General features: G+C 47.5%; 3 protein-coding genes across 3 annotated transcripts; 2 read left to right on the forward strand and 1 right to left on the reverse strand.

Moving 5' to 3' along the window:
• Window positions 1-11815: 11815 nt before the first annotated feature.
• On the reverse strand, window positions 11816-12253 carry LOC103630952 (uncharacterized). The gene has a single exon (XM_008651979.4). The coding sequence runs from the start codon at window positions 12214-12216 to the stop codon at window positions 11827-11829; it is 390 nt and encodes a 129-aa protein (XP_008650201.1). The 5' UTR covers window positions 12217-12253; the 3' UTR covers window positions 11816-11826.
• A 21508-nt stretch (window positions 12254-33761) lies between these two features.
• LOC103644387 (callose synthase 9) lies at window positions 33762-109069 on the forward strand. Its single transcript, XM_020544934.2, has 51 exons — window positions 33762-34344; window positions 35399-35496; window positions 36030-36193; window positions 36355-36478; window positions 37029-37142; window positions 37225-37350; window positions 38696-38785; window positions 47985-48082; window positions 48228-48345; window positions 49049-49174; window positions 49254-49330; window positions 49407-49485; window positions 49735-49851; window positions 50907-51009; window positions 51102-51225; window positions 58131-58308; window positions 58404-58456; window positions 58539-58599; window positions 58676-58757; window positions 58949-58998; window positions 59223-59309; window positions 65829-65914; window positions 65992-66016; window positions 69010-69104; window positions 69189-69273; window positions 69383-69543; window positions 75050-75170; window positions 75564-75664; window positions 75758-75848; window positions 75958-76118; window positions 76280-76389; window positions 87247-87381; window positions 87810-87878; window positions 87961-88135; window positions 88333-88447; window positions 93774-93893; window positions 94737-94852; window positions 94935-95018; window positions 95109-95221; window positions 95322-95374; window positions 102705-102881; window positions 103097-103144; window positions 104727-104885; window positions 105968-106081; window positions 106166-106254; window positions 106339-106497; window positions 106585-106687; window positions 107819-107938; window positions 108021-108071; window positions 108149-108331; window positions 108569-109069. The coding sequence occupies exons 1-51, from the start codon at window positions 34146-34148 to the stop codon at window positions 108803-108805; spliced, it is 5724 nt and encodes a 1907-aa protein (XP_020400523.1). The 5' UTR covers window positions 33762-34145; the 3' UTR covers window positions 108806-109069.
• A 21781-nt stretch (window positions 109070-130850) lies between these two features.
• On the forward strand, window positions 130851-132485 carry LOC100381604 (Pentatricopeptide repeat-containing protein mitochondrial). The gene has a single exon (NM_001174422.1). The coding sequence runs from the start codon at window positions 130892-130894 to the stop codon at window positions 132182-132184; it is 1293 nt and encodes a 430-aa protein (NP_001167893.1). The 5' UTR covers window positions 130851-130891; the 3' UTR covers window positions 132185-132485.
• Window positions 132486-144179: the final 11694 nt, after the last annotated feature.

A 144179-nucleotide genomic window follows, 5' to 3' on the forward strand; every position in this document is an offset into this window, starting at 1 on the left:
ATGTTGTCTAGTCCACCTAAGACCATATTCCAGTCATCGTTCGTTCATGCGACTATTCACCATCACTGTTCACCATTACTATTCATCGTTACTATTCATCGCCACCCTTCACCATCGTTACTATTCATCGATGATATCTATAATTACTTTTTTGTTGTCCCTATTCATCATTACTATTCATCAATCATCTGATCACCCCAAATTTTAACTACTCATCCATCATGTTGTCTAGTCCACCTAAGACCATATTCCAGTCATACGAACTCCGGTGACTGTGATTTTCCTTCCAGTGGAAACTTCCCATCTGGTCACCCATCCCAGGTTTCTCCAAGTTGAGCACGCTTAACTTTGAGATTCCTTCGAATCAGGCTTCCAAACTCAGATTCCAATAATTATTGTTTCTAAATTCTTATCAAACTATTCTCTATCCAACCATGTCATTCCTTAAGCATGGTTCATATTCCAGAAAATTCCCAAAATACTCTTGTCCCATATTCTGTCTATAACTCTTCTGTTCATACTAAGTCAGACGATTCATTCGTCATCATTCTCAACAACAGTGAACTTCATTGTGCTACACCACATACACCCAGCTATAAATACACCCAGCTACCCTCTCCCTCTCCACACACACTCAACACCCTCAGCCAAGGAAAACACCCCACCCACTCAGTTACTCTGCTCTGTCGGCTACACACATAGTGTCGCTTCGCCTCCAGTCCACCCTCCTGGTAAGCACCTCCGCTCCACCACCAGTAATATCACAACACCACATGACACAGATTCTACTCAAGACTCTACCCATCCATATATCACTATTCTGACCACTATACTAAATATTTGTTGGTATACTTGCTTGTTTGTATGTTTGCTTATTCATGTTGCATAGTTATCGGAGCGTTCGTGCCGTCTCGTGGAGGTCAGATCTGCAAGTCTACGCCAGACAGTGGAGCTAGAAGCCAGTTCCGCGAGCTCCCCTTCCCCCTTCGCCGGATAAGCACGGCAAGCTCACTGGATCCCTTTGATGCATAAATTACCTATGATTTTTCAACCACAACCCTCAGCCTGTTATTTTATGCATGATATAATTTTGAGACAAGTTATTATGGCCACCCAGCCGCTTGCCGCAATCAATCCTTGATATATTTGTTCCAAATGATTTGAGAAAAGGTGTGAGTTTTCAAAAGAAAATGCTTTTCAAAATGTGTATGATGAAGGGTTTTCACCTTTATCACCTTGTGAGTGGGATGATCAGGGACTCCCTGGTAGGGGTGTAAACGATACAGATATTATCCGACCATCCGACCGTCTGAAGAGGCTAATTATTCGGTTGGATAGTTTTTTCGGATATCCGCAGAATTTTCGGATTTCGGATAGTACAGTTCGGATATCGGATACGGATATGATATGACTGATATCCGTCGGATTTCGAATATCCGGATATCTTCTCGGATAACTGTTCGGATTTCATATTTCGGATATCCGGACATCTTACCAGATTTCACATTTCAGATATTCAGATAGTTACATGTGGAATCGCCCTAAATATCCAAGTTTCAACATAATCAATATTCACTTTATCATTTTCATATGGGGATTTGAGGTTATGTTCTTATATAATGTTTATTGTTCCTGGTAACATATTTGCAATTTTCGGTCGATAGTGGAATATTTTATGAATTTAAATGCATTTTGATAATTTTCTATAGAAAAAACTATAATAATACACAAATAGTCTCAAAAAATCATGAAATTTGACGAAGGAGTAATATATGCCTATATAGCATCCTCAAAAATGTTTGGGCCATAAAATCTAAAGATTGCCAATATTTATTTCAATTCACTTTCACTTGTTACGTGAGTTACATGTGATATCACCTTAACTATCCAAATTTTAACATAATCAATACTTCACTTTATCATTTTCACATAGGAACTTCATATTATCTTTAATAGAATGTTTATTGGTCCTGGTAACTTATTTGCAATTTTTGGTAGACACTAGATTATTTTATGATTTTAATTACATTTTGATGATTTTTTGTAGAAAGAAATTAATAATACACAAACAGCCTTAGAAATTCATAAAATTTGACGGAGGGTTAACATTTGTCTACATAAAATTCTAAAAAATGTTTGGGCCATAAAGTCCATAAGATGTCAGTGATTCTTTTCATTTTCTTACACTTCTTGTGTGAGTTACACGTGAAATCAGCTTAAGTATCCAAGTTTCAACATAACATTTACTTCACTTTCTCATTTTCATGTAGGGACTTGAGGTTATCTTCTTATAGAATGTTTATTAGTCTTGATAACTTATTTGCAATTTTTGGTCGATACTATAATATTTTATGGATTCAAATGCATTTTGATGATGTTCTGCAAAAAGAATTTAATAATATACAAATCGACTCAGAAATTCACGAAATTTGGCGTGTGAGTAACATATGTCCATATAGCATCCTCAAAAATGTTTGAACCATAAAAACCACAAGATGTCATCAATTATTTCATTTTATTTCCACTTATTTGTGAAACCCGTAATGATTACATGTGAAACCACCATAATAATAAGTGAAACCACATATCATAATAACACGTGAAACTGCATCTCATAGTTATCAATGTTTTATGAATTTAATTGCATTTTAATGATTTTCTACATAAAGAAATTAATAATACTCGAAATAGCCTTAGAAATTCATGGATTTTTATGGAGGTGTAGCATATGTGCACATATAATCCTAAAAAATGTTTGGACTAAAGGAGGGGCTAAATGATTACAACTATGATATGTGTGGAATGGTGTCTTACACGATATCCGACAAAAATATTCGTTACCGACGCTATCCGTGTCCGATTAGCTCCGTATTCGATCCACGACTATCCGTATTTGTATTCGAGAACATTCGTATTCGAAGCTATCCGTATTCGAATTCGAATCCGACTAAAAATATGAAAACAAATATGATTTCATTGATATCCGTCCATATCTGATCCGATCACACCCCTACTCCCTGGTTTAGGGGAGGGCCTAAGGTGATGGCTCAACTGGTTTAGGCGTGAGCAGAAGGATTGTCCCCTCATATAAGGACCGGTTTGTCATCCTTCACTACCTATACTCATGACAAGTGCAGTCACTCGAGACTGTATGGGCAGTCACTCAATCCGAACTCGCACGGTTCAAACCCCAAGGTTATGAAGGCTGGGGAGCACCGGGAGAATAAGGAGGGGGAATGTTTTGTCCGGTTTGGACATGGCGGTGGCCTGACTCCTTCCGGTATAACCGCTAAGGTAAGGACGTGCGAGGAAAGAAAGATATTCGGTTTCGGGTCTCACTAGCTATGAGATCGCAGAGCCGGACTAGTGGGTAAAGTGTACACCTCTGCGCAGAGTTCAAACCTATTCGAATAGTCTGTGCCCACAGAAATGGACGAGTCTGGTGTGGTATGACAATTAGTGTTTTGTTTTCAAAAAAAGGGTGATTTTGAGAAAAGTGATTTTTAAAAGGTCCGGCGGTTGAGCCGTGAGCTATGGTGGACGGGAAGTCCAGTAGTTGTTTTTGAAAATGAAAACCAGTGGGAAACTACTGAGATACCTGGATGGTTTAGTCCAGGGGTTTTTGTTCTATACTGAAAAACTTTCTGCTCCTTTTGGAGAGGATGCGCTTTGCAAAATACAAAATGTTTTTCAAAACAACCCTGCATAAAATATTGTTGTTTCTGCAAATATCCCGAGCTCCACATATTCCATGCATTATATCTGATTTCCCCATTCCGCGGGTGAAGGTGGGCTGCTGAGTACGTTTGTACTCACCCTTGCTTATTTGTTGTTTTCAGAAAAAGGAGATCGGGTAAGAGTTACGACTGTTCCCAACCTTGCCTGCGGTTGTTGGACCGCTGATTTGCTTCGCTGCGTATATCGGGCTGCTTCAGCCCCACTCTGATGATATGTCCCGAGTTGTGGACCAACTCTTAAAGTTGATCGCCACCTTGATAGGTTTGTCCCGTTTAAGCAGATCTGGAACTATCTGATGTATAAATGTGTTTACTAGCCTCCTGGAACTAGTAATTGTATCACATTTGAGTCCCAGAGGATTGGGGACGCTTCACAAAATGCGTAGCCACTTATTTTCTCTCCATCCTAGTATTTGGGAGATAGTTGAAAATGGAATGCATTTCGATAGTACGGATAACCCTGTGTTTATCATGAGCAAATTCATAAGAATGCACAAGCTACCACGGTTTTGCTAGCATCTTTGTGCAAGGATGAATACAATAAGGTCAGTGGCTTGGACAACACCAAGCAAATCTGGGACACCCTCAAGATATCTCATGAGGGAAACGACACCACCATGATCACCAAAATGGAGTTGGTGGAAGGCGAGCTGAGGAGATTTGTGATGATCAGGGGATAGGAGCCAACGCAGACCTACAACAGGCTCAAGACCCTCATCAACAAGATTAGAAGCTATGGAAGCATAAGATGGACGGACCACGACGTTGTCCGACTTATGTTAAGGTCATTCACGGCAATTGACCCCCATCTTGTAAACCTTATTCGTGAAAATCCCAGGTACACCAAAATGACGCCCGAGGAGATACTCGGAAAATTCGTAAGCAGGCGTATGATGGTAAAGGAAGCGCGATATGTGGATGATGCTCTTAATGGCCCTCTACCCATCTACGAGCCTCAACCCGTTGCTATCAAAGCAACAAGCAGCAGGGAGGCGCTACCAAGCAAGGTGGCACAAGTTGAGGCTGCCGGGCTAAACGAAGATGAGATGGCCCTAATCATCAAGCACTTCAAGACCGCACTGAAAGGACGCAAGGAGTACCCAACAAGAACAAAGCAAGGGGAAAGTGCTCCTGTTTCAAATGCGGTAAGACTGGTCATTTCATAGCACAATGCCGCGATAATGATAATGACCAGGAGCAAGAAAAGCATGAGAAGAGGGAGAAGAATAAGGTTTACAAGAAGGCGAAGGGCGAGGCACACCTTGGCAAAGAAAGGGATTCAGACTGCTCTTCATCCGACTCCGATGATGAAGGACTGGCAGCCTCGGCCTTTAACAAGTCTTCGCTCTTCCCCAACGAACGCCACACTTGCCTCATGGCCAAGGAGAAGAAGGTAAGTGTTCGAGATTCCCCTAAGTACTCTACTTCTAGTGATGAGGATTCCTTCGATGATGAAGTAGATTACTCTAGTCTATTTAAAGGATTAGATAGAGCTAAAGTAGAAAAGATTAATGAATTAATTGATGCTCTAAATAAAAAGGAAAGACTTTTAGGAAAGCAAGAGGATATTTTGTATGAAGAGCATGATAAATTTGTTAGTGTTCAAAAATCTCTTGCTCTAGAAACTAAGAGAAATGAAATGTTATCCTCTGAATTGTCTGCTTGCCATGAATCTATTTCTAGTTTAAAGATCTTGAATGATGATTTAAATGCTAAGCTAGAGGAAGCTAATAAATCTAGTTCATGTGTAGATCATGTTAGTATTTGTAATAGATGTAAGGACTTTGATGTTGGTGCATGTAATGAACATCTTATTGATATTACAAAATTGAGTGATGAAGTGGCAAGTCTTAATGCTCAACTTAAGACTTGCAAAAATGATTTTGATAAGTTAAAATTTGCTAGGGATGCCTACACAATTGGTAGACACCCCTTTATTAAGGATGGACTTGGTTTTCGAAAGGAAACCAAGAACTTGACAAGCCAAAAGACTCCCGTTCTCAACAAGGAGAAAGGGAAGGCTCCTATGGCTAGTAGTTCTCAAAAATGTCATGCTTACATTTATGATAGAAAATTTTCCAGGAATGCTCATTATAATGGGAGTTATGATGCTTTTAATTCACATGCTATGTTTGCTTCTAGCTCTATTCTTGTGCATGGTAAAAGTAAGCCTAGAAAAAGTAATGTTATGTCTCATGTGCCTAGGAGAATGTGGAATGAACCTTCCACTATTTACCATGCTTGCAATAATTCTTTTGTGCTTTTATGTAAGAATGAAAAAGTAGTTGCTAGAAAGTTGGGATCCAAATGGAAGGGAAACAAGACTTGTATTTGGGTTCCAAAGGCTATTGTGACTAACCTTGTAGGACCCAACAAGAGTTGGGTACCTAAAACCCAAGTGTAAATTACCTTGCAGGTTTATGCATCCGGGGGCTCAAGCTGGATTATCGACAGCGGATGCACAACCCACATGACAGGGGAGAAGAAGAAGTTCACCTCCTACGTCAAGAATAAGGATTCCCAGGATTCGATCATCTTTGGAGATGGGAATCAAGGCAATGTTAAAGGACTGGGAAAGATATCAATTACATCCGAGCATTTTATCTCCAATGTGTTCTTAGTTGAATCGCTCGGGTACAACTTATTGTCTGTAAGTCAATTATGTGACATTGGTTATAATTGTCTATTTAGAAATATAGATGTTTATGTCTTTAGAAGGAGTGATGGTTCATTAGCGTTTAAGGGTGTATTAGACGGCAAAATCTACTTAGTTGATTTTTCGAAAGAGGAGGCCGATCTAGATGCGTGCTTAATAGCTAAGACTAGCATGGGCTGGATGTGGCATCGCCGTCTAGCACATGTTGGGATGAAGAACCTTCATAAACTTCTAAAGGGAGAACATGTGTTAGGACTGACCAATGTCTGCTTCGAGAAAGATAGAGCTTGTGTAGCTTGTCAGGCAGGGAAACAAGTGGGAAACACTCATCACAGCAAGAATGTGATGACAACATCAACACCACTGGAGCTTCTTCACATGGACCTCTTCGGACCCGTTGCCTACCTTAGCATCGGGGGAAGTAAGTATGGTCTTGTAATTGTTGATGATTTTCCCGCTTCACTTGGGTGTTCTTTTTGCAGGATAAATCAAAAACCCAAGGGACCCTCAAGCGCTTTCTAAAGAGGGCTCAAAACGAGTTTGAGCTCAAGGTGAAAAAGATAAGAAGCGACAATGGGTCCGAATTCAATAATCTACAAGCAGAGGAGTATCTTGAGGAGGAAGGTGTCAAGCACGAGTTCTCTGCTCCCTACACATCACAACAAAACGGTGTGGTAGAAAGGAAGAACATGACGCTTATTGACATGGCGAGAACAATGCTTGGAGAATTCAAGACGCCCGAGCGGTTTTGGTCGGAAGCTGTGAACACAGCTTGCCATGCCATAAACCGGCTCTATCTGCATCGCCTTCTCAAGAAGACCTCCTACGAACTCCTAACCGGTAACAAACCCAATGTCTCTTACTTTTGTGTATTTGAGAGCAAATGCTACATTTTGGTGAAGAAAGGTAGACATTCCAAATTTGCTCCCAAAGCTGAAGAAGGGTTTTTACTAGGGTGTGACTCAAATACAAAGGCGTATAGAGTCTTCAACAAATCATCGAGTTTGGTTGAAGTTCTAGCGACGTTGTATTTGATGAGACTAACGGCTCTCCAAGAGAGCAAGTTGATCTTGATGACATAGATGAAGATGATGTTCCAACGGCCGCAATATGCACGATGGCGATAGGTGAGGTGCGACCACAGGAACAACGGGAGCAAGATCAACCATCTTCCTCTACGATGGTGCATCCCCCAACTCAAGGTGATGGACAGGTTCCTCAAGAAGAGGCGCGTGATCAAGGGGAGCACAAGAAGAACAAGTTATGGAGGAAGAAGCACCACTGGCCCCTCCAACTCAAGTCCGAGCGACGATTCAAAGAAATCACCCCGTCGATCAGATTCTGGGTGACATAAGCAAGGGAGTAACAACTCGCTCACGTTTAGCTAATTTTTGTGAGCATTACTCGTTTGTCTCTTCTATTGAGCCTTTCAGGGTAGAAGAGGCCTTGCAGGATCCGGACTGGGTGTTGGCCATGCAGGAAGAGCTCAACAACTTCAAGAGGAATGAAGTTTGGAGCCTGGTGCCATGTCCAAAGCAAAATATTGTGGGAACCAAGTGGGTGTTCCGTAACAAGCAAGACGAGCACCGAGTGGTGACAAGAAACAAGGCTCAACTTATGGTAAAAGGTTATGTCCAAGTCGCAGGTTTGGATTTCGAGGAGACTTTTGCTCCAGTGGCTAGGCTAGAATCTATTCGGATATTATTAGCCTATGCCGATCACCACTCTTTCAGGTTGTTTCAAATGGATGTGAAGAGCGCTTTCCTCAATGGGCCAATCAAGGAGGAGGTGTACGTGGAACAACCCCCTGGCTTTGAGGATGACAGGTACCCTGACCATGTGTTTAAGCTCTCTAAGGCGCTCTATGGACTTAAGCAAGCCCCAAGAGCATGGTATGAATGTCTTAGAGATTTATTAATTGCTAATGCTTTCAAGGTTGGAAAAGCCGATCCCACTCTTTTCACTAAGACTTGTGATGGTGATCTTTTTGTGTGCCAAATTTATGACGATGACATAATATTTGGTTCTACTAACCAAAAGTCTTGTGAGGAGATTAGGAGGGTAATGACTCAGAAGTTTGAGATGTCGATGATGGGCGAGTTAAACTACTTCCTTGGGTTCCAAGTGAAGCAACTCAAGGACGACTCCTTCATCTCCCAAACAAAGTACACTCAAGATCTTCTCAAGCGGTTTGGGGTGAAGGACGCCAAGCCCGAAAAGACACCGATGGAAACCGACGGGCATGTAGACCTCAACAAAGGAGGTAAGTCCGTTGATCAAAAGGCATACCGATCTATGATAGGGTTATTACTTTATTTATGTGCTAGTAGACCGGATATTATGCTTAGCGTATGCATGTGTGCTAGATATCAATCTGACCCAAGGGAATGTCACCTTGTAGCCGTTAAGCGGATTCTTAGATATTTAGTTTCTACGCCTTGCTTCGGGATCTGGTATCCAAAGGGGTCTACCTTTGACTTGATTGGATATTCAGACTCCGATTATGCTGAATGCAAGGTTGATAGTAAGAGTACATCAGGGACGTGCCAATTCCTAGGAAGGTCCCTGGTGTCTTGGAGCTCAAAGAAACAAACCTCCATTGCCCTATCCACCGCTGAGGCCGAGTATGTTACCGCGGGACAGTGTTGCGCGCAACTACTTTGGATGAGGCAAACCCTTCGGGACTTTGGCTACAATCTGAGCAAAGTCCCACTCCTATGTGACAATGAGAGTGCAATCCGCATGGCGGATAATCCTGTTGAACACAGCCGCACTAAGCACATAGACATCCAACATCACTTTCTGAGAGACCACCAGCAAAAGGGAGATATCGAGGTGTTCCATATTAGCACCGAGAACCAGTTAGCTGATATCTTTACCAAGTCGTTAGATGAGAAAACCTTTTGCAGGTTGCGTAGTGAGCTAAATGTCTTAGATTCGCGTAACTTGGAATGATCTATAGCATACATGTGTCCTATGCCTTTGATCATGTTACTTATGCATCTATGTAATTTGTTGCTTATTTATGGTGTTCAAGTTGTGCAAGGGATCCCCGGAACTCACAAGTCCATGTGTGAATGATGCACATATTTAGGGGAGAAGTGCTACAACTTGAACCTTTGAGACTAACCCTTGTGTTTGAGTATACTTGATGTAGTCTCAAAGGTGAATTGAAAGGGAAAGGTGAACTTGGACCATGCAAAGACTTTCACTGCACTCCGGTATTAGTGCACTCACCTCCAAGTTCATTTTTATGCTCTAGTTGCCTTTTTGCTCTTAATGACATTTTTGGTGAGGCAATGGGGTTAAAGGGCCAAGAGTGATCCTGTTTTGGTGCTTAATGCCAAAGGGGGAGAAATTAAGGCCAAAGCAAATGGATCAGCTACCACTTGAGAATTTTGAAAATAGTAGAGTTATAATTTTTGATTTGTCCAAAATACTCTTATTGCAAAATTTGGCCTCTTGTGGGGGAGAATTTATGATTATGGGAAAAAGGGGGAGTTTTTGGCACTTGATCAATTTCACTCTTGGATTATCTCTCTTTATGCCCAAACAAGTGAGTTTGACTTAGAGATAGGAAAATGAATTTGATTTGCAAAAACAAACCAAGTGGTGGCAAAGAATGATCCAAATATGCCAAATTGTAGACAAAAACAATTTGGGCCTCATTTGCATCGATGTTGCACTTATTTTTGTTGCTTTTTGATGCGTTGGCATGAATCACCAAAAAGCGGGAGATTGTAAGGGAAATGTGCCCTGGGGCCATTTCTATAATGTTTTGGTGATTAAGTGCCCAACACATTCGATTAAGTTCTTATGTGCTCAATGAAGAGAGAAGTGCAAATCATATATCAAGGTATGTTTCTAGACTTATTAGTTGGTTTTTGTATACTAATATATTTGTCTAAGTGTTAGAAATAGAGAAAAGAAGAAAAGAAAAGAAACGCAAAAGACTTGGCTGGGTGCAGCCGAAGTCCAGCTCGGCCTGGCACACCGGACTGTCCGGTGGTGCACCGGACAGTGTCCCAATGGACTCCGGTGAAAAGGCCGCTCTCGGGAAAAATCGGCAGCGTACGACTATAATTCACCGGACTGTCCGGTGATGCACCAGACTGTCCGGTGAGCCAACGGTCGCCAGCGCAACGGTCGGCCGCGCAATTCGCGGGGGGACGCATGGCCCGCACCAACGGACGGCAGGGGGCACCGGACAGTGTCCGGTGCGCCAACTGGCCCGGAGCTGCAACGGTCGTCTACGCCAGAAAAGGAAGGAGATCGGCACCGGACCGTCTACAGTGACTGTTCGGTGGCGCACCGGACTATCCGGTGCGCCACTCGACAGAAGGCAAGGATGGCCTTCCTTGTTGGCCTCAAACGGCTCCTAGCTTCCTTAGGGCTATAAAAGGGACCCCTAGGCGCATGGAGGAGCTACACAAGCTTACAAGAAACATTCTAAGACTCCAAGACTCCAACTCCACGCATTTGATTCTTTGTGATAGTGACTTGAGCTCCATTTGAGTTGTGAACTCCGTGCGTTTTGTTTTGAGCTCAAGTTGTGACTTGTGTGCGTAGTTGTGCTGCGATTTGTGTCTTGTGTGTGTTGCTCATCCCAACCTTACTCTGTACTTTCATTATGATCTTTGTTGTAAGGGCGAGAGACTCCAATGTTGTGGAGATTCCTCGCAAACGGGAATAATCATCTAAAGGAAAAACCGTGGTATTCAAGTTGATCATCGGATCACTTGAAAGGGGTTGAGTGCAACCCTCGTCCATTGGGACACCACAACGTGGAAGTAGGCAAGTGTTACTTGGCCGAACCACGGGATAAAAATCGCGTGTCTTGTGTTGATCTCTCTGTGATTGTTTTGTCCACAAGAACTCGCTTCTCAACTACTTGGTCGCACTAACATTTCTATAACCAAGTTTTGTGGCTATTTAGTGTTGAATTTTACAGGATCACCTATTCACCCCCCTCTAGGTGCTCTCAGTCGCACACCCTCATTTATCTTCCTCTGCGAGCTGGTAGACGTGCAGATCGTGGAGCTAAGGCGAGGGACCGAGCGAGCGAGCTAGTAGACATGCAGATCGTGGAGGTGACACGAGCAAGCGGTGATGACAATTTAATCCGTGAATAGGGATATCCGTCGGATATCCGACCCGACGGATCAGGATATGGATATGTTTTTTGACCAGCGGGTTAGACCCGTATCCGATCCAAGATAAAGCGGGCATGGATTTGGATATTAAACCTCACCTGCGGGTAATCCGTTGGATACCGAAATTAACCATTAGTCCATTACTGTCGGCCCACACATGGACACCAATGAACAAATCACCAGCCCACCATTGTCCATTGAGGTCAGGCGCCAACCCACTGCCCACCAAGGCATCATTCCGCCAAAGACCCAAAGTGGCAAACGCCTAAACCGGCAAACCCTAATGACCTAATCCCCATCCCCCAGCCGGCAGCCGCCGAGCAAACCAGCTCATCCGGTCGGTCATCCACTCATCCTCATCCCCTGCCCATCCGATCCGATCGGTCATCTCATCCTCATCCCCTACCCGATCGGATCCCCTGCTCATCCGCCGAGCACCACCAGGCAGCAGGCTCCAGCCGTCGAGCACCAGTAGGAGCACAGCGCACCGCCCAGCAGGAGCATAACTAGGAGGACGACGCCCGCATCCTGCCTCTTCTCCTCTGCTGCTGGAGCCTCTGCTGCTAGGAGCACGGCTGGGAGGACGACGCCCGCATCCAGCAGGAGCACCAGCAGGAGGAGAACGCCCATGCTGCTGCCATTGAGCGATGATCTGATGCGCCCCCATCATGGCTCTTCTCCTCCCTCGCGGCCTCGCCTCGATCTGCTGCTGCCGGATCCGAGCGCCGTGCCCACGGGTCACGTCCAGCGATTCCTATTATAACAATGACATTTGGGTCACGTCGAGCAAGGATCAAGTATCCAATTTTGAGAAAAAATTGCTTGAGATGTAAATGGCAATTCCTATTATAACAATGACATTTGAGTATGTCTTTAGTACTGGGGGAGAGTAATTAGCCCGCATCGTAGTAGACCCGCTCAAAAAATAGTAGAAGGGTTGATGTGTATGCAAGCTTGGGCCCGAGCTGACATGTTAGACGACCAATCCTGTTTTATAAATGCACTAATGACTTGTTTGGAGGATGGAGAGGAAGAAATGGTAACATGATTCAACTCTTTTGTATGTTCTTATATTTTGGTTATCGAATATAATCATTGATTTAACCATTTATCTATTTTGTTGTTTGCGAGGATGAACATGATTCTACTATCATTGACTAAAAAATTCATGTTGAGACATGTAGACATGTATTTTTGTCATGTTGAGAATGTTGCTTATTGAAGGACATGTATATTTGTTTAAATTTTTATTAAATTTTAAGTTGTGTATGATGTTGAATTGAGAAGAAATTTGATTAATTATTGTCGGGGACCATAATTAGGGGTACCCTCAAGGCTCCTAATTCTCAGCTGGTAACCCCCATTAGCATAAAGCTGCGAAGGCCTGATGGGTGCGATTAAGTCAGGGATCAGTCCATTCGAGGGACTCGATCACGCCTCGCCCGAGCCTAGCCTCGGACAAGGGCAGCCGACCCCGGAGGATCTCCGTCTCGCCCGAGGCCCCCCTCTAGCGGCGAACATATTTCCGGCTCGCCCGAGGCCCTGTCTTCGCCAAGAAGCAACCCTGACCAAATCGCCGCGCCGACCGACCAAATCGCAGGAGCATTTAATGCAAAGGTGGCCTGACACCTTTATCCTGACGCGCGCTCCCCAGCCGACAGAGCCGAAGTGACCGCCGTCACTTCGCTGCTCCACTGACCGGCCTGACAGAAAGACAGCGCTGCCTGCGCCGCTCCGACTACGGTGCCACTTGACAGAGTGAGGCTGACAGGCAGTCAGGCCCGGCCGCAGGCACCATAGGAAGCTCCGCTCCGCCCGACCCAGGACTCGGACTCGGGCTAAGCCCCGGAAGACGGCGAACACCACTCCGCCCGACCTAGGGCTCGGACTCGGGCTAAGCCCCGGAAGACGGCGAACTCCGCTCCGCCCGACCCAGGGCTCGGACTCGGGCTCAGCCCCCAGAAGACGACGAACTCCGCTCCGCCCGACCCAGGGCTCGGACTCGGGCTAAGCCCCGGAAGACGGCGAACACCACTCCGCCCGACCCAGGGCTCGGACTCGGGCTAAGCCCTGGAAGACGGCGAACTCCGCTCCGCCCGACCCAGGGCTTGAACTCGGGCTCAGCCCCCAGAAGACGACGAACTCCGCTCCGCCCGACCCAGGGCTCGGACTCGGGCTCAGCCCCCAGAAGACGACGAACTCCGCTTCGCCCGACCCCAGGGCTCAGACTCGAGCTCAGCCCCCAGAAGACGACGAACTCCGCTTCGCCCGACCCCAGGGCTCGAACTCCGCCTTGGCCTTAGCCGACGGTCTCCGCCTCGCCCGAACCAGGGGCTCGAACTCGACCTCGGCCACGGAAGACAGATTCGACCTCGGCTTCGGAGGAGCTTCCACATCGCCCAACCTAGGGCGCAGACCAGTCACGTCAACAGGAGGCGCCATCATCACCCTACCCCGAGCTGACTCGGGCCACGGGGAACAAGACCAGCGTCCCATCTGGCTCGCTCCGCCAGATAGGCAATGATGGCGCCCCGCATACTCTGTGACGACGGCGGCTCTCGGCCCCCTTACGGAAGCAAGAGGACGTCAGCAAGGACTCAACAGCTCCGACAGTTGTCCCTTCGTCAGGCTCCAGCACTCCTCCGACGGCCACGACATCACACCAGCTGGGTGCCAAAATCTCTCTGGCTGCCACGACGGCATGTACTTGGGGCGCTAGCTCTCCTCGCTAGACACGTAGCACTCTGCTATACCCCCCATTGTACACCTGGATCCTCTCCTTACGCCTATAAAAGGAAGGACCAGGGCCCTCTTAGAGAGGGTTGGCCGCGCGGGGACGAGGACGAGACAGGCGCTCGCGTGAGGCCGCTCGCTCCCTCTCCCGCGTGGACGCTTGTAACCCCCTACTGCAAGCGCACCCGACCTGGGCGCGGGACGAACACGAAGGTCGCGGGATTTCCACATCTCTCACGCCCATCTCCGGCCACCTCACTTCCCTCCTTCGCGCTCGGCCTCGCGTTGACCCATCTAGGCTGGGGCACGCGGCGACATTCACTCGTCGGCTTAGGGACCCCCCGGTCTCGAAACGCCGACAGTTGGCGCGCCAGGTAGGGGCCTGCTGCGTGTTGACGAACAGCTTCCCGTCAAGCTCCAGATGGGCAGTCTCTAGCAACCTCTACAACCCGGGACGGTGCTCCGTTTCGGGAGTCTTGAGTTCATGTCCCTCGACGGCAGCTACGACATGATACTCATTCCACCTCCGGGCGGCAGCGGCGGCCGACAACCCGCCCGCCGGCGGCGGAATCAACGACGTCTTCCCCACGTGGTGGAAGAACAACCTTCGAGCTCATCTCGCCCTCTTCCCCGCCGACGGAGGGGAAGGCGAGGCAACTAAGGCCAAGCGGGAGGCAGCGCCTCGTCGGCTGTCGAGCGAGTCGACAGCGCCGGCACCCCAACGGGGGGCGCACCGGGCATCGACCTCGCGTTTGAGACGAAGGCGAGCGCCGTCTCCCCGCGACACGCCAACTCCGAGCAAACGGACGACGCCAGCGCGCTCGCGAAAGGCTTGCTGGACGTCGCCCTCGTACCTGAGACGACGGTGCAGTCAGTCCCTAACGTGACTTCATCACCGCCCGTCGACCAAGAGGTACCGACCGATTCCCATCCCACGTCTTTCGGATTCAGCCTCGACCCGCCTAGCGGCTTCGCTTTGGCGGGCGCTCTCGTAGGGGCGTGTCCAAACCCTCTGGGGTTTCGTATGCGGTCACCTTGGGACCGGCTGACAAACGTCTCGACCTACGGGCCCTCTGGGTCCGAGGAAGACGACGAGCCCAGCTTCTGTTGGGATTTCTCTGGACTTGGCAACCCCAATGCCATGCGGGACTTCATGACCGCATGCGACTACTGCCTTTCCGACTGTTCCGACGGTAGTCGTAGCCTCGGCGACGAGGACTGCGACCCAAGCCGCGAATGTTTCCACGTCGATCTAGGGGGTCCCTCCGAAGGCAACCATCTCGGCATGCCGGAGGACGGTGACCTCCCTAGGCCGGTGCCTCGTGTTGACATCCCACGAGAGCTAGCTGTGGTCCCCGTTCAGGCGGGAGGCCATGACCCACAGCTCGAGCAAATCCGCGGGGTGCAGGCCAGGCTCGACGAGGGAGCAGGAGCGCTTGAGCCGATCCGCCGGGACGTCGGGCAGGCATGGGCGGGACAACCTCCGACCGGAGAAATACGTCATCTACCCCAGGGCTTCCGGCACCGCATCGCCGACGATGTCAGGGTCAGGCCGCCGCCCGCATCCAGTGGGGTTGGCTAGAACCTGGCTGCAGCAGCAATGCTCCTCCGCGCGATGCCAGAGCCATCAACCACCGAGGGGCGGCGAATCCAGGGAGAGCTCAAGAATCTCCTGGAAGGCGCCGCGGTCCGACGGACCGAGAGCTCCGCCTCCCGAAGGCAGGGGTACCCCTCGGAACCTCATGCCGCGACTTCCCGATTCATGCGGGAAGCCTCGGTCTACACCGGGCGCACGCGCAACACAGCGCCTGCGGCCCCGGGTCGCCTCGGCAACGAGCACCATCACCGCGATCGTCGGGCCCACCTCGACGAGAGGGTGCGCCGAGGCTACCACCCCAGGCGTGGGGGACGCTACGACAGCGGGGAGGATCGGAGTCCCTCGCCCGAACCACCCGGTCCGCAGGCCTTCAGCCGGGCCATACGACGGGCGCCGTTCCCGACCCGGTTCCGACCCCCGACTACTATCACAAAGTACTTGACGCCCATCGGAAGATGCCCCCGAGGCGTCAACTCAGCGCGGCGCCAAGAAGAAGTCGCAAGCGAAACACGACGCCACCGACGCGGACCTTGTCGCTGCCGCCGAGTACAAAAACCCTCGGAAACCCCCCGGAGGTGCCAACCTCTTCGACAAGATGCTCAAGGAGCCGTGCCCCTATCACCAGGGGCCCGTCAAGCACACCCTTGAGGAGTGCGTCATGCTTCGGCGCCACTTCCACAGGGTCGAGCCACCCGCGGAGGGTGGCAGGGCCCGCGACCACGACAAGAAGGAAGATCACCAGGCAGGAGAGTTCCCCGAGGTCCGCGACTGCTTCATGATCTACGGTGGGCAAGCGGCGAATGCCTCGGCTCGGCACCACAAGCAAGAGCGCCGGGAGGTCTGCTCGGTGAAGGTGGCGGCGCCAGTCTATCTAGACTGGTCCAACAAGCCCATCACCTTCGACCGAGCCGACCACCCCGACCACGTGCCGAGCCCGGGGAAATACCCGCTCGTCCTCGACCCCGTCATCGGCGACGTCAGGCTCACCAAGGTCCTCATGGACGGAGGCAGCAGCCTCAACATCATCTACGCCGAGACCCTCGGGCTCCTGCGTGTCGATCTGTCCTCTGTCCGGGCAGGCGCTGCGCCTTTCCATGGGATCATCCCCGGGAAGCGCGTCCAGCCCCTCGGACAACTCGACCTTCCCGTCTGCTTCGGGACACCCTCCAACTTCCGAAGGGAGACCCTAACGTTTGAGGTGGTCGGGTTCCGAGGAACCTACCACGCAATACTGGGAAGACCATGCTACGCGAAGTTCATGGCCGTCCCCAACTACACCTACCTGAAGCTCAAGATGTCGGGCCCCAACGGGGTCATCACCGTCGGCCCCACGTACAAACACGCGTTCGAATGCGACGTGGAGTGCGTGGAGTACGCCGAGGCCCTCGCCGAGTCCGAGGCCCTCATCGCCGACCTGGAGAGCCTCTCTAAGGAGGTGCCAGACGTGAAGCGTCACGCCGGCAACTTTGAGCCAGCGGAGACGGTTAAGGTCGTCCCCCTCGACCTCAGCGGTGACGCCTCCAAACAGATCCGGATCAGCTCCGGACTCGATCCCAAATAGGACGCAGTGCTCGTCGACTTTCTCCGCGCGAACGCCGATATCTTCGCACGGAGTCCCTCGGACATTCCCGGCATACCGAGGGATGCCGCCGGGCACTCGCTGGACATCCGAGCCGGAGCCTGAACCGTCAGGCAGCCTCTGCGCCGATTCGACGAGGAGAAGCACAGAGCCATAGGCGAGGAGATCCGCAAGCTAATGGCGGCAGGGTTCACCAAAGAGGCGAAAGGCGTCAAGCTCAATCCCGAAAGGTGTGTCTTCGGGGTGCCCCGAGGCATGCTATTGGGGTTCATCGTCTCCAAGCGAGGCAACGAAGCCGACCCGGAGAAGATCGCGGCCATCGCCCAGCACTCCGAGCCCTTGTTGGAGACACCCGGGGGCTACACGCACCCCTGGGAAGGGCCGCTTGTCATCGCCAAAGTTCTGAAGCCCGGAACGTACAAGCCGGCCAACAGCCAAGGCGAGGTCTACAGCAACGCTTGGAACATCCAAAAGCTACGTCGCTCCTACCCTTAAATGTTTTCAAGTTGTTCATATACCTCGCTCCCACGCAAGTTTTAGTCGTCAAGGAAGGGTCAGCCTTGCCTCGATAGAGCCCGACCCTCCCTCGAGGGCTAAAAAGGGGGGAACCCCTCTGCGTCAAGATTGGGGAACCCCTCTGCGTCCAAAATTTTCAATCGAAAAGGCTTTTGCGTTCCCCTGGCTATGTCGGAAGCAGGACCCCAAGGAGCGAACGCGGGTGCATGTAAGTGGCAAGGCCGACTGAGCCGAGGGACTCCTATGCCTCCGGGTTACGGGCACCTCACTCGTCACCCGCCACGAAAAGTGACCCCTACTTGGGGAAGCCACCCTGCTACTAACAGGCGAAGCCGGACACGCAAAATGAAAGGGAAAGGAGTACGACTTCATGCAACGGTAACAAAGTGTTCAGGCCTCAGCGGCCGCAGAAAGACACACGTGCATCTAACAGAAACTGCTCCAACAGAGTTAGGCGTCGCCTCGGGAAGGAGCCGCGCCTTCGGCTTCGTCCCCACCCTCAGCAAAGTCCATCCCAGCTTCCGACGACGGCGCAGGCGGGAGGATCTCTGCCTCAAAGGTGGTCGCCAGCACTGCGCTCGGACCCGCGACGGCCGCATCGAGCCTCTGGACTTCTGCCAGGGCGGCTTCATCTTTGTCGGGAAGGCAATACCCCTCGCTGACCCGCTCCAGGTCCACAACGTAGTGGGAAGCGAGCACGGCGAAGGCCCGCCTGACGTCGTGGTGTAGCGCCTCGCGGAGTCTGCCGCGCACATGATCGCCCAAGACCTGCAGGCGACTTTGAGGGGAGCTTCCTGAGGGGACGTCGCCGGAGCCAAGGACCCGGCAAAAATCTGAGACGGCCTCGGACATGGCGGCGTGGTCGGCCTCCCTCTGCTCGGCCGCCCCGGCAAGCGCCTTGGCGGACTCATCAAGGGCGGACTCGAGCTCTGCGAACAGCCAGAAGAAAGATCTCAAACACAAGCAGAGGAAACAAGCAGGAACGAAAACCGAAGATGGCCAAGGCGTACCTCCAGCTCGGGCACGCTGCTCCGAGACTGCGACCTGGGCTACGGCTAGGTCGGCTGCAAGAGTTTCAGCCCGGCTTTCGGCCTCGGCAGCCCGGCCCCGAGATTGGTCCCGCTCCTTGACGACCCGGTCGAACTCCGACTGCTGTCGTTGCGCTTCTGCGCGCGCCGCGGACGCCTCCGCGCGCGCCGCTGCCGCCTCGGCTCTCAGATCGGTGCAGAACAACCGAAGGTCCGCCACCTCGGCACCCTGCTGAGAGAGGCGCAGTAGCCCCGGCGAGCGAGGTCCTCAGGGATCGCAGCGAGCCCCAGACGTCGACCTCGCGGCAGATGAACGACGACTTGGCGGCGCTCAGATCCGTCAGATCCTGAGGGAAGGAAGCGGGGCGTCACGAAAGACGCCTTGGTCACAAAAGAGAAAAGGTATGCCTGAAACCGTTACCTGGAGGATTTTAGGGACGTCCCTGCAGAAAACCTCCAGCGACGACCGGAGCGACCCCACCGTTGCTTCGGCACACTCGCGGAGCTCGCCCCAGGACTGGTCCTCCCGTTCATCGTCGAGAACGAAGACGGGATCCGAGGCCTCACGGGTCCGGAACCAGAGCAACTGGCGCCGGCCCTCGGAGCTTCGCTGCACAGCGACGAGGCTGCCGCCCGGCAGGACGGATCGCGTCTCCACGCCCCCCTCTTCCGAGGCACCAAACGCCGACGCCTCAGCCGTCTCAGCGTCGGCAGCGACCGGTCGCTCCCCGACTGGGACGACGGTGGCTTCAGTAGCGACAGGTGCCGGCACCGTCGGCACGTCCGGTGGGCCCGGGGCCACGTCCGCGTCAGCCGCCTCCCCTAGCACAATGGCCGCCTCAGCAGAAGAGCCGGCCTCGGGAACTCGCTCCACGGCGACTGGTGCCGCCTGAGCTCCCTGCTGTGGAGCACCTTGCGAGAAGGTCAGCTGAACGGCGAGGCCCGGAGCGGCGCCGGCCGCGCAAGCCGGCGCCGTCTTAAGGGCCTTTCGGGGAGCCAGGTCGGTCAGGCCATGGCTTCGCTTGCTGAGGGGAAAAGAAAAATCACGGCTGGGACATACGAATGAAAAGCCAGGACGAAGACATTCCAAGATACTTACCCGCTCCGGGCCATGATCAACCGTGCCTGGGGGGAGGTCTCTCGGATCTCGACCCCCGGAGCCGCCGTCGAGGTCCGCTTCGCCGGCAGCTTCGGCACCACCCTTGCGTTGGGCGCCCTGAACGCCCGGGGGCGGACTGCCCATGCACTGACACGGCGTCCTAAGGGTCGCTCTCCTGCGCTGCCGGCGTGGGCGGCGGCTCTCGGGGAGCAGACGCCTCGGCCTGGCTCCCCGGCGTCGCATCAACTCCTCCAGCCGAGGGGTCAAGTACCCTCTCGGATTGCCCCCGCTCCTCGGGCTGGGACCCCGGCGTCCCGACTCCGAGGATTGACGGCATCAGCCCGCTCGGGGGCTGGCTTGACGGCCCCTGGCCTAACCCCAAGCCAGGGCTGAGGCCAAGGCGGGCAGCCATATCGTCGTCCTCGTCATCATCTTCATCATCGTCGTCGTCGTCAGGAGTTTCCGGTGATGGCTCCCTCGGGAGCCCCTCCCTCTCCTGCCGACGACGAAGCTTTTCCAAGGCGTATCGAGCCCGCATCCGCTCGCGGGCCCGGGCCTTCTCCGCGTCCTTCTTTTTCTTCTTCTCCTCCGCGGTAACCCGCCGCGCTGCTCGGTCCACCGCATCCTGTGGGACCCGAGGCAGGGAAGGCTTGTGCCACCCCACCTCCTGGAGACGGAGGGAAATCCCAACCGTAAGAACCAGGAGCAACTCGATGCAAGAAGAAGGAAGGAGCGGACACTCACCAGAGTCACGCACCCTTGGTCTGGGCGCATCAAAGGCTGGGAGAAGGCGCTGGGGTCCGGTTTCCCCAACGCGACGGCCACCCGCCCATGGAGGACATCGAAGGGAAGAGGGTCCGAGGACATCCGCGAGCCCTCCAAGTCAGCCTCCGGTGTCATCTCCCAAAGCGGCAACCGACGCTCCGCCAAGGGAAGCACCCTCCGGCGGTGGATGGCGGCAATCACTCCCGCGGCGGTGAGTCCCCCCTTCCGCAACGCCTCCAAGGCCTTGAGAAGGGGTTCGAGGTTCTTCTGTCTTTCGTGCGGGGTCTCGTGGCGCCAAGCATCGGCGGCGATGGTGACTACTCGCTGGGAGAACGGCGGGAGCAACTCGCCGTCATTCCGGAGGTAGAACGACCGGCGCTGCCACCCCTTGTTCGAGGACGCGAGGATGGCGGGAATATACAGCGACGCCCGCGACTGCCTCAGCAAGAGGGTGCAGCCGCCGGCCTGCACTGCCGCACGGACCTTCCTCTCCCCCGTCGGCGAAGCGAAAAGCTCTGCGAAAAAGAGATGGGTCCACAAATCCCAATGGGGGCGATCCCCAAGTACCCCTCGCACACCGCTACGAAGATGGCGGCCTGCGAGATGGAGTTGGGGCTGAGGTTGTGCAACTCCACCCTGTAGTGGTGCAGGATCACCCACATAAAGCGGCTCGCCGGCACACCAAATCCCCGCTCGTGGAAGGAGACGAAGCTCACGATGTACCCCGGCGGTGGGGACGGAGCGGCTCCGCCCACGGGGGGAATCCATTCCGGCTGCCACTCATCGGTGAGAGGGCGAAGTAAACCCTCGCTAACAAGATCCTCCAGATCACTCGCCGTCACCGTGGAAAAAGGCCATGGGTCGCGCGGCGAGATAATGGTCACCCGGTCGGCCATCACCGAGCGGAAGGGGTGGCGGCGCAAGGGACAGGGAGGGCGGTTTCCTCTTCTCTGGCTAAGTCTCTCGGGTTGCGAAAACCTAAGAGGGAGACAGGAAGCGGAGCAAAGAACCATCGCCAGACCCTCTCCCGAGTATATAAAGACCAAGGCGAGACCGGTTCAACGTTCCGCCCGGACCGGACGGGGGATTCAAAAACGCAAAGCGAAACAGCCGTTCCCCGAACGGCTCGCGCACGCGCAACGGCCGCCTCGCGAACCACTCGCCCCGTAGCATTAACTCCGTGGCGGGACAGGCGGCGCCTCTGACAGGAGAAGCGAATGACGCTTCGCCTTCACCATAATGACCGCGACAAAAAAGGTACGCTGCGTCGTTCGATTTCGTATCCTTTTCCTTTTTTCCTCTTTCTCTCTCCTGCAACAGGGACCGGGAAAGGGGGATATCCCGAAAAGGATCCTTCCCCGTGAAGGAACCAGGCTCCGAGCCCCCCTACTGATCAGAGGTTCGAAGGCTGGCCCCTCGGAAGGGTTCGACAGCCGCCTCAGATCGCGTGGGCTCTACACCCACTACTAGTCAGAGGTTCGAAGGCCGGCCCCTCGGAAGGGTTCCACGACCGCCTCAGGCTACTCGGGCTCTGCGCCCACTACTGATCACGGGTTCGAAGGCTGGCCCCCGAAGGGTTCACAGCCGCCTCAGACACAGAGCGAGGGATGGCCATGGGTACGTTCGATACATAACCAAGGCTCGGGCTGCGCTCCTGAGGTACCTTAGGACATTTCCGAGACCAGTGGGAGCGATCTTGTAACGGAATCCCATCAGAGGGAGGCATCGAGCCCTCGGACCCCGTCGCCAGGGGACCGGGTCCGGCAGATCACCCGCAGGTACTTTTGGACGCGCCTCTGGGCCCCTAGCCGACCACTAACGAACGGGGCACGGACGTCCACTCGGATTACCCGCTTGCAGCTCACCGGAGACACCATGTTCGCCGCCCATCGAGGGCAACATGGCGCTTTCCCCTTCCTCCTTGCGGAAAGGCGACACAAGGGCGTATATAAAAAAGTCGAGTCTGTCCCTGATCGCCCTCTCGCCCTGTGCAGAGGCTCGGGGGCTGCTCTCGCAAACCCGGCTCCGGCCGAACCGTTGACAGCGTCAACATACCAGCCCGAGAACTTGGGACCCGACCGTACACCCGGGCTACGGCCAGCTCGCATGAGGGAATGACCAGACCAGCCGAAGCATTACGCGAGGCATTAAGACCTCGAAGGAGTCAAACCACTCCTCCGAGGCCTCGGGGGCTACACCCGGCGGGTGCGCTCGCGCGCACCCACCGGAACAAAACGCAACCGAGAAAGGCTGGTCCCCTTGCAAAAAAGTGCGACGAAAGCCTCCAAGCGAGTGCTAACACTCCCTTCGAGGCTCGGGGGCTACTGTCGGGGACCATAATTAGGGGTACCCTCAAGGCTCCTAATTCTCAGCTGGTAACCCCCATCAGCATAAAGCTGCGAAGGCCTGATGGGTGCGATTAAGTCAGGGATCAGTCCATTCGAGGGACTCGATCACGCCTCGCCCGAGCCTAGCCTCGGACAAGGGCAGCCGACCCCGGAGGATCTCCGTCTCGCCCGAGGCCCCCCTCCAGCGGCGAACATATTTCTGGCTCGCCCGAGGCCCTGTCTTCGCCAAGAAGCAACCCTGACCAAATCGCCGCACCGACCGACCAAATCGCAGGAGCATTTAATGCAAAGGTGGCCTGACACTTTTATCCTGACGCGCGCTCCCCAGCCGACAGAGCCGAAGTGACCGCCGTCATTTCGCCGCTCCACTGACCGGCCTGACAGAAAGACAGTGCCGCCTGCGCCGCTCCGACTGCGGTGCCACTTGACAGAGTGAGGCTGACAGGCAGTCAGGCCCGGCCGCAGGCACCATAGGAAGCTCCGCTCCGCCCGACCCAGGACTCGGACTCGGGCTAAGCCCCGGAAGACGGCGAACACCACTCCGCCCGACCCAGGGCTCGGACTCGGGCTAAGCCCCGGAAGATGGCGAACTCCGCTCCGCCCGACCCAGGGCTCGGACTCGGGCTCAGCCCCCAGAAGACGACGAACTCCGCTCCGCCCGACCCAGGGCTCGGACTCGGGCTAAGCCCCGGAAGACGGCGAACACCACTCCGCCCGACCGAGGGCTCGGACTCGGGCTAAGCCCCGGAAGACGGCGAACTCCGCTCCGCCCGACCCAGGGCTCGGACTCGGGCTCAGCCCCCAGAAGACGACAAACTCCGCTCTGCCCGACCCAGGGCTCGGACTCGGGCTCAGCCCCCAGAAGACGACGAACTCCGCTTCGCCCGACCCCAGGGCTCGGACTCGGGCTCAGCCCCCAGAATACGATGAACTCCGCTTCGCCCGACCCCAGGGCTCGGACTCGGGCTCAGCCCCAGAAGACGACGAACTCTGCTTCGCCCGACCCCAGGGCTCGGACTCCGCCTTGGCCTCAGCCGACGGTCTCCGCCTCGCCCGAACCAGGGGCTCGGACTCGACCTCGGCCACGGAAGACAGATTCGACCTCGGCTTCGGAGGAGCTTCCACATCGCCCAACCTAGGGCGCAGACCAGTCACGTCAACAGGAGGCGCCATCATCACCCTACCCCGAGCTGACTCGGGCCACGGGGAACAAGACCGGCGTCCCATCTGGCTCGCTCCGCCAGATAGGCAATGATGGCGCCCCGCATACTCTGTGACGACGGCGGCTCTCAGCCCCCTTACGGAAGCAAGAGGACGTCAGCAAGGACTCAACAGCTCCGATAGTTGTCCCTTCGTCAGGCTCCAGCACTCCTCCGACGGTCACGACATCACACCAGCTGGGTGCCAAAATCTCTCTGGCTGCCACGACGACATGTACTTAGGGCGCTAGCTCTCCTCGCTAGACACGTAGCACTCTTCTATACCCCCATTGTACACCTGGATCCTCTCCTTACGCCTATAAAAGGAAGGACCAGGGCTCTCTTAGAGAGGGTTGGTCGCGCGGGGACGAGGACGAGACAGGCGCTCACGTGAGGCCGCTCGCTCCCTCTCCCGCGTGGACGCTTGTAACCCCCTACTGCAAGCGCACCCGACCTGGGCGCGGGACGAACACGAAGGCCGCGGGATTTCCACCTCTCTCACGCCCATCTCCGGCCACCTCACTTTCCCCCTTCGCGCTCGGCCTCGCGTCGACGCATCTGGGCTGGGGCACGCGGCGACATTCACTCGTCGGCTTAGGGACCCCCGGTCTCGAAACGTCGACAATTATGTTATTCAATTGCTAAAAATGGTTATTTGTTATATCCGATGGATATCCAAAACCCGATGGACATGAAAATGGATATGAATTTCTACCCGCGGGTATAGTCGCGGGGGATATTATCTATGATCGTGGATATGACTGCGGGCGGATATTGTCAATATCCGATCCGAATCCGACTCGTTGCCATCCCTAGGACCGGGGAGTTTCTTCGGAGACCTCCACATTGTTGTGCGGTTTCTTCGGAGCCGTCGTTGTGCTGCGTGACAGTCGAAAGGAGATGTGGGAGAGAAACAACGTTCGCATGTAAAAATAATATAAACGATCATCATATAACAGAAAATGAGCCTTAGTTTGCTTGGTTAAGCATGGGCTGCTCCAGAATCAGTCAGGGTTCGATCACTGGACACCGCACATTTTTGTCGAGCGGGAGGGCATACAGCTGGGGATGGAAGAACAACTGGGATCGATGATGGTTTCCAGCGCGAGGTCATACGCAGTGGCAGACGCAAGGGGTGGGCAATGTGGGCCACGGCCCCACCTTGATTTTTATAAACTCTTATACATAGACTTAGATATATAATGAAATAAATAAACTTTTATATAGTAGGTTGGACTAAATTTAATGAAGACTAAGCTTTGATCTAACTTTTTCTCGGTGCTTCACTACTCAGCCCACTCCCCACCCGAGTCGTGGTGCTCGTCGCCACGTCGGGATCCTGCACCAGTATAACTACTTTGCCTTCTAATCCGCACCGGCAGATGGGTAGGCTATTAGTGGGATTCTACCTTGGCATCACAGCAACCCCCGCCCTCGCTATCTCACAAGGGTCCCGTCGCGCCGTCGCAACGCGACAATGTTTGTCGCTTGCTGCCACCATCTTTTGCCTCGTCGTCGCCATCTACCGTCGCATCGTCGCCTGCCCTCGCTATCCCACGCCTATTGTCGCCTCACCGTCGTCATTTTGCGGTGAAGTCGCTGACTCTCCACACCGACGTGCTGATGCGTCCGCTTCGCCCTAACGTCCAGTCCCCGCCAGTCCACCCTTTTGTTCTCTCCAACTATCCATTAGGGTGGCCAAAATGAAGTTTCAGTATTCATGTTATTTTAGAACACTACTCATATTTGTTAGAAATATGCCCTAGAGATAATCATAGAGATGAGCATATTTCTTTGTATCCATGATATATATATTGCTTAATTGAATATCCATGGAAGGCACCTTGTATTGATTAGCAATTATGTGAATTGTTTGTGAGATTCTTTACTTATATGGTTATTCTAAATGATGTCCCTAGTCAGAGTCGATGACTAGCACATGTATTAGTTGATGACTACATTTCACAAGTCATGAACATGGAGATGTTAAACTAATAATGTGGGCGCATGTATGACATGAGGCTGGACCGACCCAACGTGAGATATTGTAATATAGTTCTCTTCTTGCAACATAAATACTGTATCCTTAGACCTGAGATTGTCGCATGTTCTCAAGATATGAATTGACTTACTTAGGGACTATCAAACGCTATCCCGTAACTGGGTAGTTATAAAGGTAGTTTTGGGTTTGTCAGGAAGCATGCTGTGAGGCATGGTCAGTCAAGATGGAATTTGTCCCTCTCTTTGTGAGAGAGATATCTCTGGGCCCCTCGAGTGATTGGATCAAGAAATGCATGGCCGTGCTAGGGTTAAGAGTTAACCATTGAAAGGATTCCAATTCACAGTATCGAGAAAGAGAGGTCAGCTTAGAGCTAGACCAAATATCGTGAGACAAAGGGAACAACATGTACGTAATGTCGCAATGGTTCGTCTGATATGATCTTTACGTACACATAGGAGTTGACATGTCTTGCTAGAGGCCGCTGTCAATTATTGGGCCAAGTAAGAGTACTCGGGCTATGTCTATTTGTACGTGAACCTATAGGGTCACACACTTAAGGGGAAGGAAGCCTAATTCGGATTAGATCCGAAATTAGACTGAGCTTTAGGGTTAATGATGGGCCTCGGCGTCAGAAGCCCACCATAACGCCTATATAATGAGGGGCGGGGGTGCGGTTAAGAAAAAACCTAATTCGCCACCTGCGAACTAACAGCCGCCGCCCACCTCTCGCCCTCGCCAAGCCGCCGTCGCGAACCTAGCAGTTCGGTACGCGGCGCTTCCTCCCTGTACGTGTGGATACCTCGGAGGTGCTGCATCTGGAGCACTTGGACGAACCGTGCGAGGACGTGAAGGACGCCGGCGACTGCACGACACTGCTCGACGCGTTCGTCTACATCGAGACATCTTCCGCTGCTCTGCGCGTCTAGTGGTAATTCCATGACCTATTACCGCAGTAGTTCTTGGTATTATGGGGTTGAAAATTTTGTTTTGCGCTAGTGTAGCCTCCCCGTAATCCTACAATATTATCACTTAATATCCATGTTATTATCATGTAACTATTTTTATCAAATAGCCTAGTATATTGATTTGTCTCCTATGTTATCGCCCCACCTGAAATTTTGTCCTGCGTTTGTCACTGGTCATACGGTCGGATGACAGAACAACATGGTGATAGACTAACCTTACAACCTTAATAAGTAACTAGGTATGTACCCGTGCGTTGCTACGGTTTTTATATATCACACATGTTGATATTGTTTAAATGACATCATTGTTCAAACACATTCCACACAAGGCCCTATAATAAGCTAGAAATGTGCAAACATCTTAACTTTGCTAGGAGAAGGAAACATAACAATGAGAAAATTCAAGCTTTATGAGATTAGTAGTTAGCGAAGACTTTGAGCTTGTTTGCTGCTGCTCTTTGGTGGCTTTGTCAAACGGCGCTTCAACAGATCCATCTGCTGCTGAAGAATCTGGTTGTGTAGTGGAAAATTGTCGATGTCGGGAACCTCATCTCCTTGCCGGCAGCTGAATTGGAAAGTTTGCTGGGCATCTGCACCACCTTCCACACTGCATCGTAGGCCATTGCATGCTATGCTCCTTGATGCAGAGAAGTGTGACATAGAATACATGAATGACCTTGTGTGCATGACGGACAACCTAGGGCCAATAATCTTGATTATCTGCTCATTGTTTGTGTTTGTCATCAACTTGACCCGATGAACAATGTTGATGTCGTCCCAGAACTCACCTACTGGCTTCTTTCGGTGACCAGCTCAAGAAGCACGACACCAAAGGTGTAGACATGCTCTTCTCATTGACCTTAGGGGTATATACGTTCCTGTAAATCCACAAGATAACAATCTGATAAAGGATTAGTTGATTTCAGGAGTTATATCAGAACAACGAACCAACCTTTGGCCATATATGAGCCAAATCCATAAAGGAATGTTATGTTTCATTACCTAAACTGATGAACAAATTAAAAGGCACCATGTAATCACATATAGCAACACATGTAACACTATATGAGATAAACAAGCATCAACTGTACTCAAAATTAATCTATAGAGAACAAGACTTAAAAAGACAATTGTGAAACATGGTATCAATAATTCTAAAAAACACGAACTGTAATAAGGATAAAAAAATTATCTGGAGCAATATAACCATATGAGAGCAAATTGCAGATAATAATAGTAGGATGAACACATCTTGTTAGAAGGCGGCACATCGGCGAGGACACCTTCCTAGGAAAGGGGGAGTACCACATCCGTTGCAAGATAATAACAAATAGTATAATGCCCGTGCGTTGCGACGGCACACAAATTATTCAATAAAATATTAGTTTATAATATACCATAAAAATATGATTTAGCTTTCTCCATCATTCATCTGCATTTAACAAAACTGTAACCCACATTAATCGATGGGGTTCTATTTGTAGCCGGCCAGAGTGAGGTTAGCTGCGAGCGTCTTGTGTGCATGCAGTTTGATGTGATATCCTATTTTTATTGTTCTTATAAGATCACAAGCTTATTTGCAGAACCGGTTGTTAAACGAGAAGCGGGGGAAAGGACGATGGAATGGTAGAAACGATAGACCCTGGTGGTGTATAGGAGTAGAGATGACATATGGCTCTTGATGACTATAATTGTGCGCACTTGGGTGTTGAAGAGAGCGTCCTACACTTATTCTCAACTTGTCCATTTGTAATCAGATGTTGGAGCCGTATATATCTGCAGGTTGGACGAATGATTGCTTGACCCTTTTCATATTCTGGTCAGTGTCAAGAATCAACGGGTAGCCCCTTTCTTCTATGATGAGATTATAATTTCCGTGTCCTGGGCAATGTGAATGGTTCCAAAATGATTTTATGGAAGAGTTTGCAGGAGATATTCTCCGACCAAAACTCCAGTTTAGAAGCCTTTGTATAGTTTTCTTGATTTTCTTTGTCACTTTTTTGTTTCTTAAATTCCGCTCTTGTAACCAATTTCACATTCTCGAAAATCCTAGTTTGTAACCATTTTCGCTTTCTCATAAATCCTAGTAGGTGGCCTCCCCTCCTATTTTTTCTGAAAAAATGTCATACCACAGTGTGAATATAAAAGCTGCAGCAAAATTTCAATTCAAAATGGAATTGTGTATCGTGTTATGCTGTTGTATATAGACATCGTATAAGACTTTGACAGACTATATGTGACAATTTTATGAGATTCGAGATGCATCTAGCACTTCTTATTTTACAACACGAACACTTAGCTGAAAGAAGCACATCAGCAGCGAGAAAAGCCCAAATCGAGCAGTGAATTCAATGCGGCAGGAGGCACCTCATATCTTGCAGCGGTGTGCCCTATTGTACAGCTCCTTCTCCAGGCACGGATTCGCGACAGCTTGCAACAGTGTGCCCATGAACGTGACGAGCCTGGGGGACTCCATCATGTTAATGTCCTCTGGTCTGGTGCCTTCTGGCAGGGACCACTCGAAGTAGTGCAGAAGGTGTCCGATCATGAAGGCCACGAGGTTGATGCCGAGCTGCGCTCCTGGGCACACATGCCGGCCAACACCGAACGACGGCACCTTGAAGTCGCTGCCCTTGATGTCGATGTTCTCCTCTAGGAAACGCTCTGGTCTGTACTGAAGCGGGTTACTCCAGACCTTGGGATCACGCGCTACCGCCCACTCGCTCAGACACAAACTACAAGTTGATACTGAACCTTTATTCATTAACCTTTATAAAATCAATAATTGTATTCAATGGTATGCAACATGTGTGCATTATAGAAAAAAAGGTTTGCATTTGGATCATGTCTAGTAAGAAGAAATCCAACTACAAATGAGTAATTTGTGACAAAAGCGATCTAACATACCCATAGAACGAAGTCCAATAACTGTGTCTTCACTAAGATCATATTGTTCTTTGAGAGTGAAGAATTCATCAACAAAGTGCTGCTTGGCACCACTCTCCTTGAGAGATTTACCGTTCTCATCGATGTTGATCTTCATTGTCAGGCGGTCCCTTCTCTCATTATGAGTTTTGTAAAGCTCCTCGGTAAGTGAACACAACCATCTCAAATACTAAATAAACTCAGCAACAGAGAGAGATGCACCAATCTTGATCCCGTTGTTCACAATAGTCTTAAACTCACGCCCTTCTTCGTCAATGTTACCAAACAAGTGCAGAAACCAGGGGCATGAAACGCCCAGACAAAGGATACCAGGGGCATGAAACGCCCGGATGCTGCAGGCCCTGACCCAGCTGCCCGCCGACCACTGACGAGTGTGCGCCCTCTTCCCTGCTGCTCCACCTCTGACGATCGGACAAGTGCAGCAAGATCGCCTCCAGCACAAAATGCTCTTTCTATTCCCTGAAACAAGTGATGATTGAATACAATAGTGATTATCATATTAAATAGAGCTAAAAGGCATCAAGGCAACGACACAATAGTGATTATCATATCAGATAGAGCTAGGAGGAAATTAGAAACAAATTAAACCAAAGGGGAAAACACAAGTTGAAGTGAGCTCTGTAACGAGTTTTTTAGATAATGAAACAGTAACATCCTAGCTAGATAATGAACTCACCATTTGTTTGGTTCCTCATCAGTCATCACTCATCAATCTTTAACGCAGTCTACAACCATGCCAGCTTGTCTCAGCCTGATATTTGTCCAACAGGGAGGTAAACCACATGCCCATGGAGTCAGTCACTTCATCTATAGCTAGACCAAATTAACAACACCTGAGGTTAAGTAATAGGTCAAATCTATGATTTTGGGTTCTAATAGAGTTGGTAGCTGACTGCTTCACTAATGTCATCCACATAATTATGTTGTAATTCCAATTATGTAATATATTCCAAAAAATAAATTAATGGAACAATGAATGTTTGCTGAACATTATAAAAATGATAAAATGGACAGTTTGTTTTTCAACTAATATTACAAAACAGGAAGGAGAATATGATAGTGGGTGCCTAATGAATTACATGAATAGCCACGTGAACAATCAATATTGTGCTAAATAAAGTTAAATATTAGCAATTAGTTTGCTTTGTAGCTAACATGTCAAGGATGGAGAATACGCCAAAGTATGAAAAAGGCAAGAGAGAACCTGCAGAGGATGAAATACATCTACATCGAAGCAATTTTATGACTCAGGAGCATGCTGTATCATAGATTCCTAAATTGTGTGAACTGAAAACTGAATCAGATTGTGAACTGAGTCAATTATTGTGCGGCCTTTATCAAATAGTCGAACTAAAAAAGAGTGTTAGAAAATGAACTAAAAACCGAGTGTGTGAACTGAATCAGATTGTGAACTGAGTCAATTATTGTGAACAGAATGAAGGGAAGAGATTTACCGATCTGCCAGGTAAGCTGAGCGGTAATTCAATGATTCAGGCTCGTTCAGATCCAGGAACCTGCGACAACAAAAAAATCGTGAGATTTACCCACCTGTTCTGGTTTTTTTTCACAAATCGATTTGCTCCTCCCTGTCGCGGTTGTTGCTGCCGCCCTGAGATCCTGACCCTGGAAGGATAGATGCCCCCGACACCAAGTACCTCCTCCTGCACCCTCGCGCGACATCCTCCGCTTCCGTCGGTCGGCGCCCCTTGGGTCTTCCATCACCGCCGCGCATGCCCACAATGCCGGATCGACAGGGTGCAGTTGGGCTGCACGCTTTCCTGAGCGGAAGAGCGCCACACAGAGCATGGGTTGACGGTCGGTCGATCGACAGCACCCGCGATGCTTGAAGATGTCGAGCGCTTCACGAGCCAGGAACACGAACTTGTCCGTGCCGACGAAACGGTGGATCCGCTCATCCGGCAGCACGCGAGGGACGCCCACCGAGATGATCCTGTTGACGCCAACGGGATGGACATTACGGAGGCGGGGGGCGGAGGCATGGTGTAGAAGTGGTGGCGACGGCGGAGGTGGTGCCGTGCTCGGTGACCGCCGCTGCTGGTGGTACCGCCGCGCGAGCTCCTGCTCGGCGTCGTCGCCGCCGAGGCTCTCGTCGGAGATGTCGTCGCTGTGGTCCCGACTTGCGCAGCCACCCCCGCCGAAGAGCATGAGGCGCTCGCCCCGTCGGCGCTCGGAGCGAGGCGAGTCCCTGGGCCCCCCTCCGCCGTTGCTCCTGAGGCGTTTCCTCGGAGGCCGCGGAACGCCTCCGGCCGACACCCCGCCCCTCCTGTCGTCCCGGATCCTGTCCATCTCAGATCTGAGACATGCGGCGCCGATCCCCGGCAAACAACTGCCACCTCTCCGGATTCCGACGAGCACCGATGCCGCCCCGTAGATCCTACGAGCAGCGCCTCGGTAGTCTGGCGAATCTAGCAGCGACCAAGGATTAGGAGGATGAGGGAGAGCTGGCGGCGTTGAGGATGGAGGCAGGGTCACGACCTCTTCGAAGACGGGGGCGAGGGCGAGGGGGTGCGCTGAGGCGGGAGCGGGGCATGGTATCGCGTGGGAGAAGTTGTCTGTCGCGGCTGATCTCCGGCGGATGGAAACGATTGCGGTCGCGGATGGAAAGGCCGCGGATTGCGGGGGCTGCGGGCGGAGAAATCGCGGCGTGCGGGCGTTGCGGGCGCAGGGGTGTGGCGGCGGATTTGGCGCTGCGGATTGCGGCCATGGATGGAAAGGCGGCAGATTGCGGGGGCTGCGCGTGGAGAAATCGCGGCGTGCTCGCGGCGGGCAGAACAGGGCCTGTGTGCACGCCTACACTAAGAACATATAGAGTAGTAGAGATAGAGATAAAGATTAACGATGGTTTCCAGCGTAGCAATATTACATATATTGTTACCACATGAGCTACTCTATTACAAAGTGCACCTGTTCTGGACTCAGGAATTTGCTATTTGCTATTCTTCTTTCTTTCCAGCAAGGCCTCGGTTCCACTACCGCTCGACTCGGCTTCATCTTCCCATTGCTTGGCGCCTGTTCATCTGTAGCCGCCCTTTTGTCCTGACACCTTGCCTTGACTCGTATCGATTCTTCTCATCTAACTTTTATTTTTTCTCAGCGTTTCCACGGTGTTTGCTCGCACAAAAACCGCGTTACCGTCCTATAAGCGACGGAAATACCGCGTTCCTTTGTGTCGTCGCATCGGCGTGCTCGGTACACTACTCACGAGTCACGACTACTGTCATAGTGTCATCACGCGCCTGAGATTTTATGCGGTTTTTGACGAAAACATCCTGTTAGTTTGGAAACACCATTTTTTTCAAAAGATTTCTGTTTCTATTTTTCTATAAAAATAACTATTTTTTCTTAGAGAAATGAAAAACAATTATTGAAAAATAGGGTTTCGCCCTAAGACTTGTTGTCCCGCTTAAAACACTCCCTGCAGTGGTGGGCCGTGTGGCCTGGTCCGGCTCTGGCATGTGGCGCCTTTCGACGCGCAGTTTGCACGACACGCCCGCACACCTAGCAGTCCAGTCGTCGCATCCTCTCCGGGCTCCGGGCTCCGGACTTCCGTTTCCGCTGCCTTCTCCGGTTCTCCCCTCACCCCACTAGCCCCCCTGCTCCGTTTCTCTCCCCGCCCACAGCTCGAACGCCACCACCTTCATTGTCCGCGCGCCCGCGGCTTTCGAAACCCTAGCACCGATCCCCGTCGCCAGTCGATCGCAGACGCTTGGAGACGTTCGGGGCCCATGACGAGCGGCCTCTGAGCGCGCGAGAGACTAGACTGCTGGGTGTGCTCTAGCTAGATCCGAGGGGCTTCCGCCGATGGCGAGGGCGGAGGCCAACTGGGAGCGGCTGGTGCGCGCGGCCCTGCGCGGGGAGCGGCTCGGCAGCGCCTACGGCCAGCCGGTCACCGGCATCGCCGGGAATGTCCCGTCGTCGCTCGGCAACAACGTGCACATCGAGGAGGTGCTCCGCGCCGCCGACGAGATCCAGGATGAAGACCCCACCATCGCCAGGATCCGTAAGCATTTCTGTGCCGCTGAACTGGGGAAGAGGCCCCGTAGCAGTGGCTCTGGAGTCTGGGTTTTGAATTGCGTCGCTACGATCTTGGTTATCGCTCATTCTCGTTGCAGACTAGCAGTCCCTCCCTTGTGCTAGTAGCGGTTAGACTGCTTCGTTATGCTGGTTCTCTAGTTTTTGGCATAACTCTGGACAATTATGCTTCACTTCAAACCTGGGCACTTGTATTGAAGTTGGCAGATAGTTCGACTAAGCCAACATTGTCTATGGGTGATTGTGGGGTTTTATTTTTTTTCGTATTGTCTATAAATGTCTGGCATGGTGTGTGGTTGGCTTCGATGTCTCTTCTAAAGTAAATTTCCCTCTAGCTTATTCAAGCATCTGGTGTCCCTGATGAATTGACTTCTGTTAACCTACATTGCGCATGTTGCCCACTAGCATATTCTCTCTGTAATTAGCTGCCACTATTTGACTCATGGCTAGGCTAGTTGTAGTTCTATGCATTTAGCTAAGTTGGACACCCACCTTGCTGACAGTTATGTATCTAGCAGGTATTTTAGTTCTATACTTCTATGCATCAGTAGTTCTCTGAATTTAGATGCCTGTATCATTGAATATACTTTTGACATCTGTCCAGTTTCCATATTCTGCTTAGTTCATCCGTTGAACAGTACTGTGGTACTCCACTACAAAAAATCAAACGTTCACCAAATCAGAGGATAATGATTAAGTAAATTTGTTCAGATTTCTGCAACTAAGTTATATTGCATGTTACACCAACTCTGTTGTTTCATTTCGACCTGTCTAATAGAAGTAGGAAAAATGTTGTTTTATGCCTTTTAGCCAGGTTCCTCTTCGTTTAGTGGTTGCCACCTTTTTCTTTAATGAGCTGGTGGGGTCCTTGGTTATGTCAATGTGTGGTGACAAACTGAATGACAAAACAAAAGCCAACAGTGAAATGCAGTTCTATTGGGATAATGGAGTATTTTACAATTGAAACAGGCAATGTGCAACTTGGTTTGATCTGGTAACATTTATGTTTCTACTTCGTGCAGTTTGTGAGCATGGTTACACGTTAGCCCAGAGTTTGGATCCGAACAGCGAAGGGAGAGGAGTATTGCAGTTCAAAACCGGTTTAATGTCAGTGATCAGGGTATGTCCATTTCAGTTACACATCTTACATGATTTCATACTGTAAGATGCCCTTTTCTGAACTATTACAGTATTGGAGTTTTTTTTTGAATTTTCATATTTTGTTGGTGAAGACCATAGAAGCATATCACCATGAACCCATCCCCTTCTTTTTGTGAATCTTTACTATTATTTTTATAAGGCCATTCTAGATGCTTTTACCTATGTTACTGGTAACAACTATGAATGTTTTGCTGCGTGCTTTAAAATGACAGAAGGCAGGTGCTTATGAACATAAGGAGTATTTAGCAATATGATAATATGTTATTTTAGTAGATTGTACACATTCCATTGTGATTGGTGCAATTTCGTTTAATCCATGAAGGCTTGAATCCCTTTATGCTGTATCACATAATGCCTTGGGGGTCACCCAGGTCACACCACTATACTACACCATATCAATTTGCACCCTAAACGACATATTATTCTGAAAATAGATCTTCATCAGAACCTTAGGTATATTTTTGAACAGTTCTTGTTGGTTCATGAATTTAGCAAAAACTAGCGAAGAGGGGAGGTGCTGCTATTGACCGAAGTCAGGATATTGCTAAATTGCAAGAATTTTACAAGCTTTATAGAGAAAAGCATAAAGTGGATGAGTTGATTGAAGATGAAATGAAGCTGAGGGAATCTGCCGTGTTCAGCGGTAACCTTGGCGAGTAAGTTTTTCGCTTCAGTTTAATGGACACACTGTGCATTTACTTTATGTAAAAAACTTACAAAATTCTACTTCATTAGCTTTTGTGCCATGTTGTTAAGCATAATGTAAATAAATTTGGGTCACTGGATGATGTTCCCGGTCTGCAAATTTTTTGAACAGGCTAGAACGGAAAACTAGGAAGCGCAAAAAAGTACTTGCGACTTTGAAGGTCTTATGGTCAGTAATAGAGGATATGACAAAGGACATATCACCAGAGGATGCAAACAAATTGATATCTGAAGAGGTTTGAATTCTTATCCAGTTATCCTTGATATTTAGTTGTTTGTATTTGATTTCAGAAATTTGGAAAAATATATCTTCTTGGTTATATCTATATATCTTTATATATCTATGTATATGTCGTGGACTCGTGGCGAGCAGTTTGCCAACAAGAGAATGACATGGATAGTTGTGGGGGGCAATTGTTCATTTTTGATCTGCAACTATTGATGTGCTGATTTTTTTGTTCTGTTTCAAATTTTGCATGCGCAAAGATGATTGCATTGTCTATTGGTTCATCTTTTGATCATAACTTTTTTGTGCATGTGTTTAGATGCTACCGTGATTGGTAACACACAGCACTGTAACCTGCGGTTGGTAGCATCTGATACACTCACTGTCTAAAATAGTTCCCTCTAGAATACTGTGCTGAGTTCAGAGGGTGTAGATTGTTGGGAAGCTCAATAATTGTCTATCTTCCATGTTATGTCGACGATCTTCTTGTGACAAATCCCACCATGACTAGTATAGGGTTTCACCATTTGTTATCAATTTATTTATTCTGTTTTTCTCAGATGAAAAGGGTCATGCAAAAGGATGCAGCAAGGACGGAGGATGTTGTTCCATATAATATTATTCCTCTAGATTCCTTGACTTCTACCACTAATGCAATTGTGAATTTTCCAGAGGTAATAGTTCATCATAAGAGTTTTTTTTATTGGCAATTTGCTGGATCTGGAGGTGGTTATACATATGGATTGTTTTAATTAGGTGAGGGCAGCAATATCAACTCTGCAGTACTATACTGATCTGCCCAGGCTTCCTGGTACCTTTTCAGTCCCTGATGCTAGGAATTCAGATATCCTGGATCTTTTGCAATGTGTATTTGGTTTTCAGGTTAGTATTTTTGTGTGCATCTTTCTTATAAATTTCATATGCTTGTTCCAGGTTGATATAACTACTGTAATTGTATCACAGCGGAACAGGCACATGTTGTAATAATAGATGAGAAATGTTAGTTGCCAAGCTAAGTGATAAAATGTTTGAATAGATTGATCTTCGTGACCAACTATATGATCGGACTTCTTTATAAGTAAATCTGCATATTTGCTGCTACATTTTTAGTTCTTGCTGCTGTTAGAGGCGTATGTCATGGGCCTATCTGGCCTAGGTGGGCAGTATAAATTAACCCATTAGAAGTAATTCTTTCTCGATAAGGATCACTTGTTTAGTGGTCAAGTAATCCTCTCTATATAAGGAGAGGAGATTTACCAATCTATTCAAGCAAAAATTAAGAAGGAAAACACTGCCCTCTTGCTTGGACGTGGGCAGGGCCCCCGGCCTCCCCCTTGGGCTCCCTCAACTCAAATTGCAAAACAGGTATTATCGGTCATGGCATACATAAAACTATATTAAGAAAATGCATCTTGTCCATTTGCTTATTGACTCTATTTTGGGTCCTAACGTTGACTGTATAATCTGTGTCATGCTTCTAAGGTTTAATATGAAAGTAAGGTGTTAAAAATGATGCGGAGTATGGTCTCTGAACTTTTAATTGTATAATTAATGGATGGCTGATTTTTTAACTGTTGGCAGGCATCAGCCAGTTAGCTAGCTGAGTCCTTTTGTGTGATCATAGACATGCTATTGATCCAGATTCTTAAGTTGAACATTGAGTAGAGGAAGCAGCCCTAATAGTGGTAAAACAATATGAATCGAGTTTCTGTATGCATCATGAGTTCGATTAAAAAAATTTAAATCCATCCTGTAAATACGGTGATACTTGGTTCTAAATGACATGTTGTAACGGCTTGTAGTGCGAAAGGTTTGGTTTAGTGGTATGAGTAGCACTCCTCAAGGCTTGGGTAAAAAGAATCCCCTCGTCTGTCCTGTGTATGGGTGGGGCAGGGTTTTTCTTGACCTGTGTGAGGTCTTCTTGATACAATGTCCGAGGTTGTCTTACCCTCTACAGGTCGAGTTTTTTTAAATGACACATAATTCATTGTGAATTTGAGCCCATGCTTAGGAGCATATTTCGTCATTCATCATAGGATGGAGTCAGATGGTAGGAAACCAATGTCATTACATGGCTTTCACTCATACATCAGTATTTATACTCTTTCAAAATTATGTAAATAAATATCCTTGTGCAGTTATGTTTGCTATGCTGCGTTATCTGACAATATTTTGAAACATTGTCAGTTTTGTGGAAATAAGCTATAGCCCTTCTTCATGGTTGCAGGGGGATAATGTGAAAAACCAAAGAGAGCATATCATTCACCTACTGGCGAATGAACAATCTCGTGTGGGAAAACTATCAGGAAACGAACCGGTATTTTTTTTGTTTGACATCATTTTATTGCGTGTCATAATTTTGGACATGGTTAGTGCTATTTTTTTAGAATAACAACAATAGCTTGCCATCTTAGTAATCATTTAGCATTTTTTCTGACATTCTTTTTCTCAATGTGTTATGGTCCCTTTCTTTACATTTGTAATATGCCTGAAAGTTAGTTAGTGGCTCTTTTCTGAGTTCTTTTATTTGAAAAACCTTATCTGTTATCTATTCAAATTTATACTTCTGTGCTGGTCACTAGTCTATGTGATAAACCCGTTTACTGGAAATCGTTTCCATAAAAGTGATTTCATTTGGCTGTTTTTGACCTTTACTGTATTTGAAGTTATGGTTTTCTAATTTCTGTCAGTACCATATTGGCGTCTGTCAAGGTTCAGCTAGGCGCTAGGCGGAATCTAGGCGGTGACCCATTGCCTAGCGCCTAGTCGGGAGTACTCGGTCTTAGGCGCTTCTAGGCGCTTTTCTAGGCGTTTTGGCAATATAGCCATAAATTATATATATATATTATGTATATAACTATATATACTATATATATAACTACTATATATGACTATATAACTACTATATACTACCAACCAGATTTTGACCTGGGAACCCCCCGTCTAACCACTGCACCAACATATTGGAATTCGAGTGAAGAGTATAACATACCATTGTGCTATCAGCTGTAAAAACAAAGAACTCAAGCACTTCCAGTCAGCATCTATATAACAAAGCACAAGCAGAGGAAAGACGGGGAAAGAAACAGAAGAGGAGGGAAACAGAGCTGCAGAGGAGATGCGAACTACAGAGCATATCCAAGTCGAGCAGAGCATATCCAAGATGAGCAGGGAGGGGAGCAGCCGACGGGGGAGGAGAACTCACCGGCGGGGGAGCAGGGAGGGGAGCAGCCGGCGGGGGAGCAGCCGGAGGGGATGAGCGCCGGAGGGAATGAGCAGCGAGGCAATTTCCGTGACCATGTGGGAGGGAGACCGAGCGGCAGCACAGCACGCGCGCTAATACTCCCGCGCGCTAAAACTCCCGCGCGTGCGCGCTAAAAATTGCCGCGCGCTCGCCTGCGCGCCCGCCCGCGCGCTCGCCTGCGCGCCCGCTTAGGCGCCTGCGCGCCGCCAACTCGCCGCCTAGGCGCGACTGCGCGCCGCCTAGTCGCTGCGGCCGCCTAGACGCCGCACAGAGCCCTAGGCTACGCGGCAGCCTGGCGATTAGCGCCTAGGCGCGCCTAATCGCCGCCTAGTCGGCGCCTAGCCGAACACTGGCGTCTGTCACTGAATAGCTAAATAAATATGGTGAGTTTCTGACCGACCAGGAACCATGTTCTGTGTAAAAGATATCGTTACTGATTGTTCTCAGTCCTAATGGTAGTTCTGTTCAGTTTGCTAATCATGTGAACTTTAAAAATGACATACTAAACTGTAATGACCGAGTTTATTTGTTACATGCTTATGCTGATAGAGATTTGCAGCTGTTTGAGTATTAATATTAATGATACTAATATACTATGAAGTTCCATGATCAGTTTTGCTGACCCTATAGATATAGAAATGATGCTAATAAAAAGTATAACAATGTTGAAATTCTCGATGAGAACGTTAGACGTGTCCCGAGAAGAAGTTGAAGAAGCCAGGTTTGCCGTAATCTCGACTAGGTGTCTATGCAACGTGCCGGAGCTGTCCGCCATGCACGCCTAGGAGGCGAACATGGAGGTTGATGTTGCCAGGAATGCGACAAGGTCCATTGAGATTTCGATCGTCTTTTCGTAGAAATCCTCTACCTCGCACATTTGTCGGTGTCTATCCTGGTCGCCCCAGAGCAAGGGGAACCGCTGTAACTGTACATTGTGGCAGCTGCGGAAGCAGTGAGCATGGTGTTAGTCGTCGAAAGGGCGACACAGAAGGGCAGGGACCTGAGAACTTAGAACCAGCGTCGGGCGCCCGGACTGTCCAGAAGCTGGTTTATTACGTCAGCGAGGTCCTCCATGAAGTAAAGACTAGGTACCTCGAGACACACAAGCTCCTCTATGCTGTCCTGGTTGCGTCCAGGAAGTTGCGTCACTATTTCCAGGCACACAGAGTTGTGGTGGTGACCTCCTTTCCATTGAGGGCCATCCTCCACAACTCAAACGCCACTAGCAACATCGCCAAATGGGCAGCAGAGCTCGCTGAGTTCCAGCTGGATTTCCAGCCCCGCCACGCTATCAAGAGTCAGGTCCTGGCCGACTTCATCGCGGAGTGGACTCCACCCCCATGCGCCCCTGGGGGCCCGAACCTCGATCCTGGCCCCACACCTGCGGAGCGAAGGGGTCCGGTCTTCACCGAGCCCCACTGGACGCTCTTCTTCGACGGGTCCGCCCGCCAACAGAGTGCTGGCGCAGGAGTGGTCCTCGTCGGCCCAGACGGGGACCAGCTGAAGTATGTGGTACGCCTCGAGTTCAAAGCCACCAACAACATGACAGAGTATGAGGCGCTGATCTTCGGCCTATCTGCGGCCCTATCCCTGGGGGTCCGCCAGCTCCTCGTGAAGGGGGACTCTCAGCTAATCATCAAGCAGGCCCGCGGGGAGTGTAGCTGCAATGAGCCCAGACTCGCAGCTTACCTCCTCCATGTAAAAAAGCTGGAGAAGGACTTCGCAACCCTGGAACTACAACACGTTCCCCGGGCCGACAACTCAGCGGCAGATGACCTCTCCCAGAGGGCATCAACTCGAGCACCCGTGCCCGAGGGCGCCTTCGAAAGGCGGTTGTTGAGACCCACCGCCCAACCTGCCGAACTGGGCGAGGGGGGCGAGACCGGCACCTCGAAGCCGACGGTCCCGGTGGCGTCCCAGGACCCACCAAAGGCTGTGTGTGCACTGGGGGCTTCACCGACCCCCCAGCACCACAACCGACAACTCAGAGTGGTCCCGGTGCATGAATCTCCGAGATCCAGGACTACCTGAAGGAGAATATCCTTCCTGAAGACCATGTCTCCGCAGAGCGCATAGTACGGTTGGCTAAACGCTACACGACGGTAGAAGGGGATCTCTACCGCCGTGGCACCAACGGTATCCTTATGCGGTGCATCACCCAGGAAGAGGGCCGTGAGTTACTCGCGGAGATCCATGGAGGGGAGTGTGGAAGTCATTCTTCATCCCGCACGCTGGTCGGTAAGGCCTTCCAGCATGGTTTTTACTGGCCAACCGCCCTCCAGGATGCGGCTGAGCTAGTAAAGTCCTGCGAAGCGTGCCAGTACCACGCAAAGCAGATACACACACCGGCTTAGGCCCTGCAAATGATTCCGCCCTCCTGGCCATTCGTCGTATGGGTGGTGGATATCCTGGGACCGTTTCCCAGGGTCGTCGTCGGCTACCGGTACCTATTTGTCGCCATCGACAAGTTCACCAAGTGGCCAGAGGCCACTCCTGTGGTCAGCATCACCCATGGCGCTGCTGTCGCCTTCCTCAAATCGATCGTCTGTAGATTTGGGGTCCCAAATCGTATCATTACAGACAACGGGACCCAGTTTACAAGTCGGATCTTTCAGGAATATTGCGAGGACATCGGCATCCAGCTCTGCTTTGCATCCGTGGCTCACCCTAGGAGTAACGGACAGGCGGAGAGGGCAAATGCAGAGATTCTCAGGGGGCTCAAGACGCGCACCTATGACTGCTTAAAGAAGCATGGCGCAAATTGGGTCGGTGAGCTCCCATCCGTGTTGTGGGGGAACCGGACCACGCCCAGCTGAGCCACCGGGGAGACCCCATTCTTCCTGGTGTACGGGGCTGAAGCTTGCCTTCCCCTGGAAATCATTATGGGCTCCCCGCGGGTCCAGTCTTTTGATGAGTCTGCGCAGGAACAGGCGATACACAGATAAGTGTTAAATACTGCCTAGTAGACAATATTTATTACTTTACAAAAACAGGGGAAGGCCTGGGGGCCGGCTCTAAAGAACGGATGCCCGTTCCATAGGGTGGTCCAGAGCCTGTGTGGCCGGTTAGCCTGGTTCCGTACCCAAAATCCTGCACACTCCACCACCCGTGACAGGTGTCCTAGTATTTAAAACTATAGTCCTGTGCGTCCAACAACCTGGAGGTCCGGCTCTGAAGAACGGGCACTTGTCTCCTGGGGGGGGTCCGGAAACCGTGTAGCCGCTCAGCCTGGTCCCGTACCGTGAGCCTGCATACTCCACCGCCCTGCGGCAGGTGTCTTAGTACTTGAAGCCACCATCCAGGGGGTCCGAACACACAACTTGGCTTCCCAGGCTAAAATCCTGCGTACATATGTTATTACATTCTGCTCTCAAGCAAATGTCATTACATTCCCTTACAAGCGGGACCCTAGCACCATTTCTGTAGGAATGGACTACGCTGCACCAGCAGGAGTCGCGCTGGAAGCTGGCTCCGGACAGCCCCACCAACGGTGGCAACCACCTCTGCATCGACGGATCGCCGGCGACAGCAACCACCTCTGCACCAGCAGCGACAACGACCTCCGCTCCGAGCGGCTCGCCAGCAGCAGCGATCACCTCAGGGTGAGCGCTACTGTGAATAGGTCCTCGCCCCCGTCCTCCTACGGGGGGTGACACCGAGGCCATTAAAGCCAAAGAGTCTGGGACTCAGCAGCAGGTGGCTCTGATGGTCCCAACAGCGGAGGCAACCACTTCTGCAAGGGGCAGCCTCACCAGCGGCTGCGACCACCTCAGCACCGACGACAGCGGCCACCTCCGCGCCGGTGGACGGCGGCTGCCTCAGCGCGCGTGAAGAGGTCCTCACTCCCGTACTCCCACGGAGTGAGGACAAGACCATCCAAGAACGCCGCCGCCACCCCCGCGGCGTACGACGTCTTGTACGACCCCCCAGTACGGCCAGTGGCGCGGGAGAAGGCGTGGATGTGGCGGACCCGCGCATGGCGCGACCGTCACCGTGCGGTGGACGGACAACCACGTCCCGACCAAGCGGCAGGAGGCAGCGTCGGAGGCGGCCCTAGGGCCATCTGAGCCAGGGAGCCAGGCACGCGGCAGCTGACAGCGCTTGCAGCCGGCCGGCCTCGCGTAGCCGAAGTTCGCCTTCTCCGCAAGGCCGGTGAACGCCTTCTCCCCTGAATGCTGGAGGAAGAAGCGGGTCACCGGCCCATGCGGAAGGCAGGACCCCGACTCGGCTCGCCTCCCACCCCAGCAAGGATGATGAACATCCTTGAAGCTGAGGGCAGGAGGGAGGCCGCAGCCCGACTTGCTTCTCCCCACCACAAGGCTGGTAGTCATCCTTCTGGATGACCACTGGCGGGGGACTGCAGCCGGGCTGCATGATGAAAATCCTTGAAGCCGAGCAATGGTGGAAGAGCACCAACCTCCTTGAGGTTGCGCTCCTCTAAACAACAGCAAGAAGAAGGCAAGACCGCCGGCACCACCACGGGCGCGAGCTCTCCGGCGGTGAGGTCGCCGGAGGGGGTGGCCCTGACGCGGACCTCTCCAGAAAACACCGGCGCACCCCATCTGGAGGCCCGGAAGGCGGAAGGGCACGATGAAGGCGAGAGGAGCAAAGCATGGTTACTGCCCGGGAGATCGATCCCTTTTTATAGGCAGATCTCCCCACTCGCGCCCTGAAGCGTCACGGGCAAAATTCCCCCGACGTACTCCAAGGTTCCTACCCTATGACACGGGGGCCAGGCCCCACGTGTCAGACTGACTGACCCGAAGCGCGAAGAAGGCGAACCACCGCGCAGGGAGCGTGCAACTGCCCCACAGTTATGCGCCCCTTCATTCTCGGGGCAACCAGCGGTCAGGAAGGTGAACCGCCGCACAAAGGAGCATGCAACCGCCCCGCGGTTAAACGCTCCCTCATCTTCGTCGAAACCAGCGGTCGAAAAGTCGAACCGCCACGCGGGAAGCGTACAACCGCCCGCGGTTATGCGCCCCCTCAGCTTCGCTGCAACCGGCGGTCCAACATGGGGGCCCAGGCCCACATGTCATGCAACCGGCGCGCCGGTCACTGGGTGCGGAAAAGTCGCACCGCCACTCGCGCCAATGCACGACTCCTCGGGGTCGTCGCGGAAAACTGAAAAGATAAGTTTTCAGAACCAGTGCGGCGACTCGAGGCACCCCGCGCATGGCCCAGCAGTGCGCGCTAAGTGCGAGAGTCACGGGCCGGTCAACCGTGAAAACGGGCATGGCCGTCGGCGTGACCATAGGCGGGCCGGCAGGCACTGCATCAACAGGCGCGCAGGAGCAGCAGGCCAACCGTCAATAAGACTCTGGCCCCACCAACAGGATCGTATCCCCTCCTGAGGCGGGCCCGGGGCCACTGTCGGTACCCTAAATCAGGGGTACCCTCTTCTACAACATGGAGACGCCGCACCCATGCGACGTCTCCAGGCCACGCGGAGGACGGCGCCTGACCCCATCGCATGGGCAGGCCAAAGGGCGCCACGTGGCAAGAAAAGACAACACATCCCAGTATGTATCGTGGGGTCCCGACCTCCACAGAAGGACACCAGACCCCTATACGTATAAGTCCAGAGCCTCCGAGTAAGGTCCGAACCTCAGCAAGGTCCCGGAACGAGGAGGACCCTGTCGTGAGTAGGGGTCCGGTGCTGACACGTGTCCAGGCCTTTCCCTTCACTTCCCGCTCAGGCGGAGACCCGCTGCTTGTGGCCCATGACATAAGCCATCGGGCCGAGCCTGACGTAAAGCCATGCAACCCCTGCATTTATTGAGGAGTGGACGCGCCGCCTGCCACTGCGCTGACGGGCGACTTGCCCTCTTAGCATTTAATGCGTCCCGTCCCATCCGCTGGCAGGCGGCGTCAAGGTCATCCAGCAGGCGGCGCGCCTGCTGGGTCTGCTGGCGAACAGTGCGCCCGTGCCAAGCAGCGCACCGTGTTATCCCTTCTACAAGAAGCTTCCCCTGCACGCCGAAGATACACAGATCTCGGACGACAGGACACAAGGGGATTGCCCCGGCAACAAATATTTATAGTCCCAAGTGTTATATTCTCTATGTCCCTAGGCCCACATGTCGGGGCTCAGTGCCTTTGTGCATGCCCCCTTCAACTATAAAAGGGGAGGCATGCGACATTACAAGATAGATCCAGGCTCAGACTCACAATACATTACACAGTTGAGTAGGGTGTTACGCCCCGGCGGCCCGAACCACTCTAAACCCTCGTGTGCTCTCGTGTGTTCATCCACGAACCTCGTAACAAGCAATACACTTAGGCCCCTCTTCATTTTAGGAATTAGGGCGGGTGCAATCCGCCACCTGACCGGAGAAATTTACCCTCCGACAGCTGCAATACATGTCTCTGTTAAGGTTCCCTGGAGGAAGGCGTTCTTGACGTCTAGCTGGTGAACCGACCAAGCACGAGAGAGCCAAAGTTAGGTCCGTGCGGATTGTAGTGGGCTTCACTACAGGACTAAAGGTCTCAACCCTTGGACGTTGAGTGAAACCCCTCATAACTCATCTGGACTTATTCCTATTCAAAGAGTCGTCTGCCCTCAACTTGTTTTTGAAGATCCAGTTGCCGGTCACGACATTGGCACCGAAAGAGCGTGGTACTAGGCCCTAGGTGTGGTTGGCTAGCAAGGCCTCGTACTATTCCGTAGCACGATGCTAGGAGGATTGGACGAGCGTGCTACGGGCAGAGGATGGTAGATGCGAGAGTGGTGACGAGGAGGCTGCTGAGAGAACCAGCCGGTCCACCGGGCGGAGGGCCTCGCTTGCCCGCCAGGTGACCATCGGGTGCACATGACGAGGATCGCACTCGACGATGACAAGGTGGTACACTGACGGCTCGTCGCGAGAGGGAGAGAGGTGGTCCTATGGGTGAGATCACTAGGTCAGGCTCAAAAAGGGTGTCAAGCTCGGTGGTTGTGGCGGACGGAGTGGAAGTGGTGAAGGTGAAATCAGACTCATCAAATACTACCTGCTGAGATGAGCACACAGTGGGTAGATGGATTGAGACACCAGTACCCTTTATGATCGATGGAGTACCCGAGGAACACACAACGAGTCAAGCGAGGCGCAAGGTTTTGAGGTGTTGTGGCCGAGATATTAGGCTAGCAGGCGCACCTGAAAACTCGAAGGTGGTCGTAAGAGGGTGAGACCCCGAAAAGGGTGGGAGTGGGGGCACTGATTGCATCATAGGAAGGCGATTCAAGAGGTATGTGGCGGCGTGGAGACCCTCAGACCAGTAGAAGGGAGACCTACGTCTGTGGGGTGCGGCGGTGTTTGGCGACGCACGACGCATGGGCGGTGCACGAGCATGACTGGGCATGGCAATGGGGTGACACGCCTGGCAAGTGGACATGGCCGCAGGGTGGCGTGGCTATGGTGGTGCCATTGGTGGGAAACACAATTGGAGGGCGACATCTGTTCGGAGAAGATAAACAGTACCCACAGACACTGTGGCTACAATATCCAGTGGCTAGGGTTAGAATTTGGTATGTTGAAGCAGCGGAAGGGGTCTCATGATACCATGATTGAAGGGAAATGTCGCCTGAAATTGGTGGACCCATTGCTTAGGAAAGGGTTTCAAATATATAGTGGCAGCCAACACCCCTAAAGGGCCGAACTAATATGAGGTGTAGGCTTAGACACAACACAAAGTCTAACTCTATCATAGAAATGGTATTTTCTTTAGTCTGATTAGGTCTGTAGCCTTTTGCCTTGGAGAACACGCCACCTTGTTCCGTGTCTTCACGCAGCTTCGTGGGCCAGCCATCTCCTTTAGTCTGACTAGGTCGGTGGCCTTTTGCCTTGGAGAACACTCCACCTTGTTCCGTGTCTTCAAGTAGCTTTGTGGGTCGGCCATCTCCTTGCAAGGTAGTCAGCCCTATGGGAAATTTTTAAGATGTTGGGCCGTCAAACGTGCTCATCAAGTATGCCATCTATTGTTTCTTCCTTCCTCTTCTGTTCCTTATTTCCTGCCCATACTAGCGTGACTCTTTTGCATAATGTTTGCCCCGCTACAAAATATTATTTAGTGTGCTGTAAAAAACATAGTACTCAATACCCACTACTTTATTTTGCTCATCAACGTTGCTACAGTATTTCCATTCAAATTCAGTTTTTTTTAAAATAAAATACACTGTTTCAGCAAAAATTTAATGTGATCAGATACCAGGTTCCACCCCAAGGTATTCATCTCTGTATTGCTTGAAGTTGTTCACACCTCTATCTTTACCAGTTTTATTGTTTCTATCCAGAAAATTGATGAGGGTGCCGTGCATGCTGTGTTTTCTAAAGCCCTTGATAACTATATCAAATGGTGCAACTATCTGCCTCTTCGTCCTGTCTGGGATAAGTATGTTCTTTTTTAAAAAATATACTTTGGTCTCATCTACTTAATTCCTTAGTATGGTTTCTTTTTATATATACTTTGGTCTTATCTACTTAACTCCTTATGATCGCCTCATTTGGTTTTAAGATATTGCATGGTTTTCTTTTAGCAATGATTCGTTGACAAAGGAAAAGAAGTTGCTATATGTGTGTTTATACTACTTGATGTGGGGAGAAGCTGCTAACGTGCGATTTATTCCAGAGGGCTTATGCTACATATTTCATCATGTAAGTCTGTATGATTTTAATGAAGCTACCTATTATGGTTTTTGATGCTGCACGATTTTCCTTTATTTTTCTGTTTTTGTGTGAAAATATTTCGTAATCACAATGATTGGTTGGTCCATGAGCTTCCTTTTTTCAGCGACACACACCAGTATATCATATATGTCCCTTTCTCATGTCTCTGTGGCTAGATTTATGCTTATGACTCATGGTTTAACAGACATAACTTTGAAACTATTTTTGTTGTGTGTATGTGTGTGTGTGCTACTGTGCTTTAGCAGGGTCCTTATCCCTTTTCTTTTTCTTAAAATAATGATACCCAGCTCTCCTGCATGTTCAAGATTTTTTTGCCTTGTCAATTTGTGTCCTGGTGTTGGCGTTTGTCACACGTGAAGTGACTCTATCCTACTACCTTCCTGGGATGGGAGCAGCCTCAATGCTATGTGATCTGGTGATGCACATGATATGTGAGGATTGTAGGAGATAGTTTATGTGAGGGGGAGGAACTAGTTAGTATGCTTCAGACCCAAATAGAATTTGATAAAGAGCTATTCCATCATGGTTAATCCATGTTCACAGTATGAAATCAAAATGATGAACCCAAATCTCATTTTTGAAGATTGCGTGCCAATGTCTGGATTGGATTTCAATACGTGCTGGATGGTACTCATATTGTTAACATTTGTTTTCGGTTTCAATTTTGCAGCTAGCAAGAGAATTAGGGGTGATTCTGCAGAAACAAACTGCAGAGCCAGCTGAAAGCTGCAATTCTGGTGGTGGCGTATCGTTTCTTGACAATGTCATTTATCCTTTCTATGAAATCATTGCAGCGGTAAGTGTGCCTGCTGGTGAGCTAATACCAGTCATTATTTTTGGTCCTATATGGTTTTCTTAATGTTGAATGTCCGCAGGAAGCAGCCAATAATAAAAACGGGCGTGCACCACATTCTGAATGGAGAAATTATGATGATTTCAATGAGTTTTTCTGGTAAGCGAATCAATCCAATTACTTTTGTTTGTCAATTTGTTTCTATTTTTTATAATCTTTTGATGTTTCCTTCTAGGTCTCATAAGTGCTTCCACCTACGATGGCCTTGGAACCTGAGCGACCCGTTTTTCTCGAAGCCCAGTAGGAAATATAAGGTTTGTTTTTATATTAAATCATAATCACAATTATTTTGATCTTTCTGTAGCTGTAACCAAATCAGTATTTGTATATCTGTAAGTCAATAAATATGTTTTGTGCTTCTTGACCATCATAGGAAGTCGTCAATAATGAGATATGATCCATTTTCACTTTAACCAAGCTTAAGTACAGGCTTACAAAAATGCTTCTATTTCTTGTGAATTGTTTGCCTGCTTCGCTTACAAGATGCACATTTGGTTTTGCAGGGCTTGCTCAGTAGGAATCATCACTACGGAAAGACATCTTTTGTGGAACATAGGACTTTTCTTCATCTTTACCACAGCTTTCATCGCCTTTGGATGTTCCTTATTATGATGTTTCAGGTGAATGCAAATTCTAGTCATGCTACCATTATACCTTATTTTGTTTGGGATCAAGTACCCACTGGCCACTGGTATAAGGAATTCTTAGTTTGGTTTTATTCCATTTGTTGAGTTGCTAGATGAACAATAACACAATTAAGTTTTGGCCACCTCTTTCTCTAAAAACATGTGTTTTCTCCCAAATGCTTGTTCTTGCATGGTAACTGTTTCTCTCTCTCTCGGACATGACACTATGAAGTTTAGTAACAATGCACGCCTTCAATTCCCTTGGATGAGGCACACTACAATGTCTTCCATCAGATTCTTGCTTCACCCCGCTACACCGGGTATTCAATAATAAACTGGTCCTAGGTGGCTTTTGCAATACTTAAAACAAATTGGTGTTAGACTGATGCATACTTTCGTGTATGGAGTTTGTTAATAAAGACCCTAACTTGCCGGTGGTTTGGTTACTTCAAATAATGGCTTGCATTTGGACCTTTTTGCGTGGGCAAGAGAGAATTTAGCTGGTAGTGTTGTGGGATTAGCCTAGGCCCGGGGTGGCTAGTAGTGTTGTGGGCGCGCGCGCGTGTGTGGCTGTGGCGAGTTAGTTCCTAACCTGCCTTGTACATAGCGTTATCTTTCCAGTCGCGCCGTTTGTTTTGTTTTTCTCCTCTTAATGAAATGACTCACAACTCTCCAGTGACGTTAAAAAAAGAATTTAGCTGGACATGTTTTTTTGTCTCTTGGCTCTAAACTATTTAGTGATGATTTAGTTATGATCCATGATGGTATATATTGCTCCGCTACTAGCGGGCTTATATCCATCTATGTATAGGTTTGATTTTGTATCATTGTATGTTAAAACCCTTAGTTGAAAATTACCATAAACATCTTGAAACTGATGTTTACCTGGAGATGTGTCATTCTTTTATCCTTATATGGGCATGTGAATGAATTCTGTCTTTTATTTTTCGCATGATGTATCATTAGGTGCTTTATATTGCCGATCTTTAATGTTTTTGTGTACATTGGTTTGGTGTAACTTATGTATGTTTCTATTTATTTTGATGCAGGGACTGACTATCATTGCTTTCAATGATGGTAGTTTTGACAGGAAGACCATATTGCAACTTCTTAGTCTGGGTCCTACTTATGTCGTAATGAAATTTATTGAGAGTGAGCACATATCTTTTTCCTACTGTAATATGATAATCCGTGTCAATTATCCCGATGGCTATTTTTTATGTTACCTTATTGTTACCGTGAAGGTCTATTGGATATTCTAATGATGTATGGTGCCTATTCAACATCTCGTGGATCTGCAATCACCAGAGTGGCATGGCGATTCTGCTGGTTTACTATAGCTTCAGTTGCAATTTGCTACCTATATATGTATGTTTTTAAATCCATTTGTGATATCTGAAATTTTTTTCTTACCCTAAATTAAAAAAATCACTTAAAAATTGTCTTGAAGATCATATATCTTTTTCTTGAATACGCAGGAGAGCTGCATATCATTGTATTAATAGAAGAAGAGTGTACAGAGTACACAAGGTCAAGAGGCCGCAATAGAGATACATGGGGGGTTAAGAAAATTAGAGGGAGAGAGAGAGAGAGAGGTAACAACGATGTTGACCAACACTCAACCCTCATGACTATAAGATCCTCAGGCAAATGCAGAAGGCAATGATAAACCCTTAGACCCGGCTAACTCCCAAAACTGAATCTCATTGCCTGCCATAATGGCATAATCATAACAGAAGAAATGCTAGTCCTAGCTCCATTAAAAACACAATCGTTGAGATGCCGCCAAAGAGACCACGCCCCAAGGATAACCAATGAGTTCAGCCCAGCCTGGAAGGAGCCTCCAATAGAATCCGACACGTCCCTCCACCAACCAAGAAAGTCCACAACTGATGGCTGCGGCGCCAAAACAGCAAGGCCAATTCTTTGCAAGAGCAGCAACCAAAATTGCCTAGAAAAGACACAAGAAATCAACAAGTGATTGATGGTCTCCCCCTCTTGCTCACAGAAAACACAAGCCTCCGGGTGAACCAGATTACGCCGAGCCAACCGATCAGCAGTCCAACAGCGATTGTGGGCTACCAACCACAAGAAAAATGACATTTCGGAGACGCCCAACTCTTCCAAATCCGCTCCCAGTGAACAAAATTGGTAGAACCATAAAACAACACCTCATACGCCGATTTAGTAGAGTAGCGACTAGAACTAGAGAATCTCCAATAATGAAGATCATATCGGATCTCGTAATGACATATGTTAGGCCTTGAAACACGAAGGGGCAACAAATAGCACATTTGTCTTTTTACGTGGTTTGGGTCTTTAGGATGAATTTTGAAAACCATAAAATATTTCAATCCTGATATTTAGCGAATAACAGTTTGTAATGTCATTCAAAGTTTAAGAATTGTGAAGTTGTCTGTCTTATCCAATATGTTTTTTTACTACTTTGGTTGAAGTAGGATCAATTATGATACTTGGCACAAGGGACATACAAGCGGATATCCTTTGGTGTAAGTTTTTTTGCGGACGATGTAGTGCTAGTTGATGAAAATCTGGCTGGAGTAAATATGAAACTTGAGTTGTGGCATGAGGCTCTAGAGTCCAAAGGTTTTAGACTTAGTAGAACTAAAACCGAAGACATGAGAAGTTTTTTATAGAATACGCAGGAGAGCTGCGTATTTATGTAGTATATTAAGAAGAAAGAAGACATGAGAAGCGACTTCAGCACCACTACACATGAGGAAGGATATGCTAGTTTGGAAGGTCAAGTAGTGCCTAGGGATGATATCTTTCGGTACTTAGGATTAATGCTACAGAGAGACAGAGATATTGATAAAGTTGTTAGCCAGAATCAAATAGGGTGAAGTGGTGTCAAATATCTGGTGTTCTATATGACAAGAGGATACCACAAAAGTTAAATGAAAGGTTTATAGGACAAGAAATAGATTTGCTATGTTCTATGGTGCAAAATGTTGGCCTACAAAATGACGTCATGTTCAACAGTTAAGTTTTTAGATAATGGAAACATAGTCTGACCTTGACCTCAAACGAGGTTACGACCATTGTTTACAACTCTAGGCAGCATACTGCTTTGACACATCACGTGACCTCATCAAAGAACACTAATAACATAACCAAATGTACTATAAGGCTAAGCTCAAACAAGAACCCCATCCGAAATAGCGAAAAAACTGTAGCAGTACCATCTCCACATTACGACATGAAGACTTTAATAACTCTTGATCCTCGCAATTAAGTTGTAGTTGTGACCAGAAGCGACACTAGTAAGTTGCCCTGAAGGTTACCTGCAAACATGATTTAGGTGAAGATTTATTGAAAACCACATCCTTCATACCTAACCAAATGGCCCAACAAATTACAGATGCTGCAGTTAGTAATAAATGACTCGATTTAACTACTAGATACCTCGCCCAGTCCCCAAACATATCATAAGCATCACAAGGTCTCAACCCTATGCTTATATGTATTGTAGAAATGCGTATGTTGCGTTGGATTTGTGCCCACACAAGAAATGATCGAGTCCGGAACGATGATATACGTGATAGGCTAGGAGTAGCACCAATTGAAGAAAAGCTTGTACAACGCTGATTGAGATAGTTTGGACATATTCAACAGAGACCTCTAGAGACCAGTGCGTAGTCGGATCTTAAGGCACGATAGTATTGGGTAGAAAGACACGGGAAAGACGAAGTTGACATGGGAAGAGGAAGTAGAATGTGACTTGAAAGGATGAAATATACCTGTCAGCGTCCGAGAAAGGCCACACTACCATATACTGGCAAGACGCCTTCCAAAGATCCTGGCAGAAGAATTCGTTCGAGGTCCGGCTATAGCCATCCACACGCCAAACATCTGGTGTTCTATGTGACAAGAGGAAGAGGGTACCTTTTTTCAGGCGTCTTGCGAGCAAATTAGGCCCACTTGCAGGCATCCATAGGTCTGTGGTGGGCCTAGGGGCCTCTGTTAGTGTTCGACGAAGGTCATACCCTCGGATGCTGCCAAGACATCTTCCAAAGATCTTGACAGAAGAATTCCTTTGGGTCCTGTCTAACAGTAGCCCCTTGCCCTAGGGCCTAGCTCAGATCTGGTTGAGGTTGACCCCCCATCATGTTGGGGACCCAATCTTAGGGCCCTCTGAACCTCTGAGGCTCTCCCATCCTTCGGCGCATAGTCACAAAGTTCTCGGGTCGAGGAACATGGTACGCTACCTGTGAGAGATTTTTACACAGTGGTAACGAAAATGACCACGCGAATCCATGTCGGGGATGACGTTCCTAGGTCGAGGTTCACTAGCACTATACCCGTTTCTTGTGACTATGCTTCGGCGAACATAAGAATGGACAAGATATGGGCCTCCTAGCCCCACGGGGCTTTGCAGACTTCAGGGTGCTCTCTGGGTTTTGAGGCTCTACCGGTCTCCCAGCCCCCCCGAGCCACTAAGGTCCCTGACCTTGGAGCCCTCTTGACCAATCGGGTCTTGGGGCCCGACGCCCTTCATGTGGGAAGCAAGTTTCACCCCTCGACCAAGTATGGGAGTTTCCGCAGGCTAAGGAATATTGGCTGGACCTATCCTTGGGGCATGATGACTCCGAAAAGTACTGTTAGTACCACGTCGTTCTCTACTCCAGACAACTTTGTGGTACTGGTGGTCTAGATAAGGCTTTCGTCCATCACGACATTGCAGTTAAGGAGGTGCACGGTTGCCACGACATATTTAATCGGCATACTCAAGACCACTATTCGATACCTGCCATCGACCCTGTAGCCTCGTTTGAACGTGCCAGAGTACCGACAAGCATTATGAAGTACATGCTGCTACTTCGAGTACCAAGTGCGTCATACCCAACGGTGCAAGCTCCAGTACTTGCCACAATGATAAGAGGTATTTGCCACTGCAACACGAGCTCGACACTGTGACATATTCATGATGAGTCACCGTTTATGACTTCACGTCTACCGACAAGATAATGGTAGTTGAGCCTTTGCTAGGCAGGGCCCATTGCTTAGTAGACTTGTATCACTCTCTCCTCCCTTTGTCTATAAAAGGGAGGGGTATAACAACGTAGAAAAGGCTTCACTTTTACATTAGGCTTTTACTTTCAAACTTATAGTAGGTCGAACCCAGTCAACTCTGATGTTCTAAGAGCATCTCCAACAAGGTGCCTCAAAATAGTGCCCCAAAGATTAAAATACTGCATCATTTAAAGTGTATTTTAGGAAGTTACTTTATTAGGAAAGAAAATGTCGAGAATTACGTAGAAAACAATTATAGTGCACTAATATGTGGTGTAGTATATTTAGGTCACTTCATGGTGTGCCCTATATTTTTTGATAGAAATTTGTAAAATAGGGCACTGTTGAAGCTGTTTTTATTGGTTGAGCTCTATATTTCAAGATAGGGCACTGATTTTAGTTTTTTGTTTGAGATGCTCTAAAGGGAATTTATAGAGGTGAACTAGAGAACAATAGTCTAGAACTCTCACTAGAACCAAATGGGAAGGGAGAGCTAGGTGGTCAAGGTGTTATGCTGATGTTAGAGCTTGTAATCTTCACCTCGGTATCAATCAATCCACCATACTCAAAAATGATGTAGGATATTACGCACCTTGCAGCCCGAACCTCTATAAACCTTTCATGTGCTAGTAACTAGGTTGTGCCCAGGATCATCATGCCTCTAGCTTGCACCCCAACTGTATACATCATTCTTCTCTCTTTTGGGCATACAATACATTGGTGTTGTACTATGACAACAATACCAAAGATTTAGTGTTGAATAGGAGCGATGGAAAACAACTATCCATGTGCCTGAACCTTGATTTGCGGCTTCAGTTGGGTTTCAACTCTAGTCTACACCCCAACTTGCTTGGGGCTAAAAAGCTTTGTTGTTGTTGTTTGATACTTGGCACATGCTATGTGCTATTTACAGTTGTCAGTTGTATTACTAGTTATACTTGTAATAAAGTCGAAGTGCTCAGGAGTTATACAAGACATGGTGGCTGCTCAGGAGTTATTTCCTTGTATTGAGGTGGCTTTTCCATTCAAATACCTGGGTTTGCCCCTTTCAGTCAAGAAACTTCCTAAAAATACTTTCCTAGAACTCATTGACAAGATAGGTGATAAACTACCAGGATGGAAATCTGCCCTCATTCACACAGCAGGTCGGCTGACCTTGGTTAAATCAGTGCTCACATCCATTCCTATCCATCACCTTATAGTGCTTCAATGCCCTAAATGGGTGATCAAGGCTATTGACAAAATTCGGAGGGGCTTCTTGTGAAAGGAAGAAAAGATATCAAAGGAGGTCATTGCTCTGTTGGATGGGCAAGAGTTTGCAGACCACTTAGTATGGGAGGCCTGGGTATTCATAATCTTGAGATTCTTGGATGGGCTTTAAATCTAAGATGGCTTTGGCTCAAAAAAACTCAACCAGAAAGGCCCTGGGCAGATTTTATGTTCAAGGTACATTCCAATGTCAAAGCTCTTTTCTCTGCCTCGGTCCACACTACAGTAGGTGATGGCTCTCGAACCCTGTTTTGGACTGATCGCTGGATTCATGGACAATCAATATCTGCCCTTGCCCCCACTTTGGTCAGCCGTATTACAGTGAGAATCAAGAAAAGTAGATCTGAGCAAGAAGCCCTGGTAAACAATAGATGGGTAAATGACATATCTGGAAGCCTGTCAGCTGCAGCTCAGATTATCATCGACTTCTTAGTGATTTGGGACCTAGTGCAAGGTTTTCAGTTACATACGGGGATTCCTGATGTGCATCGATGGTCACCGTCTGCTTCTAGAGATTATTCCACTAAATCGACATATGATCGTTTTATGGCTGGTTCAGTCTCTTTTGAGCCGGCTACAAGAATTTGGAAAAGTTGGGCCCCCCAAGGTGTAAATTCTTCATTTGGCTAGCTTCTCTAAATCGTTGTTGGACAGCGGATAGATTAAGCATACGAGGTCTTGAGCATCCTGTAAGGTGCCCCCTTTGTGACCAGCAGGAGGAAACAGTTCAGCATATCCTAGTGGCTTGTGTGTTTGCCAGAGACACTTGGTGGCAGACTTTGTACAAGGTGGGGTTGCATCGCCTGACTCCAGGATTGGCAACAACAACCTTTCAAGACTGGTGGAAAGAAGCTGAGTGCCAGGTGCCAAAAAACCAGAAAAGAGGATCTTTGTGACCAGCAGGAGGAAACAGTTCATCATATCCTAGTGGCTTGTGTGTTTGCCAGAGACACTTGGTGGCAGACTTTGTACTAGGTGGGGTTGCATCGCCTGACTCCAGGATTGGCAACAACAACCTTTCAAGACTGGTGGAAAGAAGCTGAGTGCCAGGTGCCAAAAAACTAGAAAAGAGGATTTAATTCCTTGGTGATTCTGGTGGCTTGGTGTCTGTGGAAGCATAGAAATGAATGTGTGTTTGATGGTGCATCCCCCAACATCAGCATCATCATGCAACATATTCATGGGGATGCTGTTCGGTGGGGCTTGGCAGGGGCGAAAGATCTAAGGAGGTTGTGGCCTTAGGTCCTGGTGGGGCTGGGGGTTGTTTGGTAACCCACCCCTCTGTGCCGCTTTCTTTTCTTCTTCTTTTTCTTTTTCTGTCTAGGCCTTTTTATTGGCAACTTGTTCTGGGTCTACTTTAGACCTCTATCTCCTTTACTTAATATAAGATGCGCAGTTTTCCTGCGCGTTCGATAAAATAAAGTCGAAGTGCTAAGTGTTTAAAATTTGACAATGAAATTGATTTTTCAAGGACAGCTGTAGAACTAATGAGTTTCAATTTACTTGTGGTCAACTGTAGAATAGCTCTAGTTGGCTGCTCAACTCGTCCATGTGCCTGAACCTTGATTTACGGCTTCTGTTGGGTTTCAACTCTAGCTTACACCCCAACTTGCTTGGGGCTAAAAAGCTTTGTTGTTGTTGTTGTTGTTATTTGATACTTGGCACATGCTATGTGCTATTTGCAGTTGTCAGTTGTATTACAAAACATTTACTATAGTTATACTTTTAATAAAGTCGAAGTGCTAAGTGTTTAAAATTTGACAATGAATTTGATTTTTCAAGGACAGCTTTAGAACTGATGAGTTTCAATTTACTTATGGTCAACTGTAGAATAGCTCTAGTTGGCTGCTCAACTTAATCATGAAGTGGAATTATCTGGTCCCAACTCCAAATCAACACTTGATATTTAAGTGAACCTTTTGTCCCGGACAATCACTAGATGAAATTCTAATAGTTTGATCATTTTCTAGCAAGACACTTCAAGATGGCACAGAGTCAGCAACATTCAAGATATATGTTTTTGTAATCAGTGCATATGTGGGCATTAAGATAATTTTCAGCCTACTTATGAGTGTCCCTTGTTGCCATGGTTTGGCTGAGGCTTGCTATCGCTGGTCTGCTGTACGCCTTGTTAAGTGGATGCATCAGGTTTTGTCCTTTAGCAGATTCTGACTTCTTATCTTATCATTTGAAATCTTTGTATGCGATGTCTTCTGCTAATAATATCTGTCATTTATTTGAAGGAGAATAATTATGTTGGAAGAGGCATGCATGAGAGTCCCCTTGACTATATCAAGTAACTGGAACTTCGAATCATAATTCTGTCTTCCATCTCACAAATTGGAAGTTCGTAATTATTTACTATATTTTCTGTGCAGATACGCCACTTTCTGGATTGCAATTCTTGGTGCAAAATTTTCATTCACCTATTTTCTTCAGGAAAGCTTAGTTTTTCATTGTCAGCCATTCATAGTTATTGACCTCTGGACCCTAAAACATGGCTTTTATTTTGCAGATAAAACCTCTTGTAGAACCAACAAGAACTATAATCAATTTCACTGGCCTGCAGTATGCTTGGCATGATTTTTTCTCGAAGAGTATGAATACATTACTTTTTTCCACAAATGTCACCATTATATTTTTTACTTGTCCACACCCTGTGATTCTATAAATTTTCATTATTGTGTATTTGGAAATTGTTCCTTTCAGAACTTTGAGAAGTGTCTATCTGTTTCCAAATATTTATGATTAAATGTGTGTAACCGAGTCGTTCTTACAATGTTTGCAGATAATCATAATGCTCTTACAATCCTTTCTTTATGGGCTCCAGTGCTGTCAGTAAGTAACCTTTGGTTGCTTCTAGTTCTAGCTCTCTTGACTCCTTTATGTGTCAGAATCACAGGCACAATATGCAAACAACTATGACTGTTGCAAAAAATAATATTAGATAATCTAGATGAAAATGTCCTAAGCTCATAATAAAGTAATGAGTCAATTTCTGTCTAGTTTCTCTTGACCACATTTGAAAATTATATTCTTGGATTAAGCATTCGTTTATGCAGATTTACCTTTTGGACATTCATGTATTCTACACTGTATTGTCTGCTATTTATGGATTTCTCCTTGGTGCACGTGATCGCCTGGGAGAGGTTAGCTCCATAAACTTTTAGCCTTGAACTACTCTCAGACTATCCACTAAGTTGCTTCTTGGTGTTCTATCAACCTTATCACTTTAGCTTGTTAATGTTTACGCAATCTCATTTCTTGTTTAGTCGATTGTCATACTTCTCATATATTGCACAATTCATGCTATGCCTGCAAGATGTAAGACAACGACAAAGTGCGTTTGATTATTCATGTACACTTTTTTTAGTTTTGATAACATCAAAACACTAAATGGAGTTGCAAAGCATTTATTGGATCTGTGTTAAGGTTCGGTATTTCTCCAGTGGAATGTACTTTATTATTTCCTACTCTCTCCATCCTAAAAAAACTCGGCGGCGGAGGGAAAGACCGCCCTCCTGGTATTATATTAAGAAAAGACCAAAACATGGTCCCGGTCGAGAAAATCCCCGAACCTTGGCCCCCAATCACTAGTGGCCCGTCACCGCCCACAACGGCCCAGCCGGAGGGTGGCGTGCACCCTGGAGCGGGTGTGACACAACGAGGGTTTTTTTTGACCAAACCCGAAATTCGGCACTGAGGGGGATCGAACCTGGGACCTGGAGGTGCTATTCGAAAGCCTTAACCATTAAGCTAGAGGACCTTTCACTACTCTCTCCATCCTAATAAGTGCACATCTAGCATCCAAAATTCGATCCAAAATAAGAACACTTTTAGGTATGGGATCACCTACTTCTAGTAGGCTTTACTACTTTATTCCCAAAATGCAATTATTACATGTTTGAATAACTTTTCTTAGGATTATATATGTAATTTTCTTTTTTTCTCGAAACGCGCAGCAAAACTGTGCCCCATTATATATTAAGAAGATATAGAAAAAGATCTAAAGATGACCAAATACAAAATAGCTTCCTTACGGAGGCTAGAAGGTAGCATACATAAAAGAATCCATCATAGATAAACAAAGGAACACCCTAGAAAACAGTTAATGGGGCAGCCAGTGAACATATGCCTTTTGCCCCAGCAGATTCCCAACGACTTCTCTCCTCATCAGTAGATGCCAGGTTTGACGTTAAACTTGGAGTCCTTCCATCGAATATACATCTATTTCGATAATTCATATTGTCCATGCACCCAGGATGATAAGGGAGTCAAGGCCTTTTTTAGTAAGACCAGTAACACCATCTGAAAGGCTGAAACCTTTTCCCACCATCTCAGGAAGGAGGTGACCCCCCTCCCCCCCATGGAGTTTTAGTGGGTAGTGTGAGTGTTTATTCATGGATGTTTTCATTTATGCATGCTGTCGGCCTCCATAGGGAGGTTTCTATCTTGGAACCCAGGTCTTCTTACACCTTTCTTTTCTTCTTAAATATATATAAAAAAGCGCAGCTCCCCTGCGCTTCTGAAAAAAGGAGGTGACAGCCGGCTGAGGGGCAAGGGAGTGCAGTCCAAACTTTCTCAGAAGCTGATACCAGAATTCTTGAAAAAGAACAAGCCACAAGATGTTCCAAAGTTTCTGCCTCTTGGTCACATAAAAGACATTTCATAGGGTGATTTAGCCCTCTTTTAGCTAATCTATCAGGAGTCCAGCATTTCTGCATATCATTATATTAAAGGAGAAGAAAGTAGGTGAGGGTTCGAAGCCAAGAGCAGCAAGAATTTTGTGCCAAGCCAAGAGCACCCTTCTCCACCATTCTGCAAAAGACTCCTCGTCAGCTGTAGGAGTGAGGTGTCCCAAGCCAAGAGCAGCAAGAATTTTGTGCCAAAATTCCCGAGCAAAGATGCAAGCAGAAAGAAGGTGCTGAATTGTCTCCTGGGCTTGATCACACATGGGGCAAACATCCGGGTGAGGCATCCCTCTTTTTTCAACCTATCAGCTGTCCAACATTTGTTCCTAACAGCCAGCCAAAGGAAGAACTTGCATTTTGGAGGGGCCCAGGTCTTCCATAACCTCTTCCAATGCTCAAAAGCAGTAGAGCCAAGAAATAAGACATTGTAACAGGATTTAGAAGAAAATAGCCCCGAGGCTTCATGTCTCCATACATGGCGGTCAACATCCTGAGAAAGATGCACCTCTCCTAGAGCATCCTATAAAAGAAGATATTGTTGAATTCCTATCAGAGATAGGGGGGTCTCGATATTAGCTATCCATTGCCTGTTCACAAGGGCCTGGGCCACTGACATAGTGGTAAGAGCTCTTTTATCAACCTTGGACACCACTTCTGGAGCAAGCTCTCTGATGGAGCAACCATTAAACCATTTGTCTGTCCAGAATAAGGTATCAGTGCCATTTCCCACATGAGAGATCAACGAGGCTGCGAAAAGATCCTTGACCTTCTGCTCAATGGGGATGCTCAAGCCATGCCAAGGCCTGTTCGGATCTGTTTTTTGTAGCCACATCCATCTGGTTTGAAGAGCCCAACACGTGTTGCAGATTAGGAATTCCAAGCCCTCCAAGCTTTAAAGGTCTTGTGACCTTATCCCATGCAACAAGGCAGCTTCCTCCATTCACCTCCTTTCTCCCTCTCCACACAAATCCTTTTCTGACTTTATCAATGGCTGTAATCTCCCACTTAGGAACATTCATGGCAATGAAAAGAGATATACTGGGATGGCTGAAATAATAGAAGGCACTAGAGCTGTCCGCCCAGCAAGGTTAAGGAGCCTAACTTTCCAATTAGGTAGTCTATCTGCAATATTATCGACCCATTTCATCAAAGTAGTCCTGTTTAGCTTCTTATCTGAAATAGGCAGTCCCAAATAATTGCAAGGGAAGGAAGAAGGGGAACATTGCAGAATATTACACCCTTCTTGCAGAACTTCCCCCTCACAGCTTATTGGGATGACACAGCTTTTGTGCAGATTAGATGCAAGGCCTGAGTCTTCTCCAAAACAGTCAAGAATTATAGTGCCCAAAAGAAACTGATCCCAGGAACAATCCGCTATAAGCAGATTTTGCAGAGTAATTTTCATCTGGAGCAATGCCGAAAATATGCCTGTCTTCAGTTCCTGGCTACAGCTCAAAAACTGATAACAAGTCCCAGAGCTGTAGGTAATCAGTCAATACACCAACTGAAAGAGCCCCTTTTATATCAGAAATCCAAATCCTATTTGTAATTTCTTCTTGGACTGTCATGCTATTACCAATCCTTTTTGGAATTACAGCAAAGAGTTTTTTTTTCTCGAAAGCGCAGGAGAACTGCGCATCTTTGTATATTATGAAGAAAAGGTTGAAAGGGCCTTAGAAATGCCCAATTACTCTGCGCATCTTTGTATATTAAGAAGAAAAGGTTGAAAGGGCCTTAGAAATGCCCAAATACAAAAGAACCCCATTACGGGGGCCAGTAACAAGCATACAAGAAATAACCCATAAGGAAAAAACCACCCCTAGAAGTTCGGTCTCATAGCAACCATCAAGAATCTGGCAGCAGGGACACAAGGTGAGATACCCCCTTGGCCCCAGCAATTTCTCACTTTCTCCCTTCACAGCAAGCCTAAGGATCAGAGTTAGGCTGGGTGTCATGTGGTCAAAAACACATCTATTAAGATGATTCCAGAGCATCCAGACACCTAAGATAATTAGGGAATCCACTCCTTGATGAGCCCATTTACTGCGTCCGAAGCATCTTCCCATCAATCCAGAAAGTGATTATTCCCTAGCTGAGGAGCTAGGGAATGTATTCCATACTTCCTCAGCAACTTGTACCAGAAGAGACGTGCAAACACACATGACACCAACACTTATTTTTCAGCTTCCTGGTGACATCTGTTTGGGTAGTTCAGGCCTCTCTTGGCTAACCTGTCAGATGTCCAGCATCTGTTTTGGGCCACAAACCAGATGAAGAACTTGCACTTTGATTGGGCCTAAGTTTTCCACACCCTTCTATAGTGACCAAAAGTACTTGATCCCAGGAAGAGACCCTTATAAGCACTCTTTGCTGAATATATGTCATCAGATGCAACATCAAATATATGTTTATCTTCCCTTCCAGGTTGCATTTCTAACTCTGAGAGAACCGCCATAAATGAAGATAATCTATTAGAGCACCGACACTTTAATATCTGAAATCCAACTCCTATTCTCTTGTTCACATATTTCTTTGGGATTATTTGAAACAGATGAGGAGCCAAGTCAGAGATCCTTCTCCCATGTAAAAAACTTGTCCGGGGAGGGAAAGACCGCCCTCTTGGTATTATATTAAGAAGAGACCAAAACATGGTCCTGGTCGAGAAAATCCTCGAACATTGGCCGTCACCGCCCACTCTTAAACGTCCCAGCCGGAGGGTGGCGCGCAGGACGTAACCCGGAAGCGGGCGGGGCACAACGAGGGGATTTTTTAACCAAGCCAGAAATTCGTCCTCGAGGGGGATTGAACCCAGTACCTGGAGGTGCTACTCGGAAGCCTTAACCATTACGCTATAGGCCCTTTTGCCATGTAGCCAGTTGTCTGTCCAGAACATAGTTTTTGAACCGTCTCCCACCTCAGAAATCAGAACTCTAGAAAAGAAAGCTCGAGCTTTACCAGGCACCTGAATAACCAGTCCTGACCAAGTGCGATGCCGATCAATTTTCTTCAGCCAAAGCCATCTCATTTTTAGAGCCCATCTCATTTTAACCCTACCTCTTATGCCTTATGAAATAAAAATCCCAGGATATCCATAACAAGGATGAACATCATGGGGGAAGAGGGTCCCCCTGTCGAAGTTCTCTCCTATGCCTGTTTGGTTCAGCTTTTTTCTGACCAGCTTTTCTGAGAATCTGGCTGTGAGAAGAATCTCTGAATATCGTTGGGATTAGGTGCGGAGGAAGATGAAGTGGTCCAAAGGGTTCAGGATCTAGAAAGCGATGGATTCCTATTATTGTGATGACTCGACAGATTCTGTGTTCATATTGATTTTGGACGATTTTTACCAAAATGATTCTTATGGAAGCGGGCTGAAAAGCTGGGGCTTTTGGCAGTTCGCAGCTGCTTTTGGTGGCCAGAAGCTGAAAAAGCCCAAACAAATAGGGCCTATGTCTCTCCAGATCTGTCCAAAACCCATCTGTTCCATCACCGCAACAACGAAAGCCCATGACACTGAGTCAAAGGCCTTGGTTATGTCCAACTTGAGCAACAGCCTAGCCCTCTAAGCTGAAGGGGTCGACAGACCTTTCCCCATGCCACAAGGCAGTGGCCACCTTTTGCCTCTTTTCGACCTCTCCAAAGAAGTCCTTTCCTAATTCTGTCAATGGCATCTAAACCCCATTGGGGGATGTCCACTGCCATTGCCAGATAAACAGTCATGCTGGTAAGGACGTGCTGGACTTGGACTCTTCTCCCTGCTCTTGCTAATAAGTCTGCCTTCCAATTTAGAAGTTGATCCGCAATTCTGTCAACAATTGGCTGGAACTGCTGCCTAGATAACTTGTATAAGGATAGAGGAAGTCCCAGATAGCGATATGGAAAGGAAGATATTTCACAAGGCAGCAGCACCTGAACTTCCAACATGTCCTCCTCAGAGCATATAGAGATCCGATGAAGCTTTTTTCTGCTAGATGACTACTGTTGCAATCCCTCCTCCTCTGCCTTGGAAAACAGATACACAAGGACATTCATAGCAACAATAAACAACATTGGAGACTTGGAGAGAGGGGATCTCCCTGACGAAGTCCTCTCCGTTGTATAATGCGCCCTCCTAGGAATCCATTCAACATCACTTGAGTAGTGGAAGAAACCAGCAGTCTCATATAATATCCCTCCAGATTGGCCCGAAACCCAGCTGCTTCATTACTTCAATTAAAAAAGGCCAAGAAACAGAGTTGAAAGCCTTAGAAATGTCCAATTTAAAAAGCAAACTGGCCTTGTTCTGTTGGTGAAGCAATCTTGCGGTTTGTTGTACCAACATGAAATTATCCTGGATGAATCTTCATTTGATGAATGCGCTCTGATTAGGAGACACCGTCTCATTAAGTCTTCTAACCAACCTATTGGCTAGGATTTTTGTGATCAGCTTGGCGAAGCTATGCACAAGGCTGATAGGCCTGAAATCCTTCACCATATCAACCCCTTCCTTTTTTGGAATCATGGTGATATAGGCTGTATTGAGGCGCCTAAAATTATCAAATTTTCTGCCCCAAACTCCCGAGACTGCAGCCATAACTTCAGCTTTTATAATGGGCCAGCAAACTTAGTATCATTGATCTCGATAACAGATTATCGAAGTGCATTTATTTTGGGCGGAGGGAGTAGATGTTTTAGACTCTTAACACTTAATCTCAAAAGCGCAAGAGAACTGCACAAAATTATATTAAGAAGGAGAAAAAGATCCAATAGGACGGCAGTCACTTCCTCTTTGTATGATGATTTACCTCTTTTCGCTGTTTCCACCTCCCGTTAATGGCACACAGTCCACCGTACCATACTCATTCAAGCCCAGATATCAATTCCTAGTTGCCTTTGGCTGGGGTTCTTTTTGAAAAGGTACTGTGGAGTGAAAATATAAAAGAACACATATTGGTTTGTTTGTTAATCTATGCTCTCTGGTATTTTTATTTGTGTCTACAGATTAGTACTGTCGAGGCTGTTCACAGATTCTTTGAGAAGTTTCCTGGAGCATTCATGCATAGACTTCATGTTGAGGTTCCCAAAAGGTTTCTGATGTCCTCCTAGCTTCTTGTTTATCTTCTTTGCTTTCATTCTCTAAATCTGGTTTTAATCTTTTATACAGGAAGCAACTGCTATCTTCTGGTCAGGTATGCGTTATTATTGTTATGAAACTTATCCGTATATTGATTTTAAAGTCTGAGTAGCTGTACATTTTGATCCTGTTTTTTTCGATCTCTAGGATCTGCGATATACACAATTCTCGTTTGAATTATTACTATATGTATATATAACTAGTTAGATGCCCGTGCGTTGCTACGGTTTTCATATATCACATATAGGGGTGGCAATAAGCTCTAAATTTTACACTAGGACCAGATCATATTAGGATCAAGCTCTATTTTTATTTTCATTTTTGAACTAAAATTAATTAAGGGCTCAAACGAATCGTCAAGAAACATTTGAATCATGATCCATTACCACCCCTAATCACATAAATAGACATTTTTTAAATGAGATAGTTGTTTAAATCATGGTTATTAAGGCATCGCTTTAGCGTCGGTAAGGCGGACGCGGAGGCGTAAGGCGTCCTCTCGCGTGCAAGAGTAAGGCGTGGCCGCGCCGGGGAGAAGAGGCGGTCAAGTGGTGGCAGGGCGCGACGGCGGCGCGGCGCGCAGCGTGTTGGTCACAACAGCGCACAGGGAGGGGAGCTGCGGGGAGGGGAGAGGGAGGAGATGGTTCTTCGGGATGGGGAGCCAGCGAGCCGCTGACGCCGGGGTTGAGCCTGCGTGACGAGCGCGAGTGGAGGGAGCGGAAGATCTGCTGTGAGCAAGATGAAGGCAGCGGCTGCTATCTGCCTTCGCTGGTACGCTGGAGCTGTGAGAAGGTTAGGGTTTTGAGCCTCGGTGGGGTACTAGGGTGGATGCTGAATTAAATGGGCTTCTAGATGGGCCATGAAATAGAAGACCATATTATTCTTTTTTTCTTTCCTTTTCCATTTCCTTTTTCTTTATAACATTTTTTTGACACATTATAGTTCAATGAATATTGGAATTTTTGAGTTCTGTACTGGGATATATTATGTGTTAGAGACCTATTAGTGGTTAGGACCTAACTTTATGTGCATATATATATAATATTGTATATTTCTATCTATTTGAGACTATATTTGCATATTTCCTATTCTCATTTTCTAATTTTATACATTACTAAGGCGTCGCCTCGCCTTACGCTTTAACGCTTAAGAGGTAAAAAGGGGGTCGGTCGCCTTACCGCCTTAATAACTATGGTCTAAACATTTCCAAATCTTTATAATAATACTAACCATGAAGATAAGTCGACATATTTTAGTTGCAATCGTTTGAATACTAAGTCAAATGTAAAATAATAAAGAACTCACACCTGTTCGTACGTAAAAATTACAAACAAATTTCACATTATCACTGCTTTAAATGTGAGAAATTATATCATACTAAAACAGAAATATATATATTTTTGGTAATCAAGCTGTACCTTTTTAGTGACAACGCTGCCATTGCACAAACATTTTTAGCAATCAATTTAAGTGGGTAGCTCAGGGCCCTCCTTACTATTTGAGCTCCCACCTAATGTCAGTTCAACATGTCAGCTATAGTTGAACCGATAAGGCTATGGCCAGCAGACCATGCATATGGCCGTGCAAAACACTGTTTTGCGCTGCAGACTTCACTGCTTATAAAGTATAGTTTGAAATGGGAGAGGAGATGAGAAGCTGGTTTATGAAAAAAACTGGTTGATGGTGTTTGGAAACCGGTTTCTAAGAAACCAGTTTCTAGATTTTTGAATATATAATGACTAGCCTACCCTTCCTCTATTCTAAAAAGCGGTGTCAATAGATGTAAATTACATGAAATCAACAAGGACATGACGTAACTAAACAGACAAAAGCTGGTTTTTAAGAATTTGGGAATCCAATTTCTATAAACCGGAGAATAAACTTGTATATTTGCAACCACCTCTGTTTTCATAAACCAATTTCTTAAAAACGGAGTGCTTCTAAACAGGTCCTGAGTAAGGCTGCTGGAGATGTCCTTTTTTTTCTCGAACTCGCAATAGGATTATGTCATATTAATAAGACAAAAAGGGTACAAAAACAGGGGGTAAACCCAGCAACCCCCTAGGAACTAATATCCTAACAAGATTGTGCTCTGTTGCCTCCACTTTCAAATGAAATAAGGGATTACAGATTTTGTTTTCACCTTCTGCTCATCGTTCTCCATTGTATCCTTGATGATTACATTTTTTTGCAAGGCAAGATGACCTTTCATATTTCTTCTGTAACATGCATACAATCAACGCCAGTTAATTCTATCATAAACTGTTTCATAAATCCATCAACTCTTCTCTTATTCTGATCACACCAATAAAAAATTCATGAGCTGCATGGTACTTCTTAATTATGAGATAAACCTCCTTTAATAAAAGCTGCCATGTTTGAGGAAACAAACCCCTATCAGCATATGTAATAGGAACGTGGGAGAGTGATGACTAATTTTCGGTCAAGTAGCGAAGTTCATAACCAAGTGCAGTAAAAAAGTATTATATCCTCTGTCGGTAACCACTGGGATAGAGAAACAACAACAGACCGAGCAAAACAGACAGTAGTTCAATCTTCAATGTCTAGACTCTAGAGTGAGACATACATGGCATAGATATGGGAGGGAGCAGGGTGGGCTCTCACCGCTGATTCATGCCGACAGGTGGCGTCGGCAAACGAGACTCCCGGGATGTCCTAGCAGGCGGCTTGCGACCCCAGGGCGGATGCCGCGTACTGTAGCTCATGGCACGATGATGGATTTGATCCCTGCTGCGGGCAAGAGCATGGATCTGGGAAGAGGAGGGAGAGAAGCGGCGGCACCTATGAGAGCAATCGCCGGTACTGACGCCGAATAGGGTTGTGGGAGATGGGAGGGAGCTGAGTTGGGGAGGCCTTGGACTGCGGGTTAATTACGAATAAACATAAGTTTTTTTTTGCAAAAGTGCTACAATCATGTGGGAGGACACATGGAGAAACGCGTGCTTTATATTCGTAGAGATAGAGATGTGTGCCATTCTTTATTGTTATTTACATAGAGTTTGACACTGGAGGCATCAAATTTTCCAGGAAATAGAGTTAAACAAGTTTGACGCATCTAGATTCTCCCCCTTCTGGAATGAAATAGTGAGGAATTTAAGGGAAGAGGATTATATTAATAATTTGTAAGTATTGCTTCCTATGTTACTATGGCGCAGTTCTCCTGATTGCCATATGTCAATATGGTTTGACTACTATCCTACTTGCAGTGAACTAGAATTGCTTTTGATGCCCAAGAATGACGTTGGAGTTCTACCGATTGTGCAATGGCCAGTTTTCTTGCTTGCTAGCAAGGTAAAAAATCGAAAACAACTTTAACTGTTTAAAAGTTTTGCTTGCTTGATTCACAACTTTTGTTTCCATTTTGTTTCCTCAATCAACACCACCCCTTTCCAATTTGTAGGTTTTCTTGGCCAAAGAGATTGCAGAGGACTGCAAAGACTCACAAGAAGAACTTTGGTTAAGGATATCGAAGGATGAATACATGCAATATGCTGTTGTAGAGTCCTTCCATAGCATTTATCATATTCTGACGTCTATACTAGAGAAAGAAGGCCGCCTCTGGTAATTAGTGTCACTATTGTATTTTATCAATGCTCCTTTTTTATTCTTCTACATCATATTGGTTGGTGGTCCTTGTTAGGTTTATCTCTACCCTGCTTCAACTTTTTTTGGACTGAAAGGCTTTGTTTTTATTGCTGATTGTTGTAATCACAAAGGGAAATACATGTGTTAGGCCCAGGTCCATTACAACAACAAACACACAATAATCTAACACCCCCAGGTCGCAGTTGAAACTCTTGCTGCGACAGATGTTGAGACTAGAGTGAAACTCCGAGAACAACAAGAGAAGACCGTTGGTGAAGATGTCGGCAAATTACGAGCTTGTCGAGACGTGATGGACGTGGACGTCCTCGGCAACAACACTCTCATGGACGAAATTGAGGTCGATCTCAACATTCTTCGTGCACTGATGCTGGATATGGTTGACGGAAAGTAGACGACACTGACATTGTTGCAGTAGACCAGGATACTCCTTATGAGGGGGTTGTGAAGCTCATGGAGGACCAAGAGATCAGGTTGGCCCCAAGAAACACCGCATAACCAGAGTTCGATCGACAGGTGTCCGGGCACCCAACCCAATCATCATCGGTGTGGACAATTAGCCATGGGTGGAGCACCAGAGGTGGAGGCCGTAGTCGACGGTGCCCTGAAGATATCGAAGGGTAGGCAAACCTGTTGAACGACATATGCGATGTCAGGCTTGGTGAAGATGAGATACTAAAGAGCATTGGTGAGACTCTAGTAGGTGGTGGTGTCACTGACAGGAGTGTCATCGCCAAAGAGCTTGGCCTGCATGTCGATCGAGGTCACACATGGCTTGTAGTCTAGCATGCCGAGCTGCTCGAGGATGTTCAGGGTGTACTGCCACTGTTGGAGTAAGAGGGCCTCAGAGCGAAGCTCAACGGTAATTCCCAGAAAATGATGAAGGGGGCCCAAATCCTTCATGGCGAACTCATGTTGAAGAGCTGTGATGATCCAGTGCAATAGAGCTGAAGAGGAGGCAATGAGCACTATGCCATCAACATAGAGGAGCAGGTACATGGTGCAACTGCGATGCCGATAGTTGAACAGAGATATGTTCGGCTTGGCCTCAACAAAATCAAGGGAGAGCAGGTTTGTGGCGTAGCGACTTTACCAGGTGCGAGGGGCTTGCTTCAGACCATAGTGGGACTTGTTGAGCTTGCATACCATATCGAGGTGAGCAGGATTAACAAAGCCCACAAGCTGATTACAATAGACAGTATCAATGGAAGTCCTATGCAGAAAAGCATTCTTGACATCCAGTTTATGAACTGACCAAGAATGGGAGAGTGCCAAAGTGAGGACGGTATAGACGGTAGCAGGCTTCACGATGGCACTGCACATCTCATCGTAATTAACACTAAACGATGTGTAAACACTCCGAGAACCCTTTGTTTTTCTGGCCCCTTAACCTTTCTTTCTTCTTAATATAATGAGACACAGTCCTCTCGCGTCTTCTAGAAAAAAACACTCTGAGAACCTAGCGGGCCTTGTACCGATCAAGAGAGCCATTCGCCTTTTGCTTATGGATCCAGAACCACTTGCGACGTTGTCGCTGGGGGATGGGGCACCTGATCCTAGGTGTAATTGGCAAGGAGGGCCTAGTACTATTCCTACATAGCACACCACTAATGAGGATCACCAAGGGCGTTATGGATGGAAGACGGCTTGGGAGAGACCGACAGTGAGGCGGTCGTGGAGAGGACGAGGCGATCAACAGGGCGAAGAACCCTAATGGTTTGGCGAGTCATCATGGATGTGACTCGGGTTGCGATGAAGAGGAGGGGGTGATACATCGTCGGCTCGACGCAAGAGCAAGGCGTTGAACCCAGCTGGGCACATCGCTGATAGGCATGCACATGTTGGGCGTAGCAACGGGGAACCAACACGAGCGAGGGCACCGGAGAGAGCCCAGAGGCAGAGGCAATGTTGAAGAAGGGGTCACTGGTGTCGAAGGTGGAGCCACTATGGCCTTATGGGCCAATAGGTGGCACACGGGCCGACGACGAGCAACGAGGCAGCCTGAGGGGGTTCGAGGGCGTAGGAGCCATTAGAGGTGCCGGGCCATCGGTCGAACCAGTGTAAGAGAACCTGCGGGTGGAAAAACAATGACTAACCGGAAGGCACCACAGAGTATCCAACTCAAGATGAGAGGTGGGGGGGGGCTGGTAGGTAGTCTAGTAAGGGAAATCCGTCTCGTCAAAGGTAACGTGATGTGAGATCAAGAGACGATGAGTGGTGAGGTCAAGACACCGATACCCTTTGTGATTAGGGGAGTACCCGAGTAAGACACAAGCAGATCGAGGAGCAAAGCTTATGAGGAGCAGTGGCTGAATTGTTGGGCTAGCACGCACACCCAAATAGATGAAGATGGTCATAAAAGGGAGTGGTACCAAAAAGAGCAAAGTGTGGTGTGGGTGCACAATTGTCGTAGTAGGAAGGCGATTATGGAGGTAGGTGGCAGTGTGGAGGCTCTCATCCCAGTAGCGAGTAGGAATGAAGGCCTGAAAGAGAAATAAACACAATAGTGTTACTAGTGGTGTGAATCATGCGCTATGAGGGGAATTATATGGTCATGATATCTTGAGCTAGACTCCATGGGAGAAGTATCGGGATGAGTTATCGAACTCTCGACATTGTCACACTGGATGGCCTTAATGGTGCAACCAAACTGTGTGGAAACAGCGAAGAAGTGGAGAGTTGCAAAAGTGTCGGACTTCAAACGCAAAAGAAAAAAGTCCACGAATAATGAGAGCAATCATCAAGAATCACCAAATAATATTTATAGCATGAAACACCGGTAACATGAGATGTCCACAAATTACAGTGTACAAGATAAAAATTGTGCACAACCTAAGAGGAGCTAGGGAGAGGAAGTCAAACATGGCGACCTAACCGACAGACGTGGCAAAGATGCTTGAGGGTGCCACGTACTACATAGCTTGGACAGCACAACAGGGTTGGGATGACCGAGATGACGATGCCAAGTACTGGATGTAATGGAAGTAGGGGTGGTAATGAGCTCTGAATTTTACACTATAAAATTTAAGGATTGGATCGGATTATGATTAGGCTCTTTTTTATTCAGTGTTGAACTAAAATTTATTAAGTGAAAGTAGTCAGGGCGTGCGACTGCGGCGAGGACGTAGACAATTGAGTGGAAGAAGGATGTGGATAGGTGGACGCAGGTAGCCGCATTGTGTACAAGGGCCTAGAGCTATAACAACTGGCAAGAAGACTCCGGGGAGCGAGATCCTTCACGGTCAAGTCAAAAGGATCAAACACAATGGAACATGAATTGTCAATGGTAAATTTACGAACACAATGAAGATTTTAAATGATATGTGGGGTGGCAAGAAGATAGAATGGCTGGCAGAGGTGATGTGTCAATTGCGCACAATGATAGGAGTGGACGGGAGAGGTGGATGGGAAAAAGAGAGTATACCGGCATCCAGAGTGGTGTGGTAGGAGGCACTTGAATCAGCCACCTATTCGGTGATAGAGAGAAGGGTCAAGTTAATCGCTCTAAAAGAGCTAGCAAGAGACTGCTGAACCCACCCATCAGACCACATGTTCTAGGACAAAGCAGATTGGGGTGGTTGTGGCTGAGGCGCTGGTGGCGTAGAGGGTAGATGGTTGAGGGGATACTGTGAGCCGGCTGTGGCGACCGAGACGCTGGGAAGGGCCACCAGGGCTGGGCCCGGCCACATGGTGATGCAGTTGGTCCACGGGTTGTAGATGGAGGGCCAAGGAGTGGCCCCTAGGCTATCTCCACGACCACCGCCACCCCTAGAGCGCCTCCTTCGGCCGCAGGCGGCTGGGGAGGACATGAAGGGGCAGAGACAGGAGGGGCATGCACGCGTGACGAAGAGCCCGCTAGGTGGGAGTAGAGGAGGGAGGTCATGATGCCAAGCCCCTCTTGGTGGAGCTGTAGAGTGCGGTAGTGCCATCGGAGCGAGGGTATGTCCCTTGGTCATCTTTTCGAGGATGAGGTTGTTGCAGACCTTGTGGAAGGACGGGAACGAGACTGAGGAGTGATCTAGGTATGTATGTGACCATAGCGCCCGTTGAGGCCATGATGGAGGATAATGTACGAGCCTACGATTAGAGACAGGCTCCTCGAGGTCGGAGTGGGGGCCCACCATGCCCTTCATCTGACATCAGTACTTGGTGACAGAGAGGTTCTCCTGGACGAAAATCCGAAAGGCATCATCGAGGTGTACAACGTGAGCATCATGATTGCGAAGGAACTGCTCCTCGATGGCAACCCAAGCCTGGCGAGCAGTGCTGCCACGCTCGCGAACGACTTTTAGCTTAATAGTGATGGTCTCGAGGATCCATGAGAGGACCACACTGTCCATCCGCCAACAGGAAGGGATAGTGAAGGGGGTGGTGTCGGGAGGACGTGATCGTCCATGGCGTAACAATGGAGAGTGAGAAGTACAGGGTCGCACCAACGACCGTATGTTGAGGATGACGGGAACCAAAGCGCGGATATTTTATACTGCTGTCGCCTGGGCGTGGAGTTTGGCGATGATGGCGACCTCGTACTTGGAAGAAGGGGTGACCACATGAGACGCCGAGAGGGGCTTGATGCTGGAGTAGCCGAGTAGGCGACGCACAACCTCTGCAAGCTGCTTGGCGAGGGTATCAGTAGCAGTGCACTCATGCTCCCTGGTTAGGACAACAAGGCGCTCACGCTTCTGAGCAGCAGCCACAATGGCCTTGGCCGTCTAGAGGGCCGTGACGAGTGTAGACTAGGCCATTGTAATGTCGGAAGGGGGGAGGATAGGCGGCAGAGGGGCAGAGTAGGCATTATCGGATCCACTGGCCAAGGCATGCACCGCAGTGAAGGCGATAGGAGTAGAGATGGGATCGATGACTGCACCAGGGGGGGTGAGGGAATGTGCTGGCGGCCAAGGCTGTGGCTGTCAGGCCCATGGCTGCGGCAGGATGAGGCTCGCTCGCGCCTGGATTCGCAAAGGCACAGGGTGCCATGCCCTCGGGCGGGGGGTGCGCTACGGCGCCCATGACGATGGTGGGAGAGGGCGCACTCGCTCTTGGCAGCGTGGGGGGGGGGGGGGGGGGGCGTGCCGATGGGACGAGGGTGCCTGACGACCGCACCGACGAACGTGGCGAGTCCCGCGTGGGAGTCCGCGCCCACGGTAGGGGCGGCACCGGCGTGAGACGCCGCGGGGCTAGCAACGATGACCTCCCAACAACGGAAAAGATGGGGGGAGCACCATCCATGGTCGGAGAGAGGTCGACGATGGCTAAGAGAGGAGAAATTGCTGGCTAGATAACATGTTGGAAACCCTAACCCGAAAACAAGGTGTGCTGTTGTATATATTTCACAGAGGGAAATACATGAGCCGGGCCAAGGCCCATCACAACAGCAAACACAATAATTTGACACTGATGTTTCAGTTCACCTCACAAATTTGACAGATTTTCATGTTGCTTTGTTTTTTTTTGGAAAATTTAGGGTGGAAAGAATTTATGGTGGTATCCGAGACAGCATTTCGAAGCGGACCATCCAAAGTGATCTTCATTTCAAAAAACTGCTTAATGTTATTGCCAAGCTTGTTGCTGTATTGGGAATACTGGTATGTATGATGTTTTGGTATTTTTTTTAGGGAAGTTGACTCTTTGTATTTTTGAGGCTTATTTACTATGCAATCACCCTATTGGCGAGCCAATTCTCTAACTTAGCTACAGGATCACCATATTCATGAGTCAAATCTCCTATAATATTGCTTTTCTATCTTTTCAGTAGAATATAGAGTAAAATCCATGGACCGTCAAATTTATGCCAAAACCTCCTAGCCCCTAACCACAGCCGTATCGACCTTTCTCCAGCAGTCTGTTAGTGGCAAAATTTTCCTTCTGATGTAAAATACGGTGTATGTGTCACTTGCGTTTTCACTAATTGAACATTTTATTTTGGATGGTTCAAGTGTGTGCTTGTGTATATTAACTATGAGAACATTGTTTTGTAGCGAGGTACGACGGAGTCCAGTGATTTGAAAAAAGGTTTGGTTAATGCTATTCAAGACCTATATGATGTTGTTCATCATGAAGCGTTTTCGGTTGATATGAGGTCTGCTGTTTGTCTGTGTTCCTTCTACCTTGTCTTCAGATTTTGTGCCCTTACACTTTCACTTTGCTAAAGCCCTTTGTTTATAAATGTTAGTGGCCACATTGAAGACTGGGATCAAATTAATTTAGCAAGGGCTGAAGGTCGCCTCTTCAATAAACTCAAGTGGCCAAATGATCCCAAATTGGTATTTTCTAAGTGCTGAATGCACATTTTTCTATTGTGTCTTTATTTTCTTGGTAGCCTGCATTTTTCTTTAGTCATTAGTCTGATCTGTTCTTTTGTAATCTGCCCAGAAAGACTTGATCAAGAGATTGTATTCACTTCTGACAATTAAAGAATCTGCTGCAACTGTCCCTAAAAATTTAGAAGCCAGGCGAAGACTTCAGTTCTTTACGAACTCACTGTTCATGGAAATGCCTGTTGCACGGCCTGTTTCGGAAATGGTCTCCTTTAGGTGGGGCTCCTTTAGTCTATTTGCTTGTTCATTTTGTTGTGGACTTGCCACTTCTCTTTTGGTTGCAATTTGATTATTTTGTTCTGTGCATTTTTCCCCTGGTTTGGCTGTTCAATTATACTATTTTCTTACATTCTGTGTCTTCATTTTTTGTTATGCAGTGTGTTTACTCCATATTACTCTGAGATTGTTCTCTACAGCATGGCTGAACTTCAGAAGAAAAACGAAGACGGTATAACTACACTGTTTTATCTCCAGAAGATTTACCCAGGTCTGGGCTTTACTTCTTTCCCTTTTCCATGAGCGCTATTCTCTATAGTGTAACCTTCTCTTGTGATCCTTCAGTTATATCTGTTTTCCTGTTGTGATGTGTATGTCTAACAAACTTGGAAGTTAAAATTTCTTCCTAAACGGTCGTGTTTCTCCCCCAATTACTTGTGCATGTCTCCGCCATAAATTTAGGGCATTGCAATTGCTAGATGGTTATTTTTGCAGTGCTACACTGACAAAACAATAGTTTATTTGGGTGCTTTCTTTCTGGAACTGAAAGTGTTACAAGCTTAAGAATGAGCAGTAGTCCGGATTTTGAGAGGTGGAGTTACCCGTAGGTCTTGAAAAGTTGCCGTTCACCCCTGATTGGAGCATTCTTGTACGAGGCTTGTTTCAATTCCACTCTGGTTGCTCCTTTTAACTGACTACTCAAACTGCCAATGGAGTTACCCATGCTCTGGTCTCCTCATTAAAGTTCCTGGAAAAGCTAGAGCTTTCTTTACAGAGGTGGGAGATGGTACAAATACAAAATTTTGGAAGGATAAGTTGCTACATGGTAAAAGAATTGAGAACCTTGCTCTAAGTTTGTTTAGTATTATACCTAAGAGGTTTGTCAATAGTAGGACAATATATGAGGCAATTACAGATAGAAAATGGATCTCTGATATTAAAGGACCACTGACAGTGGGAGTCTTAACAGAATATCTTCAGTTATGGGATATGATTTCAGGATGGCAGCTGCAGTCTGGAGTTGAGAATAGACATGTTTTCACTATTGCTCCAAGTGGCACCTATTCAGTAAAGTCTGCTTATGAAAGGTTGTTTCTGGGGTCTGTGGCTTTTCCTCAGCACAAGAGAATTTGGAAAACTTGGGCCTTGCCAAAATGTCGTTTCTTCATTTGGTTGGTTGCTAAAAAAAAGTCTGGACAGCGGATGGGCTTGCTGAAAGAGGGCTGAACCATCCTGAGAAGTGCCCCTTTGTGATCAAGAGGATGAAACTTTAGACCATCTCCTTGTTACTTGTTCTTTCTCGAGGGAATTCTGGTATCTGCTGCTAAGGAAATTTGGTCTGCATTCTCTCGCTCCACAACCGGATGTTGGCTCATATCTAGGCTGGTGGGAAGAGGTGGGGGCTGCTGTCAACGGACTCACCAAAAGAGGACTTGACTCCCTTATCATCCTGGGAGCCTGGATTTTGTGGAACCATAGAAATATATGCGTCTTTGATGGCTGCAGCCCTAATGTTATAATGAGTCTTAGAGCTGCTGATGAGGAAAGGAAAAAAGGGAGATTGCTGGTGCCAAGGGTCTTTCCTATTTGGTAGCACCATTAGCTGATAATTAAGGGGTTTTTTTTGGTTTCCTTTGGTTGCTGTCCTTTTTTTATGGAATTTTTTATGTATGCTTGCTACTGGCCTCCGTAGGGAGGCCTCTTGTATTTGTTTTCTTAAGAACACCCTTTTTTCTGCTTAATATATAATGGGGCGCAGTTCTTCTGCGCGTTCGAGGAAAACAAACTATTTGTGATAAACCTGGAGACCATATTCTAACTGAGCATGGTGAAAAAGCAGCAGCAGTGGACCTCTTCTACAAAAATCTCATTGGGCATGATGGACAGAGGGATGCAATGCAACAATTGACCTGGAAGCTCTTGGCCTTCCTAGACACAACCTGGCGGTCTTGGACTCCCCTTTGCAGAACAGGAGGTCCTGGAAACCATCAGAGGTTTACCCTCTGATAAGGCCCCTGGGCCAGATGGCTTTGTTGGAGAGAATGATCGATTGGGCCAACCCTAGTGAGGGTGGCTGTATATAGTTCATACATGGGCCTCATGGGCCTAATCCATATACTCTAACACCCCCCCGCAGTCTGAACTTACGTCGCAGCGAAGTTCACAGACTGGGCTCGAAAAGAGGAAGTACAGGAGGAAGTACAGCACACCATAGGATCCCCCCACAGACTCAACTAGCCACTAATGATGTTGAGGCTGGAGCGAAACTCGGCGAAGGTCGAGGACGGAAGACCCTTGGTGAAGATGTCGGCAAACTGGGAGGTGGTCGGGACGTGGAGTACCCGAACATCGCCGACGGCGACGCGATCTCGGACGAAGTGGAGATCGATCTCCACATGCTTGGTCCGCTGGTGCTGCACCGGGTTGGTGGAGAGGTAGACGGCGCTGACATTGTCGCAGTAGACCAACGTGCTCCTGGAGAGGGGACTGTGGAGCTCGGCGAGGAGCTGGCGGAGCCACGCAGCCTCCGCCACGCCGTTGGCCACGGCACGGTACTCCGCCTCGGCGCTCGAGCGGGAGACGACTGGCTGGCGCTTCGACGACCAGGACACCAGGTTGCCGCCTAAGAAGACGGCGTAGCCGGAGGTGGAGCGCCGAGTGTCCGGGCACCCGGCCCAGTCAGCGTCGGTGTAGACGACCAGCTCGGAGGAGGTAGACCGGTGAAGAAGCAGCCCGTAGTCGACGGTTCCCCGGAGGTAGCGGAGGAGGCGCTTGAGAGCCGCGAGGTGGGGCTCCCGGGGGTCGTGCATATGGAGACAGACCTGTTGCACGGCGTAGGAGATGTCCGGCCTGGTGAAGGTGAGGTACTGAAGGGCACCAGCAAGACTCCTGTACCCGGTGGGGTCCTCGACTGGGTCACCCTCGGCCTCAGAGAGCTTCGCCTGCGTGTCGACTGGGGTGGAGCAGGGCTTGCAGTCAAGCATCTTGGCCCGCTCCAGAATGTCAAGAGTGTACTGCCGCTGGTGAAGTAGGAGTCCTGAAGGGCGAGGTTCAGCAGTAACCCCCAGGAAATGGTGAAGCACGCCCAAATCCTTGACTGGAAACTCTCGTTGAAGCGCATCGATGAGGCGGCGAAGAAGTGATTGACTGGAGGCGGTGAGGACGATGTCATCCACGTAGAGAAGCAAGTAGGCAGTCTCTGCTCCATGATGGTGGATGAACAGAGAAGTGTCTGACTTGGCCTCCACGAAGCCCAGTGTCACCAGGAACGTAGCCAGTCTGGAGTGCCACGCCCGGGGGGCCTGCTTGAGGCCGTAAAGGGACCTGTTGAGCCGGCAGACCATGTCAGGGCGAGAGGAGTCCACGAACCCCGCCGGCTGACAGCAGTAGACGGTCTCGGTGAGGGCGCCGTGCAGGAAGGCGTTCTTTACGTCAAGTTGGTGAACTGGCCAGGAACGAGCGAGGGCCAGCGAGAGCACCGTGCGGACGGTGGCCGGCTTCACAACCGGGCTGAAGGTCTCATCGTAGTCGACTCCGGGGCGCTGAGTGAAGCCCCGAAGAACCCAGCGAGCCTTGTACCGCTCCAGGGTCCCATCGGCCCGCCGCTTGTGCGTCCAGATCCACTTGCCGGTGACGACGTTGGCGCCGGGGGGACGGGGCACCAGATCCCACGTCTGGTTGGCGACGAGCGCCGCGTACTCCTCCTCCATCGCCCGACGCCAGTGGGAGTCCAGCAGGGCGCTGCGGACGGAGGAGGGTACCGGAGAAACCTGCGAGTCCCCGGGCGTGGCCGCCAGGACCCGGGGCGGCAGGGTACCAGCCGCGTGCCGCGTCACCATCGGGTGGACGTGCCGCGGGTCGCGGTGAAGGAGCGGTGGGTGGTACACCGGCGTCTCGACACGTGCCGCGGGTGGCCGCGGCGGAGGTGTAGGTGTCCCTGGCGGGGACTGGTCCACCGTCGGCGCCGCCGGAGGAGAGGGCACCGGTGGGGACGGCGACGATGGTGGCGACGGCGACGGAGGTGGTGCGAACCCCGGCGGCGGCAGCCGGCGCTGGTAGACGCGCACCGGCTGGGCGAAGCGTGCCGGAGGAACCGACGTCGGTGGTCCCGCGGCCGGCGACGTGGTCACCGGTGGCCGGCGCTGGTAGACCCGCATCGGCTGTGCGAAGCGGGACGGAGGGGTCGGTACCGACGGTCCCGCAGGCGGAGCAGTCCCGCCACCCTCGCTCGGTCCGGGGGCGGACGGAGACGGGGCCCGGCGGAGAGGCGACACCACCGGACCCGGGCAAGGCACCGGGCCGGGAGTAAAACCGACAGGCAGCGAGCGAGTACCCGCAGAGAGAGGAAGTATAGGTGGCGTGACCACCTCGTCAGTCGGAAAGAGAGTGAAGAGGTCAAGGTCAGGGTCGGAGGAGGGTGGAGTGGTGGTGGTGGAGTAGGGAAACGCAGACTCATCAAACACCACATGGCGAGAGATGAGGACCCGACGAGAGGAGAGGTCAAAGCAGCGGTAGCCCTTGTGGTCCGGGGAGTACCCGAGAAACACACAGAGGGTGGAACGGGGGGCGAGCTTGTGAGGAGCAGTGGCAGCGGTGTTCGGGTAGCAAGCACACCCGAAGACACGAAGGTGGTCATAGCGCGGAGGGGTACCGAAGAGTGCCTGGTGAGGAGTAGGGGCCGGGCACGCAGTGGAAGGGAGACGGTTGAGGAGGTAGGTAGAGGTGTGGAGGCCCTCGGCCCAGAAGCGTGCCGGTAGGTGTGCCTGGAGAAGAAGAGTGCGGATGGTGTCGTTGGTCGTGCGGATCATGCGCTCAGCCTTGCCGTTCTGGGAGGAGGTATACGGGCAAGACATCCGCAACTGCATCCCGTGGGAGAGAAAGAAGTCACGGGAGGTGGAGTTATCGAACTCCCGACCATTGTCACACTGAACGGCCTTAATGGTGAGGCTGAACTGAGTGGACACCCAGGCGAAGAAGTGGCGGAGGGTGGGGAAAGCCTCAGACTTGGCACGCAAAGGAAAAGTCCACACATAATGAGAAAAATCATCAAGCACCACAAGATAGTATTTGTAGCCGGACATACTGGTAATAGGTGAAGTCCACAAATCGCAGTGTACAAGATCAAATGCATGAGTAGCATGCGAAGAAGAAGAAGGAAAAGGAAGACGAACATGGCGGCCTAACTGGCACGCATGACAAAGATGCTCATCATGAGATCTAGTACATGGGATAGTGGCACTACGAGTAAGTTGCACCAAGGCATCGCGTCCGGGGTGACCAAGGCGACGATGCCAGGTAGTAGAAGGTGTGGTGGCAGCAAAAACAGCAGCTGTGTCAGGCGACGAAGACCAAGACGAGGTGGCATGCGGAAGCCGAAGGGTGTAGAGGGGGCCGGTGCTGTCACATCTGAGGAGGGGGCGCCGAGTTGCCGAGTCCTTCACAGTAAGACCAGAAGAGTCAAACTCGACAGAACAAGAATTATCAGTGGTAAAACGGCGAATAGAAAGAAGATTGTGGACCAAAGGAGCGACAAGAACATCGGGAATGCGAAAAGAGCCGGGAGTGGCGGCGGCACCCACAGATGTGACAGGAAGACACGAGCCATTCGCCACCATGATGGACGAAGGAAGAGAGGAAGACGGAGGGCGAACAGAGGTGAGTATACCATGGTCGGGGGTGATGTGGTAGGTAGCACCGGTGTCCGCGATCCACTCGGGACCCATCGGCGGAGTCAGAGTGGGAGTCGGGAAGGCAGCAGCCAGGGCGGCCGCGTCCCAACCAACGTGCCCGGACGGTGGAGCAGCCGGCGACGTGGGCCACGGCGAAGCGGCAGGCGTCAAGGTCCAGGGCGACGGAGGGGCGAAACCGAACCCCGGCGACGAGGTGAACCCCGGCTGCGCACCGGCGAACATGGCCGCCGAGGGACGAGCCTCAGAACCTGACCCCTGGAACGGCCACATGGAGATGCGCCCGGACCACGGGTGGTGGAAAGTGGGCCAAGGCGCACCCTGCTGGGGTCCCGGCGTCGGAGCGTTGCCACGGGCACCACCGCCAGCACCGCCCCCGCCGGAACCGCCACCGCGGCCACCACGGCGGCGACGGCTTCCACCGCCCCCGCCTCTACCACCACGGCCCCCGACCGGGCCGGGTGCACGGGTCGGGGCGGTAGCCGCCAGCGCAGTCGAGGAAGACGAGGACCCCGGGCCGGAGATCGATGCAGCCTGAGCACCCAGAGTGATCTCCTCCAGGGCAAGGTCGTCGTGGACCTCGTGGAAGGTGGGGAAGGGGCGCTGGCGCATGATCAACGACCGGAGGTGGGTGTAGCGATCGCTGAGGCCGCGGAGGACGTTGAGGACGAGGGCGCGATCCTCCACGGGACAACCAAGATCGCCAAGTGAGTCCGCCATGGTCTTCATCTTGCGGCAGTACTCACTGACGCTGAGGTCCCCCTGGACGAAGGTGCGGAAGGTCGCGTCGAGACGGAGAGCCCGGGCCTCAGCGTTGCCCAAGAACTGGCCCTCGATGGCCAGCCAGGCAGCCCGAGCGCGAGGAAGGTTCCGGAGGAGGCTGTGGAGGTCGATGGAGATCGTCCCCACGATCCAGGCGAGCACGATGCTGTCGAGGCGCACCCACGCGGCGGTCGGCGCCACGCCGGTGGGGTCGCAGAGGACGTGGTCGTCCAGGGCGTAGCGACGAAGGGTGAGGAGGAGCAGGTCCCGCCAGCGAGCGTAGGACGGCGACTCTGGCTCCAGGACGACGGGGACCATCAGGCGAATGTTCTGGACACTCCCAGCCTGAAGGTGTAGCTGAGCCACGAGCGGGTCGGCCGGGTCGTGCCAGTGCACCGTGGTGGCGGAGGTGGTGCGGTGTCCGGCTTCGACGGCCGGCGCAGTCGGGACGCCGTACACGACACCCGCGGTATGGGAGGAGGTGGCCCCGCCGTCGTGGGCCGCTGGTGAGGTGAGGAGCTGCTCCGCCGCGGCAATTTGAGCAGCGATAGCGTCGGTGGCCTCGCGCTCGCGCTCCCACATGAGGGCCGCCTCCCGCAGGTGGGCCTGTCGCGCCGCGTGCTCCGCGCGGGCAGCGGCGAGGGCAGCGACGGTGTACTCCTGCTGGGAGACCGGTGTAGGAGGTGGAGGAGGCGGCGGATCAACGACAGGAGGCGGATCGACGACCGGCGGAGGGGGGACCGGAGGGGGAAGGTCCTCCTGACCCTCAACCCCCGCGGGAGCCTCGCCGGCCACAGTAGCAAGGGCAGAGGCGGCGCTCGCGGCGGTGAGGGTACCTCCCCCACCGACGGCGTGAGTCCCTGCCCCCCACACCGGCCCGAGCGCAGGGGAGGTGGCGGCGGCTCCCGTCCCCCACACCCCTGCCACCAGCGCCAGCGCGCCCGCAGGGTAGGCGGCAGCGGCTGGGAGGAGGTGGGGAGGGAACGAGGCGGCCGGGGGGACGCACGGCGCGCGCGCGACGGAGAGGGCGCCCCCACCAGCGGCAGCACTGGCCCCAGCAACTGAGGGAGATCCGGCGCTGGGCAGAGCTGCCGCGGCACGAGCGACAGGGGCTGCTGCGCGTACCCAGGAGGAAGAGGTGAGGGGAGGAAACACCTGGAAATAGGAAGGGGGAGGAGGAGGCTGCTGCTCGCCGGCCATGGAGGGCCCCGCGCGGGGCCTGGCACGTCGCGGCGCACTGGGTTGCAGGCGGCAGCACGGCTCCAGGCGCGTGGGGCGCGGGCAGTGGGCGGCGCGGCCGGTGCGGAGCACGCAGGCAGGGGTCGCGGGCGCCGGTCGGGGCGGCCAGCGTGCGGGCGTCACAGCCGCTGGGGAAGGGCAGTCCTGGCGCGGCACCTGGGCGCAGAGGGCGCTCGGTCGGCCCGACCGCACCTTGGCCTGGCGCGGGGCTGGCAGCGCGTGGGCGTCGCGGCCGGCGGGGGCAGGCGGTCCTGGCGCGGCTCCCTGGCGGCGCGCCCGAGAACAGGGGAGGGAGAGGGAAGACCAGGGGCGGCGGCCGGGTGGGAGAAGACTAGGGGCGGCGGCCGGGTGGGAGAAGACCAAACCCTAGCTGGATACCATGTTGGAGAGAATGATCGATTGGGCCAACCCTAGTGAGGGTGGCTGTATATAGTTCATACATGGGCCTCATGGGCCTAATCCATATACTCTAACAGGCTTCACTGGCCTTTTTTATAAAGTGTGTTGGAACATTATAAAGGGTGATGTTATGGCAGCTGTTTCAGCTGTTTGGAGCAGGAGATTCATCAATTTCTGGAAGCTTAACACTGCCTACATTACTATGGTGCCGAAAAAAGAAGGGGCTGAGCAAGTTAAGGACTTCAGGCCAATTAGCCTCGTCCACAGCTTTGCAAAACTGATTACAAAAATCCTCGCGAACCGATTGGCACCAAGGTTGAATGAATTGGTTTCCCCGAATCTAAGTGCATTCATTAAGGGGAGGTTCATCCAAGACAACTTCATGTTAGTGCAACAGACATCAAGACTGTTTCACCAACAAAGAATGTCCCGGCTGCTCCTCAAACTTGATATCACCAAGGCCTTTGACTCAGTCTCCTGGCCCTTTTTAATTGAAGTCATGCAACAGCTTGGGTTTGGACAGATCTGGAGAGACATGGTTTGTGGTCTCCTTGCTTCCTCCACTACACAAGTTATGCTAAATGGGTTTCCTAGAGAACAAATTCAGCATAGAAGAGGGCTTAGACAGGGGGATCCCCTTTTCCCCGATGTTATTCATATTGGTCATGGATGTCTTTGGCTATCTTTTTTCGAAGGCAGAGGAGGCAGGTTTACTACAACAGCTAGCAGCAAGAAGAAAGCTACATAGGGTCTCCATTTATGCAGACGATGTAGCCCTTTTCTTACACCCTACGGCTGATGAAATCTCCATTACTTTAGATATATTGCAGCTCTTTGGCAGTGCTTCTGGTCTAAAAAATAATGTGCAAAAATCTAATGTCTACCCCATACAGTGCTCAGAGGAAACTCTATTGGAAGTCCAAAGCTTGCTACCTTGTGAAACTGCAGCTTTTCCTTGCAAGTACTTGGGTCTTCCTCTATCCTTGCACAAGCTGTCCAAGCAGCAGTTTCAGCCATATGTTGAAAGATTTGCTGATCAACTCCCTAATTGGAAAGCTGATTTGATGACCAGAGCAGGTAGGAGAATTCTAGTGCAAAATGTTCTTACAGGTATGACTGTGTATCTTGCAATGGCAATTGATATACCCCATTGGACCCTAGATGTTATTGATAAAATAAGAAAGGGCTTTCTTTGGAGAGGTAGAAAGGAAGCTAGAGGGGGCACTGTTTGGTGGCTTGGGGCAAGGTATGTCGTCCTCTTCAGAGGTCTGGGAATATGAAGCCTCCCAGAGCTTGGATGGGCTCTTCGGATGAGATGGCTGTGGCTTCAGAAAACTGATTCTAGAAGACCTTGGACAGGGCTTCCTATTTAGGTTCCAAGTAAAGCCAAGAGTTTTCTTCTCCAAGGTCCTTGTCTCTGAGGTGGGAAATGGGTCTAGTACCCTTTTCTGGTCTGATAATTGGCTGCAGGGTAAGAGCATCTCGACCATTGCCCCTAGACTATACTCTATAATCCCAAAGAAGATAACAAAAAGTAGAACAGTTCAAGAGGCCTTGTTAAACAGAAGATGGATATCTGACATTAGAGGTGGTCTTACTGTTGGGGTTTTGGCAGATTACTGAAAGCTCTGGGTCTGTCTCTCCGAAATTGAGCTGCACCCTCACATTGAAGACATGCATATCTTTAGTGTAGCCCCAGGTGGAAAGTATTCGGCGAAAGCAGCTTACAAGGGTCTCTTCCTGGGATCCTGTACATTTGGCCACTACAAGAGGGTCTGGAAAACTTGGGCTCCATCAAAATGTCGTTTCTTCCTCTGGCTGGTGGCCCATAACAGGTGCTGGACTGCTGACAGATTGGCAAAGAGGGGGCTGACTCACCCAAGCAGTTGTCCTCTATGTGCCAAGAACCTGAATCTATTAACCACCTGCTGGTCTCATGTGTGTTTGCAAGGATTTTCTGGTATAATCTGCTCAGAAAGTTTGGGCTGGATAACCTTGCTCCCCAGCCGGGCCTGACATCCTTCCTGGATTGGTGGGAGACATCTTCTGAAACAGTTCAAGGAATGGTCAAGAAAGGATTGAGCTCTCTGATCTCTTTGGGGGCCTGGATGGTTTGGAATCACCGCAATAGATGTGTGTTTGATGGTCAGACTCCCAGTCTCCCCTCTATCCTTCGGCAGGCTGACGACGAGAGAAGACTTTGGGAATTAGCTGGGGCCAAGGGTCTCTCCTTGTTGGCAACTCCTTTGTCTGACGTCTGAACCCCCCCTGTTTTTCTTTAGTAGTTTTTTTAGTCCGGTTTCCATGGCTCCTTTCATTTATGTGCGTTGCTGGCCTCCGTAAGGAGTTCCTTGATGTAACCTCTGGTCTTCTATAGACCTTTTTTCATCTTTATATATTTAAGGCGTAGTTCCCCTGCGCTTTCGAGAAAAAAAAAGATAAACCTGGAGCCCTTTTCTTCAACTGTAATGCAGTTGTAAGAAGTTGAAATGATCTGGTAAATTATGCTGGAACATCTTAGGAGGCTCCCAACCAACTTATGTAGAACCCCTTCTCTTGTGATCCATTTGCTCCGGAACTATGTGCGACGAATACAAGTCTCACTCTGCCTGGCTTTCTATGGCTTGACAGATATAACCCTATCTAAAATGTAGGCCATGCTCGAAAAATAAGGATGGACCTGTCCACACGATCTTTAATTGTGTCATGTTCTGCCTCGCTATCAATGCACTTTTAAGGCTTTTGAACCCATCCTATATTAGGATTTCATCTGTAATTTTGGGATCTATTTTCTAGTACTCAACAAAATCCCGTATATTTGAAGTCTGAACATAATTACACTTCCTCCATTAATTTAAATAATTTGATTTTATACATATCGTGGTACTTGGTGCTCTATTTGGTCTCTATTCTTGAAACAGTGCGCGCCTACTATCTCTTTTTAAACTAGCATAGTAGCTTTCTTTTGTATGAAATCACATCTCCCACAAATTGCCGTTTTACATTTCTAAATTCTAATACACTCAACTTTCTGTGAACAGATGAATGGAAGAACTTCCTTACTCGTATCAACAGGGATGAAAATGCAGCAGACTCTGAGCTTTTTGGCAACCCAAATGACATACTTGAACTACGTCTATGGGCTTCTTATCGTGGGCAGACCTTAGCTCGAACTGGTCAGTTATCCTCTGTAAACTTAATAACTTATACATTTATAGTATATTTATTGACAGGCTCACGTTTGCTTTTACTCAATCCTGTTTTTCAATTTGTAAACCTTTTGTCCAACATGGTGAAAACTTGTATTTTCAGCAAGTTTTTATTTCATTATTGACTCATGAACCACACTCTGTTTACTATTTGGGTATGGAATAATTTACTCCAGTAGCAAAATTTGCGATTAATCTGTGAATGTTGAATGATATACCTGTACTTTTGTATTTATAATTTTTACTCTAGTTCATCAAGTCACGTGTGCTTTTCTGATGGCATCACAAAAGATTAATCTGTTTGTCCTCCTTGAACTTCTAAGTGGAACTCATTCGCTCAATATATTTGATTATAATCAGTTCACGTCAACAATATTTTTTGTTTTACTCTGCAGTCCGTGGTATGATGTACTATAGGAAAGCCCTTATGCTGCAGAGTTATTTGGAGAGGATACAATCTGAAGGTATTGCACTGCTCAGCATGTGAGATGCATATATGCTACTTTATCTGAATGTATATCCTCTTTTCTTGTTTTCCTTCACTAGATTTGGAATCTACATTAGGGTTGGCTGGTTCAGCTGATAGGCATTTTGAGTTGTCACCTGAGGCGCGTGCTCAGGCTGATTTGAAGTTTACATATGTGGTTACCTGCCAAATTTATGGAAAACAGAAGGGGGAAGGGAAGGCTGAAGCTGCAGACATAGCCTTACTAATGCAAAGGTACATTTAATTTATTTATGCTAGAGATGTCTTTGCTTGTTAGCTCTCTTTGTAAAGACCTAACGGGCCTGGTTAGTTCTCTGTATCTCACTTAAAGCATTTGAGCACATGCACATAAACTATTACACTCCAAGGCCTATTTTGGTTTGTTATTTGTTGTGTACACAACCTATAACTTTTTGTACTATCTTTTGTAGGAATGAAGCTCTTAGAGTTGCTTACATTGACGAAGTTGAGAATGCTAAGAACGGAAAACCCATCACCGAGTATTACTCAAAGCTTGTCAAAGCTGATATTCATGGAAAGGACAAGGTCAGTCATTAATACTTTGTCCGATCACAATTATAGGCCTCTTGAGACATCAACATAGTCTCCAATGTGACACTTTGATTAATAATTACAAATATATTATTAGACTCCTTTATGTGTATGCGTTATGGCCCTAGAGAATTAGGGGTAACATATATGTAATACTAATATTAAGCCCATGAATGTTAGGGTTTCATTCCTCCAATATGGTATCCAGCCCAAGGTTCTCTTCTCTCCTCCTGTAGCCGCCGCCAGGGATTTCTAGTCGCGCCGTTGTGCAAGGCCCCATGGCCAGCGCTCCTCCTTTTTGCTCCCCTCCGCTACTATCTTCTCTCCCTCGCCATTGAGCATCTATGGCCACTGCCCCTCTTTTCCCCGCCGTCGGCTCTATCTCCACCATGGTCGCTCCCTCCACCTCCCATCCTCGGGTCGCCTGCTCCTACCCCTGCAGGTGGCGGCTCAGGCGCTACTGGGCAGGGCCTAGGTGTCACCGGCCTAAGCACGGGCGACCTGTATGTCGCTGGTAGCCAGGGCGCAGCTCCCACCGCACCGAAAGCTTCGTTCTGGCCCTCTACGTCTTTCCCGCCTCTAGTCGTTCCTCCCCACTTTGACGTTGTGGCTGCCTACTCCACCCTGTTCGCGGCCCTCACGGTTGCTAAGGTCGTTGTGGCTGCTGCCCACGAGCGGGAATGGTTCGCAACCCTTGCTTGGGAGCACAAATGCACCACGATTTATGCTCTCGCTCGACAACTTGTCGAGGTTGAGCGCCATTTCACTAGCTCTCCTTGCCTCGATCCCCTCTTGAGTACCCGATGGTCGACTCCCTTGGTGTACAAGGACGCCATCATCGGCAACCTCCACGCCCAGGCGGTGGGTGTTCAGAACGTTCTCGCTCTTGTCCTTGTCCTTGATTTGGCTTCCTCCATCTACGCCCACCGGCTTCCTCATACTGCAGTGCAATGACGACCACATGCTCATCGACATGACATCTCTTACTATCCCTTCCTACCGACTGATGGATAGTGTGGTCCTCTCCTGGATCCTTGAGACAATCGTTGTTGAGCTGCAGTACGTCATTCGTGAGCATGGTGGCACTGCCCGCTAGGCCTTGGTTGCCATCGAGGTGCAATTCATCGATAATCGTGAGGCTCGTGCTCTCTACTTTGACACCGCCTTTAGGACATTCGTCCTGGGGAGCCTCTTGTTCATCGAGTACTGCTCCTAGATGAAGGGCATGTCAACCTCCCTCTGTGACCTTCAGGAGCCTGTCTTCGATCGCATGCTTGTCCTCAACCATCTACACGGCCTCAACAATTTCTACGATCACCTCCGTACTTGGATCACTCTCACGGTCCCATTTCCTTCTATCCATAAGGTAAATGACTTAATGCTCGAGGAGCTGACTATGGGGGCGCCTCCTCACTCCTGCTTCGAGGGGATCGTCGTCACACTCGATTGTACCTCCGATGTCCAGCTCCCAACATCCTCCTTCCCCATCTGGCCCTGGGGCTATGCAAGGTCTAGTGGTGGTGGTTGTCTGTGGATGGGTGGCCATGGGGGGTGAAGGTTGCCATGGAGACGCTTCTTGGCCATCTCTCGACAACTCGTGGACCGACCACATCTCCATGTGGCTTCGCCCATCTTCGAGTAGGCCTACACCACGCCCGCCCTAGATCTAGTCGGCTCGCCTGATGATGCACATCTCGGGGTATCCTCTCGTCTCACTACCATAAACACAACAACCCCTCTTGCCATCGCCACCACACTTGGTTCCATCCTTGCCTGGTGGGTGGGATCAATAGTCTCTCGCTAGCTCGTTTAACATGATGAACCAGACTGTTGTCGTCATTGACTGGGTCGATGACTCTGGCGCTTCCTACAACACCACTAGAAGCTGGTATACTCTCTTCTTCCCACCTTCCTCTACCATCTCACCATTCTATCATCGTGGGCAACGGGAAAATTCTCTTGGTCACCTTTGTAGGTTATTGAAGGGAGTAGAGAATGCGTATAATGTGTGGGATGATTATTACTTGAGCCCTCGGGCTGTTTGTATAAGAGTACATAGCTTGGAGGGCGAGGCACATCTCCTAGAGATAAGGAAGGCTATCATGGGAATATGGGATTACAATCAATCCTAAACAATCCATATTCGGTGTTGCCTAATATACTATAACAGTTATTGCTTCTTCTCGGGCTCTTTCATTCTCGCAATGTTCTTGTCACTCCCATATTGATCATTATCTTTTATCAGTTCGTCACTTTACCATCGATAATTCTTGCTCCCCGGATCTCGCTACCCGGAGCCTTCTCGCTTGATGTGATAGCTCTGGGCCACTGTGCACCCTATGTCTACTATTGCTTTTGCTCCATCACTGACCTCGTGCTTGCTGCAGTTGCGCACACTGACTACTACCACTACATATAACACTTGGCATCATCGACTCAGTACTCCTAGCCCTGATGTGTTGTCCATGTTGTGTAGTAGTTTAGTCATCTCTTGTACTGGGGGGCCACCTTTGAGCATCTATGCCACGCCTGCTAGCTAGGTTGTTGTGTTCGACTTCCTTTCCCTAGCTCCTCTTAAACTATGCACAATTTTGATCTCATACACTGTGATTTGTGGACCTCTCCTATTCTCAATGTTTTGCATTATAAGTATTACCTGGTGGTTCTTGATGATCACTCATTATTCATGAACTTTCCCCTTGCATTTTAAGTATGATACATTTATGATTCACCTGCACGTTTTGGCTTGGGTTTCTACTCAGTTTGGTCGCACCATTAAGGTTGTCTAGTGTGACAACGGTTGGGAGTTCGACAACCCCTGTTGGTTGTTCTTCTCCTTCCATGGTTTTTAGCTCCGGATGTCCTACCCACACTTCTTCCTAGAATGGCAAGACTGAGTGTTTGATTCGCACTACTAACAACATCATACACTCCTTGCTCTTCTAGGTTATCGTTTTTGCTCGCTATTGGGCTGAGATCCTCCACACTGCCATCTACCTCTTTAGTTGCTTTCCTACAAAGGCGATTAGCGCTCTTGCGCCCCACTTTGCCCTCTATGGCACCCTCCATCCTACGATCATCTTTACTTCTTTGGGTGTGCGCTTTATTCCATCCTTTCCGCAATCGCTCCCACTAAACTTGCCCCTTGCTTACCATTCTATTAGTGACGTGCATAGGCAGGTGCCCTTCCCGGCTCCTGGGCTAGCAGGCGGTGTACCATTCTCCTTTTCTTCACTGGGGCCCTCGCTGCATCCACCCAATGGTGACTCGACAGGCCGCTGGGGTTCTTCACCATGTTGTTTGTCTTGTCCTCTCCGAGACATCGTCTCCGCCAGTCTTCTTCGTGTTGTCTTCTCTTTATAGCGCCCTCGTCGATCCTCACTAGTGTCACGCTATGAAGGGAGAAAAAAATCGGTCAGGGAGGGAATGACCTCCCTCCTCGTATTATACTAAGAAGAGACCGAAACAATGGACCCGGCCGAAAAAATCCCTGAACCCTGGCTCCCATTACTAACGAGGCGGCATCAACCGTCCACTCTGCAACAGCCCAACCGGAGGGTGGCGCACAAAAAATCGTAACCCGAGAGCAGATGGGTCACGAGGAGATTTTGTTAACCAAGCCAAGTGGGTCTGGACACAGTGGAAGGTGGATGATTCTCTAGATCGGTGCAAGGCTCACTGGGTTCTTCGGGGCTTCACTCAGCGCCCTGGAGTTGACTATATTGAAACGTTTAGTCAACTATTGCGTTCTCTCACTGGCCCTCTCTCGCTCTTAGCCGGTTCATCAGTTGGATGCCAAGAATGTGTTCCTCCATGTGACACGCATGCAAAGCTCTCCGATGATGGTGCCACTGTCAGCGACCCCACCGCCTACTGGAGCCTTGCATGCAGTCCAGTAGGTCTGTCTCTACATGCACGATTCCTAGGAACCACATTTAACCGTGATCAAGCGGATCCTTCGGTACCTTCTGGGTGTTTCTTCGACGATCCTCCACACATGAGCTCGTTATGTAGAACGAACTTAGTGCCTGGACACTCGTCAATCTACATGCAGTGTTCCTTGGGGGCAGTCTCATCTCTTGGTCCTCCAAGCTTCAGCCCATGGTGTCATGATCCAGTGCTGAGGCTGAGTCCCGAGCTATCGCTAATGGGGTGGCTAAGGTGAGCTGGCTATGCTAGCTCTTCTAAGAGCTTCAAAGCCCCCTCTTCAAGAGTTCACTTGTCTTCTACGACAACGTCGACACCATCTGCCTCTTCGCCAACCCGTCCAGCACCAGCGCACGTAGCATGTTGAGATTGATTTTTACTTGGTTCATGAGCGCGTGGTTGTCGGGGACTTTGGTGTTCATCACGTTCTGACGAGCTCATAGTTTGTCGACATCTTCTGTTATGGGCAGTTGATGGGCTGGGCCTATTGTACTGCACAGATCCATTAGGATTAAACAGAAAATAGATCAAAGAAGTGCAGCTCAGAGCCTCCAAGGGAGGGCGAGTCACAGATCTGTCTACTATCCCATCTACCAATCAATGAACAACATCATTTTGTATCCATAACCTTCGATCCTCCGGCCACAAATCCCACCCAAATTCCCACCCCTAATCCAATCCAGGTGTAAGATCCCATCTCCCATCCTCAATCCAAAATCAGCCAGTCGTCGCGTCCTCCTCACCCTCGACTACTGTTCATGTGTGAACAGTACTTTGATGTCACCCCTGATCCAGTTGTGGGCAGCTACACGAGCTGGGTGTCTCGCACCAGCGTCAGCCTCCACGACCAACATGAAGACCACAAAACCCAAGCTACCGTAGAGGAGGAACAGGCGATTGAGGACGGTGCCGTCGCTGGCTTCAGCATGCTTTGCTCTCCCTCACACAGGCCTTCATCGCGCCCTCGCCCACCACGAGGCCGCCTTCATCAATCATGAAATAGGAGGCGCTGCAGTCTTCAAGCTGCTCGAAAAGGGGGTGTTTGTACAGATCCATTAGGATAGAGTTTAGAGACAAGATGGATTTGGTTAAGATATTTGCTTAGGGGTCAAATTGTCTCTATAAAAAGGGACACCCTTGTATTAGTTGAGATTAAGCAAAAAATAGATCAAAGAAGTTCAGCTCAGAGCCTCCAAGGGAGGTCGAGTCACAGATCTATTATTATTTTCTAGATCTGGATGGCAGAGCTAGTTTAGGGTCTTTTAGCTAGGATCCATAGCAGTCCAGTTCAGCATGGCAGCTATAAACTGGTCCCAGCAAATTTGAGCACTATGGTTTCTTATCTGAAATATGGCATTCACTCGTATTCACCAGGTTGAACTTTGTCTTACAGGAAATTTATTCGATTAAATTGCCTGGGAATCCAAAGCTTGGAGAGGGAAAACCCGAAAATCAAAATCATGCCATAATATTTACTCGTGGAAATGCAGTGCAAACTATTGATATGAATCAGGTATACAGATGTACTCTTTTCCCCATTTTTTATGAGTTAATTACCACATTTTTTATATTAAATACTTCTAGAATGATCACCTAATGACATTTAGTTGGCAAGTAACCTGTCACCACTCTCATTTGAGTTATATGATGTATTTTTCTTCTGTCACCTCACAAATTTTGAAACTAAAACAAAATTTGTTCACAAAAAAAGATCTTTATGGTGTAAACTGTAAACTTGCCTCGATTTATCCCTTCCCCAAATCTCACTCATGTGGGAGCCTCTGGCACTAGGTCTGCCCTGCCCTCTTTATGGTGTAAACTGGACCAATTGAAATGGGAGTAAATTGAACCAAATGTTAGTTTTGGGCGGTTATTTGGACATAGGCCAAACTTGGAGGGGGAGTATTTTGGACCTTTTCATTTCACTATTCATGTGCCTGTTTCTTCTATAGTCCCTTTGTAAATTACACGCTCTAATTATTGGATCAAATCAAAATCAGGATCAGCATTACTTGTTTTTTATCGAACACGTAGGATTGTTGTGCATCATTATATTAAGAAAAAAACAGTGCAGTCTAAAATGGTCCAGAGTATTACATTACAAAAGCCTCCTTATGGAGGCCAAAACCATAAAAACATAAAAGAATCCATAAGACTATAAACAGGATTCTATACTTTGTATTTTGTGGACTGCACTACAGTCCTACTGAGGCCAACCTTTTTCCAGTGTCACAATGACAATGGTGAGCTTAGACTTATAGATCATTCCATCATTGATACTGGCACTGTTTGATGCAGCTTTACAGTTAATTTGGAATCATGTATTTGCTTCACCTGTGCTTAGCTGTTTTTATAGGATAACTACTTTGAGGAGGCACTTAAAATGAGAAACCTGCTTGAGGAGTTCTCTCTGAAGCGTGGCAAGCATTACCCTTCTATTCTTGGTGTTAGGGAGCATGTCTTCACGGGAAGGTATTGTTCATTCATTTTTCAGTGGAGAAGTTATGCAGATATTTCTAGAGTAAAACTCAGTTCTAACATCATGCTTCTATAGTGTTTCCTCCCTGGCCTCATTTATGTCTAATCAGGAGACAAGTTTTGTGACATTAGGACAGCGTGTTCTTGCTAACCCGCTGAAGTAAGTGCTTTTACATAGTATGTTTTCTGTTTCACATGAGGATCAGCTAAAATTGTGTGTAGTTAATACATGAAACCTTTTCTTTTGTAGAGTGAGAATGCACTATGGTCATCCAGATGTTTTTGATAGAATTTTTCATATAACAAGGGGTGGAATTAGTAAGGCCTCTCGCAGCATCAATATCAGTGAGGATATATATGCAGGTTAAACTTGTAGTCTTTTTCTTCTTTTCCCAATTATTTTGGCTTGTCTTTAAGATTGTAGTGCAGATCTTACTGATGCATTTGCATCTATGAACTGCAGGATTCAACTCAACTCTGCGTCAAGGATGCATAACTCATCATGAATATATTCAGGTTTTAATTCTCTTATCCTTGCCTTTTTAATTTTTGTCATCCGTATCACACCCTTTTTAACCTTTTTGACTACGAGTTGTATCATTTAAAGTTTTCAAAGAAAGCTGGAAGCGTAGCTGTTTGGTGGAAAAATAAGTTAATTCAAAATTGATCAAGGCCTCGTTTGTGCTGTTGTGCATTAATAGAACCGTGCTATATCGAGAATCGGTTAAATAACAAATCTTATACATATGTTTCGAGCACGGGGTTAAATTCGACGAGGACTAAATTTTCCCTGTTTTGATCCTCGTGGGATTAAATTACCTTCATCCATATCTTCTAAGGACTCGTTTGTGCTGTTGTGCATCAATTTTGAATAGCAAGGGATTTAATCTCCTTCAATCCACCCCTAACCGAACACGCTCTAATAGGGAAATCCCCGGCGGGGAACCGGGTTCTCATTGCCATCCCTACTCGGAACTGGAATATGACGTTTGGACGACAGGACAACCAGGTTATCACCAAGAAACACGGCGTATCTAGAGACTTGACTTCCTCGTATCAGGACAATCGACCCAGTCATCATCAGAGTAGACGACCAAGTCTGACTGAGAACAGGGGCGTAGAAACAAACCCATCTTCAAGGTGCCCTAGATGGAGCATAGAATGCGTTTGAGGGCAGCAGGTTGTAGCTCTTATGGATCATGAATGTGGAGACAAACTTGTTGAATGTCAATATGTCATAATAGATGTTTGGTCTAGTGAAAGTCTGATACTGAAAAGCACCAGTCAGACTAGGCACATGTTTGCCATCTGTTGATAGCTTTGGATAAATATCAATGGGTGTTGAGCATGGCTTGTAGTATCCCGCTCAATGATCTCAATCATGTAATGTCGCAAAGTGGGAAAGAGACCCGAGCCTTTGCTGAACATCCATGCCTAGGAAGTTATGAAGAGTGCAAAGATCAATATAGGGAACTCCTGTTGAAGGGCACCAATTATACATCAGCACTGTTTTAAAAGCGTCGCCTAGGCGTCCAGGCGGTGGTCCAACGCCTAGGCGTACAGGTGGCAGTCCATCGCCTTGTCTCGCCATTCCACTTTAAAAACCATGTACATCAGAGTAGAGCGGTTGAGGAAGTTGTGGGCACAATGTCAGCAACAAAGAGTATGAGTTAAACCATGTCCGCTCCATGGCAATAGACAAACATATATGTGTTTGATTTGGCTAAAACAAAATCGAGCTGCAAAAGGTGTGAAACAAACATGTGTCAAGCGTGTGGTGCCTGCTAAAGTCCATAAAGTGAACAACTAAGGTGGCATCTTCAAATCTGGAGGGTCGAGTGTAGTAACATGTCTGACAAACTACTATGCAGGAAGGCATTGTTGACATCGAGCTGATGAACATGCCAGGAGCGTGAAAGAGCTAAAGAGAACATTCCATACAGGAGCAGGCTTGACGATTGGGCTGAATTTCTTAGAGCAATCAACACCAATACGCTCTCCTGAAGAACCCAATGTGCCTTGTATCGCTCAAAGGACCCATCAACCTTGAATGTGTTTGAACACGCATTTGCTTATCAACACATTGGACCGAGTCGGTTGAGGAGCATCCCATGTGTGATTGTACAACAGAGTTGAATACTCTGCTTCCATAGAAGCATGCCAATTCAGATAAGCGAGGGCAGTCAGATAGGTTCTAGGAACCAGAGACAACAACATGGCCATGAACAGTACCAGTTGACAAAAGTTGTGCTTCCCGCGGGTAACCATGGCATGTTGATATGCCACGGGAGGGACATGTACATCATCGACAGGGAGATGTGCAGTCGGTGGTTCTAGATGCAGACAACGTTGAAGCATCGAGGCTATGGAGGGCCCAGCGTGGAGGTCGATGACTGCTCCGTAGAGACCTAGGATGGCACCTGGGCATCGGAGCTTTCACACAGACCATTGCCCACGATGTGAGTGTGGCTACGGCCCAATAGACAACGGAGGTTGCCCACTAACCGAACGGAGGCACGAAGCAAGGAGACGAGTCGGCTGCAACTTGACCGACATATGCACTAGGGGTGGTGACTCAGAGACATCGGGTGTCGAACATGGTTGTGCGATGGCTATGTGGTAATAGATGCCCTTGTAGGCTACAAACACGATGATGGTGCAAAGGGGACCGACACAGGATTAGTGAAATCCTCCAAGAAATCAAAAGCCGATAGAGTGGAAGAATGATCCTCAAACAAGAGAAAGGAGGACTCCTCAATGACCACATGTGGGACATGATGAGACAATTTGTGTGTTGATCAAGGCAAAGGTAGCCCTTGTGGTGGAGGGACTAGCCAAGAAAGACACAAGGTGGAGCAAGTGAGCAGTGGTGGCAGAAAGGTTGGGATAGCACTTGCAAAAAAACACAGATGCTCATACAATGTTTGGGACCCAAAAGGGGAGAGATGTGGAGTAGAAAAAATCAGCGTTTTGGTGGCCAGTATGTTTAGAAGGTAGGTGGCAATGCTAAGAGCCGCAACCCAAAACGTGGGAGGGACACTAACTTGAAACAAAACGGAGCAAATGACATTGTATTGCAGATAATGCGTTCAGTTGTACCGTTATGATAGGTGTATGGGCAAGACATGCACAAGTATACGTCGAGTAGGGGTGAAAACGGGACAGATACAGATGGATAGTATGTCAACTTGTATCCTACCTAATGTATTTTAACCGGATTCGGGATCAGATACAAATAATTAGAAACAGGACGGATACAGATACATGGACTAGATGGCGGATACATATATTATTTGGTCGGCTACATGCAGATATTGGATACTTGTCGGATAATACATGAATTGCTTATTATTCATTAGAATCCAGTTCACATGTAAGATAGTATACCACGAGCATTGCATAGACCATAGATCAACATGACAATATAGCGGTAAGTTGAGATCATATAATAGACTAACATAATAGTTTGAATGTAATGACAAGATTCGAATTATACACATGATAGTTTTCAGAAGACATAAGATAGTCTAATACAGCACAAGATTGTCCAACACATGTGATATATAGTCTATTAATAAGCTATGGAGTATTGGAGTTACACATATGATGTATAGTTTGTTACTTTGATATAAATTTAAGCATTATTTCAATATTTTTGACATAAATGTGTTCAAACAAGAAAAAGAAAAATGGCTACCCGAATCTCGGGTACCCGTATTCGACCTGAATATCCAGGTATTTGTTGGGTAGTGCCCACTTAGAATCCGACCCGAATCCAAAGTTGTACTATCCGGGTATTACCCGTATCTGTCCCTATTATAAAAGTATTTGAATCTGTATAAAAAATGGTATTTGTATTATTTGTATCTGGTACCCAACGAGTATACTCGACCCGTTTTCACCCCTAACGTCGTGGGAGGAAGAACATGCGGTCGTTGTTGCATTGAACTCCCTTGATGGTGACACTGAACTGGGTGTGGACATAGGCAAAAAAAAGTTAAGAGCGGAGACCAAGTCAGACTTAAGTTCTAGCAATAACGTTATAAGGTATTGCGAGCAGACATCAAGAATACCCAAATAATACTTGTGACAAGAGACTCTAAGTAATGCACTAGGTCCAAAGATCATAATGTATTAACTGAAAATTATGGGTGGCACGTGATGCTGACGCATGAAACTGAAGACATATGGTGACCAACTGACATGCATGATAAAGAGTGTCACTAGGAAGACCAAAACATTGCACTGGAGGACTTTAGGACCAGAATGGTCGGCACGCTAATGCGAAATGGTGGTGGTTGCGACATGGAAGGTGGAGGCCGCAAGCTGCACCAGGTAAAGGGGACCAGAGTATCGCACCTGGTGATCTCTCTCTGAGAGGGAAAAGACTTCATAGAACAACCAAAAGGGTTAAATTCAGGGGCGTAGCTAATGGGTGGTCCGGGTGGGTCGTGGCATACTATAAGCCGGCCCATCGGACCACCAGTCCACCAAGCCCAGAAAAAAATATGAAACCAGTAGTGTACTTTGTGCTTGATGTTTAGACAATTTCATATTACATTGGCATTCTAATGTATGAACTTATGGACTTAAATGTAAATCTATAGTTTCATATGTTATTCTTATCTTTATATTCTAAATTGTTTTTGAAATCATTTTGGATTATACTAAACTAGTTATGAATTTTTTATGGCATACCTCATAAAAAAAATCTAGCTACGCCACTGCTATAACTACTCAGTCATTCCATCTTTTAACCTCAGTCATTCATGAAAATTACCATAGAGAAGTCATTTTAGTGGGTCAATCGTTCTACAAAAAACAAACATTACAGAGAAGCCATCTTTTAACCTCAGTCAGACATTCTAAAACACAGGCATTACGAGAAATGAAGTGAACAACCTCAGTTATTCTATGAATACTCAGTCATTCCATCTTTTACCCTTCAGTCATTCATGAGAATTACTGAGAGAGAAGTCATTTTTAGTGGGTCAGTCATTGTAGTTATTCGGGTCAGATATTGTATCTTATCAAGTCAGTCATTGTAATTATCAGTGTTAGTCATTGTATTATCAGGGTCAATCATTGTGATTAAATAAAAAAATGAGAATATATATAGAATGTGTGGTCTAGTTATCTGCACAAAAATCTCATGAACACAAATGTGAAATCGGTTCGGTGATTACATCTTTTAATTAGAAGATATAATGAAAAAACAAACTTAAAAATATTTTCTTGGTCCACGTGCTACTGCATGCACCTAGGGTCTCCCGCGATGGCCTCTCCCCGTCCATGTGCACGTGCGTTTTGGTGATTAAAAAAGCTTTGTCGATCCATGTGCATACGTGGTGCATCTCACCTGTAGGACCTGGTGCTAAATAACTATGACACCCTAGGTGTCAAATAGTTATATATATAGGGCAGATCTATTTGTCACCTAGGGTGATGGACCACTAGTCCATCACCTGGACCACCCTAGCGCGCCAAAACGACCCGGGCGAGCCTCCTTCGCGTCCCCAACTGACCGAATCCGCCCTCGAGCGTGCGCTTGCCGCGAGTCAAGTTGCTCCCCGCGCATTGAGACACCTCACCCACACCTGTCTGTCTGTACCCGCAAGCGCACCTCACACGAGCCGAGCCAAAAAAATCGAGTCGAGCCGGGATAGAATCACTTAACGGTCTTGAATGACTTAACGCGCTTGAATGCGTTAATGGACACAAATAACTTAATGTGGCCAGTCGTGGGCTCAAATGGTTTAGCGAATGACTTAACGCGCTCAAATAACTTAATGTGCTTGAATGACTTAATTAATCCTGTAATGTACACTAGAATGACTTAGTGTTACCTGGATGCTTAAATGACTGAACTAAAAACTAGGAATCTCTGAGAAAAACATGAAAAAGACTGAAAAACAAAAATGACTTAATGTTGCCTAGATGATATGACTTAATGTTGTCTAGAATGACTGAACCAAGAACAAAGAATGTATGTGAAAAACATGAAAGAATGATTGAAAACAAGAATGACTTAATGTTTCCTGAAATGACTTATTGTTTAATGGAATGATTTAATGTTTCCTGAAATGACTTATTGTTTAATGGAATGATTTAATGTTTCCTGAATGTTCAAGCGCTGGTCGAGGCTGGCGTATGCTACGTCGGTCGCCTTGTCGTCGCTGGTTGACGACGAGATAAGTGGGATTCCGGCGCACGCTTGGTGACGTTCCACAGCTCAGCGACTGTTAGGCGATTCTTTTTGGATCACAGGTGTACACCCGACAACCTTGATGAAAAGTGATATGTCTTCATGGTGAGAGCTTGGTGTTTTGATTCTAAGAAGCTGCATTGTTCCATGAACCTCGTCATTGTTGAGACGGGTCAGCCGAATCATGAGAAGCGCTGCTTATCCTACGATGTGGACGTGGTTGTCTTCCCTGTCGTGGGGCCACATCTAGATGGGAGCCCAGCTCCACCGGATGACGACGGCAGGTGTGGAGGCGTCAACCGCCGCCGGTCCAGGCCCTTGCCTCCTGTCCTTGACGTGATGAACCCCGACGGAGATCCTAGTATGAGCTCAACCAACAACCACATGAATAAACAAAGGATTGGAGGAGGTCATCGCCGGAGGACGTTGTCGAGGCCACCAGATCGAAGGAGTTGGTTACCGAAGGACGACCGAACCGCCGTGCGGACCGTCGACCCTCACAGCCCGCGCCTAGCGCGACCGTCGTCGCTGCCGGAGCCACCCGCGCCTCGTGTGGCCACCGCCATTGGAGACGGTCACGCCTCACGCAACCGCCAAATGGGGCCGTCGCTGCTATGCGCGCCTTTGGTCGCCACCGCCGCACGAGCCTCCGGATGGGAGCCTAGGGCTCGTAATATACTATATATATTATAATATAATGAAATCTTATGGTTTGTGGAGACTATATATATATATATATATATATATATATATATATATATATATATATATATATATATATATATAATGAAATCTTATGGTTTGTGGAGACAACACCAATCAGATCTCAAATCTCTCTAACCAAATATACAAAGGGCTGGCTGGTGGTTGACGACTGGCATGGACCCACACACGCTAGTGAAAAGAAAGGCGAGAATCTAGAAGTAATGAAGTAACGTAGAAGCCCTAGTTTAAATGAAGTATTAGCATACTAGCACTAGTACTAGAATTTTTTGGTCATGCCATGTACTCGTGGCCGGGAAAAATCATGTGCAACACACAACAGATAACACTAGATCAGGAAGGGGGTGAGGAAAACCATCCAACAAGAGTTCAAGAACTGGAGAACAAGGTTATCGAGATTGGGACGGGATCACAGGAATGTCACCGGAAATATTTGACTCACTGCTGAATTGCTGCCAGCACCTGTGCATTCTGCAATACATGTGTGGTGAAGGTGGATCGCTGGCGAGCAGCAAGCTATGCGGACATGGCGAAACTTCATAGGCGTGGGTGGGGATGCTCAACCAAGCTGCATCGCTGCTTGTGCAGGCGGGCGGTGGCGCGATGTGCCTGATATAAATTTAGCAGATGACGCACAAGGATTAATTGAGCTGGGCCGTATCAGCTGTCCGATCCTCCCTGATCCATGTCACCCCTCACCTGCCATGTCGCGATTTATCTTTTTTTGTTATTCTGATAGGATGCGTATTGCCGTTACCTTTCTGTATCTGATATGTATCCAATATGGGTGCTTCCCGCAGCATGTATCCATGCAGCACCTTTGGATCCCTATTTGGCAATTGCTTTCCACTGCACTAACTCAACCGTGGTTGTGCTGCTGTCTTGTGAACACTGTTGATATTAAACGTTATTCTGTAGGTTGGCAAAGGTAGGGATGTTGGACTTAATCAGATTGCACTATTTGAAGGAAAAGTTGCTGGTGGAAATGGTGAACAAGTTCTTAGCCGAGACATATATAGACTCGGACAACTTTTTGACTTTTTCAGGATGTTATCCTTCTACGTGACAACTGTTGGATTCTACTTCTGTACTATGGTAATTTAATTTTCCTTGCCTGTTAGGATTTGTCTAATCGAAACTGTTCCATTTGTAGTGATTCATGTTAATGTTTTTTGAAGGCACATGGATAAAATTAAATATACAAAATTTGGATATTATTATTCACACTTGTTGACCTTGAGATGATTGCTATTATGTTTGTCTTTCTCATCGTCAACGCTTCTAATATTAAACTCGTTATTCTTTTGCAGCTAACCGTGCTGACCGTGTACATATTTCTCTATGGGAAAATGTATCTGGTAAGATGGTATCCATTCAATTTTTCTTTTTTCCCACCTTTTTGGATGACTTGTAAACCTGTACCCGTGAGGTTAATGTTTTTTTTCTCGAACCCGCAAGAGAGCTGTGCCTTATATTAATAAGGGAAGGAACGGCAATACAAAACAGTGGGGAGAACCCCCCACCCCACCCCATACACCCAGCAGCCTTAAAAAATTACAAATCTAAACGACCTAGGGCCAACTCCTTGACCCACTGGCCCCTGCAGCACACCACACTGCATACTCCGATAAGATGCGCTGTAATGCCCTACCAACAGCAGGTTGCAGCCCATTAAACAGTCATTTCCAACTCCTTGACCCACTGGCCCCTGCAGCACACCACATTACATACTCCGATAAGATGCGCTGTAATGCCCTACCAACAGCAGGTTGCAGCCTATTAAACAGTCATTTCTATGCTTCCAGAGCTCCCATGCGACAAGAGTAATGACAGTATTCATTCCTTTCCTTGATTCCTTGGAAATCTGCCTTTGTTGTTCTACTCCACCCACGAGGTTAATGTTAAATCTGTTCCCGTTACCTGTGACAGGTATAGTATAGTACCCGCTAACCGTGGGTGCCACAAACCGCGGGTATACCCACATGCGCGCGCGCACACACATATATATACACACACACACATATAATATACATATGTGCACATGCATAATGCTCTCGCGACTACAGCGGATATGGTCCTATTGCTACTATTTATGTACAGTTGGTCTCGGGAGCAACGAGGTCTTCCTGTGAGATTTTAGAATTCCCGAGACAAGCAAAAAAAATTAATAAGTGAAATTCTTCATGGTAGTAACAGCAAGCAGCACTCTAGCGTATCCAAGTCCAAGCGAGATAAAACTAATACTCCTAAAAAGGATTGAATTCTACATTTCTACGTAGAAGAATAGATCCTACCGTTGTCATGGATAGCAAGAATGCAAACTTAAAAGTGATGTCAGCTTAGTGGTCTTTATATATATATATACACACACACACATCCAAAACGGGTACGTGGGTTAGCGGGTATGGTATGGCTTTTTATACCCATGAGAAAAACCCATCAAAATCAAACCAACACCCATACCCGTGGATACAAACTTACACCCGAACCCACACCATATCGGGCTTTTACCCGTGGACACGCGGGTAAAATGTGTCCATTGCCATCCCTACTCCTTAGGTCCTGAGTTCGAATCTAGTGGGAGTGAATTTCAGGCTTAGGTTAAAAAAGGTCACTCATTGGTTCCTCTGAGTGTGTGCACACGAGATGGACTGACCTATGGGGGACGGATCCTCGTGTAGCCGTGTAGGGGTAAGGAGGGCTCAAAGCACGAGTAAAGATCTGCTCGTATAGGGGCGGACCCTCATGCTGCACGTGGGGGACCAGCTTTCGTGACCTTTTTCGGTCGGGGATTGAGCTTCATAATAAAATACCGTGGGGTCTTTTCCCTACCGGCCGAGTTTTTTTCCTTCGTTTCTATATTTTTTTTCTGCATACATTCTCTGCTTTCTTCCGTAGTCCTGAGTTTTGACATATCCTTTTTACCGTGTGTTTTCTTAGGCCTTATCTGGTGTTGGAGAATCAATTCAAAATAGAGCGGATATACTGCAGAACGCAGCCTTGAATGCTGCTCTGAACACTCAATTTCTTTTCCAGATTGGTGTATTTACTGCTGTTCCCATGATTCTTGGTTTCATCCTTGAATCAGGTGTTTTAACGGTAATCTCTTTTCTCTTCTGATTACTGGCTTGGCCTGTGAATTCTGTATAAGTATTTATGGTTGGTCACTTTTGTTTATGGTACTGCCTGTAGTCATCAAGACTTGGCATGTTTACTGTCTGCCAATCTTTTCAAACCTTGACTTTCATTAACTTAATAATAAATATTCTGCAAACATAAAAGTCATGTAAATATCCTAAAAGTATTTTATTGACTTCATAAGATCATTATATTTTTTAACATGGGAAGAGGTAGTAAAAGGAAACTTGAAAGATGGAATATATCCGAAGATTTAGCCTTGAATATGAGTGCATGGAAAACAACTGTCCATGCGCCTAAACCTTTTTTCCTCAAACACACAGGAGAATTGTGTATCATTATATTAAGAAGGAATAAAGAAGGGTTTAAAGCAGACCCAATACATGCCGCCTAAAGGTAGCCAAAGGCAAAAGAAAACAAAAATAAAAGTGAAGAAAAGGATAGGTCACTAGCCTCAAAGACCCCCTGCCCCAGCCACACCCCACATCTTCATCTTGAATATTTTTGTAATATCGTGCTAATATTCGGAGAAGCTGCTTCAAACACACAAGCGTTCATATGTTTCCGAATTTGCCAAGCCACTAGGATCACCAATGAATTGAATCCTTTCTTCTGTGGTTTAGGCACCAATTTCTCAGAATCTCTCCACCAATCCTGGAACACAACAGCACCAGAATTGGGCGCCATGTGCCTAAACCTTGACTTGCGGTTTCGGTTGGGTTCAACTCTAGCCTATCTCAACCTGCTTGAGACTAAAAGGCTTTATTGTTGTTGTTGTTGTGTATTAGAAAGTCAAAGTTGTAAATCATAGACCATAATAAGTAAAAAACATCAAGTATTGTTTACTCAAGCAACTATATTTCTTACAATCCCCGTCGTTGTACCATCACTGATGATGAAGGGTTACACGAATAGTTGTTTTTCCTGACTACTATGTAAAATATTATCACTATTTTTCAGCTTGTTTTACAAACCAGTCATTGTTTCTAAAATTTCCCCAAGAGTGATAACAAATGTCCTTGTTTGTTAATGGGTATGTGCAGGCTTTTGTTCAGTTTATTACAATGCAGTTCCAAATGTGCTCTGTATTTTTTACTTTCTCACTTGGAACAAGAACCCACTACTTTGGCCGTGCAATATTACATGGAGGTGCAAAGGTAGTCTTTTTGATACTACGTGTTGCCTATCATTTTCTAAATTTCTGGATACTGATCTGATTAATGTTTTTAAAATATTACCAGTATAGAGCAACCGGTAGAGGTTTTGTGGTACGACATATCAAGTTTGCTGAGAACTACCGTATTTATTCTCGAAGCCATTTTGTGAAAGGGTTTGTTATTACGTGAAGCTATTTTCACTTGTGGAAATTTTCTATTACAATATCATTTGTGTTGATTGTGCTTGGTTTTTGTAGGATGGAGGTTGCACTTTTGTTGGTGATCTTCCTAGCGTATGGGTTTAACAATGGTGGAGCAGTTGGCTATATTTTACTCTCTATAAGCAGTTGGATTATGGCATTGTCTTGGCTTTTTGCTCCCTATTTATTTAACCCATCTGGATTTGAATGGCAGAAGTAAGCAGCCAAGCATTTTGTGTATCTATGTACTATAAGTTCAAATTGTCATTATGAGATTAGATTTCAAACCCTTCTCCCTCTTAGGATTGTTGAGGATTTCAGAGACTGGACAAATTGGCTGTTTTATCGAGGTGGTATTGGTGTTAAAGGAGAAGAAAGCTGGGAAGCTTGGTGGGAAGAAGAACTGGTAATTGAATTTGGCCTGTATTCACTTCAGCCAAAATGTCATGTATTGTTTGTTGACTGGACATAGGGCCTGTTTGGGTCTATACTTAAGTTGCCAAAAATTGCCACATATTCTATGTCACACTTGCCTAAGGTTAGGCGCTCAAATTCTGCGCCACAGTTTACCATGTCTAAGGGAATCTTGCCACACTTTTACAAGTCATTGACGAGTGTGACCTACGCAGCAGGAAAAACTTGCCACAGCTGTGGCTACAAACCAAACACATGCCTAACCCTGTCAAACTTGCCTAACCTTAGGTATGGCAAGTTGTTGCAAGTTAGGTAGCGAACCAAACAGATCCATAGTATTATTGCACCTGATTAACCTACTCGTGTTTCATATGGTTTTGACATTATGTCTGAAACTCTTGCCTAGCTTTAAAGTTGGTTGGTTGCTATATTGTCAAGTCCATCTGCGACAATGATGTAATCCTTATTCTTGATGCTTTTCTGGTTTGAGCCCTTAATTAATTTTAGTTCAAAAATGAATAGAAATAGAGTCTGATCCTAATATGACCTGATCCTTAAATTTTATAGTGTAAAACTTAGAGCCCATTACCTCCCCTAGATATAACATGTCTGAATAAAGAATAATAAAACATTAAGGACTGATTTGGTGGGAGGGGAATTGAAGAGGATCTTTGGTTTCCTCCCCCGTGGATCCCACTAATTTCTAGGGACTAATTTTTAGTCCCTACATTTTAGTCTCTAAGGGGATCTTTGGTTTCTCGGGACTAATTTTTAGTCCCTCCATTTTATTTCATTTTAGTTTCTAAATTGCTAAATACGGAAACCAAAATAGAGTTTTTGTTTCCGTATTTGGCAATTTAGGGACTAAAATGGAATAAAATGGAGGGACTAATAATTAATCCCTAGAAACCAAACACCCCCTAAATTGAAACTAAAACTCTATTTTAGTTTCCGTATTTGGCAATTTAGGAACTAAAATGGAATAAAAATTAGTCCCTATAAACCAAACACCCCCTAAGACATGTATATTTAGAAGCTTCTGACATTTGCCATTGGAAGATGCTGGATTTTTTCACTTCTGTCCATGGGATCTATAACTCCTCATTTTGGCACTTCATTTCAGCAACATATTTACAGCATTCGAGGGAGGATACTGGAAACCATATTAAGCCTGAGGTTTTTCATTTTCCAATTCGGAGTTGTTTACCACATGAATGCTAGCGGAGGAAGTACAGCTTTATTGGTATGTTAGTGTTTCAGTTCCCATTTTCTTGTTGACGTAGATGTTCTGAATAATAGTAGTAAATTAATCCTTGGCCCTGCAGGTGTATTGGATTTCTTGGGCTGTGCTTGGTGGCCTTTTCATCCTCCTCTTGGTAATATATTTCTTTGTTGTTACATTTGGCACCTGCTGAGCAGGGCACTCATTATGTTAATTTGTATTACTATGCAGGTCTTTGGTTTAAACCCCAAGGCCATGGTACATTTCCAATTGTTCCTGCGTTTGGTCAAAAGTGTAGCGTTATTGATGGTTTTGGCTGCTCTGGTCCTGGCAATTTTGTTTACGAAACTCAGTGTGAGAGATGTTTTTGCTTCCATTCTAGCATTTGTGCCAACTGGGTGGGGAATCATTTCGGTGAGCTTCTAATGCCAGCTTTCATATTCATGAAATGATGACCATATGTTGATTTGCCTTTTCTTTTTGTTCATTCCGCAAACGCTTCACAGTTCCATTGCATCCTTATTATATATTTCTGTTCAGTGCATTAGCTTTTCTCTTGACCAGTCAATTCTTCTCATCGTTTTCATCTCTTTTGCACTCGACATTGTAGAGGTTGGCTAAAATTTTACGATTTGTCTTTTTTTTCCACAGATTGCCATGGCATGGAAACCTGTCGTGAAGAAATTGGGTTTGTGGAAAACTGTTCGTGCCCTAGCTCGCCTCTATGATGCTGGAATGGGGATGGTCATTTTCATACCCATAGCCATTTGCTCGTGGTTTCCATTCATATCCACTTTCCAGACGCGACTTCTGTTCAACCAGGCGTTCAGCAGAGGTTTGGAGATATCTCTGATCCTTGCTGGCAACAATCCAAATGCTGGGATCTGATGGTGGCAGTTCCGGCCTTGCTTCATTAATCTGTGGACCTTTCGTACTTGAATTAATCCTCACTTCTCAGTTAACAGTAGCGATGTACATATCTGATATCTCTATGTTCACCGGAGTTGTTTGCCGTGGGTATAAATATCAACGGCTATATTTCTAGAGTTCACCGGCTTGTACCTGTATTTTTGAACGGGTGAACTTTGTATGGCCCTTCTTTTGACATTGACATGTGCTGATTACGTGGAAAAATTGCTTTTTTAGGTCGCTTCGAACTTCGTTTTTAGCAGGATACTTCAGTATCCACATGTTTTTCCCGAAATCCCGGATGGGCTTGAGTAATTATTTTTCTAGCAACTTTTCTAAAAATATAAAAACTATGTTTTCATGACAAGTATTAATGCCTCCTTGGTAAGAACATAAGCCAGATGATGGAACGAGGAGCCCTAGGATGTAGATGAACACAACATGAGCAGCCCTAGGATGTAGATGAACACAACATGAGCGATTCGGCGGATTTGGATTCCTTTTTTATATATCTACTCATGTGGTACTCATCATACGATTCATATAGGATCTATCTGTCTAGAGATTGTTATATACGTCTAGAAAGTTGTATGCTCTTGAAGAAGCTTGTAAAGTTTGGGAAGGGGTTTTTAAATTGATATAAGATCTATATCTGTCTAGAGATAGTTATATACATCTAGAAAGTTGTATGCTCTTGAAAAAGCTTGTAGAGTTCGGGAAGGGTTTTTTTAGAAAAAAGAATAATCTACTTCAATCGATATGTCGTTAGGCACTACATGTCATAGAAATCACACGTAGAAATTGATTGCACAAGGGGGTAAATTGGCCTCTTTAAGATTACCATTTGAGGATTGCTTAGCAACAGTCGGAAAAAGTGAGTAAAGTTGGGGGTGAACCAAAAAAGTTTGGGTAGAGCTGGATCCAAGTGTTGGCTAGGTAAACCCCTTGTAGTAAGAGGGGTAGTTATGCACCCTGTGGACCATCCCATGGGGGTGGTGAATGGAAAGTCCCCATTGGTAGAACAAAAAACCCGCAACCCCTTAGGGCATGTTTGGTTATACCAATCCAAAGGGGATTGGAGGGGTTTAAATCCCCTCCTAGTCAAAAATGATTAGGAGAGGATTTAAACCCCTCCAATTTCCTTCTGAATTGGTGTAACCAAACAAGCCCTTAGGGGTTATCCTGCGCTTAGAAGAACTAGGAAATGAAAAAATATATAGTGATAGTTTTATTCTTCGTTGTCGTAAGTAAATATGAAACTAGGAATATGGAAAATTGTATTTTTGGAATTTGCAATAATGTGATGGTTGAATGATGGGAATTGAACACGCGCATGGTGGATTCACAATCCAATGTGTAGGAAACGGTGACCCCTAAGAGTAGGGAATGAATTAGTATTTCTAAAAACTATTCTCTAAACTAGGCCACAAATAAAACTCTAGGACAAAACCTATGCAAATAAGCAATCTATAATGAGTAGAGGTGGCCATTGTCTAGTGGCATGGGGTAAGGTTTGTCGTCCCCTGTAGTTGGGTGGCTTAGGAATATCTAGTCTATTTGAGCTCTGCTGGGCTCTTCGTATGCGATGGCTTTGGTTACAAAAAACAGACTCCAACTGACCTTGGACAGATCTCTCCATCCACGTACTAGGCAAGGCTCATGTATTTTTCTCTATAGTTTTGATCTTTGAAGTGGGAAATAGAGCCAATACCAAGTTCTGGACAAATAGATGGCTGCATGGAGAAAGACTTGCAGATCTTGTTCCTAAACTTTTTGGTGCAATCCCAAAATGGTTGGTCAATACCACGACTATTCAGGATGCCAATATTAAGGGAGCTCTCAGTTGGTGTACTCATTGATTATCTTCATATCTGGGATTTGCTTTCAGATTTTGAGCTGCAGCCTAGCATAGATGATAAACACCTTTTTAGTTTAGCCTCAAATCGCAAATACTCGGCTAAATTTGCTTACAAAGGCTTTTTCCTTGGCTCAAGCTCCTTTGAGTATTACAAGATTGTATGTAAATCTTGGGCCCCGCCCAAATGTCGGTTCTTTATTTGGCTGGTTACTCAGAAAAGATGTTGGACAACGGATAGACTTACAAAACGGGGCCTAGATCACCCGAAGAAATGTCTTCTTTGTGACCAAGATGCTGAAACTATAGACCACCTCCTTGTGACATGTGTCTTTGCAAGAGAATTCTGGTATCTTTTGCTGAGACAGCTTGGGTTGCATCTCGCACCATAGATGGTTGCTTCCTCCTTTCTAGGTTGGTGGGAAAAGGAAGCAAGAGCAGTGAGCGGGCTTATTAAAAAGGGCATCAACTCCCTTATCATCTTGGGTGCTTGGGCGATTTGGAACCACTTGAATAAATGTGTCTTTGATGGTTGGAATTCAAATATAACGTTAATCCTTAATTGGGCAAAAGAAGAGATGCGTCGATGGGAAATTGCGGGGGCAGAAGGCATTTCTTACCTGGCAACCCCCTTAGCGGGGCCCTAGGGGTTTTCCTGGCAGTGTGTGGTTTTTTTCTAGATGAATTCCTTCTTGTATGCGTGTTTCTGGCTCCCGTGAGGGGTCTTTTATATTGGGTCTTCCTTTAGACCCTAGTGTCTTTTTCTTCTTAATATAATGAGGTGCAGTTCTCCTGCGTGTTTTTGAGAAAAAAAACTTGGTTTTGTCTAAGTGATGTTATCTCTACCATAAAGCCTAAGTTTCAATCCTAAATAATCTAACTAGAAAGGAGAGATTGAAACTTATGTACTTAATGTAAATGCGGAAGGTAAAGTGTAAGTAGAGAAAGCAAACTATCATGGGTGACGCCGGTATTTTTACCGAGGTATCCGGCTCTTCTCGGACGCTCCCTGTCGTCTTCATTATCGAGCTTCCGACCGAAACGCCCCAGGCCTCGTTCCTATGGTACACGGTGGCGGTTGTGACACAAATTCAGTTGTCACGGCCTCGCAAGACTCTCGCCCCACTCGTTACAATTACAACAGATCGTGCAAGAGGCAAGGGATTGTGTGGTTTTTCTAAACTCGCTCAACTCTAGAACAAATGCATAAGCGTTCTAAACTCTATGTATTTTTTTATTTTTCTAAATTCTTTTCAGAGCTAGATTCTTCGAAAATTTCCTCACAACATGCCAATTATCGTGGGCTGGTTGGCGGTCACAACCTCCGGGATAGTGCTGGGAATTGGGTCGGGCCGGGCCAGCCCGACCCAAGCCCATCGTGTTTCGTGCCAAACGGGTTCGGGCCAGCAAAGCCCAAAATATTTTTGGGTCGTGTCGTGCCAGCCCGAAGTGTAAAAATAGTGACCCAACCCGGCCCTAAACCACGTCGTGACTTCTTTGGGTTGTGCCGGTGAAAGTCGCCTAGAGGGGGGGTGAATAGGGCGAAACTGAAATTTACAAAGTTAATCACAACTACAAGCCGGGTTAGCGTTAGAAATGTAATCGAGTCCAAGAGAGGGCGTAAAAACAAATCGCAAGCGAATAAGGAAGTGAGACACAAGGATTTGTTTTATCGAGGTTCGGTTCTCGCAAACCTACTCCCCGTTGAGGAGGCCACAAAGGCCGGGTCTTTTTCAACCCCTTCCCTCTCTCAAACGGTCCCTCGGACCGAGTGAGCTTTCTCTTCTCAAATCAACCGGGAACAAAAACTTCCCCGCAAGGACCACCACACAATTGGTGTCTATTGTCTCGGTTACAGTTGAGTTTTGATCGCAAGAAAAGAATGAGAAAGAAAGCAATCCAAGCGCAAGAGCTCAAAAGAACACAACAAATCACTCTCACTTAACACTAATGCTTTTGTGGATTTGGGAGAGGATTTGATCACTTGGGCGTGTCTTGTATTGAATGCCTAGCTCTTTTAAGTGGTTGGAAGTTGGAAAACTTGGATGACTTGAATGTGGGGTGCTTAGGGGGGTATTTATAACCCCAACCACCAAACTAGCCGTTTGGTGGAGGCTGCTGTCGCATGGCGCACCGGACAGTCTGGTGCGCCAGCCACGTCACCAGGCTGTTGGGTTCCGACCGTTGGAGTTCTGACCGCTGGGCCCGCCTGGATGTCCGGTGGCACACCGGACATGCACTGTAGAGTGTCCGGTGCGCCACTTCACGCGTGTCTGACTTCTGCGCGCTCTGGCGTGCATTAATTGCTTCTGCAGGTGACCGTTGGCGCGAAGTAGTCGTTGCTCCGCTGGCTCACCGGACAGTCCGGTGTACACCGGACATGTCCGGTGAATTATAGCGGAGCGGATTCCCGAAGCTGGCGAGTTCAGAGTCGCTTCATTCCTGGAGCACCGGACACTGTCCGGTGTACACCGGACAGTCCGGTGAATTATAGCGGAGCGCCTCTGAGTTTTTCCGAAGGTGAAGAGTTTGGCTTGAAGTCCCCTGGTGCACTGGACACTGTCCGGTGGTGCACCGGACAGTCCGGTGCGCCAGACCAGGGCAGCCTTCGGTTGTCCCTTGCTCTCTTTGTTGAACCCAATTCTTGGTCTTTTTATTGGCTAAGAGTGAACCTTTGGCACCTGTATAACTTATACACTAGAGCAAACTAGTTAGTCCAATTATTTGTGTTGGTCAATTCAACCACCAAAATTAATTAGGAAAATAGGTGTAAGCCTAATTCCCTTTCAATCTCCCCCTTTTTGGTGATTGATGCCAACACAAACCAAAGCAAATATAGAAATGCATAATTAAACTAGTTTGCATAATATAAGTGCAAAGATTGCTTGGATTTGAGCCAATATAAATACTTATAAGATATGCATAGATTGTTTCTTTTATTTTTGACATTTTGGACCACGCTTGCACCACATGTTTGTTTTTGCAAATTCTTTTGTAAATTATTTTCAAAGTCCTTTTTGCAAATAGTCAAAGGTAAATGAATAAGATTTTGCGAAGCATTTTCAAGATTTGAAATTTCCTCCCCCTGTTTCAAATGCTTTTCCTTTGACACAAACAAAACTCCCCCTCAATAAATTCTCCTCTTAGTGTTCAAGAGGGTTTTAAGATATCACTTTTGAAAATACTAACTTCTTTCCCTTTTGAACACAATAAGATACCACTTTGAAATTGCAAATTGAAAATTATTTTAAAATTAGGGTGGTGGTGCGGTCCTTTTGCTTTGGGCTAATACTCCAAAAACGGAGTCATTAGAGCCCTTAGAATTATTGTCTCCCCCTTTGGTCATAAATAAATGAGTGAAGATTATACCAAAGACGGAGTCCTTTTGCTTTGTACTTAGGCTCTCTCCCCCAAAGATGGAGAGTTGCCCGGAGCGACGGCGAAGGATGAGTTACGGAGTGGAAGCCTTTGTCTTCGCCGAAGACTCCAATTCCCTTTCAATACACCTATGACTTGGTTTGAAATAGACTTGAAAACACATTAGTCATAACATATGAAAGAGACATGATCAAAGGTATATGAATGAGCTATGGGTGCAAATTAACAAAAGAAGTTCCTAGAATCAAGAATATTTAGCTCATGCCTAAGTTTGTTAAAGGTTTGTTCATCAAGTGGCTTGGTAAATATATCGGCTAATTGATCTTTAGTATTAATGTATGAAATCTCGATATCTCCCTTTTGTTGGTGATCCCTTAAAAAGTGATACCGAATGGCTATGTGTTTAGTGCGGCTATGCTCAACGGGATTATCCGCCATGCGGATTGCACTCTCATTATCACATAGAAGAGGAACTTTGGTTAATTTGTAACCATAGTCCCTAAGGGTTTGCCTCATCCAAAGTAGTTGCGCGCAACAATGTCCTGCGGTAATGTACTCGGCTTCGGCGGTAGAAAGAGCTACGGAATTTTGCTTCTTTGAAGCCCAAGACACCAAGGATCTTCCCAAGAACTGGCAAGTCCCCGATGTGCTCTTTCTATTAATTTTACACCCCGCCCAATCGGCATCCGAATAACCAATCAAATCAAATGTGGATCCCCTAGGATACCAAAGCCCAAACTTAGGAGTATAAACTAAATATCTCCAAATTCGTTTTACGGCTGTAAGGTGAGCTTCCTTAGGGTCGGCTTGGAATCTTGCACACATGCATACGGAAAGCATAATATCCGGTCGAGATGCACATAAATAGAGTAAAGAGCCTATCATTGACCGGTATACCTTTTGATCCACGGACTTACCTTCCGTGTCGAGGTCGAGATGTACATTGGTTCCCATGGGTGTCTTGATGGGTTTGAGAGCACCTAGAGGGGGGGTGAATAGGTGATCCTGTGAAACTTAAACTTATAGCCACAAAAACTTGTTAAGTGTTAGCACAATAAATGCCAAGTGGCTAGAAAGGAGTCTCAACAAAACACAATACCACAAGAGATCAATCACAGAGACGACACAGTGGTTTATCCCGTGGTTCGGCCAAGACCAACGCTTGCCTACTCCACGTTGTGGCGTCCCAACGGACGAGGGTTGCAATCAACCCCTCTCAAGCGGTCCAAAGACCCACTTGAATACCACGGTGTTTTGCTTGCTTTTTCTCAATCCCGTTTGCGAGGAATCTCCACAACTTGGAGCCTCTCGCCCTTACAATTGAAGTTCACAAAGAACACAGAGCAAAGGGGGAATGAGCAACGCACACAAGACTTCAAAAGATCAGAGCAACAACACGCACACAAGTCGCAACAAGAGCTCGCAACACAACTCAAAGAGTTCGCAACTCAACAAGAGCTCTAGATGCTATCACAATGAAACGAATGCGTGAGATCGATGTCTTGGTGCTTAGGAATGTTGTAGGAATGCTTGGTGTTCTCCTCCATGCGCCTAGGGGTCCCTTTTATAGCCCCAAGGCAGCTAGGAGCCGTTGAGAGCAAATCTGGAAGGCCATCCTTGCCTTCTGTCATCGGGCGCACCGGACAGTCCGGTGCACACCGGACAGTGTCCGGTGCCCGATTCCTTTCCCTAAATGGCGAAGCCGACCGTTGCAGATCTGGGAGCCGTTGGCGCACCGGACATGTCTGGTGCACACCGGACAGTCCGGTGCCCCCTTCCGACCGTTGGCTTGGCCACGTGTCGCGCGCAGAATCCGCGGCGGACCGTTGGCCCGGCCGACCGTTGGCTCACCGGACAGTCCGGTGCACACCGGACAGTCCGGTGAATTTTAGCCGTACGCCGTCAGCAAATTCCCGAGAGCGGCCTCTTCGGCCGAGGCAGCCTGGCGCACCGGACACTGTCCGGTGCACCACCGGACAGTCCGGTGCTCCAGACCGAACAGCCTCTTGGCTGAACACAGCCAACTCTCCTCTTTTCTTCTTCTTCCTGTTTCTGATACTTAGACAAGTATATTAGTACATAAAACCAATGTACTAAGACTTAGAAACATACCTTAGCTCTTGATTTGCACTTTGTTCATCCATGGGCATAGATTCACATTTAAGTACTTGTGTTGGCACTCAATCACCAAAATACTTAGAAATGGCCCAAAGGCACATTTCCCTTTCAATCTCCCCCTTTTTGGTGATTTTTGCCAACACAACATAAAGCAACTAGAACAAGTGCAATATCACTTCAAATAAAACTCGAATTTATTTTGATTCAATTTTGGCATATATGGATCATCCTTTGCCACCACTTGGTTTGTTTTTGCAAATCAAACTCAAATCTCTATCTCTAAGTCAAGCACACATGTTGAAGCATAAAGAGAGTCATTCCAAAAGAGATTGATTAAAGATTTCAAAAACTCCCCCTTTTTTTCATAATCAACACTTCTCCCCACAAGAAGCCAACTTTTGACAAGAGAGACAACAAAAGAGATTTGACAAACCAAAAGCTCTATTCTACTGTTTTCAAAATCTCTCAAGTGGTAGCTGATCCATTTATCACTTTGGCCTTTATTTTCTCCCCCTTTGGCATCAAGCACCAAAACGGGATCAATCTTGGCCCTTTAATCCCATTGCCTCACCAAAATCTTCAATTAAGAGTACAAAGGCAATAAGATCATAGAGATGAACTTGGAATAAGTTACCCTCTCATCGGAGTGCAGTGGAAGTCTTGCATGGTCCAAGTTCACCTTTCCCTTTCATTCCGCCTTCGAGACTAAATCAAGCAGACTCAAGCAAATGGTTAGTCTCAAAGGGTCAAGTTGTAACACATCTCCCCCTAAATATGTGCATCACTTTGCAACGGACTTGTGAGGTCCAGGGAGTGTTTGTACAACTTGAGCACCAATATTAAGCAACAAAATGCATAAGGAATATGATCAAAGGCATAAACACATGTATGCTACAAATCAATCCAAGTTCCGCGAATCTAAGACATTTAGCTCACTACGCAACCTGCAAAAGGTCTTCTCATCTAGAGGCTTGGTAAAGATATCGGCTAGCTGGTTCTCGGTGCTAACATGAAACACTTCGATATCTCCCTTTTGCTGGTGGTCTCTCAAAAAGTGATGTCGGATGTCTATGTGCTTTGTGCGGCTGTGTTCAACAGGATTTTCCGCCATGCGGATAGCACTCTCATTATCACATAGGAGTGGGACTTTGCTCAGATTGTAGCCAAAGTCCCGGAGGGTTTGCCTCATCCAAAGTAGTTGCGCGCAACACTGTCCTGCGGCAACATACTCGGCCTCAGCGGTGGATAGGGCAACGGAGGTTTGTTTCTTAGAGTTCCACGACACCAGGGACCTTCCTAAGAATTGGCACGTCCCTGATGTACTCTTCCTATCGACCTTACATCCAGCATAGTCGGAATCTGAGTATCCAACCAAGTCAAAGGTAGACCCTTTTGGATACCAGAGCCCGAAGCAAGGCGTAGCAACCAAATATCTTAGAATTCGCTTCACCGCCACTAAGTGACACTCCTTAGGATCGGATTGAAATCTAGCACACATACATACGCTAAGCATAATATCCGGTCTACTAGCACATAAATAAAGTAAAGACCCTATCATTGACCGGTATGCTTTTTGATCAACGGACTTACCTCCTTTGTTGAGGTCGGTGTGTCCATCGGTTCCCATCGGCGTCTTTGCGGGCTTGGCGTCCTTCATCCCAAACCTCTTTAGCAAATCTTGCGTGTACTTCGTTTGGGAGATGAAGGTGCCGTCCTTGAGTTGCTTCACTTGGAACCCAAGGAAGTAGTTCAACTCGCCCATCATCGACATCTCGAATTTCTGCGTCATCACTCTGCTAAACTCTTCACAAGACTTTTGGTTAGTAGAACCAAATATTATGTCATCGACATAAATTTGGCACACAAACAAATCACCATCACATGTCTTAGTAAAGAGAGTTGGATCGGCTTTCCCAACCTTGAAAGCATTAACAATTAGAAAGTCTCTAAGGCATTCATACCATGCTCTTGGGGCTTGCTTAAGTCCATAGAGCGCCTTAGAGAGCTTACACACGTGGTCGGGGTACCGTTCATCATCGAAGCCAGGGGGTTGCTCTACGTACACCTCCTCCTTGATCGGCCCGTTGAGGAACGCGCTCTTCACATCCATTTGGTACAACCTGAAAGAATGGTGAGCGGCATATGCTAGCAAGATACGAATTGATTCTAGCCTAGCCACAGGAGCAAAAGTCTCCTCAAAGTCCAAACCTGCGACTTGGGCATAACCTTTTGCCACAAGTCGAGCCTTGTTCCTCGTCACCACCCCGTGCTCGTCCTGTTTGTTGCGGAATACCCACTTGGTTCCCACAACGTTTTGCTTGGGACGAGGCACCAGTGTCCAAACTTCATTGCGTTTGAAATTGTTGAGTTCCTCCTGCATGGCCAACACCCAGTCCGGATCTAGCAAGGCCTCTTCTACCCTGAAAGGCTCAATAGAAGAGACAAAAGAGTAATGCTCACAAAAATTAACTAATCGAGATCGAGTAGTTACTCCCTTGCTGATATCACCCAGAATTTGGTCGACGGGATGATCCCTTTGAATCATCGCTCGAACTTGGGTTGGAGGTGCCGGTTGTGCTTCTTCCTCCATCACGTGATCATCTTGTGCTCCCCCTTGATCACACGCCTCCTTTTGATGAACCTGTTCATCGTCTTGAGTCGGGGGATGCACCGTTGTTGAGGAAGAAGGTTGATCTTGTCCATCTTGTTCCTGTGGCCGCACGTCTCCAATCGCCATGGTTCGTATAGCGGCCGGTGGAACATCTTCTTCATCTACATCATCACAATCAACAACTTGCTCTCTTGGAGAGCCATTAGTTTCATCAAATACAACGTCGCTAGAGACTTCAACCAAACCCGATGATTTGTTGAAGACTCTATACGCCTTTGTATTTGAGTCATAACCTAACAAAAACCCTTCTACAACTTTGGGAGCAAACTTAGAATTTCTACCCTTCTTCACTAGAATGTAGCATTTGCTCCCAAATACACGAAAGTAAGATACATTGGGTTTGTTACCGGTTAGAAGCTCATACGACGTCTTCTTGAGGAGGCGGTGAAGGTAGACCCTGTTGATGGCGTGGCAAGCCGTGTTCACGGCTTCTGACCAGAAACACTCGGGGGTCTTGAATTCTCCAAGCATCGTTCTCGCCATATCGATTAGCGTCCTGTTCTTCCTCTCTACCACACCATTTTGCTGTGGTGTGTAGGGAGCGGAGAACTCGTGCTTGATCCCTTCCTCCTCAAGGAACTCCTCCACTTGAAGGTTCTTGAACTCGGACCCGTTGTCGCTCCTTATCTTCTTCACCTTGAGCTCAAACTCATTTTGAGCTCTCCTGAGGAAGCGCTTGAGGGTCCCTTGGGTTTCAGATTTATCCTGCAAAAAGAACACCCAAGTGAAGCGGGAAAAGTCATCAACGATAACTAGACCATACTTACTTCCTCCTATGCTCAGATAGGCGACGGGTCCGAAGAGGTCCATATGTAGCAGCTCCAGGGGTCTTGATGTTGTCATCACATTTTTGGTGTGATGAGAGCTTCCCACCTGTTTCCCTGCTTGACAAGCTGCACAAGGTCTATCTTTTTCGAATTGCACATTAGTCAAACCTATCACGTGTTCTCCCTTTAGAAGCTTGTGAAGGTTCTTCATCCCCACATGTGCTAAGCGGCGATGCCACAGCCAGCCCATGCTAGTCTTAGCTATTAAGCATGCATCTAGACCGGCCTCTTCTTTTGCAAAATTAACTAAATAAAGTTTGCCGTCTAATACACCCTTAAAAGCTAGTGAACCATCACTTCTTCTAAAGACAGACACATCTACATTTGTAAATAGACAGTTATATCCCATGTTGCATAATTGACTAACAGATAGCAAATTATATCCCAAGGACTCAACTAAAAACACATTAGAAATTGAGTGCTCGTTTGAGATTGCAATTTTACCTAACCCTTTTACCTTGCCTTGATTCCCATCACCGAATATAATTGAATCTTGGGAATCCTTATTCTTGACGTAGGAGGTGAACATCTTCTTCTCCCCCGTCATATGGTTTGTGCATCCGCTGTCGATAATCCAACTTGAACCCCCGGATGCATAAACCTGCAAGGCAAATTTAGGCTTGGGTCTTAGGTACCCAACTCATGTTGGGTCCTACAAGGTTAGTGCAAATATCCTTAGGGACCCAAATGCAAGTTTTGTCTCCCTTGCATTTTGCCCCTAACTTCCTAGCAACTATTTTCCTATCCTTTCTACAAATAGCAAAGGAAGCATTTAAAGCACAATAAATTGTAGAAGGTTCATTCACTACTTTCCTAGGAGCATGAATAATATTCTTTCTACCACCATTTCTATCATGCGCATATGAAGAACTAGAAGCAAACATAGCATGAGAAAAATCATTGTAAGCATTATAACTCCTATAGGCATTTCTAGTTTGTCTCCTATCATGATACAAAAAGGCATGGTTCTTTTTAGCACTAGTAGCCATAGGGGCCTTCCCTTTCTCCTTAGCGGGAATGGGAGCCTTATGGCTTGTTAAGTTCTTGGCTTCCCTCTTGAAGCCAAGTCCATCCTTAATTGAGGGGTGTCTACCGATCGTGTAGGCATCCCTTGCAAATTTTAGTTTATCAAATTCATTCTTGCTAGTCTTAAGTTGGGCATTAAGACTAGCCAATTCCTCAGTTAATTTGGAAATTGAAACTAAATGATCGCTACAAGCATTAACATCTTACACCTAGTGCAAATCTCAATATGTTCTACACAAGAATTAGATTTACTAGCTACTTCTAGTTTAGCATTTAAGTCATCATTAACATTCTTTAAAGTAGCAATGATTTCATGACAAGAAGATAGTTCACTAGAAAGCACTTCATTTCTTTTAACTTCTAAAGCATAAGATTTTTGTGCCTCTATAAACTTATCATGTTCATCATACAACAAATCCTCTTGCTTTTCTAAAAGCCTATCCTTTTCATCCAAGGCATCAATCAATTCATTGATTTTATCAATTTTATTTCTATCTAATCCCTTGAACAAACTAGAGTAATCTATTTCATCATCACTAGACTCATCGTCACTAGAAGAATCATAAGTGATATCATTACGAGTGATTACCTTCTTCTCTCTTGCCATGAGGCAAGTGTGACGCTCGTTGGGGAAGAGGGATGACTTGTTGAATGCAGTGGCGGCGAGTCCCTCATTGTCGGAGTCAGACGAGGAGCAGTCCGAATCCCACTCCTTGCCAAGATGAGCCTCTCCCTTTGCCTTCTTATAATTCTTCTTCTTCTCCCTCTTGTTCCCTTGGTCCTGATCACTATCATTGTCGGGACAGTTAGCAATAAAATGACCAAGCTTACCGCATTTGAAGCACGAACGCTTCCCCTTGGCTTTGGTCTTGCTTGGCTGTCCCTTGCGACCTTTAAGCGCCGTCTTGAATCTTTTGATGATGAGGGCCATCTCTTCATCATTAAGTCCGGCCGCCTCAATTTGTGCCACCCTGCTAGGTAGCGCCTCCTTGCTTCTTGTTGCCTTGAGAGCAAGGGGTTGAGGCTCGTTGATCGGTCCATTCAAGGCGTCGTCCACGTATCTTGCCTCCTTGATCATCATCCGCCCGCTTACGAATTTTCCGAGTACCTCCTCGGGCGTCATCTTCGTGTACCTGGGATTCTCACGAATATTGTTCACGAGATGAGGATCAAGAACGGTAAATGACCTTAGCATTAGGCGGACGACGTCGTGATCCGTCCATCGCGTGCTTCCGTAGCTCCTTATTTTGTTGATAAGGATCTTGAGCCGGTTGTATGTTTGCGTCGGCTCCTCGCCCCTTATCATCGCGAATCGTCCGAGCTCGCCCTCCACCAACTCCATCTTGGTGAGTAAGGTGACATCATTCCCCTCATGAGAGATCTTGAGGGTGTCCCAAATTTGCTTGGCATTGTCCAAGCCGCTCACCTTGTGATACTCGTCCCTGCACAAAGAGGCTAGCAACACAGTAGTAGCTTGTGCATTTTTATGGATCTGTTCATTAATAAACGAAGGACTATCCGAGCTATCAAATTTCATTCCACTTTCCACAATCTCCCAAATGCTTGGATGGAGAGAAAATAGGTGTGTACGCATTTTGTGACTCCAAAATCCGTAGTCCTCTCCATCAAAGTGAGGAGGCTTGCCAAGTGGAATGGGGAGCAAATGAGCATTTGAGCTGTGCGGAATGCGCGAATAATCAAAAGAAAAGTTTGAGTTAACCGTCTTTTGTTTGTCGTAGTCATCGTCCTTGTGGGAAGAAGTAGACTCGTCGCTGTCGTAGTAGACGATCTCCTTGATACGTCTTGTCTTCTTCTTCTTCCCATCTTTACGTCTGTGGCCCGAGCCAGAGTCGTTGGATTTGTCATCTTTTGGCTCGTTGACGAAGGACTCCTTTTCCTTGTCGTTGATCACGATTCCCTTCCCCTTAGGATCCATCTCTTCGGGCGGTTAGTCCCTTTCTTGAAGAGAACGGCTCTGATACCAATTGAGAGCACCTAGAGGGGGGGTGAATAGGTGATCCTGTGAAACTTAAACTTATAGCCACAAAAACTTGTTAAGTGTTAGCACAATAAATGCCAAGTGGCTAGAAAGGAGTCTCAACAAAACACAATACCACAAGAGATCAATCACAGAGACGACACAGTGGTTTATCCCGTGGTTCGGCCAAGACCAACGCTTGCCTACTCCACGTTGTGGCGTCCCAACGGACGAGGGTTGCAATCAACCCCTCTCAAGCGGTCCAAAGACCCACTTGAATACCACGGTGTTTTGCTTGCTTTTTCTCAATCCCGTTTGCGAGGAATCTCCACAACTTGGAGCCTCTCGCCCTTACAATTGAAGTTCACAAAGAACACAGAGCAAAGGGGGAATGAGCAACGCACACAAGACTTCAAAAGATCAGAGCAACAACACGCACACAAGTCGCAACAAGAGCTCGCAACACAACTCAAAGAGTTCGCAACTCAACAAGAGCTCTAGATGCTATCACAATGAAACGAATGCGTGAGATCGATGTCTTGGTGCTTAGGAATGTTGTAGGAATGCTTGGTGTTCTCCTCCATGCGCCTAGGGGTCCCTTTTATAGCCTCAAGGCAGCTAGGAGCCGTTGAGAGCAAATCTGGAAGGTCATCCTTGCCTTCTGTCATCGGGCGCACCGGACAGTCCGGTGCACACCGGACAGTGTCCGGTGCCCGATTCCTTTCCCTAAATGGCGAAGCCGACCGTTGCAGATCTGGGAGCCGTTGGCGCACCGGACATGTCCGGTGCCCCCTTCCGACCGTTGGCTTGGCCACGTGTCGCGCGCAGAATCCGCGGCGGACCGTTGGCCCGGCCGACCGTTGGCTCACCGGACAGTCCGGTGCACACCGGACAGTCCGGTGAATTTTAGCCGTACGCCGTCAGCAAATTCCCGAGAGCGGTCTCTTCGGCCGAGGCAGCCTGGCGCACCGGACACTGTCCGGTGCACCACCGGACAGTCCGGTGCTCCAGACCGAACAGCCTCTTGGCTGAACACAGCCAACTCTCCTCTTTTCTTCTTCTTCCTGTTTCTGATACTTAGACAAGTATATTAGTACATAAAACCAATGTACTAAGACTTAGAAACATACCTTAGCTCTTGATTTGCACTTTGTTCATCCATGGGCATAGATTCACATTTAAGTACTTGTGTTGGCACTCAATCACCAAAATACTTAGAAATGGCCCAAAGGCACATTTCCCTTTCAGGGTTTGGCATCCTTCATCCCAAACTTGCTTAGGATATCTTGAGTATACTTCGTTTGGCTTAGGAAGGTGCCCTCTTGGAGTTGCTTTACTTGAAATCCCAAGAAGTAATTCAACTCCCCCATCATAGACATCTCGAATTTTTGTGTCATGATCCTACTAAATTCTTCACATGTAGACTCGTTAGTAGACCCAATCACCCAAATATAATATCATCAACATAAATTTGGCATACAAACAAGTCATTTTCAAGAGTTTTAGTGAAGAGTGTAGGATCGGCCTTTCCGACTTTGAATCCATTAGTGATAAGGAAATCTCTAAGGCATTCATACCATGCTCTTGGGGCTTGCTTGAGCCCATAAAGCGCCTTAGAGAGTTTATAAACATGGTTAGGGTACTCACTATCTTCAAAGCCGGGAGGTTGCTCAACATAGACCTCTTCTTTGATTGGTCCATTGAGGAAGGCGCTCTTCACGTCCATTTGATAAAGCTTGAAGCCATGGTAAGTAGCATAGGCTAATAATATATGAATTGACTCAAGCCTAGCTACGGGTGCATAGGTTTCACCGAAATCCAAATCTTCGACTTGGGAGTATCCTTTGGCCACAAGTCGGGCTTTGTTCCTTGTCACCACACCATGCTCGTCTTGCTTGTTGCGGAACACCCATTTGGTTCCTACAACATTTTGGTTAGGACGTGGAACTAAATGTCATACCTCATTCCTAGTGAAGTTGTTGAGCTCCTCTTGCATCGCCACCACCCAATCCGAATCTTGCAGTGCTTCCTCTACCCTGTGTGGCTCAATAGAGGAAACAAAAGAGTAATGCTCACAAAAATGTGCAACACAAGATCTAGTGGTTACCCCCTTATGGATGTCGCCGAGGATGGTGTCGACGGGGTGATCTCGTTGGATTGCTTGGTGGACTCTTGGGTGTGGCGGCCTTGGTTCTTCATCCTCCTTGTCTTGATCATTTGCATCTCCCCCTTGATTATTGTCGTCATCTTGAGGTGGCTCATTTGCTTGATCTTCTCCGTCATCAACTTGAGCTTCATCCTCATTTTGAGTTGGTGGAGATGCTTGCGAGGAGGAGGATGGTTGATCTTGTGCATTTGGAGGCTCTTCGGATTCCTTAGGACACACATCACCAATGGACATGTTCCTTAGTGTGATGCACGGAGCCTCTTCATCACCTATCTCATCAAGATCAACTTGCTCTACTTGAGAGCCGTTAGTCTCATCAAACACAATGTCACAAGAAACTTCAACTTGTCCAGAGGACTTGTTAAAGACTCTATGTGCCCTTGTGTTTGAATCATATCCTAGTAAAAAGCCTTCTACAATCTTAGGAGCAAATTTAGATTTTCTTCCTCTTTTAACAAGAATAAAGCATTTGCTACCAAAGACTCTAAAGTATGAAATATTGGGCTTTTTACCGGTTAGGAGTTCATATGATGTCTTCTTGAGGATTCGGTGTAGATATAACCGGTTGATGGCGTAGCAGGCGGTGTTGACTGCCTCGGCCCAAAACCGATCCGAAGTCTTGTACTCATCAAGCATGGTTCTTGCCATGTCCAATAGAGTTCTATTCTTCCTCTCCACTACACCATTTTGTTGTGGGGTGTAGGGAGAAGAGAACTCATGCTTGATGCCCTCCTCCTCAAGAAAGCCTTCGATTTGTGAGTTCTTGAACTCCGTCCCGTTGTTGCTTCTAATTTTCTTGATCCTTAAGCCAAACTCATTTTGAGCCCGTCTCAAGAATCCCCTTAAGGTCTCTTGGGTATGAGATTTTTCCTGCAAAAAGAACACCCAAGTGAAGCGAGAATAATCATCCACAATAACAAGACAGTACTTACTCTCGTCGATGCTTATGTAAGCTATCGGGCCGAATAGGTCCATGTGTAGGAGCTCCAGTGGCCTGTCAGTCGTCATGATGTTCTTATGTGGATGATGGGCACCAACTTGCTTCCCTGCTTGGCATGCGCTACAGATCTTGTCTTTCTCAAAATGAACATTTGTTAATCCTAAAATGTGCTCTCCCTTTAAAAGCTTATGAAGATTCTTCATCCCAACATGGGCCAGTCGGCGGTGCCAGAGCCAACCCATGTTAGTCTTAGCAATTAAGCATGTGTCGAGTTCAGCTTTATCAAAATCTACCAAGTATAGCTGACCCTCTAACACACCCTTAAATGCTATTGAATCATCACTTCTTCTAAAGACAGTGACACCTACATCGGTAAAAAGACAGTTGTAGCCCATTTTGCATAATTGAGAAACGGAAAGCAAATTGTAATCTAATGAATCTACAAGAAAAACATTGGAAATGGAATGGTCAGGTGATATAGCAATTTTACCCAATCCTTTGACCAAACCTTGGTTTCCATCCCCGAATGTGATAGCTCGTTGGGGATCTTGGTTTTTCTCATAGGAGGAGAACATTTTCTTCTCCCCTGTCATGTGGTTTGTGCACTCGCTGTCGATGATCCAACTTGAGCCCCCGGATGCATAAACCTACAAAACATGTTTAGTTCTTGACTTTAGGTACCCAAATGGTTTTGGGTCCTTTGACATTAGACACAAGAACTTTGGGTATCCAAACACAAGTCTTTGACCCCTTGTGCTTGCCCCCAACATATTTGGCAACTACTTTGCCGGATTTGTTAGTTAAAACATATGATGCATCAAAAGTTTTAAATGAAATGTCATGATCATTTGATGCACTAGGAGTTTTGTTCTTAGGCAACTTAGCACGGGTTGGTTGCCTAGAGCTAGATGTCTCACCCTTATATATAAATGCATGGTTAGGGCCAGAGTGAGACTTCCTAGAATGAATTCTCCTAATTTTGCTCTCAGGATAACCGGCAGGGTACAAAATGTAACCCTCGTTATCTTGAGGCATGGGAGCCTTACCCTTAACAAAATTAGACAATTTCTTAGGAGGGGCATTAAGTTTGACATTGTCCCCCTTTTGGAAGCCAATGCCATCCTTGATGCCAGGGCGTCTCCCACTATAAAGCATACTACGAGCAAATTTAAAATTTTCATTTTCAAGTTCATGCTCGGCAATTTTAGCATCTAATTTTTCTATATGATCATTTTGTTTCTTAATTAATACCATATGATCATGAATAGCATCAATGTCAACATCTCTACATCTAGTGCAAATAGTGACATGCTCAGTGGTAGATGTAGAGGGTTTGCAAGAATTAAGTTCAACAATCTTAGCACACAATATATCATTTTTGTCTCTAAGATCGGAAATGGAAACACTGCAAACATCTAATTCTTTAGCCTTAGCAAGCAAGTTTTCATTCTCAACTCTAAGGCTAGCAAGAGTAATGTTTAATTCTTCAATCTTAGCAAGCAAATTATCATTATCATTTCTAAGATTGGGAATTAAAACATCACAAACATGTGAGTCAACCTTAGCTAACAAATTAGCATTTTCATTTCTAAGGTTGTTTATAGTCTCATGGCAAGTGCTTAGCTCACTAGATAATTTTTCGCACTTTTCTACTTCTAGAGCATAAGCATTTTTTATTTTAACATGCTTCTTGTTTTCTTTAATAAGGAAGTCCTCTTGGGAGTCCAAGAGATCATCCTTCTCATGGATAGCACTAATCAATTCATTTAATTTTTCTTTTTGTTGCATGTTTAAGTTGGCAAAAAGAGTACGCAAATTATATTCCTAATCACTAGCATTATCATCGCTAGAAGACTCATATCTAGTGGAGGATTTGGATTTAACCTTCTTCTTTTTGCCGTTCTTTGCCATGAGGCACTTGTGGCCGACGTTGGGGAAAAGAAGTCCCTTGGTGACGGCGATGTTGGCGGCGTCCTTGTCGGAGGAGGAGTCGCTAGAGCTTTCGTCGGAGTCCCACTCACGACAAACATGGGCATCGCCGCCCTTCTTCTTGTAGTACCTTCTCTTCTCCTTTCTTCTCCCATTCTTGTCGTCGCCCCTGTCACTGTCACTAGATAGTGGACATTTTGCAATAAAATGACCGGGCTTACCACACTTGTAGCAAACTTTTTTTGAGCGGGGCTTGTAGTCTTTCCCCCTCCTTTGCTTGAGGATTTGGCGGAAGCTTTTGATGACAAGCGTCATTTCCTCGTTGTCGAGCTTGGAGGCGTCGATGGGTGTTCTACTCGGTGTAGACTCCTCCTCCTTCTCCTCCGTCGCCTTAAATGCGACCGGTTGTGCTTCGGACGTGGAGGGGCCGTCAAGCTCGTTGATCTTTCTTGAGCCTTTAATCATAAACTCAAAGCTCACAAAATTCCCGATTACTTCCTCGGGAGTCATTAGTGTGTATCTAGGATTACCACGAATTAATTGGACTTGAGTAGGGTTAAGGAAAATAAGTGATCTTAAAATAACCTTAACCACCTCGTGGTCATCCCATTTCTTGCTCCCGAGGTTGCGCACTTGATTCACCAAGGTTTTGAGTCGGTTGTACATGTCTTGAGGCTTCTCCCCTTGGCGAAGACGGAAGCGACCGAGCTCCCCCTCGATCGTTTCCCGCTTGGTGATCTTGGTTAGTTCATCACCCTCGTGAGCGGTCTTGAGCACGTCCCAAACTTCCTTGGCGCTCTTTAATCCTTGCACCTTATTGTACTCCTCCCTACTTAGTGAAGCGAGGAGTATGGTTGTGGCTTGGGAGTTGAAGTGCTCGATTTGGGCCACTTCGTCCTCATCATAATCCTCATCCCCTACGGATGGTACCTGTGCTCCAAACTCAACAACATTCCATATACTTTTGTGGAGTGAGGTTAGATGAAATTTCATTAAATCACTCCACCTAGCATAATCTTCACCGTCAAAAGTTGGCGGTTTGCCTAATGAAACGGAAAGTAATGGAGTATGTCTAGAAGTGCGAGGATAGTGTAAGGGGATCTTACTAAACTTCTTGCGCTCATGGCGCTTAGAAGTTACGGAGGGCGCGTCGGAGCCGGAGGTGGAAGGTGATGAAGTATCGGTCTCGTAGTAGACCACCTTCCTCATCTTCTTTTTCTTGTCGCCACTCCGATGTGACTTGTGGGAAGAGGCTTTCTTCTCCTTCCCCTTTTTGCAGGACTCTTCCGATGAAGCCTTCTCGTGGCTTGTAGTGGGCTTGTCGCCGGTCTCCATCTCCTTCTTGGCGTGTTCTCCTGACATCACTTCGAGCGGTTAGGCTCTAATGAAGCACTGGGCTCTGATACCAATTGAAAGTCGCCTAGAGGGGGGGTGAATAGGGCGAAACTGAAATTTACAAAGTTAATCACAACTACAAGCCGGGTTAGCGTTATAAATGTAATCGAGTCCGAGAGAGGGCGTAAAAACAAATCACAAGCGAATAAGGAAGTGAGACACAAGGATTTGTTTTACCGAGGTTCGGTTCTCGCAAACCTACTCCCCGTTGAGGAGGCCACAAAGGCCGGGTCTTTTTCAACCCCTTCCCTCTCTCAAACGGTCCCTCGGACCGAGTGAGCTTTCTCTTCTCAAATCAACCGGGAACAAAAACTTCCCCGCAAGGACCACCACACAATTGGTGTCTCTTGCCTCGGTTACAATTGAGTTTTGATCGCAAGAAAAGAATGAGAAAGAAAGCAATCCAAGCGCAAGAGCTCAAAAGAACACAACAAATCACTCTCACTTAACACTAATGCTTTTTGTGGATTTGGGAGAGGATTTGATCACTTGGGTGTGTCTTGTATTGAATGCCTAGCTCTTGTAAGTGGTTGGAAGTTGGAAAACTTGGATGACTTGAATGTGGGGTGGTTAGGGGGTATTTATAACCCCAACCACCAAACTAGCCGTTTGGTGCAGGTTGCTGTCGCATGGCGCACCGGACAGTCCGGTGCGCCACCGGACACTGTCCAGTGCGACAGCCACGTCACCAGGCCGTTGGGTTCCGAGCGTTGGAGTTCTGACCGCTGGGCCCGCCTGGATGTCCAGTGGCACACCGGACATGCACTGTAGAGTGTCTGGTGCGCCACTTCGCGCGTGCCTGACTTCTGCGCGCTCTGGCGCGCATTAATTGCTTCTGCAGGTGACCGTTGGCGCGAAGTAGTCGTTGCTCCGCTGGCTCACCGGACAGTCCAGTGTACACCGGACATGTCCGGTGAATTATAGCGGAGCGTATTCCCGAAGCTGGCGAGTTCAGAGTCGCTTCATTCCTGGAGCACCGGACACTGTCCGGTGTACACCGGACAGTCCGGTGAATTATAGCGGAGCGCCTCTGAGTTTTTCCGAAGGTGAAGAGTTTGGCTTGAAGTCCCCTGGTGCACCGGACAGTCCGGTGCGCCAGACCAGGGCAGCCTTCGGTTGTCCCTTGCTCTCTTTGTTGAACCCAATTCTTGGTCTTTTTATTGGCTAAGAGTGAACCTTTGGCACCTGTATAACTTATACACTAGAGCAAACTAGTTAGTCCAATTATTTGTGTTGGGCAATTCAACCACCAAAATTAATTAGGAAAATAGGTGTAAGCCTAATTCCCTTTCAGCCGACCCAAGCCCGTATATTTGGTCACATAAAATCAAAATATTACAACAATATAAAGTTTATAGCTTACCAAATTAAAGATATTAAACAATTCTAGTATCATTTGACCACATAAACTCTAAATATAGCAACAATATAAAGTCGATATCTTACTAAATTAAAGAAATTAAACAGATTGGGCTTAATTGGGCGGTGCCGGCCCAAGCCCGGCCCATCTATGCGGGCCGTGCCAGTGGCCCGACGGGCCGAAAATTGAGGTCCGGCCCAAGCCCGCCTTCGGACCGTGCTAGTCCGATATATATTATTTCGTGTCGGTTCGTACTTTGGGTTCCTATTTTTTTAAGCCGTGCTCGTGCTAGCCCGAAAAGCCCAGCTCTTATTTCTCACACTACTCCGGCCTCCGGATATGCCCCGGGCCCTTCGATTCGACCTGGCCGCCTCGACTCGGCCCAGGCTCCCAGCGCACCCGTGTGGCCGTCAGGCGTCAGATGCACCACCTCCGTCGCCTCGTCCGCTCTCCCCTCCGCCACGTCCCTCCCCGCGCGGCATTCTCCGGCAGGCCCTCCGTTTCCCACGGCAACGACGCGTATGGTAGCTCCCACGCCGCCGCTTCAGACGCGATCGTTTGCCTCGTCGTCGCAGGCGGCGGAGGCCTCGAGGCCGACCTCGACCGCCTCTTCTCAGCCGTCCTTTCCCACGGGCTCGTCTCCAGCGTCCTCCGAGCGCTCACGGACCGCGGCGTCCCCGCGGAGCGTTTCTTCGCGTGGGCCTCATCCCTCGGCAGGGGCTTCTCCCCCGGCCCCCGCGCGTACAACCTGCTCGTCGAGAATGCCGGGAGGCTGGACGACTACGGCGCGATGTCGCGCGCCCTGGCGCTCATGTCAGAGCGGAGGCTCTCCCTGACCGACCGGGCATTCGCCTTCCTGGCGCCGTCGTCGGGTTCGTCACGGAGCGGCAGCGTGGAGGACGCGGCGAGAGCGGTCCTGCGTGCTCTCGATGGTGTCGGCGGGCCCTGCCGCGCTTCCGGCGTGTTCTCGCTTGTCAAGGCGCTGGCGTCCATCGGAGAGTTCGATGCCGCTGTCTTGGTGATCGAAGAGACGGCGAGGAAGGTGCGGTACTATAACGTCCTCGTCGCTGCAAAGTGTAAAGCCGGCGACTTTGTCGGCGCCCGTGAGGTGTTCGATGAAATGAGGAGGTCGGGGTCTGACCCCGACGCCAACACCTGGAACTACCTCCTCGGCTGCCTGCTCAAGAAGGGGAGGCTCGCTGAGGCGTGCGGGCTCGTTGAGGCCATGGAGAGGTTGAAGCGCAGTGAGATCCCGAGCTCGCTCACGTACGAGATCCTCACATACCATGCCTGCAAGGCAGGGAAGATGGATTCGGCAATGCAGATTCTTGATCAGATGTTCTCGGAAAACCTGACGCCGAGGATCACCATACACTCTGCATTCATCAAGGGGTACTTCTACGCTGGGAGAATAGAAGATGCCTGCAAGTATGTCAGTGACATGAGCACCAGGGACAGACATTCTGTGAACCGGAACTACAGCCTGCTCGCTAAGCTGCTGTGGAAGTCGGGGAGGACCATTGATGCAGGCAGAGTCCTATATGAGCTGATGGAGAAGGGCCTCAGACCTGACCATTCTGCTTATGTTAAAGTGGCCAAGGATCTGCACAAGATGGGCAAGGGTAATCTGGCTTGTGAACTGAAGATGATGTTTCAAAGGTTCAGCGTCAATAGCAGATCAGAAACACATCATCAACCCATATCTGGTACTTAGTCTGTCTATGATAATAATCAAAAGAATAATTTATGCTTCCCAAGGTTGGTAGGGGGGGAGCCTCTAGGGTGGCCTGTAAACGAGTGCAAGTTTTATTTGTAGAGTAGTGATTTGTCTGCCAAACATAGTTCCACTCATCTTCCTCCCTGGATGATTCCCTGTAAGGTTTCTAATTGGTCTGAGGCTTGAGAGGAGAGGGGTAGGGTGAAGACTCTTTCAAAAAAACTGTATTTCCATGAAGTGGGCTACTTACTCATTTGGCTTGACAGCAAAAGAATACAGCTGGGGGGAAAGGCTTTTCAGGGGTGTGTTGTTCCAATTATCATGCCATAACATCACCGAATGTCCTTTGTTTGGAGTGCATTGAGTCACTCTTATGAAATCTTCAGAGAGCTTGAGGACATCCTTGGACCAAAAGGAACCCACTGGACTCCTAGCATGAAGGAGGAACATGGGTGTTTCTATACAGTTTAGTCCAGGTTAATGATTCCCAAAGGATGTCTGCATTGTTATAAAAAGTGCCTAGGTGCTTGAGGAGCAAAGCTGAGTTCTGATTTTTGCAGACTAATGATACTTAAGCCCCTTCCTCTTTTGTTCTACATGTTTCCAAGGCTGCTAAGCAAAGATCCTTTCCTGTTGATATCACACCCACTCCAAAGACGGTGTTTCCTATATCTGTCTATCTGCTTGATGAACTGAGAAGGTAATTTCGAGCCTGCACATGTAAACGGTTGGATGAGATGAGAAAACAGAGTTGACCAAGATAAGCCTTCCCTGGTAGGATAGGAATTTGCTGATGTCTCCCAACGACCCGACCTGCCTTCAGTTCTGTTTAGAAGACGAGTTAATTCCTGTAGGTTGGGTCTGGTGGTGCCTAGAGGTAGGCCCAAATAGGTGAGGGCATTGATCCAACCTTGCAACCTAAGGTGTCAGCCAGATGTTTGGCTTGAGTCTTCAGGTTTTATGAGCACTACATGTTTGCATAGACCTTACGCAGCACAATCCAAGCTAGCACAAGTTTACGCAATGCCTCGGTGTTTAGTTGTCTTGTATGGGCAAACTGCCGTTTTATAAAATTTCGATTGATTGCTTACATCATATTTCCTTCGTTCTTTTTTATTTATCGCATTTTAGTTCAAAAATAAACTAGCGGGTGACAAATATTCGAAAACGGATGTAGTAATATATAAGACATATAGTCACCAATGTTTTTTGTGCCCTATCTGCATTACCCAAATCCAGGGTACTAGCTATAATACTACAATATATAATCTCTACTACTATGAAGAAGTTAAGGGGTAGGTTGCCTCTCTTGGTTCTGCCTTCCCCTGTTCTTTCCCAACTGTCGTCTCCCCGGTGCCTAGATCCCACGCCCCCACCCCATCCCCCCCACACAAACACATGGCGACGGCAACGAGCACCCCCTCCCCCCAACCCCACCCTGGGGTCGTGGCGCCCGGATCCCACCCCACACCCCCATCCATCCTCCAAGCCTGCCGACACCGCCCCCAAACCCTAGACCGTCTGCCATCTGATGATTTGATCGTCTAAGATCAAGATTCTTCATTTGGTTTCCTTTTTATTATGGATATGGTGATCGTGGCTAGGATATCTTCTCTTTGGGTATGATATTAGGGTCTTTGTAGACAGTGTTCACAGCTTCACTTATGAAGATGTATCTCAAGGTTTTTAACTTATAGAAGCTTAAACGTGTAGATCACTCCTTTACTGGAGTTTGGAAGACAATGAAACCTAATTGCATTGTTTCCTCTCCATTTTACAAGAAGGGAACAAGCATCAGAACTTAGCGGCAGTGGATTTTGCAGTTACATTGCTCGATCATGTCCATATAGAATAGAATGCTACGTTTGGTTCTTGAGCTGCAAGAAATGTGATATGGCCTAGCCGCATAGAGTTTATTTTAGGAAACATTGAGCTGATTGGTTGTGTTCATTTGGTAGCAAATAGTCCCTTTTTGTACTGGTAGCATTATTTACCTTATTGAGCATTATACTACTCCATAGTTTCTATGTTTAGGAGAAAATTTTGGGGAAATAAAAGGGGGAAAAGGTAAAAGAAAAAAAGGATGATTCTTTTCCACAAATTACAGGCTCAAACGTCGTCGATGATAAACGGTCGATGGTTTTGTCAACTGCTACCATAGGTCGCTGGCGAGCCATTTCGGTGCCGCCCCAGCCTACTCGAACTAGGTTGCGGCCTGGTACTCGTTCCTATCAACGAGAACACCCATATCGACTGGTGGTGATTCTGGTGCATCCCTTCCCATGGCTTTCGCTGAAGATCGTGTGGGGGCATATGGAGGCATCGAACGTGCAACTGGCGGTTGTTGTGAAGGACATCCAGTCCACCATAGTAGAGCTCGCCAAGGTTATCATCGACTCAGTGCAGCCGATGGGAGGTGTGCGTTGGGGTGCACGTCGGGCAGCATCCTCTACAGTAGGGATGCCTGGACGGACGAGGCACAGACGTGATTGGCGGTGAGCGTGGTGGTCATCGTAGGTTTCCACACGCGCCCCGTTATGACTTGTTGTTGTTCGATGGGTCAGAGGACCCATTGTTATGGTTGTGTTAGTGCGAGCGGTATGGATGGTTGTATGACATTCCACAGGAGGAGTGGGTGGAGATGGCCAGCATGCATCTGCGCGACGAGGCTCAAGAGGTTTTGGACAATTGGGAAACTAAGGATCAATTCATTTCTTGTCCGGAGTTCTATGACACCTTCACAACAGGAATTTAGGTAATTCCCGTCGGCGATGGCGACGCGAGCACGTCGTAAGTGCACTAGTCGGAGCTGGGGCCGGAGAACAACGTGGGGGCACTAGTCGGAGTTGGTGAAAGTCGCCTAAAGGAGAGGGTGAATAGGCGGAAACTGAAATTTACAAACTTAAAGCACAACTACAAATCGGGGTTAGTGTTAGAAATAAAACCGAGTCCAAAGAGAGGGTGAAAGCAAATCAACCAAAGAAATAGAGCGGATGACACAGTGATTTGTTTTACCGAGGTTCGGTTCCAAATAACCTAGTACCCGTTGAGGTGGTCATAAAGACCGGGTCTCTTTCAACCATTTCTCTCTCTCAAACGGTCACTTAGACCGAGTGAGCTTCCTTCCTTGATTTCCCGGGTCACTTGGACCCCGCAAGGACCACCACACAATTGGTGTCTCTTGCTTCGCTTACAAGGCTTTGAGAGTAAGAATGAGAGAAAGAAGAAAGCCAACCAAGCAACAAGAACAACAAAAGAACACAAGTCGATCTTCTCACAAGTCCTAAAAACTAGAGTTGAATTATGGACTTTGATTTGATCGGAGGCTTTAATTTGTGTCTTGGAGTGTTGTGTATTGCTCTTGTATTGAATGAGGAGTAGTGAATGCTTGGATGCCTTGAATAGTGGTGGTTGAGGGTATTTATAGCCCAACCACCAAAACAGTCGTTGGGGAGGGCTGCTGTCGATGGGCGCACCGGAAAGTCTGGTGCGCCAGCCACATCACCCAACCGTTAGGGTTCTGACGGTTTCGACCGTTGGAGCTCTGACAACTTGTCGCACTAGACAGTCCGGTGTCGCACCGGACAAGCACTGTTCACTGTCCGGTGCGCCTTCTGGCGCTGCTCTGACTCTGCGCGAACTGTCCGCGCACTATTCACGTTGCAGGCGACCGTTGGAGTCGACCGTTGCGCTTGGGAACCGTTGCTCCGCTGTCACACCGAACAGTCCGGTGACCCACCGAACAGTCCGGTGAATTATAGCGGAGTGCGGTCTCTGAAACCCGAAGGTGAAGAGTTTGAAGTCGATCCACCCTGGTGCACCGGACATTGTCCGGTGGCACACCGGACAGTCCGGTGCGCCAAACCAGGGTTCGCTTCGGTTTCTTTTGCTCATTTCTTTTGAACCCTAACTTTAATCTTTTTATTGGTTTGTGCTGAACCTTTGGCACCTGTAGAACATATAATCTAGAGCAAACTAGTTAGTCCAATTATTTGTTTTGGATATTTCAACCACCAAAATCATTTATAAAAAGGTTTGACCCTATTTCCCTTTCAATCTCACCATTTTTGGTGATTGATGCCAACACAAACCAAAGCAAATATATAAGTGCAGAATTGAACTAGTTTGCATAAGGCAAGTGCAAAGGTTGCTTGGAATTAAACCATTTTTTTACTTTCACTAGATATGCATGGATTGCTTTTTTTTATTTAACATTTTGGACCACATATGCACCACTTGTTTTGTTTTTGCAAATTCTTTTGGAAAAAAACTTTTCAAAGTCTTTTTGCAAATAGTCAAAGGTACATGAACAAGATTTTGAGAAGCATTTTCAAGATTTGAAATTTTCTCCCCATATTTCAAATGCTTTTCCTTTGACTTAAACAAAACTTCCCCTGAATGAAATTCTCCTCTTAGTGTTCAAGAGGGTTTTAGATATCAATTTTGAAAGAGGTCATACCAATTTGAAATTATATCAAAAATAAGATACCAATTGAAAAACTTCTTTAATACCAATTGAAAGACTGCTTTTTAAAAACTTTTTGAAAATTGGTGGTGTTGCGTTCCTTTTGCTTTGGGCTAATACTTTCTCCCCCTTTGACACGAATCGCCAAAAACGGATACTTCGTGAGTGAATATGAGCCCTTTTTACTTTCTCCCCAATGGTACAAATAAATATGAGTGAAGATTATACCAAAGTGGAGAGCGGTGCGGAGTGACGGTGAAGGGTAAATAATACCGATAGAGTGGAGTGGAAGCCTTGTCTTCGTCGAAGACTCTATTTCCCTTTCAATCTACGACTTATCATAGGAATACACTTGAAAACACATTAGTCGTAGACATAAAAGAGATATGATCAAAGGTATATAAATGAGCTATGTGTGCAAAGTACCAACCAAAGTTCAGAGAATTAAGAATGTTTAGCTCATTCCTAAGTTTGGTAAAGGTTTTCTCATCTAATGGTTTGGTAAAGATATCGGTTAATTGTTCTTTGGTGCTAACATAAGCAATCTTGATATCCCCCTTTGTTGGTGATCCCTCAAAAAGTGATACCGAATGGCTATGTGCTTAGTGCGACTGTGTTCAACGGGATTATCCGTCATGCGGATTGCACTCTCATTATCACATAGGAGAGTGACTTTGCTCAATTTGTAGCCATAGTTCCTAAGGGTTTGCCTCATCCAAAGTAATTGTGCGCAACAATGTCCTGCGGCAATATACTCGGCTTTGGCGGTAGAAAGAGCTACAGAATTTTGTTTCTTTGAAGCCCAAGACACCGGGGATCTTCCCAAGAACTGACAAGTCCCTGATGTGCTCTTTCTATCAATTTTACACCCTGCCCAATCAGCATCTGAATAACCTATTAAATCAAAAGTGGATCCCTTGGGGTACCAAATACCAAACTTAGGTGTATGAACTAAATATTCTCAAGATTCTTTTCACGGCCCTAAGGTGAACTTCCTTAGGATCGGCTTGGAACCTTGCACACATGCATACGGAAAGCATAATATCCAGTCGAGATGCACATAAATAGAGTAGAGATCCTATCATCGACCGATATACCTTTTGATCTACGGATTTACCTCCCGTGTCGAGGTCGAGATGCCCATTGGTTCCCATGGGTGTCTTGATGGGTTTGGCTTCCTTCATTCCAAACTTGTTAAGTATGTCTTGAATGTACTTTGTTTGGCTGATGAAGGTGCCCTCTTGGAGTTGCTTGACTTGAAATCCTAGAAAATACTTCAACTCCCCCATCATAGACATCTCGAATTTTTGAATCATGATCCTACTAAACTCTTCACAAGTAGATTTATTAGTAGACCCAAAAATGATATCATCAACATAAATTTGGCATACAAACAAATCATTTGCAATAGTTTTAGTAAAGAGAGTAGGATCGGCTTTTTCGACTTTCAAGCTATTAGTGATAAGGAAATCTCTTAGGCATTCATACCATGATCTTGGGGCTTGCTTGAGCCCATAAAGCGCCTTTGAGAGTTTATAGACATGGTTAGGGTACTCACTATCTTCAAAGCCAGGAGGTTGCTCAACATAGACCTCTTCCTTGATTGGTCCATTGAGGAAGGCATTTTTCACGTCCATTCGATAGAGCTTAAAGCCATGGTAAGTAGCATAGGCAAGTAATATACGAATTGACTCAATCCTAGCTACGGGTGCATAGGTTTCACCAAAATCTAAACCTTTGACTTGTGAATATCCTTTGGCTACAAGTCGGGCTTTGTTCCTTGTCACCACACCATTCTCATCTTGCTTGTTGCGGAATACCCACTTGGTTCCTATAACATTTTGGTTAAGACGTGAACAAGATGTCATACCTCATTCCTCGTGAAGTTGTTGAGTTCCTCTTGCATTGCCAACACTCAATCTGAATCTCTTAATGCATCTTCCACCCTATATGGCTCAATAGAAGACACAAAAGAGTAATGTTCACAAAAATGTGCAACACAAGATCGAGTGGTTACCCCTTTATGAATATCGCCGAGGATGGAGTTCACGGGGTGATCTCTTTGTATCGCATGGTGGACTCTTGGGTGAGGCGGTCTTTGACCCTGTACTTCTTGATCATCTTCCTTGTCTTTGTCATGGTCATCTCCCCCTTGATTATTACTCTCCTCTTGAGGTGGCTCATCTTCTTGATCATCTTCTTCATTGTCTTGAGCTTGATCCTCATCTTGAGTTGGTGGAGATGCTTGATTTGAAGATGATGGTCGACCTTGTGCTTGTGGAGGCTCTTCGGATTCCTTAGGACACACATCCCCAATGGACATGTTTTCCTTAGCGCAACGCATGGAGCCTCTTCATCATCTAGCTCATCAAGATCAACTTGCTCTACTTGAGAGCCATTAGTCTCATCAAACACAATGTCACAAGAAACCTCAACTAATCTAGTGGATTTGTTGAAGACTCTATATGCCCTTGTGTTTGAATCATAACCAAGTAAAAAACCTTCTACAACCTTAGGAGCAAAATTAGATTTTCTACCTCTTTTAACAAGAATAAAGCATTTGCTGCCAAAGACTCTAAAATATGAAACATTGGGCTTTTACCGTTAAGGAGTTCATATGATGTCTTCTTGAGGATTCGGTCAAGGTAGAGCCGGTTGATGGAGTAGCAGGCGGTATTAATCGCCTCAGCCCAAAACCGGTCTGGAGTCTTGTACCCATCAAGCATGGTCCTTGCCATGTCCAGTAGAGTTCTATTCTTCCTCTCCACTACACCATTTTGTTGAGGTGTGTAGGGAGAAGAGAACTCATGCTTGATGCCCTTCTCCTCAAGGAAGCCTTCGATTTGTGAGTTCTTGAACTCCGTTCCGTTGTTGCTTCTTATTTTCTTGATCCTTAATCCAAACTCATTTTGAGCCCGTCTCAAGAATCCCTTTAAGGTCTCTTGGGTTTGAGATTTTTCCTGCAAAAAGAGTACCCAAGTGAAGCGAGAATAGTCATCCACAATTACAAGACAATACTTACTCCCGTCGATGCTTATGTAAGTGATCGGGCCGAATAGATCCATGTGGAGTAGCTCAAGCGGCCTGTCGGTCGTCATGATGTTCTTGTGTGGATGATGGGTACCAACTTGCTTTCCTGCTTGACATGCGCTACAAACCCTGTCTTTCTCAAAATGAACATTTGTTAGTCCCAAAATGTGTTCTCCCTTCAGAAGCTTGTGAAGATTCTTCATCCCAACATGGGCCAATCGGTGATGCCAGAGCCAACCCATATTAGTCTTAGAAATTAAGCAAGTATCGAGTTTAGCTCTATTAAAATCAATTAAGTATAGCTGACCCTCTAATACTCCCTTAAATGCTACTGAATTATCACTTCTTCTAAAGACAGTAACACCTATATCCATAAAAAGACAGTTGTAACTCATTTTGCATAATTGAGAAACAAAAAGCAAATTGTAATCTAAAAAATCTACAAGAAAAACATTGGAAATAGAATAGTCAGGTGATATAGCGATTTTACCAAGTCCCTTGACCAAACCTTGGTTTTCATCCCCGAATGTGATAGCTCTTTGGGGATCATCATTTTTATCGTAGGAGGAGAACATCCTTTTCTCCCCTGTCATGTGGTTTGTGCACCCGCTATCAATGATCCAACTTGAGCCCTGGATGCATAAACCTACAAAACAAGTTTAGGCCGTGTTCTTAGGTACCCAAACGGTCTTGGGTCCTTTCACATTAGAAACAAGCACCTTGGGTACCCAAACACAAGTCTTTGATCCCTTGTGTTTGCCCCCAACATATTTGGAAACTACTTTGCCTGATTTGTTAGTTTAAACATAAGAAGCATCAAAAGTCTTAAATGAAACATTAGGTTCATTTGATACAATTGGAGATTTCTTTTTAGGCAATTTAACAAGGGTTGATTGCCTAGAGCTAGAAGCCTCATTTTTATACATAAAAGCATGATGTGAAACATTATGAGGTTTCATAGCATGAATTCTCCTAATCTTATGCTCGGGATAACCAACAAAATAGCGTAGGGGGATCTTACTAAACTTCTTGCGCTCATGGCGCTTAGAAGTGACAGACGGAGTGTCGGAGCCGGAGGTGGATGGCGACGAGGAATCAGTCTCGTAGTAGACCACCTTCTTCATCTTCTTTTTCTTGTCGCCACTCCGATGCGACTTGGCATGTGAAGGGGATCCCTTCATCTTGTTGTCGGACTCCCCCGATGGAGCCTTCCCGTGGCTTGTAGACTTGTCACCGCCGGTCACAATCTCCTTCTTGGCGTGTTCTCTTGACATCACTTCGAGTGGTTAAACTCTAATGAAGTACCGGGCTCTGATTCCAATTGAAAGTCGCCTAGAGGGGGGGTGAATAGGCAGAAACTGAAATTTACAAACTTAAAGCACAACTACAAGCTGGGGTTAGCGTTAGAAATAAAACCGAGTCCAAAGAGAGGGCGAAAACAAATCAACCAAAGAAATAGAGCGGATGACACGGTGATTTGTTTTACCGAGGTTCGGTTCCAAAGAACCTAGTCCCTGTTGAGGTGGTCACAAAGACCGGGTCTCTTTCAACCCTTTCCCTCTCTCAAACGGTCACTTAGACCGAGTGAGCTTCCTTCCTTGATTTCCCGGGTCACTTAGACCCCGCAAGCACCACCACACAATTGGTGTCTCTTGCTTCGCTTACAAGGCTTTGAGAGTAAGAATGAGAGAAAGAAGAAAGCCAACCAAGCAACAAGAACAACAAAAGAACACAAGTCGATCTTCTCACAAGTCCTGAAAACTAGAGTTGAATTGTGGACTTTGATTTGATCAGAGGTTTAAATTTGTGTCTTAGAGTGTTGTGTATTGCTCCTGTATTGAATGAGGAGTAGTGAATGCTTGGATGCCTTGAATAGTGGTGGTTGGGGGGTATTTATAGCCCCAACCACCAAAACAGCCGTTGGGGAGGGCTGCTGTTGATGGGCGCACCGGACAGTCCGGTGCGCCAGCCATGTCACCTAACCGTTAGGGTTCTGACGGTTTCGACCGTTGGAGCTCTGACAACTTGGTGCATCGGACAGTCCGATGCCGCACTGGACAGGCGCTATTCACTGTCTGGTGCGCCATCTAGCGCTGCTCTGACTCTGCGCGAACTATCCGCGCGCTGTTCACGTTGCAGGCGACCGTTAGAGTCGACCGTTGCGCTTGGGAACCATTGCTCCACTGTCACACCGGACAGTACGGTGACCCACCAGACAGTCCGGTGAATTATAGCGGAGTGTGGTCTCAGAAACCCGAAGGTGAAGAGTTTGAAGTCGATCCACCCTGGTGCACTGAACACTGTCCGGTGGCACACCGGACAGTCCGGTGCGCCAGACCAGGGTTCGCTTCGGTTTCTTTTGCTCCTTTCTTTTGAACCCTAACTTTAATCTTTTTATTGGTTTGTGCTGAACCTTTGGCACCTGTAGAACATATAATCTAGAGCAAACTAGTTAGTCTAATTATTTGTGTTGGACATTTCAACCACCAAAATCATTTAGGAAAAGGTTTGACCCTATTTCCCTTTCAGTTGGGCACCGTGGCGGTGCGGCGGGGAGATCACGGTGAGAACCTGGCATGTCCGGCGGTCTGCGGTGGTGGGGGAGTAGGTGGGGCAGCGGTCCGTGCCGGTGGGGGAGAAGGCGGGGCGACGACCTGCGCGGGTGGGCGAGTAGGAGGGGGCGTGCGGTCGTTGCCAGTGGGGGAGCAGGCAGAGTGGGGGCCGGCTCCGATGGTGGAGAACGCGGGGGCGGGGGCCGCCTTTGGTGGAGGAGAACACGGGGGAGGCAGCGGGAGCTCCCAGCGGCGGTCACGGGCGGCGATTGGAGTTCTTAGCGGCGGGCACAAGCACGATAGGCGAAATGAAGTTTCGTCTCTTGGGCGCGGTACCTAAAATTAGTAACTCCCGTCAGCCAAGTTAAGTAGCCGATGATGGTAACCTTATTCCCGTCGGCTTGGTCAAGTGGCCGACGGGGATTATTTATTTCCGTCGGTTTGGTCAAGTGATCGATGAGGATTATTCTATTCCCATCGGCTTGGCAGTACAGCCGAATGGAGTTAAACAGTCATCGTCGGCTACGGAATGGCTGACGAAAGTTATATTATTGCCTTCAGCTTAAGAAAAATCGATAAGGATTAACTTAGCCGGCGGGGATTTTCAGTATTCTTGTTGTGCTTCCAGCGCTTCACACGGCTTTCAACCTTGGGCCCGTTGGGAGATTTGGCCAATTTGAAACAGCACAACAGCCGAGCAGAAGCTTGTGCAGCAACTTCTTGCCCGCACACTAATGGTGTCTCGGTAGGATCAGATCGAGCTCTTTACCGTGGGGTTATCCCCCCACCCTCGCTACTGATGTTCGTCAGGATCACCCTTGGGACTTGGCTGATGCGTATGGGTTTGGTTTGTGAAGCATAACAGTAGAAAGGTCCCTTTCTTTCCAAGGTGGCTCAGGCCATGCGATCACATGTGTCTTGTAGCACATCTTGGGCATCGGGCGCCGACACATCGGCAAGTAATCGGTCAATGGCTCTGTCGTCCAGTGCCTCCCTATGGCGACTAGGGGATCCAAGATGGAAGGGGGTCGAACATTGACGATGGCTTCACAGACTTCAGGGACTGTATCCAGCGCTCCATCATATCCTCGTCGTCTCAGCCATGCATAAATGTCAAATCAAAGGGAGAAGGGTCTCTATTACAACTGTGATGAGGTTTACTCGCGTGGGTATCGTTGTCAGCCCCTATTCCATTTGGAAGTGCTCAGCGAGGGTGAAGAGGATGATTCACTGGAGGAGGAACCAACCCTATCTGTAATAGCCATGAAGGGTCTGAAGGGCAGTCGCACTATGTAGGTCATTGTAGTAATGGGGTGGACAACGTCTGGTGGGCTTAGTGGATAGTGATAGCACCCATAACTTTATTAGTAGCCATGTTGCTTCTTTGGTGCAGATCACATAATCGTCAGGGACTGGACAGAAGGTGCAGGTAGCCTATGGCGCTCGATTGCCATGTCTTGGGCGGTTGTCAGATGTCCAGTTTTGCATTCAAACTCACATCTTCTCAGACTCCTTTTTGGTGATTCCCTTAGAAGGTTTCGATGTTGTTTTGGGGGTGCAGTGGCTACAGAAGTTGGGTGATATCAACTAGAATTTTGATTCCCTCCAAATGTCCTTCTCCTTAGATGGTGCCCACGTGAGTTTGCAGGGCATCACACCTCATGGGTGGCCAGTTCATCTGAGCAGTCTTATTGTGGGTACAGACCCTTGGTTGCAAGGGATCATGGCTACATTTTATGATTTGTTTCAAGAGCCGCAAGGCCTACCACCCTCTCGTCAGTGTGATCATCACATCTGTTTGAAGGAAGGGTCTGACCCAGTGGTGGTGAGGCAGTAACGCTATCCCCACTGCCATAAGGATGAATTTGAGTGTTAGTGCACCGACATGTTGGCACAAGGTATTATGCGGCCGAGTCATTCTCCACTCTCTTCACCTGTGCTTCTA

The sequence above is a fragment of the Zea mays genome, chromosome 1, assembly GCF_902167145.1.
Source record: "Zea mays cultivar B73 chromosome 1, Zm-B73-REFERENCE-NAM-5.0, whole genome shotgun sequence".
NCBI lineage: Eukaryota > Viridiplantae > Streptophyta > Magnoliopsida > Poales > Poaceae > Zea > Zea mays.

Bases quoted from the DNA above. Each gene is read 5' to 3' on its own strand.
- LOC103630952 (XM_008651979.4), bottom strand. From the start codon at position 12,216: ATGATGGGGGCGCATCAGATCATCGCTCAATGGCAGCAGCATGGGCGT.
- LOC103644387 (XM_020544934.2), top strand. From the start codon at position 34,146: ATGGCGAGGGCGGAGGCCAACTGGGAGCGGCTGGTGCGCGCGGCCCTG. The intron at 48,083-48,227 runs GTATGTTCTTTT...GTTTTCTTTTAG, and splicing joins CTTCGTCCTGTCTGGGATAA to CAATGATTCGTTGACAAAGG. The intron at 106,498-106,584 runs GTAAGCAGCCAA...TCTCCCTCTTAG, and splicing joins TCTGGATTTGAATGGCAGAA to GATTGTTGAGGATTTCAGAG.
- LOC100381604 (NM_001174422.1), top strand. From the start codon at position 130,892: ATGCACCACCTCCGTCGCCTCGTCCGCTCTCCCCTCCGCCACGTCCCT.